This window comes from Ambystoma mexicanum, chromosome 1q, assembly GCF_040938575.1.
Source record: "Ambystoma mexicanum isolate Mex_15411 chromosome 1q, UKY_AmexF1_1, whole genome shotgun sequence".
Lineage (NCBI taxonomy): Eukaryota > Metazoa > Chordata > Amphibia > Caudata > Ambystomatidae > Ambystoma > Ambystoma mexicanum.
In genome coordinates, this window is record NC_090922.1 from 1,383,399,033 (window position 1) to 1,383,543,211 (window position 144,179).

Genomic DNA, 144,179 nt, shown 5'->3' on the forward strand with positions numbered 1-144,179 from the left:
CTGGGGTGGGATTTGGGTGGCCATGAGGGGCATGGGTCTGGAGTGTGATGACCTGTCTGGGGGACATGTGTGGGGGCCTGCTGGCAGGTGCCCCGGACTGCTGGGGGTGGGGGTGCAGGGGGACATGTGTGGGGGCCTGCTGGCAGGTGCCCCTGACTGCTGGGGAGTGGGGGTGCAGGGGGACATGAGTGGGGGCCTGCTGGCAGGTGCCCCTGACTGCTGGGGGGTGGGGGTGCAGGGGGACATGTGTGGGGGCCTGCTGGCAGGTGCCCTTGACTGCTGGGGGATGGGGGTGCAGGGGGACATGTGTGGGGGCATGCTGGCAGGTGCCCCTGACTGCTGGGGGGAGGGGGTGCAGGGGGACATGAGTGGGGGCCTGCTGGCAGGTGCCCCTGACTGCTGAGGGTGGGGGTGCAGGGGGACATGTGTGGGGGCCTGCTGGCAGGTGCCCCTGACTGCTGGGGGGTGGGGGTGCAGGGGGACATGTGTGGGGGCCTGCTGGCAGGTGCCCCTGACTGCTGGGGGGTGTGGGTGCGGGGGGCCATGAGTGGGGGCCTGCTGGAAGGTGCCCCTGACTGCTGGGGGGTGGGGGTGCAGAGGGACATGTGTGGGGGCCTGCTGGAAGGTGCCCCTGACTGCTGGGGGGTGGGGGTGCAGAAGGACATGTGTGGGGCCTGCTGGCAGGGGCCCCTGACTGCTGGGGGTTGGGGGTACAGGGGGACATGTGTGGGGGCCTGCTGGCAGGTGCCCCTGACTGCTGGGTGGTGTGGGTGCAGGGGGACATGTGTGGGGGCCTGCTGGCAGGTGCCCCTGACTGCTGGGGGGTGAGGGTGTAGGGGGACATGAGTGGGGGCCTGCTGGCAGGTGCCCCTGACTGCTGGGGGGTGGGAGTGCAGGGGGACATGTGTGGGACATGAGTGGGGGCCTGCTGGCAGGTGCCCCTGACTGCTGGGTGGTGGGGGTGCAGGGGGACATGAGTGGGGGCCTGCTGACAGGTGCCCCTGACTGCTGGGGGTGGGGGTGCAGGGGGACATGTGTGGGACATGAGTGGGGGCCTGCTGGCAGGTGCCCCTGACTGCTGGGTGGTGGGGGTGCAGGGGGACATGAGTGGGGGCCTGCTGACAGGTGCCCCTGACTGCTGGGGGTGGGGGTGCAGGGGGACATGTGTGGGACATGAGTGGGGGCCTGCTGGCAGGTGCCCCTGACTGCTGGGGGTTGGGGGTGCAGGGGGACTTGTGTGGGGGCCTGCTGGCAGGTGCCCTTGACTGCTGGAGGGTGGGGGTGCAGGGGGACATGTGTGGGGGCCTGCTGGCAGGTGCCCCTGACTGCCGGGGGGTGGAGGTGCAGCGGGGCATGTGTGGGACATGAGTGGGGGCCTGCTGGCAGGTGCCCCTGACTGCTGGGGGGTGGGGGTGCAGAGGGACATGAGTGGGGGCCTGCTGGCATGTGCCCCTGACTGCTGGGGGTTGGGAGTGCAGGGGGACATGAGTGGGGCCTGCTGGCAGGTGCCCCTGACTGCTGGGGGGTGGGGGTGCAGGGGGACTTGTGTGGGGGCCTGCTGGCAGGTGCCCCTGACTGCTGGGGGGTGGGGGTGCAGGGGGACATGTGTGGGACATGAGTGGGGGCCTGCTGGCAGGTGCCCCTGACTGCTGGGGGTGGGGGTGCAGGGAGACATGAGTGGGGGCCTGCTGACAGGTGCCCCTGACTGCTGGGGGGTGGGGGTGCAGGGGGACGTGTGTGGGGGCCTGCTGGCAGGTGCTCCTGACTGCTGGGGGGTGGGGGTGCAGGGGGACATGTGTGGGACATGAGTGGGGGCCTGCTGGCAGGTGCCCCTGACTGCTGGGGTGTGGGTGTGCAGGGGGACATGTGTGGGGGCCTGCTGGCAGGTGCCCCTGACTGCTGGGGGGTGGGGGTGCAGGGGGACATGAGTGGGGGCCTGCTGGCAGGTGCCCCTTACTGCTGGGGTGTGGGGGTGCAGGGGGACATGTGTGGGGGCCTGCTGGCAGGTGCCCCTGACTTCTGGGGGGTGGAGGTGCAGGGGGACATGTTTGGGGGCCTCCTGGCAGGTGCCCCTGACTGCTGGGGGTGGGGGTGCAGGGGGACATGAGTGGTGGCCTGCTGGCAGGTGCCCCTGACTGCTGGGGGGTGGGGGTGCAGGGGGACATGTGTGGAGGCCCGCTGGCAGGTGCCCCTGACTGCTGGGGGGTGTGGGTGCAGGGGGACATGTGTGGGGGTCTGCTGGCAGGTGCCCCTGACTGCTGGGGGGTGAGGGTGCAGGGGGACATGAGTGGGGGCCTGCTGGCAGGTGCCCCTGACTGCTGGGGGTGGGGGTGCAGGGAGACATGAGTGGGGGCCTGCTGACAGGTGCCCCTGACTGCTGGGGGTTGGGGGTGCAGGGGGACGTGTGTGGGGGCCTGCTGGAAGGTGCCCCTGACTGCTGGGGGGTGGGGGTGCAGGAGGACATGTGTGGGGCATGATTGGGGGCCTGCTGGCAGGTGCCCCTGACTGCTGGGGGGTGGGTGTGCAGGGGGACATGTGTGGGGGCCTGCTGGCAGGTGCCCCTGACTGCTGGGGGGTGGGGGTGGAGGGGGACATGTGTGGTGGCCTTCTGGCAGGTGCCCCTGACTGCTGGGGGGTGGGGGTCGCAGGGGAACATGAGTGGGGGCCTGCTGGCAGGTGCCCCTGACTGGCGGGGGGTGGGGGTGCAGAGGGACATATGTGGGGGCCTGCTGACAGGTGCCCCTGACTGCTGGGGGGTGGGGGTGCACGGGGACATGTGTGGGGGCCTGCTGGCAGGTGCCTCTGACTGCTGGGGGTCGGGGGTGCAGGGGAACTTGTGTGGGGGCCTGCTGGCAGGTGCCCCTGACTGCTGGGGGGTGGGGGTGCAGGGGGCATGTATGGGGGCCTGTTGGCAGGTGCCCCTGACTGCTGGGGGGTGGGGGTGCAAGCTGACATGCGGCTTGGCTGGGGGCATGCCCATGGTGGATGGCCTGCCTGCGGGACATGACCAGGGGTGGGGGGGTAGTCCCCTGTGGTGTGGGCTGCCTGCAGGTGCCGTGGGGGGTGTAGAGAGTACACCTGGGAGGACCCAAACTGCCAATTCACATGTAGGACTCACCGCACACCCCTGAAATTCACATACCCCGCTCTGACAGCAAAATTTCGTGTGAAACTTCCCGAAAACCCCCGTAATACACGTACCCTGCTGAAATTGCGTGTGAAACTTCCCGCGAACCCCAGTTATACACGTACTCCACTGGCACAGGTCCTTTCGCGTGTGAAACTTCCCGCAAACCCCGTAATAAACGTACCCTGCTGAAATCACATGTGAAACTTCCCGCAAACCCCAGTTATACACGTACCCCACTCGCACAGGCCCTTTCGCGTGTGAAACTTCCTGCGAACCCCCGTAATTCACGTACCCTGCTGAAATCGCGTGTGAAACTTCCCGCGAACCCCAGTTATACATGTACCCCACTCACACAGGCCCTTTCGCGTGTGCAACTTCCCGCGAACCCCCGTAATACACGTACCCTGCTGAAATTGCATGTGAAACTTCCCGTGAACCCCAGTTATACACGTACCCCACTCGCACAGGCTCTTTCGCGTGTGAAACTTCCCGCGAACACCAGTTATACATGTACCCCACTCGCACAGGCCCTTTTGCGTGTGAAACTTCACGCAAATCCCAGTAATACACATTCCTCGCTTGGCGTTTGCTGTTTGGCAGCCCTGTAAACTGGTCCAGGGTTAGTGCAGCCCTTTGCGCTGTATTGGGGATTTTGATGGCTTTTCCCTGTGCTAGGGGCGTTCTTGGGGGCGTAACTGGTGCTGCTACAGGGTCACTGAGCCACTCTGTGCCAAAGCTGGTTTTGGAGGCGAAAATCCATGAATACGCTGTGCGCGGAATTCAATTTTAGCGCACGCGGCTGCCACAGACATTCGCATGCGCACACTTTGCGCCAGCCGCGTGCTCCATTTGTGCGCTAAATTCTATGAATTACCCCCTTAATGTCATCCAAACATTCATGAAAGCCTGTGGAATGATGGTGTGTTAACCTGAGTAGATTGTACTCTGCTGTTTCAGCTATAGTACTGTGGTACACAAATACATGAAATGGCTAATGAATACACAACTTTATTTAAAATAAAACATACAAAACATATACCAACACCACTAACCTGTCACTCTTTTATTACACTGCACACTCCAGCCAAGGACTCCTTCCCCGACAATGAATGTGGTGTACAATACAGCACGTTTTATTTTTAATAACCCACTGATTCTTATGAGTAGGCCTCCAACCCGTCTCGCACGCAACCTTCACAGACCAGGAATCAGGCCGGTATGTATCAGTACGATATTTATTAATTTAGGATTTAATGAAGAAGAAAAATAACCAACAAACAATTTCACAGCCAATGCTGTGGTAACACAAATGCACTAATCTCTACAAATCAATTAGGTTAAGACATCCTGTTACAATTCACACAATCTTTAATGGCAAAACAGAAAAATAAATTATTTATAAAGTGACAACGCCAATGGTTTAGCACTCCCCCCTGCAACACTCACCCCCACACATCAGCTAACTTGATTACTTTGAATGGAAGGCAGTGTCAAGGAGTAGGGATAGAAAGAGAAAATCGGATTTGGAGTATAGCCCGCCACCTCAAGTTGGGAAGCCAGAAAAGAAAGTGAAAACCTATTTTTGGAGCAAAATGGCAGAATGGGATTTTGATTATTACTCACAACTGCTAGGGGACATAATAAAAGGAAATGTGTATTGCTTACACTTGAGGAGATAGGGAAGCTTACAGACTACTATTCAGCACACCAGAGCAACAATAGAAATAAACTAGGAAAATCGGTTTTGGGAAAAAAACAAAGGCAAAAGAGAAACATACAATGGCAAATGGAAACTCGTTTTACCCTGGATACAATGACAGGCAACGTAGGGAAGGGGTTTAGCTCAGAATAGGAACATCGGTTTTCAATGACAAGGACAGGGACACATAACAGATGAACTGTAGACAAAAGGGATTGCTCTAAATGGGACTACGGTTTGAGGTTTTTAATAGGGCAATTGTAAATAAGAATTTGTGGGGTGATGCACACAATACACAGCCAAACTCGGTTTTCAGTTACAAGGAGACACATTCTTTTGAGACAACACTTCAATGACTATAGTAATTAAAGAAAGACACCAGGGACAAGGTGGTTAATTTCAAATTTCAACCAACTTGTACTGTGAATTTCAATGGGGGGATTAATTGATTTACTAAAAATGTGCTAAGGATTTACACAGACGCTGGGAGGTTTACCAAAGGGAATATGCTAACATATACAGACTAAACACAGATTCTTCTATGGGAAGGTGGCTGAATTACACTAGCAATTTAGGGTTTTCAATGGGTTTTCTATAGGGGCTTTCAATGCGGTTTTCAATCGGGTTTTCAATAGGTGCAAGGCTACAAAAGGAAGCTTATGTAATTTTGGGGATTTTGCTACTTACAAAGTAAGCCTTGGTTTGGGATTCTGGAAAGCCAGCTGGATCTCAGGACACTTTGGACAGCTAGGCAAGGGGTCTGGTCACTGCACCCTGCCTTATTTTGGGATTAGCTGCCTCCTCTCCATCCTCCTTTTCCTATCTCCCCGGATGTGTGTGTTTCTAACCTAGTACAGTCCCCCTTATATAGCACAATTACATCACGGATAGGACAGGTTACCATTCCTCTCTTTGTCCCCTTGCATGATTGGTTCAAGAGAAGAGAGCACCATCTGTCTGTTTGAATTTATTGCACTGTTTGTTCTCAGCTCAACTCTTTGGCAAAAACTAGTTATGTCTCATAACTTCATACTTATACTAGCCCCGGCTATATGAAATAGATATGCAGTTATAGTGGGTCATAGGGAATTATGTAAGCCAATCGCCACTCTGTGCGAGGTAGCATGGCACTTTGGCACATTTTTGTCATTTTCATACAATGTATAACAGTTATGAATCTGCAAAGGATCAAGCATGTTCCTAATTTCATCTTCCATCTTTCCATCAAATCTCATAATTGTCACATGTTCCGAGCAGCCAGAAACTAGTCTTAACTGGCCATTTCAGTCCCCAAAATCCTAGGAAAATGTACTTCATCTCTTTACAACCACCTGAAAATTACAAAAACATAGCATAAAATGAAATTATTTCTCATTCTAATTGCTGCAAAAATGCCTAAAAATTGAATCAGTCCTTTTATGTCAATTGGGAGGCTCTGTCCCCCTCTCTGTACGAGGGGCACTTTATCCCCCACAGCTGGTGACCAGAGATTTTTATGCCCACCTTTGAAGTTGCCAGTTTGTTCTTGATAGTGGGTGCAGGAAGGAGCTCACATCTCCCAGTCAAGTTTTAGACACACGTGCTTTCTTTGAAATCCCTGGGCCCCTGCCTTCAAGTCTGGCAATGCAGGGAATTATGACGCCGTCCGTACCTTGTCCTTGCGGGTTGATTCACTAGTAGGTGCAACTTCCAGTGCGGAAGAGAGGATTTCAATTGAAAAGTTTCCTGCCTGAGCCCAACTGGTTTTTCCAGTATTATGAGCCTCTTCAAAGGTGACTGAAGTCTTGTGAGTGGAAACATAATCTACATGGCGTAGTCAACCTCCCACCCCCCCACAGCATAATTCCTTGACATTTCATGCGAGAAGTGCCATCTTTTCACTAAGGCTTTTCAAAGTCATTTGTCTTTGTCAAACGTGTGCAAGCCATTTTTGCGTCTAATGTTTGAAATCCTGTCTTGTAGGTCACCCGATTCTTTAATTTTTCTTTTTGAGTGCATTAGCATTTGCTGTTATCCATTGACAATGTGGGGTAGGCCCCCTTCCACATGGTTCTCAGATTTGACATGAACAAAAGAAAAAGCCAAGCCATTTTTCGATTGCAGCGTTTCAAGGGCTGCTGTTCAAGTGAAATGGAAAGCAAAAGCTGTGTCTGGTTGTAATGTTGAAATTCTTGCCCCCCATATGTATTAAAAGTAAAAACAAGGCCGTTTTTGGATGCAGTACATAACTTTTGGTCATTCAGGTGCAAATAAAAGCAATGCAGGGCCGTTTTTGGATGAAGTGCATAACTTCTTGTCATTCAGATGAAATAAAAGCAACACAGGGCCGTTTTTGGATTCCAGTGTTCAACTGCTTTCCACTCATGTGACAGGGAAGGCAAAGCACAGCCATTTTTGGTGGCAGTGTTAAAATGCAGTTTTTCAGGTGAAAGGGATTTCTGTTTAGGGCCTTTGAATGCACTCCATAGACCTACCACTGCAAGGGAAAACACAAAAGATGCAGACTTTGAAATACATTGGCAATCTGGGTCTGGAGAGCGAGGCAGACAGGCAATAATGTCAGCAACAAATGTTCAATGAAAATATCTTTTAATAGGTAAGCAGTGGGGTCTACAATATCACTAGGGCCCTTTAAGGCAAGCCAGGGGGAACAGGACAACTTCAAATACCATTTAGTCTTGTTTGCAGGGCTTAACAAGGTTAAGATAGGGTTCTAGGTGTTTTCTAAGGTGATGATTCAGTGTGGGGTTGGTGACATGGGTGACTGAGTCCAACACATGGTGAAGTTCAACAATCTGCAATGGTATGTGGCACAACAAATCTTGGGGCAGGCGATATCTGGGTTGGTGTAGCTCACTAAAGGTTCAAGGAGGGAACCAGGTCCCAGGGCTGTTCCTTGATTTCTGGGTTGCTGGGATGCCCTGTCCAAGGTCTAAGGGACAATGATAGTCCCTGGGCTGCCCTTCCCAAACATCAATGATACAAAAAAGCACTTGCAGGGGTTGCTACCTCCAGTGAGCATAATCATGGGTACCAGTATTTAGATTGCAAGCAAACTTTCCAGCACCAGTCTTCCCAATTGGTCATCTGGAATGGTTGAGGGGAAAGGCTTGCCACTGCCTTGAAATCTCTATTGCCACATCTATGGTAAAAGACTACTGAAGAGGGATGGGGAGTGTACCCCCTCATCCCCCTCCTATAAAATACATGACACGGAAGAAGGCCAGGAGACACGGCGATCGCCCATACTATTTCGGACCGATTCCCAGTGGTCCAATGATTGACAAGTATGTCGAAAGTTACCACTTCAGCCAGCCCTATAGGCGAGGTGCGGTACAAATCTACCCCAGAGTGGATGAGGAGCCCCTGGCTGCAACCAAAGACACCTCAAGTGACAATATCGATTAAAGCGCCAAGAAGCCATGTTCCTGACGTCATTAGAGACACCACAACTTAGCAGCGTAAGACATGAAGCACTTGTGCCATCTGCACTTAGGGACACAAAAAGGCACTCAAATAAACTAAGAACATGAGCGTACAGTTCTATAGATAGAGAACAGATACGCCTATACATACTGTCATCGCTTTTATAATTTTTTTCATTAGCTAAATGCAGCAATGCAGAAACTGTAAGAAGCAAGAGATCCTGAGCAGAGCTTGCAGATGCTTACATGTGAATTATCTTATGGAACTGCAGGAGCACCTATGAGACCTGACAGGGTGTGACTAACCTATGGAGAATATAGAATAGCATGAACTCTGTAGAAATCTCATAATGGTTTAGGGAAAATAGAGCAGGCCACAGGCCTCTCAGCAAAAGCTGAGCTGAGCTGACCTGAATTCAGGCTGAACATAGAGCAAAAACTGTCAGACAGGACCCGCTGTCAAGGCCACAAGATACGGATGATTTTTTTATTCCCTGAACAACAGTAGCACCAGCTGCAATAAATGCGAAACATTCTTCATAATTCAGAGCTGCACAGCTCCAAATCATGGTCTCTGAACACGTGACCTGGCCGACACAGACAATGGACAGTGACCAGCATTGGGAAAAGGAGCCAATCTCACTCCACCAGACAGAGGACTGCAACAAAGATGGTGCAATGTGAGACAGGTGTTGCACTGAGCAAAAGAGCACTCTCGTAGACTAAGGTGGTGTACACAAGTTACAATGCAGACACATAGTCAGTCATTCGTGTTACCTTGAGAAGGAACATCAAGATCTGATAACCTTTGTGGATCCCAGGCCTGGGGGCGTCAGCTCTTGGTTCCCTTCTACCCTTCTGTAAGGGATCTAATCCAGACTGCTGTTAAAATAGTCTTTTGCCTGGTGATATCATACCCTTGGAATCACGGACCTGGCACTGGCTTGGCTGATCTCCTTCCTATCAAACCGATCTTACCATGTGTAACTTGGCCCTTTCTTCTCCTCCACCTCAAAGTCTACCTGCGGCATCCCTCAGGGCTCTATCCTATCACTGTGGCTGTTCAATATCTACCTTGCCCTTCTGGCCTACTTGATCTCCACCTTCTCTCCTCACTTCCAGTGTTATGCTGATGACACACATCTCTCCTTCAAGCTTTCCTCCTCTACCTTCTCTACTTCCTCTCTCATACCTGACTGCCTGACTGCTATTTAGGAATGGTCCACGGCTAATGATCTCTGCCTTAATGCCAGTAAGTCTGAGATCCTTCTCATTGGGATGCCTGCTCCCTGTTTGCCTCCCACTCTCTTGCCAGCCTCCTGGGGTCCGCCGTCCTTTACATTCTTGTGAGGCTAATACCCTGGTGTCATCTTCGACTTCTCTGTTTCCTTCTCACCTCACATCACGCACTTTGCCAAGAAGGCCAACTTTCAGCTACACTTCCTCAGAGGCATTCTCCCTTTCCTTGCTTTCCCCCAGAAGCTCAATGTCTTCAGAGCTCTGGTCCTCTCCAAGCTGGACTACTGCAACAGCCTCTTCCTCAATCTGTCTCTTTCCTCTCTTTGCCCCCTCCAACTAATCCAGAATAGGACTGCAAGACTTATCCTTGGCCTCAAGCCCAGGGACTGCATCTCTCCAGCCCTAATATCTCACCACTGGCTTCCAGTGGCAGCAAGGATCAAATTCAAGACCCTCTGCATCATCCACAAGGCTTTCTGGGGCCTGGAACCCTGCTACATCCAACTCTCTCTTCCTAAATACCTCCTGGCTAGGGCACTTCGCTTCTCTAGCTCAATTCTCTGCCGACCCTATGTTTTTCCAAGCAGAGAGTGGGTGTTGGATCTCTATCTTCGGTAGGAGCATCCTCCTGGAATAGCCTCGCCTGCCTCTCTCAGATTAAGCTGGATTTCCTTAAGTTCCAGAAGTGGCTCAAGGCCCTGTTTTTCTCTACATCCATCCCTCTCGCCCTCCCTTACTAATGCACCCTGTCTGCTGTGACTGGCAGCATGGTCCATTATGAGTTTTACAGGGCACCAGGCCCCTCTCGCCCATCTACCTAAGCACCCAGCTAACCTAGCACTGCCCTTCTGGGCCCCCTTCCTGACCAGCTTCGAGGGTTGGCACCACTCATGAGTCAGCTCCACCTCTTTCCTCGCAAGTGATGTTGAACCCCTGTCACTTGCCCTGCTTGGCTCCCCTTAACACTTGCCCACTGCTGGACCCTCTGTCCCACTGTGCTAACCCCTTCACACACTCCCCTGGCCCCTCCTACTGCACTTCTTACTTTTACACTTGTGCGATCCGAATGTCATAAGGCCTAGCAGGACCGTTATTGTTTTAAAGCTCTTTGTCGCCCTCCTTTTTTTGTATTGTGGCACCTGTAAACACATTGGGCCTCATTACACGTTAGGCGGTAGCCATGGAGCTATTAGTGGCATGGCTACCCCCTTACCGCATTCCTGGTCCGTGTTCCCGGAATAGGGACTTACCAGGTCATTCCGACATTGGAGGACCCGGTAAATCCCCATCCTGGGAACCATTCCCCATTCCCATTCGAGCCCCCATAGTGCTCAATGGAAATGGGGATGGAGCTAATACCGTACTGCAATTTGTGGTACCGTTATTAGCTCTGAAGTCCCTCAACGGGTCCCTTCCATAAAGTGACCTCGTAGTAGGGCGGTAAGGGATTACCGGCACCGGTGCCTTTACCGGTGCCGGTAATCCCTTACCGCCTACCATGTAATGAGGCCCATTGTGTATATGCACCTTATAAATATGCTATAGATCAAATCAAAACATATCAAATAAAATACCCAAAGTGCTCTGTCTGCAGGAAGTGGGGAGGGGACAGGAAGTTTGTGGACCCTTCTGTGAACCAATACTTCTCTCCTGTTTACTCTGCCTTCACTCCTTCCCTTGTCTGCCTACTTCAAAGAGTCTCTGTGAATACCACGCTAGTGGGAAGTGTCCATTGTATCTAGCGGACAGCCTATTACATACCAGTTCCCATCTGACCCCAGGGAGATTTCTTGTTTTCCAGAGAAGGTTAAAAACCTTCTAAGGAGGGTCAAAAGGAAGGATTGTTTCATGGCTACACCCAAAGAGTCATTATCAGTGAACTTTAGCCCAAACAAGCTAAATCCACATGGCGCCCTGACAAGAAGGAGTCACTGTTCATCAGCCTGATAATTAAAATGTCATACATTGTGGGTGGTTGTAAAATGGTATAATCCCATCACTCACCATGTCAATACCATACATAGCTTATTTTTTTTTAAAAGGCCACCAGGCATCTGTGTTCATACAGTTATGCAGTTTTAAATGTGAAAATTAGAATAACAAGTTATATGCATGTGTGACATATTTCCTTTTGGCAAGAGTGTAGAAGCCCTGGGCTTTTGGATTTATATTATTTTAATAAAATGATTAGGATAATTCCATCTCTGGTATGTTAATGTGCCAATCAGGTTCCCCTTACATATGCTCCATGCCAAAAGCATAATGTGTACCTGTTCCCTGCTGTATCAGTATCCTGATCTGTGGTGCCTGCTCTACCTGTGGCACAGAGCAGGTTCAGAAGTCACAGGTGACCATTTGACAGCTGCAGGGATAGCCAAAACTCTGCAGAGCAAGATCAGCATTTAAGTTATGCGTTCCTGTATACATTTATTTTTTAAACTATAATTATGAGACTACCCTCCTGTGGCAGAGTAAACTTTAAATATGAGCCGTACCAGAGTTATTCTGCCATGGATGGTATTTGTTAAAATTAATACAAGCCACAGCAATTTATTATCACACATGTAACAGTTCTGTGAGCACAGCTCAGCTGTGGAAAGACTAAATGCATCCTTCGCAAACAGGCTGGACCTTTCTGCTGTTGGGCGGACGGTAGACTGGGTGATTACCTCTATTTGTTACTTGGTGAGGGTAGGTAATACGCTCAGAAGAAAGGCAGCCGCTCTGCAGAAAGCTGACCTGGGGACAGGAATCAAAAGGCACACCCATTCACAAAAAGCATGGCCTCACACCAGGCTTCTGCATATCTAAATGACTTTGATTCTTTTGAGAATGAAAAGGGGTGGGGTTGGTGTAGACAGATGGAGCTCTTTACAGTTGGAGCAAGGTTGTACCATCTTGTGTCTCTCTGCTTCTATCTTTGCTTCCTTTCTCCTCCATCCACTTCCTGTAGCACAAAGTCCTTTGGGTGTGATGTCCGAAGGCAAAGTTGACTTGTTCTAAGAACAGAGATTAGACACCTAAGGCAGGCTAGCTTTAGTCCAATCACTTATGAGCTTTTGCCTTTAAAAGCAGGGGCCTCCGACTGCTTATTTGATTCACTCTGGAACAAACACCTGGGAAGGATTCGTTTAGACCGTTTTTGGGAGTGTTGTACCTTCCAAAGCCCTCAACCACTAAGGTGAAGAAGGAACAGTCCAAGGCAGAGGAAAGCTCTGCCCCCTACTCACTCCTGGGGTGCATAGGGGCTATCTCTTTCTGTGGAACAGGACCTGCCATTTTGCACCGGAATCTCCCAATGCTGTTAGAGCATACCCTGAAAGGACTGGCCCTGTCCTAGAGCCCCTGGAGAGGGTCTCACAACATTTGGAGGCTTCCCGTTCAGCTAAGGTGCCCTGTTCTGTCACGTTGACCTGGTTAAACTGCCTTCAACCACATTTGCAGCCATCAAATCAGAGGGATATGGCCAGTGCTTTCATCTTGAAACAGCTTGATGATGGATCTTGCACTTGCCAAGCTAGTTACCTGCTGGGCTTCAATCAACTGATTGTCAGCAAGACCTGACTTGAACGGTTGGAGAGTAACTTGCTGAACCAGGGGGTTATAGCACGACTCGACCCGACTCACCTTCAAACTGCTGCTTTGTCGAACCACACACCGAAGCAAAAGGGTCACCAATTCAAACCATCACTATCCACTGACTCAAACCGCTGGAGTGTCGCTCATCGACAGTTCCTGGTGGTTACAATCTGAATCAACCTAGCTTGCCTTCAAATATATCCTGGTGAGCACCCAGACCTGCATCGTCAAGTGTTAACTTTGAATCGCAAAGAGCTAGCGCATTTGAACCTGATCATTGGCCGCTTTCTGCGTAGGCACACACTAATTTACCTGAACTGAGCTCAATCCACTGACACTACTGCTCAATGATGCGTTTGACACTGTCAAACCACCAAATAATTCAAACAAGGTACTATTGACCAATAACTGACCCCCTGATCAATCTCGGGCCCCATAGACTTGTTAGGCAGGTGTGCACATTTTCATCCAAAGACATATCCTTTTTGTTTTATTTTGTATTGCCTTTTACCCCTGTATTCATACTCGCATTGCTCCATGTGTCGGTTGCATCTTCTCAGTTCTTTCCACAGGGGTGGGTTTTGTACAGTGTGTTCTATTTTTGTTTTCTTGCAGATGGTGTGTTTCATTAATGTACATATATCATTTTATAGAGCAATGATTGGACATTCCCTTTATTGTTGACTATGCTACTTTGTTGTTTTCTGACACTACTGGATCACATTAACACCCCTATTAGCATAGCCTACCATCAGCACACTTTAACACAAAAGGGTAAAGGGGATATATCTCATAACTTTGTTTGTTTTATCTTCACGATTGTGTCGGCTCTTTGCTTGCAGTGTGGGGGCTGAGTAGGTGTATTAGTTACTACTAATCATTATACTCCTGAAGAGCAGGCGTTAATTCTTCACAACATGACAGTTAGAAATTGGAGAACATTTCCTTTAAGTATTTCTTATTGTTCCCTCCAAATAAGACACCTCTACCACTGTCAAAGCAGATTTGTCAACCAAAAGCGGTTGTTTACACCTTTTGTAAACAAACCAGCTTTGTACCTTCTAGAAATGAAGCCCCCTTGCATCTACACATGCTGGTGGAATGCCCATTACTCATGCCAGCTGCACCACAGCAGCAGGTAAACAGGGTGTGCCTATTATGTGGATGTTGGCAAGTTTAATAAAGCAGCCAAAGGCCGGCAAGCCCACCTGCATAAAAACACACCAGCACGCGTTTGTAAAACACAGAGAGTTGTCTGAACGTGAGATTGTTTAGCTGATCTGACTTTCATGGAAGCATCCATTAGCAGAGCTCCTTAAATCTAAAGAAATCTGGGAGATTGTCAATGGCAGATTCTCTATGTGTTTTAGTTTTCAGGTGAATAAATATAAACTTGAATTTAAAAACCACAATGTTTTTATAATCCTTTTTTCTGTGCACAACATAATTAATGCAAATCAAAAGAAACACCATTACCTGAAAGTGGTGACTGATCCGAATATATCCATGGAGCAGTGATTTGAAAAAGGTGATTGCAAGCTCCTACAAGGTCAATGTCAATTTAACAATTTTTGATTGGGGCTTTCTTACAGTTTTTGTTGGGTGTAATTGACTGTTTTTAAGGGGTAAGAGTGGCTGGTGCACCACTTACCTGATGAGATGGGTCCAGCTTGTAACCGTGTCAAAGGTTATGTGTGATAAATATTTCCTGTTTTTTTTATGAGATGGCTGTAAATGTGTGCTACAAGCTGTGCCCAGGCTATCCCTGATCCTCAGATATGCCCTGCTTGGGCTGCTGATTCAACATATGAAGCCTGTGCTCCTTTTTCCAAAGGCCACCTCCGTTTCTGCTGCAAAGATGCCTGCCTTCAGTGTGCCACTCTCTGCAACCACCAAATGGCTGCTTTGTATTACATCCAATTACAGCCACGGGAGCCGGCTGGCAAAGCCGGTCACTGGCAAAGGCAACAGACTTAGGCCCTCATTACGACCCTGGCGGAAAGGGGTTTACGCCAGCGTAATACATGGCGTACCTTTCCGCCTTACTACGAGTTCCCGTAGCGCCATGGTGCTTTTTTCGCCTGGTTTTTCCGGGCGGAAAAATCCATGGCCCTACGGGACCTGTTGTTAATTACGCCACCGTAATTTACGGTGGCGTAATTAACGCCTTCCCCACTCCCATTATACCCTATGGGGCAAAAATGGGAATGGGGAAGGGTAAATGGGGATTGGGGACTTACCGCCCCGCCAAGGTCGGAATGGGGCGGTAAGTCCGCCAACCCCCATGGCGGAGTTGGCAGCTTTGCGCCATGGACCATGGTGCAAATTGCACCATGGTCCTCCGCCAGGGTCGTAATGAGGGCCTTAGTCTGGAAGCACATCCTGACCGGCCATTCCCGGCATGCCACCCACCTGTGCATATCATGGATCCTTTGTCACTGGTTACGCCTATAATCTTCCAGCTCAGACTACAAACGATGATCATACCGATAGTACACCAAGAGGTACTACAACCTGTGCAAGAGGTAAGGCGTCCCCTTCCTTGGTACCCACTCCTACCAGTCCCCCTGTGGCTACACTGAACATTACCATACTTTGCCACATGCCCATGTAGTATGCTACTTCCCGCGCCTATTCCACTAGATCTACTCTTACTGCCCTTAGTGCTATTCTCCCCCACAAGCTATGCTGCTTCTTTAAACCATCAAACTTGCCAGGAACCCACTCTACAGCTCCTCGTGTGCTATACTGGAAAGCTGCAGCTTCCTTCTTGTCAAGCAGCAGTCGAAGCTTAAGCTCTGCGCCCATACCGCAGACCCGGAACCTACCTCTAGCCTGCTCACTTTCAGGATGCGTACCGGCCATTTGCACACAGTCCATTCTCTGTGTCATCCCCTATGCCCTTCCAGACCCCAGCACACTGCCCGTAAAGGCATACTTTCCGACCCCCATTCTCCCACCAGCACTCTGTTCTACCGACCATATTGTTTCACTGCCTATTGCCGTGACAGCAGTAGATAGGACTGCCCTGATAAATGCCATAAACATCTCACAAACATCTTACCCACCTAGATACCACGCTAAAGACTCCCCTTGGTCATAACGCCTACCACCGATATTAGAGACCTCATTCTTATAACAACTTGGACATCCTAACAAACACTGAAACCTTGCTTCACCCAGCATATTCCTTTGCCATCCCCGTAGGTCACACCATCCTCTGCTGTGATCACCCGCTCCACAAAGGTAGAGGAGTTACCCTCATCCACAAAGACACCCTCTCCTTCAAAACCATCCCTTCCACTGCCCCATGTGGCCTACTTAGGACAATACTCTCTATCTTGCCCACCTCCACCTTAACCATCATCTATCATCCTCCCCATCCAGTAAAATCATTTGAGGAAGATCTTTCCTCACTTCTCAGCACAAGCATTAAACCTACATCCAAAGTCCTTGTCCTAAGTGAACTCAACTTGGGACTGATAGACCTGGCTGACAAGGACGCCCTCTCGCTGGCTAACTCCCTAACCTCACATGAATTTATACAGCACATCTCAAGCCCAACCCACCAACTAGGAAGATTCCTAGATTGGAATTTTAACTGCTATACAGAGAATATTGTAATCTCACCCAAACTTTGGACAGATCACTATGCCATTTCCCTCTTTGTAACCATCACCCCTAACCCCCAACAGCACACTTTACCTCTGGCATTTACTAGATGCTCCTGTAACCTCCCAAAAGAATGCATCTTACATATCCGCACCACCAACCATACACTCAGCCAAGCCTCCTTATCCTCCGACCCAACAAATCTGGTCAATGCCTACAATATCTCCATTCTCTCAGCCATGGATGCCATTTCCCCACTTAAAGTTCACAAAGCCAGACCTACCATGCACATAAACTCTTGGTTTACTCTGGATATCCAGGGTATGAGAGCCAAAAATGCACTTTTGAGAACAGCTGGCACAAATCCCCACCCGTTACCAACAAAGGCAACTTCCTCAATCTCTCCAAGAAATACAAAAACCATCCTCTCCGCTAAAGCATCTACACTTTTTAGCAGAATCTTCAAAGCTCAGTTCCACTCTTGTGAGCTATTTTCCATTTTAAGAGAGCTGGAAACCCTGTGTGTACCCACCTCCAATTACCTTTAATATGCTCGCTGGTGCCAAAATATCCAGGAAACCACCTCCAACAATATTTTCTCCTTCCATGAAAAAATCAAGACAACGCAATCAATCATCATCACCAAAGTCAACCTGACTGGCCCACCCCACTCATCAATCCCCACCCCAGCCTCACCTCATACCCACCCTCCAACCTCTGCCTTACCTTACACTGGAGTCATAAGGATGTGGACTCCTGGAACTGCCAGCCCTGACTGAAGACCTGAAAGATGCACTGTCCTCCCTGAAGCTTCCCGGCCAGCTTGCCTGCCTTTACTGCACTTCATACTTTTTGTGGCAGGAGTATTATGGAAAAAAATGTGATATACAAATTTCGGGTTATTGGATTTAAAAAAAACACTTTTATTTCATAAATGTCCCTTTTAAGCATGCCGACCACTGTGTTGATTTTTATTTGCATGTACCTGCACCTGGGCCAGTGTTCACTGTTTCCTGGGGGTGATCTTTGATATATGTGCCCTTTGTTCTTCGTGCCATGCAGCAATTTCAAGATGGCCACCACCTTATTGATTCACTGAGAAGGCCCCTAGTAGCTCCTCATCACTGCCTCCCCCAATATTGATTGGCTGCCATTCCCTCCATCTAGTCTAACGGGGAAGGCCCACTTCTAAGGCCCTGTCTGCCCCTATCAGTGCCTGGCCATACCCCATGCCCCACTTCCCAAAATCTTCAATGAAAATGCTCCATAATGATATATATACATTCAATGCTCCTCTTGACTGTGTGTACGCTACCTGTGCCATCACGTGAGTACTGCCACTTAGTGGCTGCCTCGAACCCATTGATTTTATTTGCTGTGCCTTTCAAGTCATCCTCCTTGCAGTTGCCCCATGCTCTACAGGGACTCTGCTTTCTGCCTTCACTCACTGTGACTCATTCATATTGAAACCAACTACTGAATTGCTGTGCTGCACTTCCTCTGCTATTCCTCCAAGACTGTCTGTTTGTATGAAACTCATGTTTAGCTCTGCCTCTGTCCTGCATTTAAATTGGTTGTATGTATGAAAATCGTTTTGAGCTGTGCCTCCTTCCTGCATTGAAATTGCTTGTTTGTATGAACATCATTATTAGGTGTGCCTCCTTCCTGCATTGAAATTGCTTGTTTGTATGAAAATCATTTTTAGCTGTGCTCCTTCCTGCATTGAAACTGCTTGTTGTATGAACACCGCCTCTAGCTGTGCCTCCATCCTACTTTTTTGATCTTACACTGAATACCCATTTGGCCTTCTGTGCGAAGTGGATCTGGTTCAGAACCTGTCTTTTGCAGTGTACTCACCCCACCTCACCTCTCACTTGCTCTGCCTCTCTCTTCCTCTCATTCCGAGGTAGCACTTTCCATCTCCCCTATCATCTCCAACTGCTGCAGCATCACCTTTCCTCCCTCTCACTGAATCTGGATGTAAAAAGCATAAAAAAGACGTAATTGCTGCTAACTTTGGCCTCCCAATTGCAGACACCTATTTCAGTGCATCCTCAAGAGAAATCTTCACTGATATCCTCTTTTCCGTCCCATTGCCCGATTTACGGACCTCTCACCTCACTGCCACTCTCCCACCTTATTCTTCAACTTCCGTTAATGGCGGCACCAAGTGGGCAGGCTTCTTCTCTTCTTGCTGCTCTATCAATGTTTACATCACGGGCACAGTCCTGGTTCAAGGCCCTCAGGCCATCCTCCTCCTATTTGACTGGCTCCTGCCTTCTCTCATCAACCTCCTTCCCCTCCCCCTCCTTCTTCTACCCCATCTACTCCACAATAAGCCTCAAAAAGCCTTCAAAGGTGGTGATCGTCTCCATCTGGCAACCCTCAACCCACGCTCAGCCATCAAACATTCTGCTGACATCTGCCTTCTACTTGAAGATACTGACCTAGACATAGTTGCACTCCCAGAAACTTGGTTCAACACCAGCTGAGTTACTTCCTTTGACTCACTCCTCCCCGACGGCTATAAGATCACCTCTAAACCTTGACCCCACCATGCTGACGGTGGAGTTGCCTTATTCTTTTCAGAGTGAATTCCTTCCACCATCCTACCCACTCAGCACTATTCGTCCTTTGAAGCCCAGTTTGCAAATTGGTCATCTCTCCTTCCTCCACCTTGACCATTGCTACCATCTATCGGCCCCCTGGCACTTCTTCTCTTTTTCTATATGAGTGTGAATACTTCTGTTTCTCCCTACTCTCTACCACCAACAACCTGCTACTAGTAGGTGACTTCAAAATCCACCTAGACTCCCCTTGCACAGCAACCACCCTCTTCACTGACCTCTGCTCCTCCCTATCACTCGCCATTCTTCTCTCTGGCCCTACCCATTCCGCTGGAAACACGCTAGATGCCATCATCCACTCCAACCTCACTCTCTCTTCTCCCCTGGTCACCTCTCTTACCTGGTCTGATCATTATTTCCTCACCTCTTACTTGGGTCCCTATGGCCCTGTGACAACTTCTCATAAAGCTCTGCCAACCTCATTCCCGAACATTCAACGATGAAACGAGTGTTAGATGCTGCCTTCCATTCTGCCTTCATTAGCTCCCAACAGAGACATTTCTGCTGATTCTGCCCTCACCAACCTCCATCTGTCCATCACCAACAGCCTTGACATCCTTGCCCCTGTCATGAGGATAAGCCTGAAACCTGCTTCCAAGTGTAACAACTGGTATGATTCCGATCTTGCAGACCAAAAACATAAATGCAGGGCTAATGAACGGAAGTGGCACACTTCAGGCTCACCCTCTGACAAACTGGCCTGCCACCTGATCCAGAGACACTACAGTCTCTCCATCCATGCCAAAAAAAGAGCCACATTCAGACACAAGTGTCCAATCCATCCAACAACACGGCTGAACTCTTCAAAATCTGCACAGAACTTGCCAACCTATCCACAGCATCTTCTGTCCCTACTCCTTCCCAGGCCCTTTGCAAAGCACTCACTTCACTTCCAAAACCCAGGACACACTGAACAGCCTTGTCACGCACTCAACCTTCTCCCCTCTGCACCTCGTACCATTCATCCTCCTCCTTCATCCTTCAGCTCCTTCACTCCTGTCTCCCCCGAAGAAGTCACTGGTTTTGTCAACTCCATGAAGATCTCATCCAAACAGGTTGCCCCTTGCTCCTCTAGAACCATCAAGGAAAATATTGCCTCTCTCGTCCCTGTTCTATTTGATCTCTGCAACCACTCCTTGGCTACTTGTTCATTTCTGTCTTCCTTCAAACACTCCCTTGTGTGCCCACCTTCTTAAAAAAAACCTCTGCAGAGCCTTCCTGCCCAGCCATCTACTGCCCCATTTCCATCACCCCCTTCCTGGAAAAACTGCTTGAGAAGCTGGCCCTCCGCCCACCCAACTCTCATACCTAGCTTGGTGGTGGTCTACATGACCACCGGTCTGGATTCCAACCATCCAGAGGTACGGAAACTGTTCTTCTGAACACCTGTGACGAACTGCTCACATCTCTTGATTCCAACTCCCCTGCTGTCCTCATCCTTCTTGATCTCTCTTCTGAATTTGACACAGTGAATCATTCCATCCTCATAAAAAGGCTGCATGACACCCTTGGCATCTTGCAGCAGGCACTGGGCTGGCTTTCATCCATCCTAAAGGACCGTTCTTGCAAAATCATTCTGGGCCGTTTCTCCTCCCCTTCTTCCTCTGCTATATGTGGCGTCCCCCAGAACTCCATTCTTTCAACCTGGCTCTTTAACATACACCTTTCTCTGCTGGCATGACTCATTTCCTCCTTCTCCCTCAACTTCCAGTGCTACGCTGCTGATACACAACTTTTCTTCAAACTTACCACTGATGCCCTAGCACCCTCCTTCATCCCTGACTGCCTCTCTGACAACCAGGCCTGGTGCACTGCCAATGACCTTTGATTCAATGCCAGCAAAACCGTGATTCTCCCTATTGGGTGCCTTGCACCATACTTCTTCCCCGCACTCTGGCCTTCAGCCATGCCCCACCCTCACCCCCACCACTGTAGCTGGGAATCTTGAAGTCATCTTCTCCTCCTCCCTTTCCTTCATCCCTCATATTCAGGATATTGTCAAGAAATCCCACCTTCAGCTCTTCCTCCGCAAAGGGACTCAATGTTACCCATGCTCTGGTTCTCTCCAGGCTAGACTACAGTAATAGCCTCATCCTTAATCTTCCTTCCCCCACACTGTGACCCCTCCAGCTAACCCAGAATAATGCAGCAAGACTTATCCTTGGCGTCAAGCCCAGGGACTGCATCTCTCCTTCCCTAAAAAGCCTTCACTGGTTCCTGGTCTCAGCACAGATTACATTCAAATCCCTATGTATCATACACAAGGCTATCTGGGGCCAGGGACCACTCAATCTTCAACACTTCCTGAACCAAATACTCTCCTTCTAGACTCCTCTGTTCCTCTGGCACTAACTCCCTCCGGATTAAGCGCTTTGCTAAACATAGAGCTGGTGTGCAATCACTTTCCTCGGCTGACTCCCTCCTTTGGAACAGCCTCCCTCTCTGGCTGCGTCTTGAGCAAGAACGCCTTAAGTTCCAAAAAAGCCTCAAGACCTTTCTCTTTACCTCCTACTTCTCCTCCTCTCTTCCCTGCTAATCTTACAGCAGCGTGACTGATGTGCAGGGCCCTTATGAGTCCTGAGGGCCTTGACCTCTTATCCCAGCCACTGTCTTTTGCTACTCTTATTTGGGCTCACTCTACCCATGGGTGGTTGCACTTAGATTCTTCTCTTCTTAGCACTTATCCTGAGCACTTCTACATGAGCATCAAAGCACCTTATCCCCACCCCCGGCAAGTTCTGAGCAATCACAAGGCATAGTAGGTTTGTCTCCCCTTCCCTTTATGCTAATTATTTGTTTGTACTATTAATGCAATTATTTATCCTTGCTGTAATTGCATTGTCTACCTTCCCCTGTCCCCTGTCCCCACCATGTTTGCCCTGTGGGCATTTTGAAACAGTTTTGCTAATTGTATAAGCGCCTAATAAGTGACAAATACATAAATAAATCGCAGAATTGGAATCCTCTAATCAGATCACTGGCATGAATCCATCGCATAGCCAAGGAGACACTTGCCCCACTTATTAAGGACCTGCGAGAAACCAGAAAGTGTCTCACCCGCTGGTCCCCGGCGGTCCCTCTCTCAGGTGGCCAGGGCACGGCCATCGCCTTTGGATCCAGACCCTGAACAGTGGACCTCAGAACTTGTGAATGTGAAAATCCTTATAAGAAAGGAACTTTTGTGCTTGTGTTTTTTTACTTCAGGCCCTCCACAATCTACAATAAGAGACTTTGATTTGGAAAGAGACTTTGACACAGAAGGCCCTGATACCTATACTTTGCTCTAATATGATATGATGTAATATTATATGATTGGTTATTCATAACGCGCTTATACCAGAAGGTTTCTAAGCGCAGACCCTGTGTTCAAGCCTGTGTTGCTCCCTGTCGTCTTGCTTCCAAGGTGAGCAAGTTGCCCCTGAGCTATTCTCCGGAGATATATCCTCATGAAGGGAAGCCAGAGTGTGTGCGAAGCTCAAGCGTGCCGCCCTAGCCCGTGCTGACAAAATGGGGAACGGAAGAAAATTTCTCAACTCTCCTGACATATCATTTCTTTAACACTTTTCCTTTCACATACATTGTTGGCCCACACCATTTGCATTTAGAAGTAAGGATTGGCAATATGTTTATCAGTATAGGCCCTTTTATTTTTGTCAAAGACTCCACTAGCAATGCGTTATTATTATTTGATGGTCGTAGCTTGCACCCATCCTTAGATTTAGATTACGATAGGCATTCAACCAACCCATTGAAGTTCAATAAACACCACTGAACTGTGATCACTCGTGTCTGTCTTCGCTGTTTGATACCATAACTTCCTTACAGACTGAGCAGAAGCGCTTGTCCCTGTCACTATGTCACTAGCACCTTCACCAACTCCTCCTTTACCAACAGCTTCATTCCTCCAGTCCTCAAGGAAGCCTGGATTTCCCTGCTCCTTAAGAAAGTTTTCTAAACCCTGCTATTCCTACCAACTACCAACCTATCACCACCATTTCTTTCCTGGTTGCATTCTTGGACTGTGCTGCCTATATGCAAATTCAATCTTACCTGGAACTCCACCATATACTCAGCCGAAGACAATCTGGCTTTTACCCCATCCATGGCACCAAATCAGCTGTATTTGACATAACAAAACAACTTGATGACATCCGTGATTCAGGTATCCTTGTCCTCCTACTCCTACTGGACCTCTCTGCCGCCTTCAACCTCGTTAATCCCTAAACTCTTTGCCGCACTTCACCAGACCCACCAACTTTGCCCCACCGGATGTCCGGTGGATCTCCTCCTTCCTTGCAGATAGAATTGCCTGTGTCTGCACAAGAAATACAGCAGCCCACCCATCGTCTGTCCCCTGTGGTGTCCCACAAGATTCTTGTGTTTCCCCAACTTTATACAACATCTATGCAAAACCTCATTACGGCCAACTCGACTCTCTGAGAATCTCATTCACCAACTACCCGACGATACCCAGATCCTCATCCCCCTCTCAGGTGACAACAAGATTCCAGCAACTTTAACACCATCTACGACATCATCTAACATTGGATGGCCTCTTACCAACTCTGTCTAAATGATGACAAGAGAGAAATCTCGATTGTAGGCCCTCCTCCCATCTAGCCAAACTAGACCAAGCCTACAACTCTTTTACCCTCAAGGCCTGCACCATCCCAGTCTCCTCTAGCATTAAAACACTTGGGGACTCATCACGAGTTGGGTGGTAACGCTGGTGCTATTACCGCCGGCGCTATTAGCCCTACCGCCAAACCCTGCAGCACTATTAGCGTTGGATCACGGGTTTGGCAGAATGGTTAGTGCCCATTTCCCATTGGGCCCATTCAGGAATTCCTCATTCCCCATTGGGCCCAATGGGGAAAATTTGCGCTATTACCACTGGCGGATTTCCCGCCAGTGGTAACAGTGCCGAAAATCAGCAAATTTGCCACGGATTGCCCCCCAGCTCAGAGCTGGTGGGAAATCCGCCAATGCCATGATCTGGAGGACCCTTAAATGTGGCGGTAATAGAGCTACCGCCACATTTAAGGGTTACCACCAGACTCGTGATGAGGCCCTTGGTGTCTACCTGGATTCTAGCCACAACATGACCCAGCACTTTAATTCCATTGCATCATCAGCAGCCCACACCTCTAAACTACTAAACGCCACCAAACATCTTCTCTCGTGACCAGACTGCCTCACTATATCAAAAGCCACTAAAGGCTCTCGGGTCAACTACTGCAACTCCCTCCATGCCTGCAACACAGAACAAATCCTTTACGAACTCCAGACTATTCACAACAATGCCATCCAGGCTGATATGACTATGTTTCAGCCCTTAGAAGAGCAGCTCACTAACTTTGTCAAAGAATTCATAAACCGCTTTCTAACAAAACGCCTCCCTACCGCTCACAGAGACTCACAAAGACTTAACAAGCACATCTCCTCCAGACCTACAAGATCTTTCTACAGTCACAGACTAACAACACCATGTTTCAAACACACAAGAGCTGAGAGTTCCAGGTTCCAAGTCATGCCTTCCACCTATGGAATAACCTCCCGCCCCACATTCGATCTGCACCCTCTTACTGGCCATTCAGGAAGCAACTAAAGCCCACCATATTAAAATGACTGTGATGCTTTCTCACCTTGTTGCATTGTAACCCTCTCCTGCCTCCCCCCCCCTGGCATCCCTTACCCTCACACTGTCCCTCCCCATCCCCCGTCCACACCCCCTTGATGTAACCAGCACCTCAATGCCTGTAGGTTTTCATGCACTTTATAAATGTACAAATAAATAATTTTGGTGGCCTGGGGAGGAGTCAAATAAAATCACCCATATTTATCATTGACATATGCATGCACTCAAGCTTAATGTGATTCTTGCCACTCCTGCATATGTTATTTATTAATGATATTCATTGTGTTCTGGATACACTGACATATTGGGCCGTTGGAAGGGTCTATTTACCCACATGACCGAGTCCTACCAACCATTCCTACTCAGGCATGATGCTTGTATGAGCATTGTGAGCTCATAACCAACACCTCTTATGCCTTGCTTACATATTAGGATTTTACATATAGTTGCAGCATTGCTTCTCAATACGTGCATAGGTTTGATAAAACATTTCAGACCTTTTATATCACATGTTGGATGTCCATGGTTTCCATCTTCAAAAGACTCAATTCTATTTCTTAAACATGTAAGAAGAAATGTGACTCATTTGCATGACACTTTTTTAAAATGTAACTTGGGGTGATGCAAGGCATCAGAAACAATCCAAATGTATTGCCACATTCCTACATGTATTAATCGTAATTCTATTCTTGGTTAAGCCAGTCCTACAGTTTAAATTACAAAGAGCAAACACCTCGCATAGAGATCAGACATTCTATGGCTAGGCGACATCAACATATCAGTGACCATTCAATCCATAGCATCCTGTCTACTCTAGCTGCATCTGTCATAATGCCAGGAAATGTACCACCTGTCCATTACTTGTATCTATCTGTCTGATTTACTGACTCATTGGCCCATTCCTACTACTGCTCTGCACTCACGTTCTCCTTCCTGTTTTGTCACCCCTGATACTCCAAGATTATCTTGATATGTGCCCTGTTGAGCCTCTACGTGTCACCCACTTTACATATAACGTTGCAAAAATTAATACATTGAGGAGTGAATATGTGCTTTGTTAGGGGGTTTGTTCCTGATGGCCAGCACATTATAGCTAGACTGATGGATGTGACTGATGGATGTTTGTAAGGTTAAGGTTTGCAGCATATTCTTGAGACATCAGTTTACTGAGGTTTTTGTAGATAATCGCTATATTTGACAGCATGATCAATAGAATCATGAGCAGCATACAGTATTTCAATATTCAGAGACTTTCTTGTCTACGGAGCAGATATTCAACATATTGGGTACACAATGAATCCAGCTTTCATTGGAAGATTCCATGTGCAACTCTCATTATTTTCCCTGTGGTCTCTTCCTTGAACCCTATATGACAATGTCATAGTTGATGCAATGCTTCCTTGATGCAGCCGGGGTGTGCTATACTGATTCGCTTTATTCCTGTACCAAAGGTACTTTTTCATGTGAGTAGTGCAAGAGGCCTATTACTGAACAGAAAACTTATAGATCAGATTATCAATGACAAAGTACCCGAACAGAATTTACTCAATATTGTACCAGTTCAATTACATGTACCCTAGTATTTGTGAGAATCTGGTAAAGTGTGGCAGGCAGATGCTTGCCTGATTCATTTAAAGGAATGTTTGCCCCGAGTCCTCAGATTCATTTTGGATAAATGTGAGAAATATCTTCAGTCAAATACACATACCCATCCCTGTGCTCACAAACAAATTGACTTTTGCTGCACAAAATCGATACTATATGATAGGAAAATATAAGTTCCAATGTAAAGTAACACATTGTGCTTTTGTCATGGGAGGAATATCTGTGGTTCACACAGCATGATGTTATCAATTGTATTAACTGTTCCGTATACTAAATCCGTTGCTTTGAGCACAAGTGTATATTTTTAAAAGCCAGAAGGAAAATACACTGAAAAACACAAGTCTTCATAATATGGTGGGAAGGAGATAAAAAATAAATGTACAGAAACGCTCATGTAGGGGACTATGATTCACCTTTCTTCCAGGCAGTGACCAAACATCTGACCATTGTCCTCATCACCCAGTGGGAAAAATCTGTCAGTAATAAATAGATTATTGTATCACAGTTACATGTTTCACTTTTCCATAGGAGTATTTCAACTTGACAGGTACATTTTTAAACTTCATCACATTAGGGTTTAAAAGGAGGGCATCTGTAATAGCTATCTTCAACATTCTCCTCTGTTATGAGATAATCAGACTGTGTTTATAGTTGAAAAATATATAAATAATCGTACTTCTGGCCTTCTTTGATCCTGTACCTCTATGGAGATTTCCAGCCTATACGATTTTATAATGAATGTTGATATGTATTTTGCATTTTCTTCTTAACTTATGGTTTTATATTTTGTATCAATATTGTATATTGTTTTTTTAATATTTTAACTAATGTGCTCTTTTCCGATTTTGCTTATAATGTTTATTAATACATGTGTTTAAGGTTTATTTTAACCAACAATGCACAAGAAAAGAAAAAGAAAGATAATCAGACTCACTAGAAAGACTGAAAGTGCTTGGGCATCACGAGGATGTCTCTACATAATAATCACCTTGTTTGAAAAGATTAGGGAAAGTATTTCTCAACTCTTGTAGATTCACAGAGGAGGCAGTGGCATTATGGAGCCATGTCCTGCCATGTAATGTTACCAGGCAATTTCTTAAGCTTTTCCTCTGAAGAAAGGGACTTCCCTCAGTGCCTGGGGCTTTCATTTTGACAGTTTTACCCTTAATGACCTTATTGTTTGAGAGATGTCACTTTAAGGGTTAAATGCAAAATTGTGTAGGTCCTTGTTATGTTAAATGTTAAATGTTAAAGGTATTTGTACCACGCACCGTTACCAACGGAGTTGGTCCCCAGACGCTCTGGCGAATCGGCAAACGAGAAGGTGGGATGGGTTAGTAGTTAAATCAGGAGTAGGATAGTGAGAGGAGTGGTGTTCTGTTGGCAGCTTCAACTCGGTATACACTGGGTGCTGAGCTTTGGTGCGAGTATCGGATCGATGTCAGTCCTTGTGTGCTGTTGGTGCAACTAATGTGTAGTTGCGGTGTTGTGAAGTGCGTGCGGGTTGTTGTGCGAGAGCTGGTTGTGTGAGATTTTTGAGTGAAATAAGTCTGCAGAAATGCTGAGTTTTTTGTTAGTGGGTTGTATGAAGTTTAACATGGTAACATTCAGAACACTGTCCGATTGTGGCGCTGGCCAATCCTTCCTATCGCATCAGGATGGGCGAAGGGGTTACACCTGGCAGGGTTTTCGGTTTGTGTCAAGCACTCCCTGTGCTGTTCTAACATGTTCTGTAAGTGTTCTAATTCTGATGGAATGAGTGTTGTGGGTGGGCTTTAATGCGATGTGCTCACCGTTCTGTTCTGGCGCCCTCTGTAGGTGTTCTATTGCTGATGGGTTGGTTAATGTGGGTTGGGTGTCTATTCTCCTCTTTGGGTGTTGGAGCAGGTGTTGTGGTCTCCTCTTCCAAACTCCAATCTAAATGTGTCTGCTGGGGGTTTGGATATGGTACGGCCGGGAGGCAGTGGATCAGTCATTTAGGGCTTTTGTCTCGGTCTGAGCATGTAATTAGTCTATGGTGACCTCCTTTTGTGGCTATTACCCATAGTATCTTATGGTCTGTCGTGGGGTCCATTCTTTGGGTTCTGTGTATGTCCATTTTGGGAGCGACCAAGGTTGGTGTTATTTTCATCATTGTTTGATGGGGTGGGCATTCTAGTGCATTACTGTTGTCTTTACGCTGTGAAGAGCCATGATTTGAGGAGTTTCCTGAATGCTAGGTGGTTTGTTGTGTTTCATATATTCTTAGATGGGTCATTCTAGAGTGAGGTTTTTATCCATCAGGACTACTAGGGTTTTTACAGTTGATGATGGTGCTGGTGTGGTGCCGAGCTCTCTTGGCCAGAGGATGTATCTGATGTCTCCTCCCTTTTTTGAAACAATCATTATCTCTTTTTTGTCTGGTTTGATTTTGAGGTGGTTGAGGTTCATCCAGTTGAATATATCACGAAGGCAATTCTCTAGTGTAGTGTTTTCTTCTAGGGTGTCTTGTATGTTGAAGATTATTTGAGTATCATTGACGTAGATGTAGCATGTGAGGCTGTGTTTTTTGATGAGTTTGATTAATAGGTACATGTAGATGTTGAATAGAAGCGGGGAGAAAGATGATGCTTGTGGTACTCCGCATGTGGAGTCTCTAGGTTTGGACTTAAAAGGTGTAATCCATACGGTTTCAGTTCTGTTTGTTAGGAAGGATTTGATCCATAGTAGGGTGGTGTCAGTTATTCCTAGTCCTTCTAATCTCTTTAAGATGATGTTGTGGTTGACAGTGTCGAAAGCTGCGGATAGATCAAGGAGAATCAGGGCGGTACTGTTGTCCGAGTCTGTGTTCATTTTTAGGTTGTCAAATATTGACCTATTGACCTACCTCATTCCAAAGCCTAATGCTAAGTCACGCTCATGATGCAGCCACAGCTGTTCATTTGGAGTTTCACACTACTTTAGAAATCTTGTGAGCCACACATGGGGCAGTGACAGTTTCAGCCAACATCACTCACACACAGAGCTCCCCTCCAGAAGAGCGAGATGACACTGCCTTGGTCAGATTTACAAGTAGACTTCATAGGGCCCATAATTCGCTCCTCTAGGGGGAACAAGTACATGTTAACTATAACATACTTGTTTACCAAATGGGTGGAATGTCGCCTGGCCCCAAATTGCAAGGCAGAAACGGCAGCTGCCCTGATGTTCAATCACATCTTCTCGTGTTTTGACCTACCCCAAAGGAAGGAGTCAGACCGGGGTAGTCACTTCACCAGCAAAGTGATGACAAAGATGTGGGAAATACTTGGGGTAAAAAGGAAACTTCACATTGCATACCGCCAGTCCTCTAGTGGTGGAGTTGTGAGGTACAATAAAACCATTGTGAACATTCTAAAAAAGTTTGTGGAAGACACTGGGCCAAGTTGGGACATCCGATTACTGCTTGTCCTAATGGCCATCAGATCTACACCTTCTTCTGCAACTAAGATGTCTCCATTTGAGCTGAGGGCTGGATGAAGGATGGTGCTACCTCAGCATCTGCTCTATAGAACACAAGAGCAGACACTAATATACGCCTCCACAATTCATGAGTATGTTGAGAATTTAAGAAAACACCTTCAACAAGCTTTTCTGTACGCTAAGTGAAATCTAGAAAAATCTGCCGAGGATATGAAGACTCAATATGATTTTTAAAAAAACAAAAAGGAATACCAAATAGGAGGCAGGGTCTGCTTGCACAATGGCAAAAGGAACCAGACAAAAGAGCACACATTTTTTCCTAGTTGGTGCGGTTCTTTTGAAATTGTAGATAAAATTTCACTTGTCGCCTACAGAATCTGCATCCCCAAAGGAGAACTGACAGAAGAGAAATGGGTCCATATTCATCAGCTAAAGAGTTGTCACCATAGGCACACTTTGCATAAAATTAGGAGCCTAGAGAGAATCAAATAGAGGAAACATCTGAAGCATAAGAATAAGAAAAAGAAGTGTCAGAAGGGAACAATGGATTTATAAGTATAATTATGTAACAGGGAGTATTTTTCTTCACTATCAATTGTCATTATTGAATGCATGCATGTCCCATTGCTGTCAACTCTATTGGAAGGCAGTTAGTGGGAATGTGAAGTAACCAGTTCTTATTTATTTAATAGATGTGTACTGGTTGCACCTATTCAAAGACAAAGGAGGACCTCCCTGGCAACCTGGAAGGGAGAAATCAAAGAAAATCTGGGGGTGTCGATGAACACCATAAACGAAGATCCAAGAGAAAGCTGTGGGTGTTGTTCCACGTTCCAATGAGAGACAGTGAGAGGATTGTGGCATTCCCCTCTCTGATGGAAGAAGGACTCCTAACTGATGAAGCCCACCTTGCCCTACTCTCCCTCAACAAGGATCCCAGAAGAGTCGAGGGGGCAGGGGTGGATCTGTGGGCTACATTGACCCACTGAACAGAATTTCTCCAAAACCAAGCTGCGCTGCAGCAGAAACAGAAAAAGGGTTGCGCTGGTTCCAGTGAGCACCATGGCCTCAAAACTGCATTTTGCAGTGACAAGAAGATGGCTGCACTATCTTGCCAAGCACATATTGGGCAGGATGGAACAAGGGGACACGATGCTGCTCGGATGCTATTTCATTTTCACCTGTTCTTCCTCAAACTACCGTTATTAATAAAGCCCTGCCATGCCCATTTATATCCCCATTGTGATTCAGCAAAACCAAGTATGACTCCTGAATGACAGGCTCTGTAAAAACAAATCTGATAGAAATCAACAAAGAAACTTCACTTTTACCAACACTGGAAGCACGTTCATTTTTACAAAGTATCAAAGATCAGTAGTTCAAAGAAACTCCAGCTATCTGGGCTGTATCAAGTTAAGGGCATCTGTACTTAAATTAGACTACTGCCCACAGGAAAATAACTATGGCTGCAAAACAGTGTGGGCATCCAGATGGAAAGTCAAAAACCAAATTTAAAAAGCAAAGTGCTAGCAGCTTGCACTACATGTGTAGAATCGGCTTTGCAAACTAAAGAAAAAAATGCATGTTTAAAAAAAAAAGTAAAATGTTGAAAGCTTGTCTGTGCCTAGCAATGTGAAGGAGTTGGCTGCTGGGAAACACCTATGGGCTGTCTATTTAACAGGCTTGTTTTTTGATTCAGGACCATATCAAAGAAAATAAAGGTTTTAAACTGCCTTTGCTAGATTTTGCAAGCTTCCAAAAACAGGTTATATAGTTTGCAGAGCTAAGGCTTCCCCAAAGAAAGGGAACAACCATAAACTCTCAGTAGATACTAACACCTCAGTGATAATTATTAGGTTGGATAGAATCTGGTCTGGGCTGAAACCTCTGACAATGGAACCGCCAGGACATGGACATGTGAGAAAGAAAGTCACAGTTCCTCGTGATTTCTACAAGAAGCTTCAAGGGAATCGCCATGACGACCCTGCCCCTGAAGGGGGTAGCCTTGGAAGGCAGGCCCACACATGGGGAACAAATTGAACATTTGCCTTCAAAGACTATTTATTAATAAACATGTAAAGACTATTATCTCTGCAGCAGGACTTTGTAAAAATGCGAACATTTTGCAGTTTAAATGTGATTCTGTGGTTTATAATTTGAGACATTGTAGAATTCACTGACACCTTGGGGACAGAAAATGGCAAAGAATTGAGTATTATAAGGAAAGTATCCATGGTGTCATTGCAAATTTTAATACTTACCCCCCTATGATAATCCACACACGTTTATGAAGTTACAGAATTTTAGGCCTGAATCTTTCCTATCCAAAATTACCAAAAAGTATTAGAAGGGCGAAACAATGCCTCATAGATTGCAGGGCTGGACTGCAATGGTCTGCATAATATATGTAACCTGTTTATGTAAGTTACTAAGAGACTTAAACTGTATAAATGTTCCATTTGTGGCAAAATCTGATTTTAGCTAAAGTAACTTTGGGAGGTTTTGAACATTATAAAACTCACATTAAACACTGAAATTCTGCCCTTTAAATCCAACCAGTTGAGAGCGAGGCTGGGACTATCACCCCTGACCAAGCCAGTGGTTTAGAAGTGTGTTTAGCTAAGCATGCCCAGCCATATACTTTGATGATGTCACTATGCATTATAAATAAGAGTCCCTGACAAGACTCTAGACACACACTCTCTCCTGCATTCCTGCACAGCGTTCCTGATCTACATTCATCTTGCTGATTCCAGACTTCACTGCAAAGCCAAAGCATAGCTGATTTTCTCCCAGAAAGTCAATTGATCTACAACAAACCCACTAATATACCATTAAAAAGGGAAAAAAGCTGTGGTATTCTTTGGGAAGCATCCTGAGACCAGCCTGGCTTGCAGCCCACTAACTGCTTGCCCACTAACTGCATCCAGCGGTACCTATGCCATCCAGTGACCTGAATTGCCCCGCTGTCTTTTGCCTGGCGTGCCAGCCGTGTGGTGACCAGACACTGTTGACTGTTCAAAAATCCCAAAACTAGAAAGTGGACTGTAAGTATAATCCCTACACCTTAGAAAAACATATGCTATCTTGTCTTGCCTTTGTCCGTATTCCACTCTTTAAGCAAACCTATATTAACCCGATAAACTGTTAGAATTATCCTTGCATCCTGTCCTTTATTGCCATCTCTTTTTGATTTTGTCTTGTGTAATCCTAAACCATTAGTCATATTTCGAGTGATCAGACCGGTTTCCGCTAACGTTGAACGCTGGAGTGACAGGGTTGAACTTGTCCATCTTTGGTGGTCTAGTCTGAATACTAGTAGTTTAAAGTAAAACTGTTCTTGCCACAACTGATTTCATTTCCTATTTCACAACTTCATTTTACTCAAAGCATACCTTTTTATAGCTTGCATAACTCATCCAGTTTCATAGCTAGAGGCCTATTTTTTCACTTCTAGAATATCCCTGTAATATACATCTATTCCACAACACCAAAACCGCACTCCAAATATTTCACCTGTTTCTATTCAAAACCGTTTGAGTAATTTAAAGCAGGAATTGAGAAAATTACAAGTTTTCCCACGTGTCATTTGGCTGCAGCATGCTCTAAACTTTCCACTCATTTTCAAATTGTATGCCTTTTGCTGATCCATTGCCTTGTGATTGCCAGTGACTTAACATACATTCTATAGTGATAAAACATATGTATATTATAATTAAACCACACATCAATTGATTATTTGTTACAATTTGCATGTTATTGTAGGCCTTTGCCTAATCCAAAAAGTTTTCCTATTCATTTGTGCTGTGTACATGTTCTAATAGAATGTTAACCAAGTACATTGCTTACATGTCTATTGTAATTATCACCCCATTGGTGATTGCTGCCCCATATTAAAGATTGTATGATTTCTTTTGAATTTTAAAATAAATAAATATATATTGCATTTCACCAACCGGCCTGGTTCATGGTCCACTGTGACCAGGGTATCTGAAAAAGGGTGTATGATATGAGTTGTTTACCATCTCAAAATGAATTCACATGAAATAAGGAGGAAAGCACCTCAGGTGTGCACTGCATCCTATGCTAAAACCAGGGTGTGTGTTGCCTGATTGAAATACTTAACATGCTTCCCCATCCCTCTTCATAGTGTCTTAAAAGAAATGTCATTATGGCTTAAGTTCCAACTCCCTTCCCCAGATTCAGCAGTGCAGGGTCTCAAGAGTTTCTTAAAAAGGATATGTGGATGGCGCATATGTGGATCAGTCTTGCACACTCTAGCTTACTGGTAAAATTCAATAGTTCATGCTTGGACTTAAAGCATTTGGCAGTCTTAGGCTTCGTCTGCCTTCTTATAAAAACACACAGTTGTATTTTTTACTTTTACTTTACGACAATACTATACAGGCTTCTGTAGGCAGGGCTCGAGTCTGCCTTGCTTTTCACATTCACCTTATTATTATCAGAGTTCTGCACAGATTTCACTCAGCAGTGCTCAAGCCTGTATTTGTTTTTGTGGGGGTTCACTTCCCCACTTTCCTTCAAATTGACATCCACTCTAGCACAGTTCAACACAGGCTTCCCTCCACCGGGTTCAAGCCTGTCTTTCACTTTGTGGGGGATACCCTTCACCATGTTTTGTTGTTATAGCTTTGCACTGTAAAATACTTTCAAGACTACTTCTGTCATGATGCCTACCCCCGGGGACCCAGACCAAGCAACCGCGGAAGCAGGCATCAAGTTATACTAAGCAAACCCAACAACCCCTTCTAGGGGCTATTTGGGTGCAGTCTTGGCGCCTATGGCTCATAGATTAAAACTTACCTGATGCAGACCATGCTGCAAACTCACCTGATGCAGACCATGCTGCAAAAGTTCCAAGCCAAAGGAGGCTTGGAAGGGATTACTTTACCTAAAGGACTATTTTTTTTACTCGGGTGGGGCTGAGGAGGAATACTTACCTGGGACTACTTTGGAGGCTATTTAAACCACGCCCAAAGGGCAGTACACGCTTTGCGTTATTCTGCATCCAACAGTGTAACGCTCACCGTGCCTGAAAGTCTGCATCCAGTCTTCTGCCACGCCCGCCTCGAGTCCGGAGCTCCTAGAAAAAGGGGAGAGAAGGAGAAAAGGTTAGAACAAGAGCAATACCTTTGGTCCTTACCTGAATTCCCGATCCATCGCGCCTTCGAGCTGGAAGAAAGAAGTTATTTTATGTGCATCGCCTCGCCTGCAGCAGCGCTGCGCTGAACTCACCGGCCTTCACAGCATCTTCACATTCCAACGCATCCTTCTAAATGCTCCCGCCGCACTCTCGCACCTAAGGGGAAGACAAGAACAGCAAGGTGAGCCAGGGGAATACACAAAGGCAATATCAGTTACCCCCATAGGCTTACCTGATTTTACCACCGGGGGTACTATTCCTCCTCATGGGTCGGTGCAGCTTCCACTGCATTCTCGCCGAACCCCGGCCCCTAAGGGGAAACAAAAGGACAGCAAGGTGAAACAAAGGGACAAACAAGGGGAAACCTCCTCACCATAATAGACTTACCTGATTTTACCGCCGGAGGCATTATTCCCCGAGACTTCATATTTTCTCTCAGCGCCTGAATAAGGGAGAAAGCAACAGGTTACATATTGACATTATTTTATCGAACTGTGTTGGATAATACAAATCCTTACCTGAATATTATCAGTCGCCACAAGCAACTCTTCGCTAGGGCCAAGCTGCAACCTGCAAGGAATCGGACAAGAGTGAAAGTCAGACATTTGAACTCTTACGAACTACTTACTTACGGCATCTTGACGGGAATCTCAGAGTCAATATTGTTCTGGAACTCACCAATTCCTTCGGCCAGTGAAGCAACTGGTTATCAACGCGCCCCTGCGCGCAATGCAGGATGGAGAGCTCATCTTTCCAAACCATCAGGTGAGACTATAAGAGGGGACATCAAAGGTGATCAGTGGGGAGAACAGCGGGAGTGGGGGAGGGTTAACGCTCAACTCTACGGGTGGTTAATTCCCTTTCTCCATTTGCAGAAGAATATTCCTACGGGCCAAGCAAACAAAGCTAGGTGGGCCAGTCCAGTCCGTCATCTCGGCACTACGCGTCACATTGGTGGAGGCCCCAGCTGTCCAGTTCAGATCGACGCCCCTGTGGGAGCCAGGTGAGCGTAACAACTTCAACCTCTGCTTACACAATTCAACAATCAACAACCTTTGCTTATCCCACAATGCTTCTTGGTACTTGTAGTTTCTTAATCTCTTTACTTTGCCCTCCTGGCCTCTTTCAAAGTTCACATGCAAGACCAATAATTCTAGGTGTGTGCAGTTTCTTATTCTCTTTAGTGTGCCCACTTAGCCTCTTTCAAAGTTCTTATATTTTGCTTTTCACTTATAAATTCATATACTTTGCTTTCTCTGCATATTCAGAGTTCACATACTTTGCTTTTCACTTAGTCAACTTTCTCTCGGGGTGACGGATACTTTCTTAAATTTGGTTCCCGTTTAATATACTTCAACTCACAACATTTCACAGAGAATTTCGAATGTGTGATTCCAACTTGCAGGACCACTCTGTTACTTTGTAGACTTTCTTCAACATTCAGCAATTGCCCTTTCCAGCTACAGGTTTTATCAGCCCACGCACAACCTTCAACTTTCTTGATACAGTTACTTGCTTTTAAAACAAACCAGGATTGTGTTGCCATTAATAACTCACTGGTTGTGTTAATTGGATTCTCTCTTCAGCGGCATTCATGTAGCAGTCAAGGCCGGTACCAATGCCTCCTCTGCTCCTCCCCAACTCCATGATTCACCCAGGAGGGTAGCGGGCTGTTCTGAAGCATCTTGAACGTTTCTCCTTTACCCTCACTCAGTTTCAGCCTTGGAACCTTTCTTCCTGAAAGTGTGGAATTCTCAGCTGGCTCACTCTCATTCTACACTACTGCCTAATGCCCATAGGCCTTCCAACTTCTATAGCCTGATCCGCATCAGCCCCAAAAGAGCTAGTCCTTCTTGTACCCAGCCTCGCTCAGAGTGTGCCTGTGTGCACCACGTTTTATACTGAGAGGGAGTATTAACAAGTGGCAAGTGTGTATAGTTAGGATTACATACCTGACTCTGCCTGGTCTCACTAAAGGGTGAAAGCCATTGTAAGTCAGTAGAGGTAATCTTCATGGCCTCATTCCTCATCTTCTTCGGCTCAGTAGTTTTGTAAATGTGAAGTGGGGAGTAATTATGGAAGCTGTAGTTTCCCATAGAATAAGCAGGGATAGGGATTAGATGGGTTGTTCAAAAAGGGGGATACCATGTCTCATCATGAGGTGCTTCTCCCCCACTTCCCAAGGACCCACTACCCAGGTGATCCTCCCTCGCTTGTCCATCCCCAGGATAGGGATCCAAAAGTGATGGATTTTCCCTGGCCACCTGAGTAAGAGATCCCCGGGGACTAGCTTGTGAAACACCCTCTGGTTTTTCACATTATTCTCAATGATGATCTTAACCTTTCATCACTTTTCACTAAAATCAACATGCATTGGTTACAGGAAGAAGAAAGCGAAGACCCTTAGTAATTGCCAGGAAACTATGATGAGAAGCATGGGCTGCGAGAAAACTCAGGTTTATTACAGAGTATTAACGGCCGCAAGAGGTCAGCCAGTCGCGTACGACTGAAAAACTGAGAAACCACTGCACCCGCATGAGTCATTGGTATTTAAAGACAAAATCCACAACATTGAATACATTTGCATATACTTTAAACATTATTTGTATCTCCATACTAAGCATCCGATTGGTTCCTGCCTAAGTGAAACCTAAGCCAGCACAATTTGTCCTATCCTAATAGGTTAGTACATATCCTTATTCTCATTGGTTAGTGCATTCCCCACACCTATGTTACATTTCGATGTGCATCCTCCAGCAAGTGACCTAATCATGCATGGTCAGCAAGAAGAGCAAAATCTGCCATCCCCAGCCATAAACTAAATGGAAGGCCATTCTCCTCTGTGAGACCAGATAACTTGGCATCCCATGTCACTCATTGCAGCACTCCCATGTTAAACCCTGACAGTGTTGCTATCGCATTTGTGTCTGTGTATGCCAAAGCCAAAACCATGATTTCGTAGTGTGGTTGTGATAATGTTCTTGTTTTATAATCTAATTAGGTGTGTTTTATGGAATCAAGTTTGTGAAATAAACATATTGATTGATGGAACCATTTCTCTGCAAGGCCTTCAGTTAATGATTGATTTTGAATAACATCATAGGTCTCCTTTGTTCTCATTGCACTAGGCCAAACATCTGGCTGACTTTATGGAGGCTGAGTTGAAAGGTTACATGCTGAGTGCAATGAAAATTGTTTGAAACTGGGTCCAGTTTTTACAGTTCTTATCAGATCAACGTATCACAGATTCCTTTTTGTTGGAATTTTAGTTTATACTTATATTTTGCCTTGGATGAATTCTCAAGGGTGGGTGTCTCATTAACATGGACACCAGGTGCACATACCCCTTCAACTGGTGTAATCTTTAAACTAGATCTTTCAGTGTTATATAGAAGGCTCTCGTTATCAACTTGGAAGATAACATGAAATGGGCACCAGGTCTTTGGCTTTTTCTCGTATGCAGTTCCACAAATGTTCATAGCCAGTGATGAAACCTGCATCATATGTTTGTTGCTGTCTCTCAGGTGAACAGGTAAACCACCTGCATCCCACAGGTACAACCTTTTTGTGGTGAAAAACATTGATGCTTAAAGCAATACATTGTTCTGGCACCTGTTCCCTTTAAACTTGAGACCATATATTTGTCTCTTAATTTGTCTCTGCACATTCATCTGGCCAACACTCAAAAGAAGCATGACAATGTCTTGGCATAAGTTTGCTTTAATAAAACAGTTGTGGTTCCATTTATGGTGACAAATCGTCATTTATAGTGTCCAGCATTTTAGATTTTAATTATCCCAAGTATGGAGCACCATTGTTCTGTTAAATGCAATTGCAGTACACTGTTTTGTTTTAAACTTGATTTTGAAAACTGTTCAATGTTTTGATTTAGGGTTGATGTGGGTTTAAAAGCATAATTCTCTACTGTAGGTTGCGTGATTTTTTTGAAAGGATATATAAATGTAACCCAGCAGCACACATGTGCCCACAGTGTATATGTTCTCACTGCCTTTGTCAATTTTCTTCCACATACTTCACCTGACTTCTTGAATGTAGCTGGGCACCCACCTTTCATATGGTCTTCAAAGGCACTGTAGTGTGCTGGTTGATGCATGAACTGTAGGATGTTTCAATTGGGCATCATCCAATGGTGGGAATGTCCTCCCAGCCTAACTAGGCATGCAACATTTTTATTGATTGAATAAAGTACTTTTTATGAGACTGGCACCCCATATTTAATAATATTGATTGCCAGCAGCCGCCCCTCTCCTACTTTCAGGACAAGAAACATGCAAGGGTTTCACACATGGTCTATTTATTAATAATATAGAAATACTTAAATATAAGCAAATTATGAATTTATGATATTCGAGGTTCAATGGCCAAAATGCATTTACATGAAAATCAACTTTTAAAGCAGACACATTGCCGTATGCACATTTGAGTTTTCCTCAGATCACATTCACGATGCATTGAACAGTATATCAGAGCTTCGGATAACATTTTCAAAGCATCCCTGCCTATCTAAATCTCTCTACTTCTAATTAATTGCAAATAAATGTGCCCACCCCTCTCATTGAACATGTCAGAATTTCAAACTGTGTTATAGGAAACTCAGTTCAAGACAAGTTACTTAATTTTCCTGCATGTGAAACACTTGCAAAAAGAAAGTGTATCTTTGCTTAAATACTTTTATTGGTCTTTCTTTTCCAACAATATTTAAAAGTGTACATTTCTGATTTTCAATGGACAACTTAAATTTGGTGGCAACTAATCACCCTTTCCCAGTTTTCTTGAATGAATTAGTACCAGAAACAAGAATGCTTGGTGATGTAACCCGGAACAGACTTTAATTACCTTATGTGCGATTGGACAGTGTTCCAAAAGTGGCATCACACTTAGCCAACCCTTCTGTACTCATTGGGTGAATTACTGAAGAGGGAGGTATTATGGGAGTGATGTCTATACCCCTTTTTCTTCCCATTTGATGTGATGTTATCTTGGAGATTTCTACATTAAACAATTGTAACTTTGTAAAACAGCATAATCCTCACATGGGGTTGTGTTACTAAATTGTTCAACATGTTGCTGGAACTCAGTCAAATCAAATGATGCAATTCTCATTTAAAACAACATGTGGTAGGTTTAACATAGATGTTTTACTTTTTCTAACACATTTTTGTACACACCAATTCCTTTTCCATCTCAGAATGACAGGGTCTGCAGCATGGATGCTAGGATTTATAAAGCACTGTCACACATCAATTCAGAGCAGAAATTATCCACATTTTCCTAATGTACATAATTAAATAAACATAGAAAAATAATTTTACATTCAAGTGATAGAAACTTTCACCCTGAACATAAAAAAACTCTATATGACCTTCCATATAGATGTTACAAGCAGTAATGTAATTCCAAATGTAAGGTTCACACAGGCATTTTTCTTTCTTAGTTCCAAAATATTACATGGCATCTTTGGTTTATGTGCCCAGTAACAGAACATCTGGTTTCAGTTTCTGTTGTAGCTGAAGGCTAGGGCATTTGGGAGTCATGTGAATGTTGTCATGGTGCAAGTTCTTTGAAGTTACGCCATTGGCAAGGGCATTTACAACTCCAGTGTCACCCCCTTGAGTGAACCCAGGATCTGGCTGCCACTTTTGTCAATCACCCAGTCTCTAAAAGTATGAAGAGGCTTCTCCCGGAAATGTGCTGCTGTTCTGCTATGCAGGAGAATCCATAATATCTAATCCCATACTAACCCAACCTTAGCTAAAGGCAGGGGGTAAATGGGATTTGAAGCTATATTTATAATGCACATGCTTTCATATCCAAGGTGCCAGCTGCTAGGATGACTCCTAGTTTCTTCAGTAGCCTAATAGTAAGCAGGCAGGGATACAACTAAGGGTGAACATGATCCAGGTAGAATTACAAACTTTGATGAATGTCAGTTAGAACAAACAGGAAACTCCATGTGTTTTGAAATGTGCTTCATTTTCTCACATTCACCAGTGTACATTATTGACATATGTGGTTTCCTCATATATAACAAATGTCAATGGAATTGTTTGCTGTTTTGCTAACAGATCTAAACATTTTCATGTAAAATGTACAATTGTGAGTGTTTTTTTATTGTGTTGCCTGTACAATTAATGAATTCCAGTGTTACATGTGTATGGTGTCTGCCTGGTGCAGTACAAAGACTGCTGGTGTCTAGCTCAGCCCACAGTAAAATTGTGTAAAAAGGAAATTGGCAGGAAATATCTTACAATCCAGCTCAACTACCTCAGATAATCCATGGTGGTTGCTCTATCACACTCATCTCCAGTGTCGGGAGCTACCTCTGACCCATATTTGCCCTTTGTCTATTTCTTTCTGAAACCCTGTGCAATGAAACTCTCTTGCATGGCAGCAGACCAGATGTGCAACAGCCACAATAGTAATATGTGCACAAAAACACGGTTTGGACATTTCAGAGGGGATCGGCTGCAGGCATGTTTGGAAGAGATGCTCTGTGAATATATCGCTCTAGTTCTAATTCTAAAAGAGTTTATTTTTTTAGTTCGATAGGAGACGGTCATTTCAGTTAGCACCATGCCTTGTCTCTTGGTCTGTGGCCAAATAACATATTTACAGAATTACATAAGAGGAACCTGCCAACAAGAACCCCAAAATGGTTTGTGAAGACAACCTATATTTTTCGCCATGCACAACAAAAGGATCATTTTCAGTCTGGTTATTAATAATAATAATAATAATAATAATAATAATAATAATAATAATTTTGATAGTAATAATAAGAACAATAATAGTAAATACTAGCAACTGATTGGGCTAGTATTTTTGTGTGCACATTTTTGTAAAAGTGCACTGCTACGTTAATGGCATTATTTGAGTTGAGTTAAATTTAGCAGATCATTTGAAAAAGGGTGAAGAAGGGAATGTTATGTCTTGACACCTTGCTACACGAAATGTATATGCTTCCACTAATGCAAATTAACATTGGAGTTGATACATCTGTACTGAATAGCTATCGTGTCTGAAAACCATGCATTGAAGCAGAGTATATCACACTTTTCAAGGCTAATGAATGAATAAGCACAACAAATACAGAAGGTCATGAGCCAACACAAAGTCTGTTGGTGCCTCGTTCAGTACTTCTCGATGAGCCTGTATTCACTGGCAGGCTTTGTCAAAATAGTTGTGTTTGCTTTTCCTGACACACAGCAACACTATAATGGAAGGCACATATGTTTGCCCCATCCTGACTGCCCTCGCTTGTTATCATCTCTACAAGATTGGCCACTATCCTTGCAAACCTTGCCATTGACTTTCATTACCAGCCGTCTCTGCTGCAGAACTCAATGAGTTACTTAGCCCTTTCACAAAAGATACACAATACATCGAGATCATGCTTTTTCATTTGATGCACACGTTGATGCTCTGTTACCTTTATTAGAAGCTCGGATGCATGTTTGCCTATAAAGGGCAAGGAAAAATAAAGAGTTATGTTTTAAATTGCGATATAGTGCCCTGTGTGTCATGAGAATGGCTTTTTAGCCCCCTAAAAGAATCCAGTTGTTTGAAGGACAAAGTGAATTTGTCGGAAAAGCGAGGAGTTTACTAACTGTCCAGGAGTAATATGTCCTGGATGGCTCTGCTGTTGAGTGATGATTTGTGGCAAAACGGATCTACGTGATTATTTCGAAAATACAATTTAGAATCCAAAAATACTGATTTGTTTTGTTTTGTAGCCCATTTTATCACATGTATATGTGGGGGAGACCCCCGCAGATCCCCAGTACCTCTCCAGCTTTATTAAGAACTTAACAAACACCCCATCATATATATAGGGTAAAATGGAGGCATTTTCGGCATCAACATGTTTTCATCCCTTATTTTGGTAATATCCAGCAGAATTTTACTCTCTAGTTTTGAACTTAGATTAAAATGACCTGTTGGGAGAAAACAATGTTATCCTCATTCGTGATGGAGGTATTTTTACAATCCAGACATCTAAAAATATACTTGTACTTGAAAATAGATAATTTTTTGTAAATCATAATTATGCGATTCTAGTTAAATTAGGCAAATGAAAAGATAAAAAAACAATTAAAAGATGCATTTTAATCTTACAGTTCTTCCTCAGATCAGGCAGGTACATTCAAACTCTTTCCAGTGGATACTGAACTGAACATATCCAGAGCTGTGCAGATAGAAACAGGTTGCAAGAGACTACTGTGTTAGTGTGCTTCCCAAATTCTGTGTCAAAATGTTAAACTCTAACAGGGTAATTCATAGAATTTCGCACAAAAGTGGCGCATGCGGCTGGCGCACAATGTCCCTGTGCGATACACTGCGCCTGCCGCGTACGATAAAATCCATTTCATCGCACAGCATATTCATGGATTTTAGCCTCCAAAACCAGCCGTGGCGCAGCGACCCTGCAGCAGTGCCAGTTACGCCCCCAAGAACGCCCTCGTGCAATGAAAAGCCATCAAAATCCCCAATTCATCGCAAATGTCCGCGCTAACCCTGGACCAGTTCACAGGGCTGCCAAACAGCAAACGCCAAGCGGGGAACGTGTATTTCAGGGGTTTGCGGGAAGTTTCACACACGATTGCCCTGGGTACGTGTATTTCAGGGGTGCGCGTGAAGTAACACACGTGATACCATCAGGGCACGTGTATTTCAGGGGTGCGTGGGAAGTTCCACACGCAATCGTCCTGGGTACGTGTTTTCCAGGGGTGCGCGGGAAGTCTCACACGCGAATTCATCAGGGTACATGTATTTCAGGGGTGCGCGGGAAGTTCCACATGCGATTGTCCTGGGTACGTGTATTGCAGGGGTGCGCGGGAAGTATAACACGCAAATTCAGCAGGGTATGTGTATTTCAGGGGTGCGCGGGGAGTACTACACGTGAATTGGCCGTGTGGGTCCTCCCAGGTGTTCCCTCTACACCCTCCACGGCCCCTGCATGCAGCCCACACCACAGGGGACTACCCTGCACCCCTGCTCATGTCCCACAGGCAGCCCATCCACCATGGGCATGCCCCCCAGCCCAGCCACATGTCACCTTGCACTACTGATCAACAACGCATGTCTCCCAGCACCCCCACCTCCCAGCACTGTGGGGCACCTGCCAGCAGGCCCCCACTCATGTCCAACACATGTCCCCCTGCACCCCCACCCCCCAGCATTCAGGGGCACCCTCAACCAGGCCCCCACACATGACTCCCTGCACCCCTACCCCCAAGCATCCAGGGGCACTTTCCGCCAGGTCCCCACTCATGTCCAACTCATGTCCCCCTGCACCCCCACCCCCCAGCAGTCAGAGGCACCCTCCACCAGGTACCCACACATGTCTCCCAGCACCCCCACTCCCCAGCACTGTGGGGCACCCTCCACCAGGCCCCCACTGATGTCCAACTCATGTCCCCCTGCACCCCCACCCCCCAGCATCCAGGGGCACCCTCCACCAGGCCCCCACTCATGTCCAACTCATGTCCCCCTGCACTCCCACCCCCCAGCAGTCAGGGGCACCCTGCACCAGCCCCCCATTAATGTCTCCCAGCACCCCCAGCCCCCAGCATCCAGGGGCACCCTCCACCAGGCCCCCACTCATGTCTAACTCATGTCCCCCTACACCCCCACCCCCCAGCATCCAGGGGCAACCTCCACCAAGGCCCCACTCATGTCCAACTAATGTCCCCCTGCACCCCCACCCCCCAGCAGTCAGGGGCACCCTCCACCAGGCCCTCACTCATGTCCAACTCATGTCCCCCTGCACCCCCACCCCCCAGCAGTCAGAGGCACCCTCCACCAGGCCCCCACACATGTCTCCCAGCACCCCCACCCCCAGCAGTGCAGGGCACCCTCCACCATGCCTCCACACATGTCTGCCAGCACCCCCACCCCCCAGCATCCAGGGGCACCCTCCACCAGGCCCCCACTCATGTCCAACTCATATCCCCCTGCACCCCCACCCCCCAGCATCCAGGGGCACCCTCCACCAGGCCCCCACTCATGTCCAACTCATGTCCCCCTGCACCCCCATGCCCCCAGCATTCAGGGGCACCCTCCACCATGCCCCCATTTATGTCTACCGGCACCCCCACCCCCTAGCATCCAGGGGCACCCTCCACCAGGCCCCACTCATGTCCAACTCATGTCCCCAACCCCCAACCCCCAGCATCCAGGGGCACCCTCCACCAGGCCCCCACTAATGTCCAACTCATGTCCCCCTGCACCCCCACCCCCCAGCAGTCAGGGGCACCCTCCACCAGGCCCCCACTCATGTCTCACAGCACCCCCACCCCCCAGCATCCAGGGGCACCCTCCACCAGGCACCCACTCATATCCAACTCATGTCCCCATGCACCCCGACCCCCCAGCATCCAGGGGCACCCTTGTAAGCAATATTCAATCAACACTACAGCCAAGTCAATGCCTAGTCTGGGATGCTGAGGAAAACCCTTATTAATGTATTTTTATGTCTAGTTCAGTACTCTGGATGACCACCCTTGTATAACACCCCCTCTTAGAAACCCCCTGACCCCACTGAGCCAAGAAGTAGGTTTGTTTTGCAAATCAAAAGGTTTTAAAAGTTTTATTTGAGAATTTAAACTATATATATATATATATATATATATATATCACACTTTATAATAAATTAATATCTGATAGTACACTTAGACATATGATGTTGATCAACAATGGGTAATCTGGCACTACCACACTTCTTTACAATCAATGAGGAGTTAGTATAGGATTGATAAAGTAGCAAAAATACTTTTATGATTTCAAGGGAAAAGCAATGAGGAATAAAATGCAGTACAGAAATACTTGATATGATTTTAGCAAAAGATAAGATAATCACTTTTTCTCTGGCAATTCACCCCTCTCCCCTATGCAATGTAAGAAATGGAAGGAGATGGAAAGAGGAGCACACAGTTCTCAGGAATGCAATCAAATACAATACGAAATTCAGTTCCCCCCCAGCAAGCTTAGAGGAAACAGGTAGGAGTTTGAAACACAGGCCCAAAATGCTTTTTAAATGTGATGGCAATGGATGGGAAAATGTGCCAACTGATTTTAATTCCCTCTAGAGATTCAGGGTGAGTGGGGGATGCGTGTTGGTATTAGTTCAGGCTCACTTTAGAAATGCTCTATGAGTTATTACCAAGTTGCAACAGATTTTAACAAAAGAAAGAATGGAGCTGTTATTTTGACAAGTGGAAAAATTGAGCCATAATCGCAAATCGCGGTAATTTTCGCAAGTGCGTAAATCGTGATTGCGGACAAAGTATAAGGAGTAGGAAGTCTTGTTGGAAAGCTTGGATTCTAAGCTTTCAGAGGAAAGCTAAATATTGTTCCTAGCCCAAACTGTTCCAGAGATACAGACGATTAAATAAAGGTAGTTTTTTGGATTTAAAGTAAACTCAAAATGACAGGTGACAGCTTGCAGCTGCAGAATTGACAGGTGACAGTTGTGCAGCTTTAAAAATGACATATGACACAATTTCTAGGAGGCAGTTCTACTTAGGTTAAAATAGTTTGGATTAGATTATTTTAACTAAGAGTTTGGTTCTGCACAGTTCTGCTAGGTACTCACAATATAAATTTGAATATAATATAATATAAATTTGAACGAGGCCTCGTCACGGATCTGGTCAACGGGTCCGGCTGCGGTTCTGTCTGCTCGGCGGGTCAATCAGGCACTGGTTCTGCTCACAGCGATCTGGGTCAGCTCTGCTCTGCTGGTCTAGCCTCTCTGGATTCTGGATGTAACACTGCTTTCTGGGTACTGCTACAGGTTCTTGCAAATATTCTCGGCTAAACTTCAAACAGCTCTCCCGGCTGTTGAATAGTTTGGTTAGTTTTGAAGCCTGCTGAAGAGGATTCAGCTGATGGATTCAGGCCTCTCTGCTACAAATTCTGGAGTTAATTTCTGCTATAGGTTCTGGAGATTGATGGATTTGAAGTCTGGATCTCTGGATGTGAAGTCGTCGGTCAGCATGCTCCGCAGCAAATGGAATTGAATCTCTCTACCTGTCCCAGCAGTCTCTTTTTATGTGTTTTGGAAAGTGGGTGTGTGCGTTGGTCATAACTAAACCTGCCCCTCTCACTTATCATTGGCCAATTCCTCCTCTCTCCCTTGATTGGGGGAAGGAAATGTGAGTCAGAGTGATGCTGTAGGTTTTATGGTCAGAGGAACATCCCCTTGTCACATTGCACACAAATCTATTTCTGACCCAAATACATATTTATCTATGTACCATTTTTCTAAAATTATCGGTCCAGTTAACATATTTTCTGTAGCACCAAACCATCCGACCCCTGTCTTTGTACGATGTCGTGTCCACTGATGACAGAATTCTCCCCTTTTCATCCAGAAAACAACCTCTAAACCTTTCCAGATTTTACACAAATGTGCACCTGGGATATGGGTTACAGATGATAAAGTGTCAGATTTTTAACATGCATACATTTGGAGTGAGACCCTATTTTCTGCTAGCAACCCCCCAGAATACACCACAGGGTCCTAACGCCTCTTAAAATGTTCACAGAAAAATCACAAAAATAATGGTATTACTTCTATAATTCTGACAAGTCCGCACTATGAGTTATCTATCTTTTTAAAATTATGCTCTGGTCAAAAAGGGGTGTGGCTTCCCACATCACATGGTGGAATAACTGGTTTATCCACTTCCCCCAAGCCAGCTTGTTCACAGAGGCACAGCTGCCCCCCAGTTTCTCCCAAGAGGAAGCTATTTTACTACACCCCCAATATAACATTTGCCTGAGTCAAGGGAGTTGCATTGTTCTGTCCCTTCCAGTTCCCAGGTGCTCTACCCCTAATCTCATCAGAGAGGTGTCAACTCCTTTTGGCAAGGGGAAGAGTGGCTGAGCAGGTTTCAACTCCTGTCGGGGGTAGTTGTCAGGCAGAATCCAGTTTCAGTAAGCCAGGTTTCAGCTAAATGTCACTTTTTGTTCCCAGTTTAAATCACTTACAATTTTTACATGTACATTAAATAATTACTTCCTTCAAGTCATTTCAGAATATAGTTTTACATTGTATCCACCTCTTAGCAAGTCTTTCCTTGGTCTGGTTTTGTTTCATTTGTTCAGTTTTACGCAAAAGTCTGGTGGTTTTAAAACGCCGGCTTTCTGATAGTGGTGAGTACTGGTAATGCAACCATTTTGGGATTAAGAAAATGAATTCCCCACAGTTCTGAGTTGCTTTTTGGCAATCAGCATTGCCATTCCAAATGGTTTCAGGCTACTGTGTGTGTAGCCCAATGGTGGTTTTAGGCAGTGCCCTCCTGTGCTCACAACATAGGCAAAAATGGGTGGCAGCCTATTCTTCATGTTTTCCCTGTGCACTCTCTGGGGAATTCTGGCCATGCCAGTACTGCACAGTTTTATGGTAGGGCTTGGATGCATGGGTAAAAACATCCCACACCCTCCACCAGGCCCCCACTCATGTTCAACTCATGTCCCCCTGCATCCCCACCCCCCCCAGCAGTCAGGGGCACCCTCCACCACGCCCCCACACATGTCTCCCAGCACCCCCACCCCCCAGCATCCAGGGGCACCCTCCACCAGGCCCCCACTCATGTCCAACTCATGTACCCCTGCACCCCCACCCCCAGCAGTCAAGGGAACCCTCCACCAGGCCCCCACTCATGTCTCCCAGCACCCCCAGCCCCCAGCATCCAGGGGCACTCTCCACCAGGCCCCCACTCATGTCCAACTCATGTCCCCCTGCACCCCCACCCCCTAGCACTGTGGGGCTCGCTCCACCAGGCCCCCACTCATGTCTAACTCATGTCCCCCTGCACCCCCACACCCAAGCAATCAGGGGCACCCTCCACCAGGCCCCCACTCATGTCTCCCAGCACCCCCACCCCCCAGCAGTGCAGGGTACCCTCCCCATGCCCCACACATGTCTCCCAGCGCACCCACCCCCCAGCATCCAGGGGCACCCTGCACCAGGCTCCCACTCATGTCCAACTCATGTCCCCCTGCACCCCCACCCCCAGCAGTCAGGGGCACCCTCCACCAGGCCACCACTCATGTCCCCCAGCACCCCCATCCCCAGCAGTGCAGGGCACCCTCCACCATGCCCCCACACTTGTCTCCCAGAACCCCCACACCCCAGCATCAAGGGGCACCCTCTACCAGGCCCCCACTCATGTCCAACTCATGTCTCCCAGCACCCCCATCCCCCAGCAGTGCAGGGCACCCTCCACAATGCCCCCACACATGTCTCCCAGCAACTCCCCCAGCATCCAGGGGCACACTCCACCAGGCCCCCAAACATGTCTCCCAGCACCCCCACCCCCCAGCAGTGTGGGGTACCCTCCACCAGGACCCGACTCATGTCCCCCAGCCAACACGTCATCACAAGCTAGATCCCTGGCCCTTATGGGCTGCCTCCACATGCCAAACACCCACCCAAGTATTGCATCCACCCACTTAGAAATGCCAATTACATGATACAACCCCAATGGCAAGTATGTAAATGAACACATGTCCCTCACATACACACAATGGGTGTCAGTGAATGTCAAAACCCATATCATGATATGCATGAAACCAATGAGATGATACTACACATTGAAGTTTGATGAAGAAAATGTATTAAAAGCAACATAAATGGAATAAAAAATAAACAAATGACAATGGGAATTAAAAACCAAAAGCAGCATGTCCATAAAATAATGTAAAACCACAAATCATAATCCAAAGGAAAGGTGTCCAAAGTCACAGTTCAGAAAAGTAAATCCAATGGAAAATCAAAACCGAAAACCATTGATCCATGGGTAAATTCCAAATAAAAAAATAAAATCCAACAGTCAACTATATACAGATAAACAATCCAGGGTCCATGATCCCAACAGAAGAAATGAAACCTATCTAATATTATTAGTATTATCTAATAATACTACCTAATAATAAAACTATATACAAAAATGTGGTCCATTGTCCAAAAGGTCAAAAAAAAATAAAAAAAAAGCAAAGGAAACCTAACACTAACTACATAACTATTTACAAGGGCAGCGGGCTAGCCTGACGGCTCACTTTGGGATGTTCCGGGCAAGGACATCATCGAACTCCTGCTCAATGTCCCAGAGGCGGTCCTCCTCCATGGCCCGGAGGGTCCGCAGGGCCGACGACATGTTCTCCTCCAACTGCCTGCGGATTGCCTCGAGGCACTCGGCCCGCCTCAGGACCCTCCGCATGGAGTTCTCCGCCCTGACCATCGTGAGCCGTGCCTCTTCCGCCCGCTGCCGCTCCGCATCTATGGCATTTCCCAACCGCTGCCACATGGAAGACACTTCCCGTCCTGGGTCCTCCTGCCCTCCGGTGGATGCCTGCCCCTACGATGTCGAAGGGCCCAAGCCTTCATGGCTCCCACCTCGTTACTGCTGCTGCTGTGCCTGTGCCTGTCCCTGGCTCCTGCTGCCTGCACATCCTCCACCGGCCGGGGTGCAGTCGTTGATGTGGCCACCCCTGCTGGAGGTCCGACTCCCGACTGTGGCAGGGATGTGTCCTCCACCAGCCTGGCCGCACCGTCAGAGGCAGCTCCACAGGGCACCCAGGTGACAAATGGGTGGAAAGATGCCACAGAGCATGACTGGCGCATAGGGTGTTCAGTTGAGGAGGGGGTTGGAACTAGCTCCAGCAAACGGAGGAATCTGGCCTGGGTGACCTGTCCCAGTAGGCGTACCTGGATACCTGGATAGCCACGTCCGCAGGCAGAGGAAGGCCAGTTGTAAGCTCATCCCCTGCCTGAAAACGGGTCTGGACGTAGGCATCCCTGCTTGTGCAAGATGATGCAGTGACAGGATCAGGGACAGGGTTGCACACAGGCATCTCCGCGGCAGCCTGTGCTGCCTCCTGTCCCTGGTCCTGCACTGCACCACTAGCACCAATGGAATCCCCACCTCCAGACCCCATCTCTGTCACTTGCACGGCGTCCTCCTCCACCAAAACCCCACCAACCTGGATGGGTCCATGCCATCTTCCCCCGTTGGGCCCTGTGGGGTCCCAGCTGCCCCTTCTGCTGCCGAGGAGTCCAACTCTGACCTCCGCCTCTTGGACCTCCCCCCGGCAGCTGCAGCCTGGGACGCGGCACTGGACTCCTCACTCCCCGACGAGATGACAACCTGGGAGGGGAGCCGGGCCTTGCATCTCCAGCTGGTGGTGCGATCCCTGCCGCTGTGCTCCACAGCACCCTCTCCGCCCTCTTCATCAGTTGACACTGCAGACAGGGAGAAATAAAACACAGCCATCAGGGCAATGTACAATGGACACATACACACATGACAGTTGTACATGAGTGGCATTGGAAAACCTCAGACATGGCATCACAATCGCCAACACACATGTCATTTCAACTCGCACACATGAGCCATACACAGCCATATTGCAACAGCCAGCACCATCCATACACATACAACAGCATGAGCAGGCAAAGGTGAGTCAGACATCACATGCAACACAGGGAGTACACTACACATGCATACACACCACAACACTTGCATGCATGTGTACACCTCTGCCAACTGTCGCAGTGTTCAGATTGGCATCCTTGTCACATCTGCCAATCAGGCTTCCACATCCCGCTGGCACATGCATCCATGTTGCATCACTGTTGCACCCTTGTCAAATACACACACATGCACATGTACACAGTGCAGATACATGCAGCTGAAACCAACATCCATGTGTGACATCACAAACATGCCTACTTACATACACATTCATCCAAACATGTGTGCCCACACAACTGCATTTGGCATGCAAGCCTACACACACAAGCACCATCCATGTCTCACACATGAGAGCCCTCACATGTGTTAGCCTCACGGACCTGTACACCCCCCCATACTTGGCCCCATAAAAACACATGTGCAACTTGCACACTACTGGCACATCACCACATGCACAGCTTACAATCATGATGCATGTACACTTACCGCTCGACTCCAGACGGGTCTGCCTCTCAAGGACCTGGACGTGGAGCGCTGGGGATATGCGTTCCAGGACCCTCATCTGATCGTATGACAAGTGGCCCTGGCGCCCCTTAGCATCCGCTGCCTTCAAGAGGTGCCGGGCCTTGTTGAGGGTCCTGGACCTGAATTCCTCCCAGCGCTTCTTGACATGATGGAATAGTTGGACTGCCACCCCCTCCTCATTGATGGCAGTCACGATGTCCGTCCAGATCCGAGTCCATCCTTCCTTGTCAGCGCGCAAACTTCCGAAGAGGGCATCATACTGCCCCAGGACTTGCTCCACCAAGACACCAACTTCGGTGGCAGTGAAGCTGGTGCCCCTCTGCCTCTCTGGCCGGGGGTTGCCAGTGGTGCCAGATGTTGCAGTGCCCGACATGACAACACCAGAGGCAGGAGTGGGTGGGCAACTGGGTCCTGAGGCTGGTCTGTGGAGCGATGGAATCCCAGTCGGGAGTCTTCGGTTACAGCAGAGGTGGTCACAGCAACAGCACCCCTGGCTGATGTGCAGGCAGCAAATGGCAGAGCACGTGGGCAGTAGGCAATGAGGCAGCAGCAGATGGCAGGTGGGAGCATGCTCGGGGCCCTGGGGGGCAGTAATTCGGCCTTCTGTGCAGAGCATGGTCTTCCATGTGCTTATGCGTGGCCAGCTTGATACAGAGTGATTTGGCACATGCAAATCCAGCACGTCTGCGTGTAATTCGAGGAAAGGGCCTTAGCGCATAAGCGCGTCAGCACACGTACGTGAATCCATTGGCCCAAAGGCCTCCAGCATGTAGGCGCGTCTATGACGTTATGCGCATGTGCGTTTTCCATGGCGCATAGAAAAAATAAGCACGTCAGGGTGTCATAGCGTGTAATTGGTGGAAAGGGCCTCAGCGCGTATGCGCGTCTGTGACGTGCGTGCGCAGGCATTTCCCTGTACACGGGTGCATGTTACACGTCCAATGACTGCATGTCAGAGTGTCAGCTCGTGTAATTGGAGGATAGGGCCTTAGCTCGTACACGCGGAAGTGACGCTGGACGTGTGGGCATGTTCAAAAGGTACATGTAGAATGCCATTTCCTTGTACGTGCTTTTCGTGGAGAGTGAGTGGGTGAAATCTGTACTTCTTGTCGGTTCACACGTCATTTACTTCACGGCATTCCATGTTCGTACTCCCTGTTACCTCTGACAGCTTTTTCTCTTTTTGTCTTTTTCCTGGGCCTGTTTCCTCAAACAGCGTTCATTTCTTCTGTTGTCCTGTCTCCTCAGACAGCGTACAATTCTTCTTTTGGCGGGGGTGTTGCCGGTGTATTTTTCAGGCAGGTTTTCCAGGCAGACGGTGAGTCGCGCACATATTTAACATCTGTGCTTGCCCTGTGTGTCGCGTACCCCTTCAGAGGTCATTCTAGGCTGCGTGTGACATGCATACGTTCATTTTTGTGTTTCTGGGTGCCACAGCGTAGTGCAGGTTTATTTTTCCACGCACGTGGTCTAGGAGGGGTTGTGTGCACATTATCTCCCTGTTTTGGGGTGCCTGTGCGTTGCGTGACCCGTCATCTTCCCCCAGGGGTCATACAACCTTGCTAGAGCATTAGGGTACGAATTCCATCTAGTATCCTACCCCTTTGACCCCCAATTGCCCAGGACAATAGTTTACTGCAACTCCCATACGCACAACAACATTAGTGCCATGGTTGGGAGGCGAGCACGCGGTAAGGGTGCAAAGGAGGCTGAGCCTCAAGAGGTAGCCGTGGTGGATACGGTAGGGGACGTGGCCGGGACTTGCAGGGTGCCCCTAGCCCCCCATGTGTGGGTGACCAGTCAGGGACACCCATGCCCCCCCCCCTGGTTTAGGGTAACGTGGCTGACACATCCCTGCTCAGCCCTTGTTGGACCAGCCCATTGTGGCACCAGACCTGGCACAGGGTGACTCCATGGCTGACTTCCAGGTCAGCAGGTCTAGGCCACGTGTGGTGGTGCACGTTGGTGTCACCAGGCCACGTGGATCAGGGGCAGCTATGTCATCTGCTGCCCTGAGTAGGCAGGGTGGGGAGGCTGCAGGGGCAGCTGCGGCTCCATCCACCCCAGCTCTGAGTCTCCCAGCCAGGACAGTGTCGGTCCCAGTCCATCCTGCTGACGTTCCCCCTGACTACATCACACTTCAGCTAATGCCTGCACCAAGTCCCATGGTGAGTGTTCATTCCCATACTCCTAGTCCACAGTCCACCTAGTGTCCAGAGCGGTGTAGGACAGTCAGGATCCCCACCACCTTCCAAGCGGAAGAGGAAGAGTGCTCCTCCAGTACAGGCTGATGCCCCAGACACTGCTACACAGTCCGGCCCACCAAGGAAGCCCAGCTTCAATCAGGCCGAACTTGATGCACTTGTGGAGTATGTGTCCCCACATGACAGCGAAATGGTGATTACTGCAGGATGCAAGACCACATCTGCACAACGTCTGGCACACTGGCAGACCATCGCAGACATCATAAGTGCCCTTGGATTTGTGAGGCGCACAGCTAATGATTGCTACAAGCGATGGAATGACCTGAAGCGCAGGGCAAAGAAAAAGCTGGCCGCAAGTCATGCCGCTACTCTAGTGACTGGAGGTGGGTCTCCAGCAGAGGTAATTGAACTCACTCCACATGAGTATGTTGCTGGGACCTACGTCACGGAGTAACAGATCCATGGCGTGGGAGACCTGCCAGATTACGAGGCATTGTCCGGTGAGTGCACATGCATGTGTGTGTCATCCATGTGCATGGTGTGTGTGAGGGCTTCTGATTGAGTGCCAGGTGAGGGTGTGTGTGCCTGAGTGGTTTGGGTCACTCATGTGCTTGATCCAATACATTCTGCGCACCAGGATTTGGGTATTGCAGTATCCCTTCTGGCAACAGTAGACATTCAGCCCAACCTCACGCCAGTTGCCCTTGAAGTGTCATCTTGCCACAACATAGTTGCGTATTATTCTGTGCTCATTCAGGCTGATTGTTTGCATTCCACCACTTTCACTAAGCATTTCTCATTCCTATTGTCACATGTGTGACATGGCTATTGTACATGCCATCTGTGTGATTGCATGTGTCATGTATGTGTATTGGACATGCCAATCACAGGCCAATGTGTGATGGCACTGCTAGTCAGCATGCAGCAAATGTGTTGGTCTACCATCTTGGTGTCATCAATGTGTGCCATTTGCCTCCCCTTCATACGCAGTGACGGTGCATGCATGGGAGGGTTATAGTCATGTGGGACATGTGTCAATGAAGTACTGTTTGTGTTGCTTCTCAGCCCTAATTCTGTGCCATGGTGCTAATGCCTGTTCCCATTTCTTTTCTTTCATGTCTTTGCAGGGGATGACACACTTGTTACTGCTGGGGTTGTGGAGATGGTGAAGACCCAGGAGGGGTCTCAGGCCCGACCGGGCACCAGTGAGGGACATGGTGTGGTTGTGGGAAAGAACCCACACTTGCTGCAGACCATTATCTCAAGGGGTGTCTCTGGGTCCACCTCCCCCGAGCTCTATTCAGGTGTCGATTCGGATGATAAGACCTATGTGCGGTCACACGTAAGTGTTTCTGGGAGGGATTCTGTACTGTCCAACCCACCTGCACCAGGGGTAGAACCCTCAATGGGGATGTCATTGTTGGTAGGTCCACCTTTGGTGGTTACGGATGCAGGGTCACACTCCGCAACATCTGATCCTGGTCCTGGGCCAGCAGATCAGAGGGGGAATGCAGTCCTGCAGCCTCAGTCAGTGCCGGCACAGTAGGGCGCAGTCTGCCTTGCCCCAGACAGGTGTGGTGCCCGCCGACACGGTGGCCATACGCCACCTGGCAATACCGCATGGGAGCAATCCATATACGGTATGGCAAACCAACAGGCAGCATCATCTGAGATGATGGCTCAGGCCATGGATAGGGTGGCCACTTCCATTGTCCCCCAAGAAAGGCTGGTGGAACAACTACAGAAGGCAACAGATTCCATTTGCCAGTCACACAGGGAGGACATGTTGGCGTCCAACAGGGACAGATGGGTGGCACTGGAGACTCTGCGGGAAGCCATTTCTATTGAGTCCCAGGGCCACAGGGAAGCCCTAAGGGTGGAACTCCGTCAGCTCAGGGTGACTCTTGTTGAGCTTGAGGCTTCAACTGACACGAAGACAGAACAGCAGCTGGAGCGGCTCACACGTACGCTCTCAACTGAGATGCAGGCAACTAGGGAGGAGGTCCGTGCATGCCCTGTGAGTTGTTGCATGGGGACCTCCACACGATTATCCTCCAGAACCAGACCTTCCACACCCGCATGCTTGCTGCCATGGAGGACCAGACTAGGGCTTTGCGTGGGCTGCCTCCCATAGTGCCACCACCTCCTGATGCAGCTGCAGAGGGTGAGGAGAGTGACAGCAGCACATTTCTCACAATAGGGTAGCCGTGCAGGCCATGAGCCCATGGAGGTGTTTTTTTTCCGGAAGGTCCACACAGGTGGGTTTTGGTGTGCACCCTGTCCACGGACCTCCTGGGTAGCCTCCCCCAAACCCCCTAGCCCATTAATGGCCATTTTTGATTTTTGATTTTTGAATTTTGATTTTTGATTTTTGATGTTTGATTTTTTTGACAGTGTGTTGCCTTGTGTGGCTCCCGTGGGCATAAGCTGTATTGTGGCTGGGCACGTGCAGGCTTGTCCTGAATTTGGGTTAGATGCTTGGGTTTGTGTGACACACACCCCTCCTGCTTCCCGTTTCCATGGGCTTGCAAAGGGTGTGCCCAAGTGACATTGACTTACACAGTGACGTTGGACTCCCATTTGATGTGTGGGCAGTCTGTAGTCAATACTGTGTATACATTCCTAGTGCATATTGTTGTTGTATTGTACACTGCATGGTGTATTGATATGTGCCTCTGCATCCATCTCATCCTCCTAATTCGCAGGTCCATTTCTCATGTCTTCACAAGGTGGTCTACTTTGGAAATGGAGTCCATGTTGTAAGCAGTGCACCTACACTTTTGCGTGGCGCTAACACTGTACAGTTGGAAGTGGTCGAAATGCTGGCATTATCAGGTAGTGAGACTACCAATTTTTTAAATCCGTACTGTCATGTTTATGGTAGGTTGTGTAGGGGATTAGTATTATTGCTAAATATTTGGTAATGTGTTTTGTTGGTCCTGCATTGCTGTGAGCATTTCATGTGTGGCCAGTTTCCATTATGGACACTGTACTTTGTGACACTTGTGTCATGTTGTGGGGATTAATTTGTTTGCTCTCACATAGCAGGACATGCCATGGTGTGTTGTGTGGCGGTGCCGGGGAGGGGTTGGGTGACATGCCACTGTTCTCATGTTGTATTATGCAAGTGGGTATTCATTTTTGCTGCATAGAAGTGTGTCTTTTGATCACACTGCATTGGTGTTGTTTGTGTAGGTAGGGATGCACACATTGTGACACTTCCAGGTGAACAATCTCAAATTTCTATGCCTCTGACAGTTGTTGACTGTCCCTTAATTCATCAGAATTGTCAGATTGAGTCATTATTGATTGTCAGATGGTATGTGCCAGGGCTGTGTGCACTCCACAGGGGTGTGATTTCTATGTGAAGTAATTAGCCACCAGCTGCATACGGGCTGCCTCACCCCGTGCCCTTTCCCCTCCCATGCGCAGCGGGCGTGCATGTGGTTGGGGATGTGGGGGCACCACCATATCCACAGCCAGGCCCCGGCGTGTTGCAACATTGTGCAGGACACAAGCTGCCACTATGATCCTGCACACTACTGGGGGAGCGTATAACAGCTGCCCGCCAGAACGGTCAAGGGAGCGAAAGCGTGACTTGTGCACTCCAAACGTGCGCTCCACTATGCCTGGATTGCAATATGGGCTGTGTTGTATCTTACCTCGGGAGGCATGATGGGGTTCCGAATTGGTGTCATCATGTGGGTGCTCAGTGGGTAGGCACTGTCCCCTGGGGAGGTGGTGATGGGGATCATTAGTGGGGTAGTGACATTACTCTGTATCTGTCATGCATGCGTGTGCTGTGGCATTTATACTCACCAAGCTGCCATGCATCACCATGCCGCCCAACTTCCATGTCCCAGTTTAGGGTTGACATCCTGTAAATGAAGCTGTCGTGGGTGGACCCTGGATAGTTGGCATATACTTAGGTGATGATTCCCTTGGCATCACATACTACCTGGACGTTGATGGAATGCCAGTGCTTGCGGTTTCTATAGATGTGCTCAGATGCGCTGGGGGGACATAGAGCCACATGGGTCCAATCAATGGCACCTAGCACTTTGCAGAATTGTGTCACCCTATAGAAATCCTGGCTGACAGCCTGCCTTTCTGCAGGTGTTCTGGACAGGTATGTGTGCCTGCGGACTGATGGGCGTGCAGTGATGATGGCCAACTCCTGATGTAGGCACCGTGACTGCGTGGCCTGTGACACCCCCCCACTATGGCACTTGTCCGCTGAAATGATCCGGTAGCCAAGAAGTGCAGTACATTGAGGACCTTCTCCAGGGGGCTGGGTGCTTGGGAGCACAGGGTGGGTGATGTGAGGTCATCCTCCCACTCACTGACCAGGTCGAGTATTATGTGAGGTGGAAACCTGTACCTCCCATACACCTGGTCATCAGGCATACCAAAAAGGCTTGTTCTGGGTGTGAAGATTCTGGCCCTGACTATCCTCCTCCTGCGGTATCCCATGGCCACTGCTGCTAGGAACGGTATATTCATCCTGGCGTCTGAGCTTGTTTGTTGTTTGTGCACACTTTTATGCTGCGTGGGACGTGCGCCTGCTTCATGCTGGCGTACGTGTTTCCGGATTGGACCTTTTTTTTTGGCGCATTGTAGGCGACCGTGTAAATCTTCCCGCCCACCCCAGGAATACACGTAACACGCTCTCCCAGGCCCAGTCGCGAGTGAAAATTCCCGCCCAGCCCAGGAATACACGTAACACGCTCTCCCAGGCCCAGTCGCAAGTGAATATTCCCGCCAACCCCAGGAATACACGTTCCCCACTCTCCCAAGCCCAGTAGCGTGTGTAAGTTCCCGTGAACCCGTAATACACGTACCCTGCTGATGTCGCGTGTGGAAGTTCACGCGGACCCATAATACATGTACCCTGATGAAATCACGTGTTAGACTACCCGCGCACCCCTGAAATACATGTACCCAGGCAAATCACACTGCTGGGGGGTGGGGGTGCAGGGGGACATGAGTTGTACATGAGTGGGGGCCTGGTGGAGGGTGCCCCACAGTACTGGGGGAAGGGGGTGCAGGAAGACAGCAGTGGGGGCCTGGTGGAGGGTGCCATTGGATGCAGGGGGGTGGGGGTGCAGGGAGACAAGAGTGGAGGCCTGGTGGAGGGTACCCCTGGATGCTGGGGGGTGGGGGTGCAGGGAGACAGGAGTGGGGGCCTGGTGGAGGGAGCCCCTGGATGCAGGGGGGTGGGGGTGCAGGGGGACATGAGTTGGACATGAGTGGAGCCTGGTGGAGGGTGCCCCGGATGCAGGGGAGTGGGGTGCAGGGGGACATGAGTTGGACATGAGTGGGGCCTGGTGGAGGGTGCCCCTGGATGCTGGGGGGTGGGGGTGCTGGGAGACATGTGTTGGTGGGCAGTAGTGCAAGGTGACATGTGGGTTGGCTGGGGGGCATGGCCATTGTGGATGGGCTGCCTGCGGGACATGTGCAGGGGTGCAGGGTAGTCCCCTGTGGTGTGGGCCGCCTGCAGGGGCCATGGTGGGTGCAGAGGGAACAGCTGGGAGGACCCACACAGCCAATTCACATGTAGGACTCCCCGGCACGCCCAAAATACACGTAGGCTGATGGATTCGCGTGTGGAATTTCCCATGCACCCGGAGTACACGTACCCTGCTGAAATTGCGTGTGGAACTTCACGCGCACACTGAAATACACGTACCCTGCAAATTTGCATGTGAAACTTCCCGCGCACCCCGAAATACACGTACCCAGGCCAATCGCGTGTGGAACTTCCCGCGCACCACGAAATACATGCACATGCTATTTTTCACACAGCGGGTGTCCGTGTTTGTCGGTACCCCTTTGCACCTCATTTGTCCTAGAGGGCCACAGTATGGATCATTCATCATAGCTGTATAACTGTATAAAGGTGCTTTTTGTTAGCACACAATTTGGCGCACATTTATTTCAGGCGCAGGGACGCTACCGCCTGCTTTCTTGTGGCGGACTTGTTTGGCCCGGTGCGCGTCTTTGACCGTGCGCTGGTTTGCCCTATTCGATTCCATGAATACGAGTTGTGGGCGAGCGTGTGGGCGTTCCGCGCACTTGCCTTCTGTACTTCCCCTGTGACGCCCATATTTTCACGCGTTGTTCCCCATTCTGAGTGTTACGCCCCATGTTCCACCTACTTTTGTTATGTGCGCCGCGCTATGTGCGATTTTGCAGCGGCCGTGGTGCACGCCGTTGGATGACCTGTGTGCCGGCGTGCGCCGTGCATTTTTTCAGCGCACATTCATTATTTTTCTCGCGCACGGACTTCCATGAATCGATATGCGCTTGTTTCCCTGCGATTTTTGCACTTGCACTGCGATTCGCATGTTTTCGCACCTCTGCGCCGGAATTTTCGGCGCACATTAATTCCATGAATCGCCCTATAAATTGTTTGTGTAGGCCAAATGAATTTGGTAAAATAATTCCAAAAGATTTGATGAGATTGCTGTAAATTTTATGCTTGATTGTTGGTATCTTAATGGGGACCCAAATCCCATACCAACATACTTCACACATATGTATCATGATATATGCTTCCACATAAGATTAGTGCTTGTCTTGTCACTCCTGGATGTGAGTTACGGAGATATGGAATTAATTGTTGTCACTATGGCCTAGTACATTGGGTAAGTTTAATGGTTCCTCACTCACATGATCTTCATCTATTCCTACACAGGTGGTATTACCCAGTCTCAGTGAGAAAACCATCTCTGACAGGCCAATTTCACCAAAAGGGACAATGCATGCGCTTACTGTGCAGATGTTGCTGGACTGAGTAAGCCTCGGAAGGTGAGGTAATAAGGGGTATAGGCAGTGAGCGGCATGTTTATCTATAGTTTTTATTTGTTATTTTAGTGTTCATTTATAACGTGTTTAATACCAGAGAGTGGTTTGTAGGTGCTGGCTCGGGAATCAAAACCTGTGTTGTGCAGCATTGACCTGCTTCCAAGGCAAACATGTTGCCCCTGAGCTATCCTTGGACTTCAAGCATTTGGCAGTCTTAGGCTTTGTCTGCCTTCTTATAAAGACACACAGTTGTATTCTTGACTTTTACTTTACAACAATACAATACAGGCTTCCGTAGGCAGGGCTCGAGCCTGCCTTGCTTTTCACATTCACCTTATTATTATCAGAGTTCTGCACAGTTTTCACTCAGCAGGGCTCAAGCCTGTCTTTTGTTTTTTGTGGGGGTTCACTTCCCCACTTTCCTTCAAATTAACATCGACTCTAGCACAGTTCAACACAGACTTCCCTCCACCGGGTTCAAGCCTGTCTTTCTCTTTGTGGGGGATTCCCTTCATCATGTTTTATTGTTATAGCTTTGCTCTATAAAATAGCTTCAAGACTACTTCACCGCTGCTTACACAATTCAACAATCAACAACCTTTGTTTATCCCGCAATGCTTCTTGGTACTTGTAGTTTCTTAATCTCTTTATTTGCCCTCTTGGCCTCTTTCAAAGTTCACATGCAACACCAATAATTCTAGGTGTGTGTAGTTTCTTATTCTCTTTACTGTGCCCACTTAGCCTCTTTCAAAGTTCCTATATTTTGCTTTTCAGTTATAAATTCATATATTTTGCTTTCTCGGCATATTCAGAGTTCACATACTTTGCTTTCACTAATTCAACTTTCTCTCAGGATCACAGATACTTTCTTACCTTTGGTTCCCTTTTAATATACTTCAACTCAGAACATTTCACAGAGACTTTCGAATGTGTCATTCCAACTCGCAGGACCACTCTTTTACTTTCTTCATCATTCAGCAATTGTCCTTTCCATCTAGAGGTTTTAGCAGCACACGCACAATCTTCAACTTTCTTGATACAGTGACTTGCTTTTAAAATCACACTTTTCAAGGCTAATGAATGAATAAGCACAACAAATACAGAAGGTCATGAGCCAACACAAAGTCTTTTGATGCCTCGGTCAGTACCTCTTGCTGAGCATGTATTCACTGGCAGGCTTTGTCAACATAGTTGTGTTTGCTTTTCCTGACACACAGCAACACTGTAAAGGAAGGCACATACGTTTGCCCCATCCTGATTGCCCTCGCTTGTTATCATGTCTACAAGATTGGTCACTATCCTTTCAAAACTTGCCATTCACTTGCATTACCAAGCCGTCTCTGCTGCAGAACGCAATGAGTTACTTAGCCCTTTCACAAAAGATACACAATACATCGAGATCATGCTTTTTCTTTTGATGCACACGTTGATGCTCTGTTACCTTTAATAGAAGCTCTGATGCATGTTTGCCTATAAAGGGCAAGGAAAAACAAAGAGTTATGTTTTACAATGCGATAGAGTGCCCTGTGTGTCATGAGAATGTCTTTTTAGCACCCTAAAAGGATCCAGTTGTAGTTTAGTAACTGTCCAGGGGTAATATATCCTTGATGGCTCTGCTGTTGAATGATGATTTGTCGTAAAACAGATCTACGTGATTATTCGAAAATGCAATTTAGAATCCAAAAATACTGATTTTTTTAGCCCATTTTACCACATGTATATGTGGGGGAGACCCCCGCAGATCCCCAGTACCTCTCCAACTTTTTTATGAACTTAACAAACACACCATATATAGGGTAAAATGGAGGCATTTTCGGCATCATCATGTTTTTATCCCTTATTTTGGTAGGATCCAGCAGAATTGTACTCTCTAGTGTTGAACCTAGATTAAACCTATATTAAAATGACCTCTTGGGAGAAAACAATGTTATCCTCATTCGTGATGGAGGTATTTTTACAATACAGACATGTAAAAATATACTTGTACTTGAAAATAGATATTTTTTTGTAAATCATAGTTCTGTGCTTCTAGTTAAATTAGGCAAAATAAAAGATAAAAACACAATTAAAAGATACATTTTAATCTTACAGTTCTTCCTCAGATCAGGCAGGTACATTCAAGCTCTTTACAGTGGAGACTGAACTGAACATATCCAGAGCTGTGCGGATAGAAACAGGTTGCAAGACACTACTGTGTAAGTGTGCTTCCCAAATTCTGTGTCATAATGTTAACCTCTAAATTGTTTGTGTAGACCAAATGAATTTGGTAAAATAATTCCAAAAGATTTGATGAGATTGCTGCAAATTTTATGCTTGATTGTTGCTATCTTAATGGGGACTCAAATCACATACCAACATATTTCACACATATGTATCATTGATATATGCTTCCACATAAGCTTAGTTTTCTTCTTGTCACTCCTGGATGTGAGTTACGGAGACATGGAACTAATTGTTGTCAAGATGGCTTAGTACGTTGGGTCAGTTTAATGGTTCCTCACTCACATGACCTTTATCTATTCCTACACAGGTGGTATTACCCAGTTTCAGTGAGAAAACAATCTCTGACAGGTCATTTTCACCAAAAGGGACAATGCATGCGCTTACCGTGCAGATTTTGCTGGACCAGTAAGCCTCGGATGGTGAGGTAATAAGGGGGATAGGCAGTGAGTGGCATGTTTATCTATCATTTTTATTTCCTATTTTATTGTTCATTTATAACGTGTTTAATACCAGAGAGTGGTTTGTAGGTGCTGGCTCGGGAATCAAAACCTGTGTTGTGCTGCATTGACTTGCTTCCCAGACAAACGTGTTGCCCCTGAGCTATCCTTCCTTCCTTAAAAACATCCTATATTCATCTTATTTTATTTATAATCACAATCCATTTACATACCATTCTCATGAGATAGCTTGCATGCGTTTGCATCTTTGCTTCTCATGTGTGCAGTCTCCTGATGTGACATGTTGGTTTTGCAAGGTTTCTAGCTTCGAAAGCCACCTGTAGGTTATTTCGTGTAGATTTGGGGCCTGGCGGTATTTCCTTACCGCCGAAAAATAATTTTGCAACAATCACTCCTTGCATTCAGATTGGGTTATGTATAATAATAATACAGTGGATATGCATTATTTCAGTACACAGACATGCGTGGTTGGTATGCATGGTTGGTGGTATTTTTGCTGAGCATAATTCCTTTGTTTTATTCGTGGCCCCAATATCCAGAACCCCTTATTTTTGTTTAGATTTTTCGTATAATCACTAGAGAGAGACCGCAGACTTGCATTTCAGTAACACCACATTTTCATTTTTAGTGTGCCACAATGGGCAATTTCTCGCTGTCTTATCTACGGCAGCGAGCTATCATGCGGTATCTATCACCAACTTATTTATGTTTGGTGAGCTATCTCCAGGACCTCTCTTTCTGCTGACTCATAGACCTCCGGCAGACTATAACACACACAGTTAGTTATAATTGCTCATACTGAATGACATTAGCTACCTTAAAAATGACAATTGCACTGTCTAAACATCTCCCAACATCATCAGCACTGTATTGGTAAATGCACAAAGGAAAGCAAAAATAAAACACACCACCCGTCTGCTTTCAGATATTTTTGTGTATTATAAAAGTTCCATTTAAACACAATCTCACTCTTTTTACAGAAATAAATGAAATAGCACAGTAACAGCATTATTTGTGATACACTGAGAAGAGAGTGGCGGGGAAAAAGAATTCAATTTGCAACATTAAACAAGTGGGTAAAGCACAGGAATCTCCTTTCCTACACTGACTGAATATTTTCGCACACACACTCAGCCCCCACACTTCAGCGAGATAATTACCAGGCTTGTTCACAATGTAACTTCTTTGGCTGGTCGCCTTCTGGAGGGGTTCACGCAGCAAGGACAAGCATTTGCTGTCACTCAAACTGGGACTTGTTGACTGGAAATCCCAGTCTCTGCAACTAAGTTGAATAAGCTTTAGGAATCAGGCATACCCAGCTATCAATCCAGTCCTTCTCCGAGCTGTGTCAAGAAGTCTCTCTCTAGCTTCTTCCTCAAGATTATACAAGAAAACTCTGGTTACCTCCTACCAAAGGATCCTAACCAATAAAATTCTATCATGCCCTATCCACCCTCTGCACACAATGGCTTGGCTTATACAGTTGCAACTGTAACTAAACTGATTTCCTGCTTATTCGAGTCTTTGCTTCCTGCAAATACTGTGGACAGAGCGCAGATAGAAGCAAAGAAAAAATATCTAAATGTAGTCTGAAATGAGTTTCAGACTGCCTCATTTTGCAGTTTAGAACACATTATATTATTAATGAGTTAGCATGTTAGTTTTTTGTTAATGAGGTTAGTTCATTAATCCTCAAATGTGTCTCCTGCAACAGAGGAATTTCAGGTAAAAAGAAAAAAATTGTGTGCATTTTGAATATGAAAAATAAAATGCGCTTTTAAATGAGAAAATGGTTTGTTTTTAACCTGTGTAGCCTGTCTTCATTTACATCTCCATATGTTGCATTGGCAACACATAGTTTGAAGCATTTGCATTAAACCCATGCAGTGGCGCAGCATAAATAAATGCTCAATAACACATGTCTTGCTGTACCACATTATATCAATGCATCAAACCCATGCAGTGGCGCTGCACTTCATAAAACATGCTATACATTATTTCTGTGCAGTGGTGCTGCGCTGTGTGCTCCCAAAACATGCTAAGCAATCCTACACACCATACTACTAGTGTATTTTTGTGAACGTTATACTAAATGTCACTCATTTGCAGAACCACCAGGCCTTATTGAAAACTTTATCTCATGAAAAATGAGAATTTGAGTATTTCTTATAGTGATATTCCTAGTTAAGTTGATCCTAGAGTTTAAATTATGAAGAGAGCATTGCAAACTTCGACTGAAGCGTTTCCACAGCTAAGGGAGCCAGGGAGATATTTAACTGCACAGCATCTTTGCTCCCCCATCTGCTCCTTTCTAAAGGACAGGCAATGTACCTGTGCTAAATACCAACTTGGTACACTTTTTTATATTTGCATGTGTTGCTGACTTATTGCCCCATTCCTCCTGTGACTCTGCAGTCTATTTTCTCTTTCTTTGGGGGTCCACCTGACAATCTCGATTATTTTCTTGATAAGTGCTCTGTTGCGCCTCTGCGTCTGATCCACTTCACAGAAAACCTTGCCAAAGTTAATGAAGATGCCTAGGAAATTGGGAGTAATTTCTTCTATCAAGCAATAGCCACACTGATGAATGTTTGCAAGCTAAGGTTGATTGTGGCATGTTGCCAATACTTTAGAACACTGAGGTCACAGTATATGCGTGCTACATTTGATAGAATGCTTAATAGCTTAATTGGTTGCTTACAGTACTTCTACATTCAGAGATATTCTACTGTACGCAGCAGATATGAAACCTACTGGGCAAAGATTGTAAATAAATATATAATGCTACGATACAATATACACTGATGGATATTTTCCTGGGGGTCCCTTTGTTCATATCTGTTTGGAAGTTTAGTACTACTTTATTTTAAAGAGTGAGAGCCTCAGCTTTGTTTTATTCAGGCCTCATACTCCAGCCTCTTAGTTCAGACTGCACTTTATTTCCCCTTCTTATCCAGGGAGATACACACAATACCATTTAAAACATCAAATCAAACTATGTTGATGGCAACAAAACACTGATAAACATCCTATAAAACATCTTATAAAATCATCCTATGTGATGTTTGCATTTCCTGATTATAATAGTGCACCCCTTGAACAGATAAAAGGGCCTAATTCATGGAACGTTTTCCTATGGGACTGCGCCATTATAAAACACTTCCATGAATCAGGCCCACAATGTGGACAAAAAAATGAAAAACTGATTTCACACAGACATTCAATTCTTTACCTTACCACGAGTAGCATTAGACTTTTTTTGTTTTAAATAGTAATGATAATGAAAGTGTTCACAAATTACAGACATCGTGAGGAGCTTATGACTAATGGTTAACAGAGGTTAACAATATTAACTAGTAAACAAGTTGAATAAAACTTGACATATTCATTAAACATTTGAATTATTGTACATATTGTTAAGTGACTTCAATTCAGCACACCAACTAAGTCAATGCCGAGCCTGGGATGCCCAAGGGAAGCCCTTATTTATATATTTATATATTTTTATGACAAGTTCATAGATCAGGAAGATAAATCCTTGTATAACGCCCCTCTCTTTGAATCCCCCTGACCTCACTAAGCCAAGAAGTAGGTTTGTTTTGCAAATTAAAATATGTATTGATAAATTAAACAAGATATATATCACAATTTTATTAATAAATTAATATTTGATAGCACACTTATGAATATGGCAGTTATCAACAATGGATAATATTAAACTAGCACACTTTTTAATTACTTATGTGTTGATATATAGAGGATAAATTAGCTGAGAATGCTTTTATGGATTCAAGGAAATGCAATTATGGAAAAGAATGCAGCACAACTGAGATGGTTTCCACAAGAGATAATATGATCACTTTTTCTTTTTGACAATTCACTACCCAGCTATGCAATGTAAGGAGATGGAAGGAGAGCACACAATTTTCAGGAATACAATCAAATGCAATACCAGTTCAGTTCCCCCTAGCAAGCATAGAGCAATAGAGATGATTTTAAAACACAGGCAAAAATACTTAAATGTGATTTGCAAAGAAGTGAAAATATGCTAAAAATGATTTTAATTCCCTATAGGAGATTCAGGGTAGGTGATAACTACTTAGGATTTGTCCAGGCCAACACTATCTGTGAATCATGAGGGATTATCAGGTTGACAATGGATTTCAGCAGTTGCCAGCAAAAGACAGCGATTTTGACAGGTGGAGAAATTTGATTCAAATTGCAATTCGCTGCACTTTTTCCAAATGATTCAAGCACGATTACGGAAAAACTATAAGGAGTAGAAAGTCGCGGTTCAAAAGATACGGATGATTTAGTGGAGGTAGATTTTCAGAAATAAAGTAAGATTCAAATGGCAAATGACACTTTCCCAGGTTTGAAATCACAGAATGGACACACAATTTCTATGCAGTTCTAAATAGGTTGAAATGGTTTGAATTAGATTATTTTAAACTAAGAGATTGGTTCTGCACAGTTCTGGCTGGATACTCACACTATAAATTTGAACTAGGCCGTCAAGATCTGGTCAGGTTTGGACTGCGGTTCTCTCAGCTCTGCTGGTCTGGATCTCTGGTTCTTGCAAAAGTTCTTGGCACTGCACTGCGGTCTGGTCTGTTTGGCGGTTCTGGATCTCTGGTTCTGGTTTCGGCACTACACAGCGGTCTGGTCTCTGGTTCTGGCAAAAGTTCTTGGCACAGGGTTCTAGCCAGAATCACACAGCTCGCCCGGCTGTTGAATGGTTTGGTTAGGTTGCTGGATTCTGAGGCCTGCTGAGAAGGATTCAGCTTTTGGTTCAGGCCTCTCTGCTTCAAGTTCTGGAGTCTATCTGGAGTCTATGGTCCTTCTGGATAATGTCTGGTCCAACAAAGTGCTTCGCAAGAAAGTGGAAAGAGCCGTCCCTACCTGGGTTTCAGTGGGTCTTTTTATGTCTTTTGAAAGTGGGTGGGAAGGCTGACTTTCTATGCCCAACCCTCTGAGGATCCTTATAGGTTAAAGTATTTTCTGTGCTTTCATTGGAGAACAGAGTTGTGAGTCAGAGTGTTGCTACATTTTACAATCTATTGAAGAAACGCACCTTTTCTACGAGCTTGGGTTTAGAAATTACAACATTTTGCACTTTTTAGTGACTTTCGCCATATTTGTTTTTCCTCAAAATTTACACAGACCTGCCTCCTCTGCCTGAGCATAATAAAATATAAGTTATCATGTCTTTAGCATAAACCCAGTGTCTGCAAGATTAATAAATCACAGGGTTTGGTCTCAGAACATCGTACAGAGTTGAACTTAGTCTCAATTTGTAGGTACATTTTTCATATTAAGAATCTCCAAATTGTACATTTCTGTAAGCTTCATACAATATTTTATAAGCAATTAAATAAAACATACATTTGCCCTTAATGGAATTCACATATGAATCTGGGTCCGCCCCCAGGAGCTTGGCTTGACTCAGAGATCAAATGTCTTCCTTCCCCCAGAGCAACTGTTGACAATTATACCTCAAATTAGCATATCCTATTCAGCTGAAGAGTGTATTGTGTTGACTGAGGTCAGCAGAGCAGGGTGCCACTCTGCATATGGTTAACAGAAACCTGTGATCTCTTTGTGCTGTTGCTGGTAAGGGCAGGTGTGAATGCGTCCCGTGGACAGAGGCCTCTTGAACTTTTAATTAGATCAAACTGCCTTCTGATGTAGGGCCTGGGAACAGTAGGCGTTGAGAATTCTCATTAACCAGCAAGGCTTTGAAGTTTCCAGCTAACTCAGCTTCCTTGTCAACTCCTGAAAGACAGGCCTCCTGTCAGAGTTTAGACCGCTAGCGCCGGTTAGTGTCGAGCACCGGTACTGCACCCCTTTTTGGGAGCTGTCTTGAATTAATACAATTCAGATTTTGAACAGCACCATATTCCTTTGCACCGATTTCGCTCATGGTGCTTCTGGCCCATCACGCTCGCACTGGTGGGTGGCAGGTCAGGCGACAATTTTGGTGTGCGCAAAAACTGCGCAGCTTTCCTTGATTCTGGCGCAAATGTGGGCTTTTCAGCCATCTTGGATTTTCTAAGCCCACAGTACCAAATGTTGTAGCATAATAGTTCAAACGTGGGTCAAGACACCTGACAAGCCCCCCGCCCGACTGCACTTTGATTTCGAGTCGAGGGGGAGTCAGGTGGAAAGGATGTTTTGATCCATGCACTGGGATGTCCGCATCATCTTCTTCTGATTCCACAGTTCAGCATCTTTTCTTCCATCAGGGTGGATCGGTTGGTTCTCCTCGCCGGTCCGGATCAGAGTTTCTGGCGGTACCCCAGGCCCCTCGGATCTTTTCCCCCGGTCCCTGGGTCGTCCTCCTTGGTCAGTCTCCATGGTTTATCTCTCCTAGGATGACAAAGCAAAGCGGCAGAAACATATTCTTAGACATTTCCCCACCACTATTAATGGTGGGGCGAACATATACATTTTATACATTAGGAGACATTTGCATTCAAGAATCATAGAATTGTATAGGCTATATGTGGAATAATTTAGGGTTGGACTTGTATTAATCTGGAGCCGCCCCCTCTGGGATTGCAGAGGACTTCTCCAGTTGCTGCAGAGTGTGCTTGGGATGGCAACACTTTAGCTGATTTATATGGACCCACTTGTCTTCCCCTTCTGCCAAACTACCCTTGGGTATGCAGATCTTGTAGGCGACTGGGGAGATCTTGTCTACAATTTCAAAAGGTCCCTTCCATGTAGGCAGACATTTCCGCTGTTTCGCCTGGTTCCTTTGGAAATTGTATAGATAAACCTGGTCCCCTACATTGTATTCTTTCCTAGTAGTCTTCAAATCATAGTAAGTCTTCATGCTATCGGCTGATCTTTCTAGGTTTCACTGAGCATAGGCAAAAGCATGTTGCAGGTGTTGCCTTAAATTTTCAAAATACTCATGCGTTGTGGAGGCATTGATCAAGGTTTGCTCTTGGGTTCTGTAGAGCAAATGCTGGAGAAGCACCATCCTTCGACCAGTCATCAGCTCAAACGTGACATTTATTTGCATATGAAGGGGTAGATCTGATGGCCATTAGGACAAGAGGTGATCGGATATCCCAACTTGGCCCAGAATCTGCCACAAACATTTTAAGATGCTCACAATGGTTTGGTTGAAACGTTCTACTGCACCAGAAGAGGCTGGCTGGTAAGCAATATGTAGCTTCCTTTTAACCCCCAGTATCTCCCACATCTTTGTCATTACTTCTCTGGTGAAATGGATACCTCAGTCTTTGGGGTAGACCAAAACGGGAAAAGATGTGGTTGATCATCAGGGCAGCTGCTGTTTCTGCCTTGCAGTTTGGGACCGGGAGACATTCCACCCATATTGTGCACACACAAGACACCCCTTCAAGTATTGGTCGAGGTCCTGGCCCATGTGTGGCCAGTATGCAGCCTCTCTTAAGATCTCAAGTGTTGTATGAATCCCCCTATGACCGGCAGTGGCCGCATCATGGGCGTGACTTAACATCAGGCTTCGGAATGAATAGGGACCACCCACTGATCATGGCCAGCTTGGGATTTCCTTACCAACAAACCGTCTTGGATTCTGAACATTTTTGGACATTTCATCAACACTCTAAGGTCCTCTTTCCCAATGGGAGGAGGGTAATGGGGAAAGATGTGCATAAAGTATTATTTGATTAGACTGTTTTTACAACTGCAATAATAATATATGACAGGCTTTTGGGTAAGAGTTTAAGCCAATAGCTAATAGATTGAATATGAGTATGTATGTTCAAGTTTCATGTGCAGTTACATTGAAACAGTTGAGATAGCGGATGAAAATACATTTACCATTGTATTTACGGATAGTATTCAAGTCATTAGCCATACACAATTCCATTTTATAAATATGACTAATAGAATTCCACCATCCTCTGGTGGAGAGAGATCGGAAGTCTTTCCAGTTAGCTGTGATACATTTCAAAGTTATGCAAATGAGTAAATCATAAAGTTTGGCTGAGTCCGGGGAGATGTTCGTTGTTAAGGCCAAACTTCCCAAAAAGATATTTAAAAAGGATAACGGAATATTAACAAAAAAAAATAAGCTTGATTAACCTGAAAGTAGATGGACATTCAAAGAACATATGCCTATTTGAAGCAGGAGTCAGACCACAAGACCAACATTTAGCATCGTGGTATGGTTTAGCTTTTGCTGGTTTAGCAAGAATAATAAATGCTCTATGAATAAAGTAAAAATTACGTTGTGTTATATTTGATGAAACTGATATATTTTTGATTTTAGCGAACAGACGAATCCAAATATGATCATCAAACGTGCATCCTAAGTCATATTCCCATTTAAGACGAATAGAGCAAACAGCAAATGTTGAGGTCAGCTTATTGTAACATTTTGAAGCTATCGCATCATTAATCATGGTAAACTGTAGTAGTCTTAAGACGTCTGGGGAAAGAATCTCATTAGAGAAGTGAGTAAGTGCAGCTAGACAAGAATTAATTAACTTGTTGTAGTACTGAAAGTCTGCTTTGAAATGGCAACCTCGGATGATATTTGCTGAAAGGAGAGAATGGAAGGACCATCAATAATGTGTTGAATGAAGTTGATTCCTTTTTGAATCCATGATCTGAGATTTAAGGCTTTGCTATTAATTACAATATTCTTGTTATGCCACATTAAAGGGAAAATGTATTGATTGGGAGTTTTGGTGTGAGGGAAAAGAAAGGCTTTTATGGCTGAAACGGACGCTTTAACAGGATCCGAGGCATTCATGGATGTATGTTTAAATATGTAAATGAGATCAGTGACGTTATAAGGGTAAACTTAATGTTTTTCTGAAGTGCACCATGTGGGAGAATCAGAGATTTCTGGATCAGCAAACCAGTGGCGAGATTGCTTTAGGAGAAACGCAAAGTGGTATAGCTTGAAGTCTGTGAATCTAACTCCACCCATTTCATAAGGTGCTTTCAGTTTGGTTAAAGCATTTCTTTTACTTTTTTTATGCCCCATAAATGGTTTAGTACAATAGAATATATAGATTTGAAAAAGGAAAGAGATAGTGGAACAGGAAGAAGCTGTAGATAGTATAGTACAATAGGGGACAGCATAATTGTAATTGTATCTAGACGTCCCCACCAATAGAGATAAAGGGGAGACCATTTGGATGTTAGGTCTTTAAGAGTATCCAGTAAGATTTTAGGATTGAGTTTCACAGTGTCTTCGATTGTGAGGGCAAATCTAATGCCTAAGTATTTAATAGAGTCACTACACCATTTAAGACCAAACGTATCAATGTCATGTTTAAAACAATAGGAGTTTAGGGCCATAATTTCTGATACTTGACCAAACTGAGATAAAGCATTAAGTAAATTGGGTAGGTGAAGTTTGGGGTTCTTGGTAAGAATTAGGATATCATCGGCGTACGCCGCTACTTTGGTACAAGTGGCACCTGCAGGAATGCCCGGGATGTTTTTACTGCATTTTATTTGTTCCAATAATGGTTCTAGTGAAAGAATATATAGTATCGGTGAAAAGAGACAGCCCTGCCGGTTAGATAAATGGTTCTAGTGAAAGAATATATAGTATCAGTGAAAAGGGACAGCCCTGCCGAGTTACTCTGAGTAAAGGAAAAAAAGGAGGATGTGTGGCAATTAATATAGATAGAGGATTTGGGGGATGAATAAAGAAGTTTGGCCAGAAAAATAAATGTATCACCACATCCGTGCCAGTGCAAGGCTCGAAACGTAAAGTTCCAATTTACACGGTCAAATGCTTTTTCTGCGTTGAATGCAATCACTGCGTAGCCTTGTGTTATGTTCACCTGGTCTCTGTGGAGGTGTTGGGGCACGGTTGCAGCCCTCCCTGAACTTGAATCACCCCCTTCAGGCCTCTCCCTCAGTAGAAAAGCTGTGAGTGGTGGTACATGGTGATACTGCTCCTCCATGAAGATAAGAGTGTGTGAGTGTGCCAATCTGTGATTGTTGTACCTCTCGAACCCTTCACCCCAAAGTACAGTTTCTGTGAGCATACACCAGCCCATAAAGCTCACCTGTGAATTATGGAAGATAAGCTCTCCGTCCTGCTACTTCTGGCAGGGGCGCGTCGAATGGGAACTAGTTCCTTCAGTGATCCCTGATAAGGATTAATCCAGTCCAGCTGCGACTATGCTTCTCCTTATGATTGATAACTCTTTCTTGAGCTCTTGTGATGCTGTTCGCTCTTGTGATGCTGTTCGTTCTAGAGCCTGGCATCCTCTTCAAAAGCCCTCATGGGGCCAGTCCTGGTGCATTTGGGCCAGGCTCATACAACATGAATAAACAATGTGCTTCGAAACTACTTTATAATTGTCAGCCAACATGGAGGCATCCACAAAGCTTGGTTCCTAATAACCAAGCTATGCAGTCAAGTGTTTTGGGTGTGGTAGCCTAGGGACTACTTACCACACCCGAGCAAGACAACACGCTGAGCATTACTTTGCAGCTTGCAACGTGACGCTCACTGTGTCCAGCTATTCCCTCGAACCTTAGAGAAGCAGAATCTGCAAGGAGACAAAAGAAACATCATTAGCAGCAGCGTCTCACCTGCAGTCTTCATCTTTAAACACTCGCAGCTACTGAGAACAGCTTCCTCGAATCTGCACACCTCCCGGACAGTACGACCTGAAAGAGGAAGATAGAGGCAACATTAAAGAAAGCAGTAGAGAAATTTACAAATTAGGAACTGCTCAAAAGGCTTACCTGGCTGGTCGCCTCTAGGCTGGCACCACTCCGGACATTCCACTCGCGCTGAAGAACACTGTGACCTACAGGGAATGAAAACACAGGTTAGCAAAGGCAAGACTTTGCAGCGCTGCGCATAGCACTTACTTACCGCATCATAGCGCTCTTAATGCGCCAACATTTACCAGTGGGGCTCAACCAAGCCAGTTCACTGCACTGAAGCTCTGCATACCTAAGTGAGAAAAAAGAGACAATTTAAACAAAGAAAGGCATGCAGGATAGCAACAAAACTAAAGAACAGCAATAAGACCTACCTGAACAATATCAAATGGGCCGGCGTCAGTGAAGTAACTGTACCACACTCGCCCATGAAAGACAACGCGCCCCTGCAAAGAAGGCAGGACGGAGAGCATGCCTAATTCTACCACAAGGCAGAACCTTCCCTGCAGACCACATCAGGGCAAAGCTGAGAAGCATACCAGCGAGTAACCCAGCTGGGTGGCGTCCCTGTGGATACAAGGTGAGCCTAACAGAACACAAAGCCTCCCATAACAAATCCACCTGGGTGCCATGGAGACATCAGAAATGGACGAATTGGCCCAATTACTAGGAGAGCTTTGTTTTTAGGTTCATTCTGCCCGACAAGAGACTAATGCCCTCCGGAGAGACCTAATACTGAACAAAGATCGCACTGAAGAGATTAGGAGGCAATACTTGCAATCACAGGCAGGACAGACGCCTTTACCTGGAAGCAATCCAACCATGCAAAACCCTGCTATACCATCCACTTTGGTACGGATCACGTTACCTGGAACAGTGCCCCTGGCACCACCAGAAAGATTCTCAGGCGAACCACGGAAGTATGCAGCATTCATCAATCAGTGCCGCCTTCATTTTCTTTGTATAATTTCCACATGACCAAGCTCGGGTAGTTTTTGTCTTATCATACCTGAGTGGTAGTGCAGCAGATTGGTCGGTGCCATTGGTAACCCATGACGATCCTCTATTACATGACTTTGGGGGGTTCCAAAGAGAAATGGAAAAACTTTTTGCTCGCCATACCCAGGAACAAGCAGTAGACAATGAACTCTTGTCCCTCAGACAGGGGAATCAGGACTTGTTAACGTACATTGCTACCTTCAACAGACTGGTTGTCGAAGCTAGGTGGCCAGAAAACAAAATAACCACGTTATTCCATCGAGGCTTCCAAGGCAAATTAAAGGATGTCTTAGCCCAGGTGGTTGATCCACCCAAAGACTGTGCCGAATTCATAAATCATGTTGTGCAGCTAGACCACCGGTTGCAGGACCGAAAGGCAGACCGGTCTAAGACGAACACTCGGACTGTGTATGTTCGACCAAGGGAAAACACACCCCATGTACCTGAAAATGCTGTAGAACCCCTGCAGATTGGAGGAATATGGCCTCCATTAACAAAACAAAAGCGGGACAAAAGAAGACAACAACAGCATTGTTTGTATTCTGGGAAACCAGGACATTTCCTGAAGGACTGTCCAGTAAAACCCCCAAGAACAACAGTCGGGGCCACAGAGAAGGATGAAGCTAAGGAATTGGAAAACTACCAAGCTCGACAAACGTAGAGGTCAGTTTGTCGAGTGAGAAGAAATAGTTCCTGACCTTGCACTTTGCAATACCAGTGATCTTAATTAACCACCAACAGTCGTCAAGAATGCATGCCGTTGAAGCATACATCGATGGCAGAGCAGTTGGAAATTATATTGATTAAGAACTGGCAGCAGAGATGGGGCTTCCTTTTTGTTCTAAGCCAACTATGGACAAGGTAACCACTGTGGATGGGACAGAAATCGCTTCCGGACCAGTAACCCAGTGCACAGCCAGGGTAATCTTGCTGTGCCAGGACGGACATTAGGAGTCTATTATATTCAATCTCATCAAGGCACCTCAGTTCAGGCTAATACTAGGGATGCCATGGTTGGTTGCTCACAACCCTTTGATAGACTGGTGGGCACAAAAATGAACCTTCTCCGGTGACTGCTCCCCTGCCTGCTATTACCAAGAGGAGATACCTGACGTCTGTATCCCCATGACTCCCGGAGTGACAGTATCAACCCAAGGAGCAACTAATACCTTGCCAAGTGAATACCATGATTTCCAGGATGTTTTCCGAAAGGACCAAGCCAATCCATTGCCGCCACACAGGTCCTATGACTGTCAGATCGACCTTGTTCCCGGTGCACAAATCCCTTGCGGCAGGATCTAGGCTCTCACAGAACCAGAAAACCTTCATTTGAAATCCTATTTAGACCAGTACCTTGCAAACGGATTTATCCATCCTTCGAAGTCCCCCGCAGCCAGTCCTTTGTTCTTCGTACCGAAAAGGGAAGGAGACTTGACAACCTGTATTGACTACTGTGCATTGAACCAGATCACCGTGAAGAACCGCTACCCTTTGCCACTTATCCCTGAGATGCGAGACCAAGTTAAAGATGCCAAGATTTATACCAAATTGGACCTTCGAGGAGCGTACCACCTGGTCCGAGTCAGAAAAGGAGATGAATTGAAAACAGCCTTTCGTACTAAGTACGGCTCGTTTGAATATCAAGTCATGCCCTTTGGGTTATGCAACGCTCCTGCGGCATTCCAGTATTTCATGAATGACGTCTTAAGGGAGTTAATTGATATGTGCGCCTTAGTGTACATAGACAACATCTTAGTATACTCAGCTTCGGAACAAGATCATGTCAGGCACGTTTGTTCAGTCCTCACCAATCTCCGTCAATATTGCTTGTTTGCAAAGCTTGAAAAATGCTTTTTCACGTCACCGAAGTAGAATTTCTTGGTTTTATCCTTACTCCAGGAGTCATCAGAATGGACGTGCACAAGGTAGATGCCATTTTGAAATGGTCTTCACCGACGTCTCTGAAAGGGGTACAAAGCATGCTGGGCTTTGCAAACTTCTACCGTCGGTTCATCCCAGACTACTCTCAGGTTGTGCAAACAATCACAGTACTATTAAGAAAAAACAATAAAAGTGTGCTTGGACCGAAGAAGCAGAATAAGCCTTTCAGGAACTTAAACAAAGGTTTACCTTTGCTCCAATCCTGCGACATCCTCGTCCAGACCTCCCTTATGTCATTGAAACTGATGCGTGCAGTCTCGCAATGGGCAATGGGGGCTGTCCTTTCACAGAGAGACCCGGAAACCGGCCAGCTGCATACTGAGACCTTCTGGTTGAAAAAGTTCTCACCTCCAGAGATTAATTATGCCATCACGGACAAGGACTCCTGGCCATCAAATCCGCGTTTAAAGCCTGGAGGCACTACCTTCTGGGGGCCAGACACACCATTACAATCATCACAGACCACCAAAACCTGCAATATCTCAAAACAGCCAAGGCCCAGCCCTCGCCCCAATTACGGTGTTCCCTTTTCTTCACCGAATATGATTATGTAATCACATTTCGACCAGGAGTCAGAAACAGAAAGGTGGATGCCTTATCTCACATGGGCCTAGATGAAATAGTATATACAACTCCAGACCCAGTACCTATTATACCTGAAGACAAACTCTTGGGTATCACGACAGCCTTAACACAAGCAGAACTACGGAAAGAAATCCAACAGACAATGAATCCTGATGCCTACCTCGCATGGCAAACTCAAGGAGAACATTATACCATCAAGGACCATCTACCCTTTTTAGGGATCGCCTATATGTACCCAAGAAGGAATAACAACAGCATATTATTTCAAACTATCACAATTCAATGATCGAAGGTCATCCTGGATCGCCAAAACCCTAGCTAAGGTGAAAGAGAACTTTTGGTGGCCTACCTGGCGTAAGGACATCATTCAGTATATTCAGTCCTGCGGTGTCTGCACACAAAATAAATCACAGAAACAAAACCCATCTGGACTCCTACAACCATTGAACATTTCTCCAGTTCCATGGCATACTCTTTCCCTTGACTTCATCACTGATCTACCTCCAAGCCAAGGGTTCAACACCATCCTTGTAGTTGTGGACTTATTCTCAAAGATGGGCCATTTTATTCCTCTCAAAGGACTCCCAGATGCAGCCACTTTAGCAAAAGTGTTCCTGGAGGGCGTGGCTAAGCTAGATGGCTTCCCTTTGGTTCTGGTCTTTGATCGAGGCAGCCAGTTTGTTTCAAAATTCTGGAAAAAATGTTGTGCAATGGCGCAGATAGACGTTCAGCTATCTACCAGTCACCATCCTCAAACGGACGGCCAAACTGAGAGAACCAATCAGACACTCGAGTAATAGTTACAATGCATGCTTTACCACAAACAAAGGAATTGGAAAGACCTACTAGGGATAGCCGAATATGCATATAACAATTCTTTGCATTCAAGCACCAGACAAACATCCTTCTATACCCTTTATGGTAGACATCCACGTACCTCTGAACTAGACCTTACAGCCAGTTTGGAAATGCCAGCGGTAAAGACTCTACACACAACCCTTACTTAGGCTTTCAAAAGGGCAAAGGGACACCTTATTCATGCCAAAGAAAAACAAAAGAGATTTGCCGACCAACACCGGAAAAAGGCCCCTGATTATCAAGTAGGAGACAAAGTTTGGTTAGCCGCTAAATTCGTACCCATCAAAGGAACGCAGAACTTTCATCCCAGATTCTTAGGACCCTATACCATTAAGGCAATTATCAACCCAGCAGCTGTGAAACTGGATTTACCACCTAATCTACACATTCACCCTGTATTTCGTGTGTCCCTCCTGAAACCAATGCAACCCGGCACACGGATTGGTACACCACCTAAGTCCATACTTGTTGACGGAGAACTAGAATTCGAAGTCAAAGATATCTTGGACTCTAAATACTCTAGGACCAAGCTATATTATCTCCTCAATTGGAAAGGGTTTGGACCACAAGATAGATCCTCGGAGCCCAGTTAGAATATCCATGCACCACATCTAATCAGGAAATTCCATCGGAACTTCCCAACCAAACCTGGGCCAGACAGAAGGAACACCATAGGAGGGGCCTTAGAGGTGAGTGCTGTCACGTCCCTCGCCCAAAACCCCCTCTGGCAAACCCATTGGCCAGGTAGAGTCAGGACTCGGGCCTCTAGAGCCTGGCATCCTCTTTAAAAGCCCTCATGGGTCCAGTCCTGGCGCTTATGGCGCCAGGCTCATACAGCATGAATAAACAATGTGCTTGGGAACTACTTTATTATTGTCAGCCAACATGGAGCCATCCACATGGCTTGGTTCCTAAGAACCAAGCTAATCCGTCTAGTGTTTTGGATGAGGTAACCTAGGGACTACTTTTCCTGGACTATTATATTGGGGCTATTTAAACCACACCCAAGCAAAACAACACGCTTTGCGGTACTTTGCAGCTTGCAATTTGACGCTCACCGTGAACAGCTATTCCCTAGAACCTAGGCGAAGCACAACCTGCAAGGAGACAAAAGGAACATCGTTAGCAGCAGCATCTCACCTGCAGTCTACATCTTTAAACACTTGCAGCTACTGAGAACAGCTTCCTCGAATCTGCACACCTCCCGGACAGAACGACCCGAATGATAGAGGCAACATTAAAGAAAGCAGTAGAGACATTTACAAATTAGGAACTGCTCAAAAGGCTTACCTGGCTGGTTGCCTCTTGGCTGGCACCACTCTGGACATTCCACTCGTGCTGAACAACACCACAACCTACAAGGAAGGAAAACACAGGTTAGCAAAGGCAAGACTTTGCAGTGCTGCTCATAACGCTTACTTACTGCATCATAGCACTCTTAATGCGCCAACATTTACCAGTGGGGCTCAACCAAGCCAGTTCACCGCACTGAAGCTCTGCATACCTAAGGGAGAAAAAAAGAGACATTTTAAACAAAGAAAGACATGCAGGATAGCAACAAAACTAAAGAACAGCAATAAGACCTACCTGAACAATATCAAACGGGCCGGCGTCAGTGAAGTAACTGGACCACACTCGCCCAAGAATGACAACACGCCCCTGCAAAGAAGGCAGGATGGAGAGCATGCCTAATTCTACCACAAGGCAGAACCTTCCCCACAGACAACATCAGGGCAAAGCTGAGCAGCATACCAGCGAGTAACCTGGCTGGGTGGCGTCCCTGTGGATACCAGGTGAGTGTAACATAAAGAATTGGAACGCCGCCGGGGCATTGCATAGCCTGAAGGGCATGACCCGGTATTCAAAGAGGCCGTACTTCATGTGGAAGGCTGTTACCCACTTGACTCCCTCTTTTACTCTTACAAGATGGTATGCTCCTCTTAAATCCAGTTTTGTGTACATTTTAGCATGTTTCAATTGGTCCCGAAGCTCTGGGATAAGTGGTAAAGGATATCGATTTTTTACTATGATCTGATTGATGGCTCTATAGTCGATGCAAGTTCTTAAATCGCCTTCCTTTTTAGGCACGATGAATAAGGGCGAGGGGGTAGGTGACTTGGACGGGCGAATGAAACCATTCACCAGGCACTGATACAGGTAAATTCTAAGATCCTGTTCTGTCAGAGCATAAATTTGGCTGCAAGGGATCTGGGCTCCAGGTACAAGATCTATTTGACAATCGTAGGGACTGTGCGGGGGAAGAACGTTGGCTTGCTCTTTTTTGAAGACATCCTAGTAATCTTGGTATTCAAGCAGTAAGGATATGATGAGGCCCAAAATGATTCCTTTCTTCGTTTTCAGATTGGTGTCATCTTTTTTGTAACATGTGTTACAACAAGCTCCACTCCCTGGATACAACACGGGAACTCTTCTGGAACTGGAACTCTTTTCTTACCTAGGCGGGGCCGTGGAGGAAGACGCCTCATCACTCCAAGGCTATTTAAACCACAGCCGATTGAACAAACGTGCTTCGCGTTATTCTGCATCTGCAGCAGAACGCTCACTGAGTCTGTTCCAGCCTTTCTTCCTTCCGATCCTGAACCTGCAAGAACAATACTTACCACTCCTGTATCCAGTATTCAGCAGCACCTGCAAAGACAAGAAACAACAGGTTAGCATGGCAACCTTTACACGCAGCGCTTTCCTCACCTGATCCATCGGCAGCGAACATTTCTTCACGCTGCACCTCCGCCTGTGAAGACAAAAGCATTGTTATTACTTACCGGCACTCCGCGAAATTCCGGATTTCTTCACCGCTGCAACCCAGCATCTGAAAGACAAACGAAGAGACATTAGACAGGTATTTACTCACGTCCATTGCGCTCGCCACAATAGAATGCCTGCAAATACTCCGGCGTTTTCCAGCATCTCTTCAGCACAAACTCACAGCTGCAAGGGAAAAGAGACAGTTAGAGCACTTGCATTTACTTACGTATTTCCAAGCGCTTCATTCCAAGGCTCTGGCTTGAACTTCGGCTCTCTTCACACCATCTCCTATCTCAAGAGCCCTGCAAGGCAAATAGGAAAAAGCATTATACAGAGTCCTGTTCTATATTAACGTGCCCACGCACCTAAAGATTATAAGGACTAAAAAGGTGTCTGGAAACTCACCGCTCGTGCAGTTAACGACGGTAGCGATCCTCTGATGTCAAGAGGCCTATGTTTCACCAGTGAAGGAACTGGCAACGACACCCTGCACCAGACGCAGATGGAGAGTCCAGCATTCCCCTATCTAAGGTGAGCACGTTGACCTGGGGGCTCTACGGAGAAGCTAGGAAGAGAGAGAGAGAGAGGGACATTCAACACCCCAGATCATTAACCCCCATATTCTTTCACCTGCAGAAATCTCACTCTTCGAGTTCGACACACAGTGCGAAGAGGTTCGGCCCCAGAAGCAAATCGAGTCCTGCACATCACTTTTCGGGTCACAGACACCTTCCTGCCAAGACCAGCGCCTCCGTGGGAATCAGGTGAGCATTACAGTCCTCTTCTCTTCTGGCCTGTTGGTCTGGGCTATGAGATGATTGAAGGTTGCAATATGGGTTAATAGATTTTGACTCCCTTGTCTGAGTGACACCAACTCGTTGTCCAGAGCTTGTCCTTAAGTATGATGGGCAAATAATTTCTCCATCTCATGTTGGAAATTCCCAAAGTTCTGGAGTAAAGGGTCATCTGTATTTACCAAAGGTATAGACCAGTCCACCACACTACCTCTTAAAAACAAGAGTACAAACGCCACTTTGGCTTGGTCATTAGGAAAGGCTGCTGGTCTGCACAAGAACTGAAGGCGACATTGGTTCATAAATACAGCAAACTTGTTTGGGTCACTGATGAAGCGTTCGGGAGGGGCTAGAGGCACTGCTCCTGGAAGAACCACCTGAAATGGAGTTGATTGTTGTGGTGTGGAAGAATGAGAAGAATGGGTCACTCCAGGCAGTGGAACCTGTCCTGCTTGCGCTTGTAGCATTTGTCTTGCCAATTTGTCAGTTCTTTCTCAAGTTACAATAAGATTCCTCCATAATGCATTGTTTTCTGTCTTGATGCATGTACTTCAGCCCTTAATTCCTCTAGTAAGAGGGTTACCTGATCTGTTTCTGAAGTTTCGATAACGCCTAGGCAGGGTATCATGTAATAATATCCCCAACCAAAATATCGCCGGAAATATGGCCGTTTGGTTCGTCATAGGCAATATTTTTATTGGGGATTTTATGTGGGAGCGGGGGTTGCGGGCGTGTCCCCCGCTCAAAAGAAAATGATGTGGGGGTTGCGCGGGTGCCACCGCAGGGTCTATTGTGAATTTCGCCACAAAAATATGGCGATATTTTTATATCGCAATATTTTTGTGGCGGAATTATTCCATGGAACCCCAGGCAGAGAGTATTAGAGGCTTTGGCAACTAAATTAATGGCATTAAGTAACAGTCTAGCATTAGAGGATATTTTGTGTCCTTTTACATAACCAGTTTACTGATTTAACAAGAGAAAGGAGTGAGGATTCAATGTTGATGAGGGAATGGGTCAATAATTAGCGGGAATTGAAGGGTTTTTGTCTGGTTTAGGGAATATTATGAGCAATGCTACTGAGAATGAGCCAGATGATGATTCTTGGGATATAAAATATGAGAATAGTGTTTTAAGATTTGGGGTTAGAACTTTAGATATACAATTCAATTGATAATCCATCAGGACCAGGAGATTTTCCTTTGCCCAAGCCATTAATAGCTTTAATAATCTCTGAGGATGTAATGTCATTGTCAAGGTGGAAAAGGTCTAATTGAGGGTATGAAGTATGGCTGATATTATTAAAAAAGGATTCTACATTTTCATTAGGAATATGACATTCGGGAATATAAAGATCTGCATAAAACTTCCCAAAGCAATCAAGTATATCTTCTGAACACTGGTGAGATACACCGTGGGTATCTTTAATATGAGAAATATCACACTTTTCCTTTTTGGTTTTTAAATTTTGCCAGCTTTACTATATGTTTGATATATTTTTGTTTTATATTTAGGTATTGTTCCTGCAGCAATTTCTGTGATTTCCTTATTGATTTGGAAGCATAGTGCTATGACCTGACGAAGGTTGAACAAGCTAGAGTCTAAATAGTAGAGTTGTTCAACTTGAGTAAGTTGGGAATAAAGGTCATCAAGCTGTTTTTTCTTTAGTTTCTCTTTTTTTACCTGAGAAGGCCATGATGTAACCTCTTAAAGCTGTTTTAAATGCATCCCAATTGTTAACAACTGAAGTGTCACAGTCTTGATTATTAATGAAATATTTTTGGATAAATGATTGAACATATTGAGTAAACTGTGGGTCCTCTAGGAGGAAATTATTAAGTTTCCAACGGCTAGCAGTTTTGTTCACATATGCAAGACAGAAGGAAGTAGTTACAGGGGCATGATCCGAAATGATGATATTAAAGATTTTAGAATCTACAATGGAGCCAGAGAGGGTTTTGATTGCAAAAATATAGTCCAGGCGTGAGAGTGTATTGTGCGGGGATGAATGAAATGTATAATCTTATTGGGTGGGATGGAATAGTCTCCAAGTGTCAATTAGTCCTGTTTCGGCTAGACAATTCAGATAAGATTTGTGGGTGTTGTTTGTATTAAACATACAGCTGGATTTTTGATCCAAAAATGGATAAAGGACCTGATTAACATCCCCCCCACACTATCAAATTGGTAAAGTTATTTTTAAGTATTATTTGTTTGATTGAGATCCAAAAGGTAGGAACTGGTAAAGTGGGGCCATATATGTTTAAGATAGAGACTCGTGTTGAATCAATTAAAAGTTTTACCAAGACCCATCTTTTATTGGAGTCTGCATCGTGATCAATAATCTTAAAGGGTAGTTTTTTACTTATTAATATGGCCACTCCATTCTTTTTGGATACAGCTGGACTGGAGATAACCTCCTTGACCCAAAGGGATTTAAGCTTCATTGTCTCTTTGTTAGATGAGTGTTTTTGTAGATAAGCTACCAAAGGCTTAAATGTATTTATGTTAGATACAATGTTGATGGGATTCTTACATCCTTTAATGTTCCATGTAATACACTTAGAGATAATTTAACCATACACATATTGATAGACATGTATCATAAACCTGTAGCACAATATCGGAGTCTGATCTAAAATAATGTGGTTTGAAACATATATACCCAAACAGTGACACAAAAGGATAGCACATTGGAGATAAGGGAGGGGAGTAGGGAGTTTGATCATACACTGAGAAAATATACTTAATGAGACAGGAATAACTTTAGAGATCAAACAGGACATGGAAGAAGGACCAGGTAAGAGGGATGAAAAAGGGATAGGTAACACCAACTCGGTCGCCAAAAAGAGAAAGAACAACCACAGTGGAAGTAGGAGGGTACAAGAGTGCTCGCCTCAACTTGTTAAAGTAACTGGGTAATGATTGCATTAAGTAAGTAGTAAAGAAGAAAAAGAAAAAAACTGAACATGTTATAAGATTAAGTTCTCAGGTAATAGATGAGGTTGAGGCACTTATGGGTGAGGAAGTGTCCATGCCATTTCTTTTGATGGATTGAATGAAGGGCCTGAGCTCACTTGGATCATCAAACACGGCTGTACAACCTTCATGTGTTACTTTAAAGGAACATGGGTGATATAATCCGTATCGGATATTGAGCTGCTTCAGAGCAGGATAGGAAAACGAAATGAGTGATTTGTCAAATGAGTGATTTGCGTTCCTTGGCTGTAGATATGATAAGTTGAAGCTTAGAGTATTCCAAGAGGTAAAAGATTAGTGTTTTGGGTAACAGACGAGAGGTGGTTGAGACTGTAGGTTGACCAATTCTAGGAGCACACTGTATGTTAAGTGATGTTTCCGAGGGCAGATGCAGAATCGCTGGTGGGAATTTTTGTAGAAAAACAATGGGTTCAGCACCTTGAGAGCCTTCTGGTAGGCCTGAGATAGGTAGCTTATTGCACCTGCTGTGATTTTATAAGTCTTCATTGTGCCTATGGAGGTCTTTAATGGATTTTTCTGATTGTACCACTCTGGGGATAAATCATCTATAACTGCTGTAGTTTGATATTATTAGTCTTACTGAAAGGTTTAAGTGCTCTGATTTCAGCCAGAATAGTTTCAATGGCGGGGTCAGATATACCAAATGGAGGTGGTGAGTCACTTTAAGTTCTTTTTAAGATTTGTTGAAGAGGAGTTGGATTCTTTTGCGGTGGATGTATTTGTTTGATTTGCCTTATTAGCAGCCATTCTGATACTTATTGGCAGAGATTTTTTAAGAGTGGAGCAGTTATTCGGAGCTATATATTAGGAAATAGGTGTAGATCCATACAATATTCAACTTGAAGACCGTAGTATGGGTATTTTATTGTAGTAGATTGGAGTGTCTTCTCAACTTAAAGCGGTTTAGTAGTGCCTTATTTTATGTACTATAACATATCATAGTATGCAATTATTATATCCATATTATGTATACTGTCTTACTCTTTCAATAAGAGCTCAAATGATCAGACAGGTGATAAGAAGGTGCACACCATAAATAATGAAGAGCATAGTAATATCACCAAATCAAGTGACGTGATGTCGAGCCTTTTTTGTGCACTCTGGCAACTGACCCAAGATTGGTCAAGGGACAAGCTAGTATTGATGACAGGGTTGTAGACTCCAGATAATGTGGGTCATTATGACCCTTGCGCTAAGGGTTTAACGGCGCCGTAAAAGGCCACGGCGCCATTAAACACTTAGCGCCTGATTACGAGGTCCCTTTGTGGGACCCGACCTTAACGGCTGGTCCAAACCAGCCGTTAAAGTAGGGTGCCGTAAAAGGACCTTGGTGCTAAGTATGGTACCGCAATTAGCGGTACCGTACTTAGCGCCTTCCCCTTTCCCATTGAGCCCTATGGGGCGAAAATGGGAATGGGGAAAGGCTATGGCGGCAAGGGGAATTACCGCCCTGCCTACCTCCGAATGGGGTGGTAATTCCCCATTCCGCCATGGTGGAGTCGGTAACTTACCGGCATGGACCACGGTGCTACTAGCACCATGGTCCAACGCCTGGGTCGTAATGAGGCCCAATATCTGACAATGATGTATATTGTAAGGAAAGGAGCAAGCAGATAAAGTAACAAAGCTGTGGCGTTGAAATAAAAACTGCTAATGATTTCTGTGAGGAGGTGAAGAGGTGAGGGGCTAATATTCAAGGCAGTTTAAATTGTTCATACACACTATAACAGAGAGCAAGGTGCCAAAGCAGTAAATAAATTGGGGTTATTTAAGTAGAGTGCAGTTAAAATTTGAATGGAGAGAAATAGGCAGCACAGAGTCCTTTGATAACTTTGATGAATGCTGAGAGGAGATAATCATTGTGTAGCTTGGTTACACTCTTACTTATGAGCATGTCTCAACTTTATTAACTCATGTGTTTCTTTTTCTTCCTTCCCTATCTTCTTTTAACTTTCGTCTCCTCCCTTCTTCTCTGCTAATTCTCCTTGTAAATCTCGGCTATGTCTTTCTCCACTTCCTTTTCCCCCTTTATTTGTTTTTTCTTTCTCCCTTTTTTTAAACTTTCTTTTCCCTCCTTTACTTTGCTCCCCCTCCACCTCTCACCTTTTTCTCAGTTGTGCATCTTTTATGTGTATCCTTTTTGCTCTTCTTTTCCCCCTTAGCATATATCCCTTTTTGACTGCGTCTCACTTTTCTGTGCTGTAGGATTATTATGCCAGAGGTGGCGTTGTAGAATTGCTGTCACGTGGGGGGACGGTACACTTCAAAGCTGATAACGGAGCGCCGAGTCCGAACGCTCTGAGGAATGCTACAGAGCACCGAAGCAACCATAATGCTGCACGGACCCACGATGCAGCAAGGAATGGAAGCGAAAAGGTAAGTAATGAACGGAAAAAATAAAAACTTAATGCTTCTTAATATTTGGATGAGGTGGAGCTACACTTTTAGGCAGCCATCTTCTCTGGCGTCAAAGCCACGCCCCGAGCAATAGACTTTTAAAATGTAAAGAACAAATGAAACAACAGATCGCAGCTTGTTTATTACCTTGCAGCACTTGTGAAAGCGAAAAATGGGTTGGCTATCAATAAGGGAACATTCAGCTTTGCTCTTGTTTAGAGACGGAGAAAAACAAAGGGCCACAGGGCAGTATTCTGGTGGTAAATACACTGAAATGCCACCCAATGGAATTATCGTTTCTGCCACCTGGTCCGTCAGAGTTGCGGCTGGATTACAAGTGGTGATGGCAGTGTTAATCCCCATTCATTTTGAGTCCATATGGTCCATTGAGAATTTCAGCTTAATTACCACAGCAGTATTTCAGCTGGTGGTAATTCTGCTGAGTTTTCTGATTTTTTAGCAGAAAGTAGGAGGAGTTACCTGCAAGACCAAACTCGTAGTATGGCAGAGCAGGAAAATGTGGCAGTAATTCTGTTACCACCACTTTTTCCCACACCGCCATACCTGCAATGAGGCCCAAAGTCTTTGTTACCCTAAGCTTTAGTATTTTTCACATTGTGAATCAAGGAGTTGCATCAAATGGAAAGCCAAACTACATTCTTTACTTTTTAGAAAGAAACATGTAATTTTATCGAAAGTTAGCAAACATGTTAAAATGTGTCAATGAATTACTATATTGGTCTGTCATAAATATGACATATTGCGCATCAAACAGGGTGCATCGAGAATTTTATATCTGTGATAAATGACTGATCAGTCATAAAGCTTGTATTATGTGTCTGCCACAGTTGTGAAACAAGAATCTGTCCCCTTGCTTAGTGCCAGGTGCATGGTGCCCAGCCAGGGACACAAGGGGCGGATCCCCGGCATTCATGCTGGCTGCAATCAATCGACTTCATACTCATCCAATGATCAGAAGGTCCAAAAGCCAGGAACAATCCAACAGTACAGAAAGCACAAAATCAGAAGAACCACTGGCCGATGACCAAAATGCCAAAATGAGTGCCAAAACTACCCAACCAAGAAAACCTGTCTGCAGCTGCATTTAACAAGTCTGTTCTTATCCCATCCCCCCAATTCCTGTCCATACCACTTGGGTTATCTCACTCAGCACATGATCCGTACATCAGCGACCTTCTCACCAATGTTTCACTTGGTGTAATTTTACCTGCTTTCTCTCCTGATTGCAAGAGTAAAGGCTTCTTTTGTCCTTCAGGCAGAGAAAGGCATAATAATAAATAAATAATAGCAATCTTTGCTATTAGATAACCTTTTCGATCACCTTCTTCCCAAATCACGTATTTCATTGTGTGTCTTGTTTCAAACATTGCGGCCTTCTTCGTTAATGGTAATGGTTGATCTCCTTTGGGATTCCACACTGCACTGTACAATGGTCTCAGAACACAGGCAATATCAGTTTAACAGTGCCGGATTGATTCTGCCTTAACGTGTTTCATAATTTGCGTGCACCAACACACTTTAGGAAACAACCGTTCTGTTAGTTTGCCCCAGGCATACTTCTTCTATCACAAAACCCATTCACATCTGCAGACAACCAGACTCAAATTGAATTGCAGCTGTCTTTAGTGTTAATGCACCTGAGAATGCATAGTTGTACTTCAACTAACACATACGCCCTTTCATGCAAACCTTTGTTTAGGCCAGGATTTTCAATGTATAGTTCATGACCAAATTGTGGTGTATTGAATAAATATAGTGTAACGATCAGAATGTCATAGATGTTGCACTGTATTTTATGGTGCAGTTATAGGATTATAGTGATCCTCTTTACTTATGTACCAAAAGTGCGTTTTCATGTGAGTAGTGCAGGAGGTCTATTCCTGAGCACACAACTAATAGGTAATTTCGATTAGCTATAACATATTTTAAGGTACAATGGAATTTCCCCTGGTATGGGTGCAGAATCTCTTGGGAGTGACAGACAGGTGCCCAAATGATTTATCGTAAAAGGTGTTTACCTGGATTGCTTTGGATCGCTTTGTTTTAAGTGAATTTGAAAACCAGCTTTGTAAGAATACACGTATTTAGCCTCGTATCAGAGCCACATTACTTTTTTGCTAGAAACAATATCTCTCTATATATAAAAGGGACATTTGTGAATATGTCTGTGTGTGTGTGAATGTTCGAAATGTTCACCGTACTTCCCAACATGCTTAAGTGGTCTGCAATGCTTACCCCTGCCATATGTGGGTGGGTATGTGTGTGTGTGTTTGTCTTTTCGAAATGTTCAGCCTGCTTCCTACAAACCTGAAATTTGGCACGTGAATAGGTTCCATGGTGTAGACAATGCAAACATTATAAAATATACATTTTTCTATATTGTTTTAAGCAGCCTGCAATGCTTAGCCCTGCCCTATGGCTCTTCACACCGCAGTTCTGCTGCAGTTCTATGTAAACTTCAGCTCATTGTTCATAAACTTTCCACACTATCAGCATTCTAGGCACTCACTTTTGAAGTCATGCAGGTGACAGAAAACGGTGCTTTTGTAGTAATGCAGGTGACAGAAGATGGTGCATGTCTTTTCAATAGATTTCACAATGACATTGTTTGTCACATTGTGGCAAATCTCTCATGATAATTACATAAACTAAATTTTCTATGGAAGCTGATGAATATATGCCATCTCAACCATACAAAGCTTGCATGCTTCATCCGCACACGTATGGGTACGGCACTTCAATCTTACATGCTTCAGCCCTACACGTACAGCACTTATGTTGAGGTCGCTGCTGCCCTGGCTGTAGATCAGGACACCAATAATGTCCTGCACAATCTCAACGCTGCACTTCAAAGTAGCTGGAATCGTTTTACGGGATTCATTCTTTCTAGGACTTCAGTGGGAACTACTGTGCGAAGCACCGACCTACTATTACCAAATAAGAGCCAAAAAGGTGCAGCCTTGTTAAGTAGACATTGGTACTGATGCCAATGTTAACATTTCTACTGTCACACAGCATGATATCAGGACATTTGTTGGGGGCTCAATGATGCCCAAAGATAGACGGGAATGTTCTACTGTATGTTGTATTTAGGATGTCTCTACTTCAAACGAAGCCTGTTCATCTTCAGAATTTCGGGTACTGTAGTATGTAACAAAGCAATTGCTCTTTTATTCCGTTGTTAATTCATAAAGATTTGGTATCTGTTTCGGTTTTTCTAGTACTGCATGTCATCATATTTCAGTCTCATTGCCAGGGTTGGGAATAAGACATTTACAGAGGACGGTGGGCGATGATCTAACATTGATCCGTTTAGTAGGCTATAATCAAATGGGTTCCCAAAGTGCACAAGTGATGCTTCCAGTATTACTGTTTCTGCATTCGACACGGTGTCAACACCTGGCAGATATTGATACGAGTCATAGGCATCGGTCTTGTTTACTGTGCTGTGCTGGGATGGGCTTATGTCAAAGGAAGTGAAGGGGCATGAGTTGTCACAGAAGGGTTATAATTGGTTATTTAGAACACGCTTAATACACAGAGGTTTCTAAGCGCTGTTGCTCCCTGTATTCTTGCTTCCAAGACGAGCGTGGTGCCCCTGAGCTATCCTCCCAAAATTGAAAAAGGGTGACTTCCATATGTGCTGATTGAGAAAAATGAGTGTTGCCTCCCTAACACAGGTGTTCTTTCTCAACTCGTAGAAATACTGGGAGTGGGGTCCTAAAAGATGGGACCTTGAACGTATACGGAACAGGGTTTATGTGCCAGAAGAAGGCTCTGGAAATGTTTTATTTCTTGTATTGTGAGCCAGTGAAGGGTTTTTAAAGATAGTGTGATATGGCCACGACTATCACAAACAGAATATTAGGCAAGCAGCATGATTATACACTCTCTGTAGTTTGTTTAATGACTTCTATGGAAGGCTGATGTGTATTTTGTTACTACAATCAACATGCACAACTTAGGGTAATTTTCGTTGGGACTGTAGAAAGTGTAATATAACTTTGGGCCACATTACAGGTTTGGTGGTATTTCAAAGATACATCCACTGAAATACCACCAAATAGATTTACTGTTACTGCCACTTGGTCTGGCGGAATTACAGCCGGATTGCAAATGGTGGTAGGTGGTGTTAGTGCACATTTATTGGACCGCATAGCACTCCATGAGGATTTTGGCAGAATTACCACCTGCAGTAATTCCATCGGCAGTTATTCTGCTGATTTTACTAATTTGTTGGAGGTAAGGTGGTGGATTTTCCTCCAGCCTTCACTTGGAGGAAAATCCTCCACCTCACTGCCATAGTTGTAGTATGGTGGTGCAGTAATGCAGTGGTAACAGAGTTATCTCTGCATTACCACAATTTGTCCCCATACCACGTACTTGTTATGGAGCCTTTGAGTCTGTATTGATTGTAGAAGCCCTTGTTGACCACTAAATACACTTCCTCCTCAAAGGGGAGGTTCACGTCAAATATAACTCCCAGATTGCAGACTTTCTGGAAAGGGATTGGAGGAGGTGTGGATGGAATGGGCCAATGGAAAGGTAGTGGGGGGGGGTGTCAGTTTGGCCAATAAACAGAGTCACTGAGCTTGTGCCAACATAGGCTTAACATTAAACTTTGGCAGGTTTAATAAAATAAAACTAGGCAGTGGTCGAAGTGTACAAAAAGTAGTAGTGGAATTATGTTCCCTGCTGGCCTGCCTTCGCTCTCCACAAACCCCATTAGCACACCCCATCCCACACACAATCCAAACCCCCAAACAAACACACCTGTTCTTTATGAGAATGTTAAGTGCAGTGCACTGAAGTGCAAGCTTCAACTTCTTCCTACACTTTTATTTTAAAACTAAACCATTCCAGAACGGGTTATTTTTAAAATTAAAGTATAGGAACGGTGAAACTTAAAAAAGAAAAGTATAGGAGCACTGTTCCCGACCGGTCCCGCCCACTTCGACCTCTGAAACTAGGGTAAACTTTTATTCAGTTTCCCTCACCATGACACGTGTAATAGTGATAAACTGGGTAATGACAGCACCAGGGAAGACAAAACCCACTGAGATGTACACAAGGCTGCACCAAAGGTGGTAGTATAGAGGGGTTTGCTTATGAACCAGCAGACCATGGAGGAGTGTGGTGCAATGCTGCATTCGTGGTTGTATTGAGTGAGCTTTGCTCTTGGCCCATGGTTTCTTCTGCAAAGTGGCGAAATACTAAAATGGTTGAACAAAGTGAGTAATAGAGATTGGAGAGAAAAATATCTACAAGTCACTTATGGGTTTGGATAAAATCATTATGTGTCCCTAATGGGTACCGCTGTACCAATCAGGGACCAGATGTATAGCCATAAAAGGCTAGACTGTGCACAGCAAATAGGGGTATAATCGGAACTCACCAAAGCCCTTTGTTTGGGGTAGCCATATCCTGAGAGGTATAGTTTGGTTTGGTTTAGTTTAGTTTAGTTTAGTTTAGGTAGGATGCGTACTTACATTAGCTGGAACCAACTCCTGAAAAAAAAAATAGGGGCATCAAGCTTCCATATTGCACTGCTGAATTGCTTCTTAATGCTGAGTATGTATAAAGGCCTGGTAAGGCTTGGTAAATTGGGTGAGAATTCTGATTAAACTGAGATGCCTAGAGGCCTCTGAAACATGCCTGTAAGTCCTCACAAAGGCATGAGACAAAGGAGTGCACTGTGAAGAGCAGAAGAGAAGACACCTCTACAAAGTGCTTGCCAGTCCCTTGGAGTATAGAGGTTGCTGGTAAGCTTTACCGAGACTGACAATCCTAACTAAGAATTAACCCAGAGGTGTATGCAAGTTGTTCCCAAGACTCAGCGAGGTTAACAATATTCGAAAGGAGTTCCGAAATGACTGATAACCCTCTGACTGGTAATCATGAGAAGGGATGTCGAACTTGATTGTAAACCTTCTGAGAAACAAAGCAATCACATATATCATTTTTTACAGAAGGAAGTAACATGTTTTCTAAAACAACCTTGCTGTGCTTGTATTATTGACATCAATACTCAACATAATTCATTATGAAAAGAGGATTATACTGTCTATTGTGTCCACAACAGGGACGACTAAACTAGATGTGTCACTTCCAATGACCATTCTTTCAAGACATCTAAGTAAATTAGCTGCCCTGGTCATTATAGGAGATGGGATCGGATGATGTCTGATATGTAAAAGTAATCAACGAAATGCATTGTACAAGTAATCCAGCGGGAAGGCATCAACACATCAAAACTCACATTGCACCAACTGACATGCAGGTAAGTGTGACTTTCCAGGAGTCTGTAAAGGAATCGCCTGGGGTAGAGTGCTTCTAGTTACATCCATTGCAAACTATTGAGTTTCTAAGTTAGTGATCAAGCTCATCACACGTGACAAACAGCTTATTCTTGAGTGCCCACAAGAAGCACACGGAGCTATAAGCAAACATTGCCTGATTAACTGCATTCATACATGCACAACACAAAAGACCAACAGGCTGATACGAACATAACAGCAATGCGATGACTTGGTATGAACATGGTTTAAACGACACGCATCACTAAATGTATGTTTTTCCTAGATGTCTAAGATAAACTTATCTTGTGTTGATCTCTGGCAATGTCACTGTGAGTCTGACTTTGGCACACATTGCGACATCTGGTGGATGTTAGAAGGCATGCCTTTGTTCTGTTGCACCTTTGTGGCATGGCACGTATGCACATGCAAATGGTGACTATCATGCTGTTGAGTATGTAGACACGTATCTACCATTGCCCCTCATTGTCTGTAGGATGCCCTTTCTGTTGTAATAATATGACAATGACGCTGCTGCATTTCAAGAACGTTCAACTCCATGGCAGGACATTATTGGTTGAGGTGCCTTCATCCTTACAGATGCTAATGCCTTGTTTGAGCCTTGGTGCATGACCCTGTCTGCATGTCTTTGATCTTTCCACACAATGCTGGCAATAGCTTTTCTCTTTTCAGAAAATGTGTTGCCACTCACTGAATTGACTTCCAATTTCCCCTCTACCAATCTTCCTGTTGGTCTCATGTATGCAGAGCTTTGTCTATCATATCAAGGTATAGTTTGTATCACCTCTTTACACTTTCTTGGCCTCATTACACGGTAGGTGCTAATGTTCATGCCGGTAATTTACCGATTCCGCCATGGCGCAATGGGGAATTACCACCCCATTCCGAGGTTGGCGGGGCGGTAATTCCCCATGGTGCCATGGCCCTTCCCCATTCTCATTTTTGCCCCATAGGGCATAATGGGAATGGGGAAGGTGCTAATTACGGTAGCGCAAATTGCGGTACCGTAATTAGCACCAAGGTCCCTTTGCGGGTCCCTACTTTAACGGCTGGTCTACACCAGCCGTTAAGGTTGGGTCCCGCAAAGGGACCTCGTAGTAAGGCGGTAAGGGTTAACGGTCACCAGTAGCATTACCGGTGACCGTTAACCCTTACCGCCTTCCGTGTAATGAGGCCCTCTGTGAAGTGAGTAGATGAGGACATTCATGTCTTGGTCGTCAAATGGAATGTTTATGTCCGGATTATCAACTACGACTTTGTTCATAATCCTTTCGATTTACAAAACACCTCATCTCTGTCTTGCTTTACATTCGCATAGCTCACATCGAAACCAGGCCTAGTCCACTGATATCTACTGTGATCCTGTAGAAAGGGTATTTGTTGTTCTTAGAGAATGGATCCACTTTCCTCACTCATGTATTGGCAATCTCAGATTATTTTGCCAAAGAGATTCAGACATTCCCGTAGAGCTGTTCTATCCCTTTAGAAGTCTATCTGTAGCTTTTGTACAGCAGTGAGAGCCAAATTGGCAACTAAGCACTGGCGATGAAGTAATAAGAGCTTAGGCAGGTTAAAACAGAACATATTTCATTGCCTGTCCAAAGTTAGAAAACGATCTACATATCTGTAATTTTATTATTTACATTGTCTGATTGATTTCCTGTATAACAAGCCAGTATGACAAGCCTTAATTGGCTGCAATATACAGTATACAAAAAAAATATATATATAGCATGAATGCGCGGTTTAACCAACAACATTTTAAATATAAACTGTTAGGTCGTGGCAACTTGATCACATGAACCATACAGAGATACAGATAGATCTGTGGTAGGCAGACTGGAGGGGTGAAATACGGGAGGTGAGGCGATATGCAGGGAAGACGAGGCTAAGAAGACTGAGGGCCTGATCATGGGTGTGGCAGTATCCGCATGGATGCTGCCAGGGTAAATAGAGTTACTGCTACTTGGTCCGGTGCTAAAAGCGCCGGATCACGAGTAGCGGGGTAACGGTTATTGCTTATTCCCCACTTGGGCTGGGGGTGCTAATACCACTGAAAATGCCCATTCCGCCGGCGCATTTACCTCCTGTTATCAGCCATACTCGGGATTGGGTGGACCATTAAATGCGGCAGTAATAGCATTACCACCGAAAATAAGGGCTACAGCCCAACCTGTGATGAAACCCTAAGTCTTAGAAGACTAAGAAACAGCAAAATGATTTAATGACTACAATCGAACAGTTCACTCTTAAAATGTTGTAGCTGAAGCCACGTAGAACCGAATCTACTAGAAAGTTATTCCAGAACTTAGCAGCCAACAGGCCAAATGATCTCCCAATAGATCTGGTCTGAGCAAATATCAAGGTTGAAAGGACAAAGTTGTTCTTTGATCAGTGCCTGGCTACGTGGACCACTGTTTTCCGAGGACACCATGGAGTTGACACCTGATGTCTATACCGCAGCGCCTACTCTGTGCACCTCCCATTGGCCACTTGCATACACTACCAACTGGGAATACACAGCAGGGGTGAAGGTTTTGGTTGGTTCTGACTCTGCTGTGTGTTATAATGTCCCTCTTAAATTAACATGCATGTTGCTTCATCTGTATATGGACCTGGGGCGAAATAACAGACATTACCCACTCAACTCCTTCCTGGTCCCCCAATGTTCCAAACCCTCTCCTTGTGCCCTGCAATGAGTACCACACAGTACCTGTGTGAGTCTGAGGGCCATAGGAGGTTACTCCATGTCCTAATGGTGTGCCCAGAAACAGCTGATAAGGCTCACAACCGCAGTGCCTGCAGAGTGCACGTGACCTATGTGATGAATAGCAGGGTGTTGTCACTTCTCCCCAGTGGGGAGCCTTTGACAAACTCCCTAAACTATTCACTCACAACCCACCACCAAAAATTTAAATCCAAAGAGGCCATGAAGAACAGGTTAATGTTTGTTATTGTGGTGTATAAACCTTAAATCATCATGTGAAAGAATGTGAATGCAATACTGAGAAGAAGAAGATTGTCCGAGTAATGCAGAGTACTCAGACGACAGAGTAAAGGGACTTTGATGCTCCATCAGGGAAAATCTAGCAACGCATCATAAATGGAGGAGGAGAATTGCTGTCAGAGAGAGAACTCCAGGAGTTTCAAATCAGCTGGGTGAGGAGAACTGAGCAAGATCGGGCGTGCAGGTTCCACGCGTGGAAGAAAGCTGGCGAAAAAAGGTGACACATGAGAAGCAAGGAGAGCTGAGGGAAGGACACCTCAGAAAAGTTACTCAGTCCTAGGTGGTGCCGTGACCGAGGTTTAGTGGACTGTGGAGTCCAACAATGATGCCAAAATCACCACCCATTTAATAGCACTGAGCGGGCATAGAGGAAGAGAGAGAGAGAACTCTGGGATATTTGAATCTTCTGTGAGGACGTAGCTGAACAAGACATAGACACGCAGCTTCAGATAGGATGAGGCATCTAGCGTTTGGGACCAGGTAATATACCCTCACGAATATGAGAAAGCGGGGAAGTTGAGCGAGTGACAGTGGGCCATGGAGCAGGAAGAGTGAGGACGAAACAAAAAGTGAGCGAGAGAAATGTAGTAGTGGGAGCAAAGCCTGGTGGACTAGGGAGTCCATTACCAACGCTGTAAGTGACTTCAATCAAGCACTCCAACTAAGTCAATGCCTAGTCTGGGATGCCCAATGGAAGCCCATATTCATATATTTTTATGTCAAGTTCTTAAATCTGGATGATAAACCCTTACATAATGCCCCTCTCTTTGAATCCCCCTGACCTCACTGAGCCAAGAACTAAGTTTGTTTTGCAAATTAAAAGGTTTATTGGGAAAATTAAACAATATATATATCACACTTTTATGAATAAATTAATATTTGATAGCACACTTATGAATATGAACAGTGATCAGTATTGGGTAAAATTACAATAGCGACAACTCTTTAATCAGAAAGGAGTAGGAATAGGAAGGATAAAGTAGCAGAGAATACTTTTACGGTTGAAGGAAATGCAAGATGGAAAGAATGCAGGCACAGAAATAAAACTCGATATGGATTCAACAAGAGATAATATGATCACTTTTTCCCTTGATACAACTCACTCCCCCCCCATGCAATATGAAGAGATGGAAAGGAGGGCACACAGGTTTTCAGGAATACAATCAAATGCAGTTCAAATTCCAGTTCCCCCCAGCAAGCTTAGAGAAACAGGGATGATTTTCAACACAGGCCAAATACTTTTAAATGTGACTGCAATGGAGTGAGAAATATGCTAAAATGATTTTAATTCCCTATAGGAGATTCAGGGTAGGTGAGAGCTACTTTGAATTAGTTCAGGTCAACACTAGCAATGATTCATGAATGATTATCAGAGTGAAAACGAATTTCAGCAGTGGAAAGCAACAAGCAGCTATTTTTACAAGTGGTGAAATTGAGGCAACTTGCAATTCGCGGCACTTTTTCCGAGTGCGTAAAGCGCGATTACTTAGCTTTAAAATGACAGTTAAATCTTGCTTCTAGGACATACGGTTCAAAAGATAGGGATGTTTTTGTGGAGGTAGATTTTCAGAAATGAAGTCAAGATTTCAGAATGACAGATGACACTTTTGCAGCTTTGAAATCACAGAATGGACACACGATTTCTATGCAGTTCTGGACAGGTTGAAATGGTTTGAATAAGATTACTTTAAACTAAGAGATGGGTTCTGGACAGTTCTAGATACTCCTAGTTTTGGAAGGGAATGGACCTCCTCACAGATCTGGTCAGGTTTGGGCTGCGGTTCTCTCGCCATGGGACGCTCTCTGGCACTGGTTCTGCTCACAGCGGGGCCTCTGGTCTGCTATCAGCACTGCACAGCGGTCTGGTCTGGGTCTGGATACAGCTCTGCTTTCTGGGTCTGGATATGGTTCTGGCACCGGTTTCTAGCTGAATCAAACAGCTCGCTCGGCTGTTGAATAGTTTGGTTTGGTTGCTGGATTCTGGGACCCCTGAAAAGAGTTCAGCTTTTGGGTTTGGCCCCTGCTTAAGGTTCTAGAGCTGGGTTCTAGAGTTTGGTTCTGGAGTCTAGCTGGATTTGAAGTCGGCCGGCAAAGTGCTGCGCAGAAATCGATTGAAGTGGAAAATATGAGTGCCTATCTGGGTCTCAGCAGTCTCTTTTTATGTCTTTTGAAAGTGGGTGGGAAGGCTGACTTTCTATGCCCAACCCACTGAGGATTTGATAGGTTAAAGGATTTACTGACCTCTGACTGGAGAACAGAGTTGTGAGTCAGAATGAGTCATCAGGTATCATCTTTATGGCTCAAGGAAAGGACACTCCCCTTTGTGTCCGTACAGCATATCTTCTTTTTCATAAAACAATACAATATACCCCACTTGTTAATATTACCGAAATTGCATGAAAGATTGCTTAAGGTACAGTTTGGTTCAAGTCACTTGTTTCTACGAGCTTGGGTTCAGAAATGACAACATTTTGCGCTTTTTACAGGTTTCGCAATATTAATTTTGCATCAAATCTTACACGGAGGTACACACCCTCTCTGAGCATATTACTGGAAGTTCTTAGGTTTCTAGCTTAAACCCAGCATTGACAATATTAATAATTACAGGGCTTTGTCTCAGAACATCCCACAACGTCCAGCTTAGTCTCAAATTGTGGGTGCATTTTTCATATTAACAATCCCCAAATTGTACATTTTTGTCAGCTTGATACAATATTGTATAAGCAATTTAATAAAACATACATTTGCCTCCACTGCAGTACACCCATTGGTTTGTCCCCGACCCTAGAAACTTGGCTTGACTCAGAGGTCATATGTCTTGTTTTTCCTAGAGCAGTGTGGATAGTTACACCCAAATTAGCATATCCTATTCAGCTGAAAGAATCCATTGTCTTGTGTTCCTGCTAGCATACCAGGGTGCCACCCTCCATCTAATTAACATGACCATGCGATTTCCTGCCTTGTTGCTGAGAAGACTAGGTGTGAAGGCTTCCCGGGGACAGCCAGCCTTTTGAAGTCTCAGCTAACTCAGGGTACAGTTTAGCTTCAGAAATACAGGTCTCCTGTCGGAATTTAGATCGCTAGCGCCGGTCAGTGTCAAGCACCGGTATTGCACCCATTTTTGAAAGCTGCCTTACCAGTAAGCAATCCTCAAAATATACTTTGTTCAAATATAGATGCACTTCTGTGGACCTCAGATTCATGTAGATTCTTGCGGGAGAATGATGTTGACCCCTCAACAAGGAGGTGGGATCTTTTTAGTGGTTTTGTGAGCCGTGATTTTAGCCATTTTTGACACAAAATAAAAGTGGATTTTTGAACAGATCTGTATTCCTTTGCACTGATTTTGCTCTGTGTGCAGCCAAAGGATAGGGTCTGACAATGGTCTCCTGTATTAACACTGAAAGAGGCGAAAGTGGATGGTGGCCTGTCAGTCAGGTTTTCACTGCGCACCTTCTGGTGGTTTCTGGCCAGCAGCATGCTTTCCGGCGGCCATTATGATGTTTCCGCTGCCAGTAATGCACAATGATTTTGCAGGGCTTGGATGCGTGGGTTCAAACATCCCACAACGCCAAGACCACTTACTTGGCAGCCCCACTGGTCAGACAGAGCAAAGACAAGATGAAAAGCAAATAAGCCAACCTGACGAACCAAAGAAAGGATCCCATCCTGATTGCATTCCCGGTAACACTAACCCCAAGAGAATGAGGTAACAGGGAAGTCCGGAGGGATATTGAAAATAAGGAGCGCAATAATGATACTCGTCCCAGTGAGGACTTCAAGTAAATGTTCCCCAAGGAGAGTGGAAAATCATATAAGAACATGTATACTCATCTCAGTAAAGACAAAATAACCGAGAGCTTTAAGAATTATTATTTGAACAGTGATATTTGTGCCAATACGGAGATAACCGTAAAGAACCATGTGAATCATTACTGGTACCTCCTTACTCGTCCTAGTTAAACCAAAGAGGTGGAGAAAAGTGAATATCATTACTGGGGCATTCATACTTATCCCAGTAAGATTAAAGAGGTGGAAACAAGTGACAATCATCACTGGAATATGTATACTCATCCCAGTAAAACCAAAGAAGTGAAGACAAGTGAGAATCATTATTGGTACCTTCATACTCGTCCCAGTAACAGTCAAGTGAAAGGGGAAAGGGAGAATTCTTTTGAAGTCTTTCCATCTAGCCCAGCCAAGGAGAAGAGTGGTCATTGCGTACTGAAAAAGCATCAATTGTGATAAACAAAGAGAGAGAGAAGAGTTACCTCAGAAGGGGAAAGCAAGGTGTTAAAGTCATGATAGAGAAACTGAAAGGCCCTATTTTGGAACTGTATGAACTGATCAAAGTAGTTGGCAAGAACTACCTATGAATATGTTACTAAAGTGACTGTGCTGAAAAGCAGACCACAGGAGAAGGGGGTAATTCTCTTGTGTCTCACCGATGACAGACGACAAGCACCCTAGTTAGGTTGTCTTAGGTAGTGAAAACCCATAGTTTAGGGATAGTCAGGAATGTACATGATTTCATTTTATTCAATAAAAGATTTTTAATGGGAGATATAAGTCTCTGTCCTTCTTCTGACCATCCACACTCAGGTGGTGCCCAATTAAGCACAGGACGGTGAGGGTTTATCTTCACCTGATAATTTCTGGTTAGGTGATTGCATATTTCCTTTTATGCTGCACTAGTCTTATACAGTGTCCAACGTCCCAGAATATGCACTGTCTCTCTGTTTTACTACACTGGTGTAATGCACCTGATATTGTTTCCAAAGATTTCACGTGTAAGTAACATCTCTTTCTCTTATTACAGGTCTATAGATATCGGGGTGGGGAGGCACCCCACTGTACAGGAGAGCAGTGTTGGAGCATTCAAGGCAGTAAGGCAGTCTTCACATTGTTGTGCGAACAGTGAGTTTTCTATGACTAACTATGTTTGATTTGCAGGTGAGAAGCCGGGATACGAGCTGCAGTACGAGAGAACATCAGAGATGGCACGATGAGGTATTCTTCTAAGATAGGTTCTCTTCTGATTTCTTTCTTCAGTCTTTTTTCTTCAATGTTATTATGCCTTTCCTCTGTACCTCTGTCTTACTTCAGCCTTCTTTCTTATGAGTCTTCATGGGAAGCAACTGTGGAGGTCCATCTAGGTGGGAATCCTTGAACATCTGGCATGGGCTTCCAGGGGGTGGTGTCTTTTATAGTTTTTTGTCCGGAATCTCACAAGGTCTCAATCTCTCATATGAGATTGCTCAAACTCCCGTTGCAGAATGGATTGACTCTGGCCACAGGGAAATGACTGACCATACGCCACCTCGTGCAAGCTACCATGATGGCCCATGTGCCTGCCCCTGGCCTAGTGAGTGACATGCTGGCTCTGAGGGGAGCTGTTCCTCTCAGGATCCCTAATGCGCCGATTACAGTACTCTCCCCAAGAATTCTTCTCATTGTGCTCAGAATTTCTCTAGGTGTTGTGTGTGGAAGTTACAAATTAATCTTGGGACTCCGAAGTTGCTTGGGGGCTCCTAGGATTGACGTTCACAACCATGATGTGCCCAATCCAACAGGCAATACACCTCTCCTCTTACTCTTTTCGAATTGAGAACCTTCTTTATCTTGAATTCTGATAGGCCTTGTGTCATGCCAGACAGTGAAGGGGGCTGATGTCATAAAGAGGGATATATGAATAACTGGGTGTATGGGTAAAGTCGATGTCAGTGACAGGTTGACGGTGACTGGTCCTATTTCATTTTCTATTGGGGAGGGACCTATATAGCAAAGCTACAATTTCCAATGCCTTTTTAGTCTTAGGATTCTTGTTGCCAACTACACCTTTTCTCCCAGTTCCATAGACTTGTCTGGAATTTAATGCTTCTCAGCCTGCTGCTTGTAGTTATCTTTAGCCTTATTCAAGGTTACATTGAGTTGTTCCATGGTTGACAGAAGCTGTGAGTGATATTCCATTACAAAAAGTACATTACATGATTGCTTCTTGTTCAGTTGTGTGCTTTTTGGACGAAAACCCCACAGCACCTAGAATGTATTTGTTGTGTTGTTGGACTCAAACTCAGGTGCCCACAGCATGTCGGTCAACTCCTGAGTGTCTTTATTCTGGGCTAGTTGACAGCGCAAGTAATGTTCTACGACTTGATTTGTACTTTCCGTTTGGCTGTCAGTTTGTGGGTTGTAGGTGGTGGATAATCAGACATCGATTCCTCAGGTGGTGTAGAGAGCTGGCCAAAACTGTGAGATAAACGGGCTACCACGTCAGAGATGAGGATTGTTGACACTGCATGTAACTAGACTGGGCCAACTCTGCTGCAGTGAGTAGTTTTGTCAGTGGAATGATGTGAGACATCTTTGACAGTTGATGCACCACCACTAGGATGGTTGTTTTTGCGTGACTCTGTGACAAGTCAGTCCAATAATATGGTATGCCAGGGTGCCAAAGGTGTGGTTGGTGATTGCAATAAATATAGAGGGCGTTTGTGAGGTCTTTTTTTGCTGGCACACATGCTACATAGCTGAACCTATTCATGAACATCGTGTTTTACCATAGGCACCAGCAGTGATGCACAAGCTCGATTTGGATGTCCCAGATGGCCTGCAAACGGAGTATCATGAAACTGGTGAAGCACACAAATCTGTAATTCCTCAATGGGTAGGTAAAGTTGTTCCTGATAGCATGCCAACCTGCACTTGTGTGAGGGGTCTGGGGTTTGCTCTACCCATGCTTCTAAACTGCTTGGGGTGGAACATTCCCGGATCTCTCCTAAAATGCACGTTTGGTTTACTAAATCTCCCACAAAGCAGCAAGGAGGTATGATTGGGGGCATTTCTTCTGGTTCTTCAGAGTTCTCTTCAGTGCTGTTTTCCAACCATGAGAGTGTGTCCACCTATCCATTTCTCACACCCAGCCAGGAAGTAATGATGAAGTCATATTCAGAAAAGAAAAGTGTCCACTGCAGTTGTCGGGCTGTTAGAGCTCTGACAGTCCTAAGAAACTGTAGTTTATGGTGGTCAGTTAAAATAGTAACGGTACGCGCGGGCACCTAGAAGGTAATGGTGCCACTCCTTGAAGGCGGACTATATTGCTAGGATTTCTTTTTCTGTAATTGTGTAATTTACCTCAGCTGGAAAAAATGTCCTGGAGCAAAAGGCCACAGTTTTCTGTTTGACTGGTCTACAGGTATGGATGGGAAGGATTGGCATCTATGTACACAATGACTCAGACAGATATCAGCTCACATAGCACCTCATTAATAAAGTACTGAAACACCACTGTCACGTTACATAATCCAAAAGGAATCACCCTGAATTTGAATATTCCATACTTTGTACAGAAAGCTATCTTCCAATAGTCACTGTCCTTACCTCGGACGAGGTGGTAGGCCACACTTAAATAAAGCTTCATGTAGATAGTGGCTCCTTCACTTGCTCTAGGAGAGCCAGAAAAAGTGCTATAGAGAATGTATTCTTCAGGGTGTTCTTATGTAGCCTGCAGCTATTGATGCTGGTTCCGGAAGTCACCTTCCTTCTTGGCTGCAAAGAATAAGGGAGAGGAAGCTGGAGAGTTGGAGGGACATATAAACCTGTTGGCCAGGTATTCATCCAGGTATTTCCGCAGATGTGTTTGTTCTGGTTCTGTTAACACATACACTCTTAGCAATTGTGCTCCATGCATCAGGTATATCTGGCAATCGTACAGCATATCTGGTGGTAGGGTGTTTGTCATACCTTTGTTAAAGACTTCCTCATATTCACAATGCTCAATATGCAGGCCTTCAAGTGCTCCTAACCCTGGATTGCTCACCTCACCCTGCACCAAGAGTCAGTGTTTCTGTGTTCTAACCCACACAGAATAAGTTTGAAGATAGGTTGGAGATAGGAAATGCAAGGTTTCCTTATTCCGTGAGATCTGTGGGTCTTGAAGAGCGATCCAGGGATACCTAATATTAGCTTGAAGCTTGGTTATCAATCAGATTGAAGGTTATCTTTTCAGTTTGTCCGACCATACATTGTAGGGTAATTTGTTCGATCTGATCCAACGCTAGTCCAGAATTAAGGCTGGTGCCATCTACCAGACATATATCCATGTGTTGTTCCTTGGGGAGAAGCATGGTACCCAGACTACTGGCATAAAGCCTGTCTATGTAGTTTAATGTGACTCTGCAATCTATATATGCCACTGCAGCTTAGGGTCATACATGGCAACGTTAACACTACTTGTAAGATTAAGTGTGAGCAATTCTTGTTTACAGAGAAAGAAGGCGCTGGGACACCCTGTTGTGATAAGTTGACATTCAGTACCACAGTACTCTCTAGTTTTCTACTGATGAGGAGTAAGAGGAATCACCTGTTGCTTCTACCATCTTTCTTGGTCCCTTGGGTTGGAAAGGGCATTCTTGTATGAGGTGACCGAGTATGCTACAGTAAAAGACAAAGTTGTTGGGACTGCCTTTCATTTCAGTTCTTAGCCCATGATAAAAAGGGTACAATATTTTTCCCTCCGGCCAGTTAGTTTTGACTATGAGACGATTGAATGCAATGATATAGCTGAGCAAGCCATGACTCCCCTGATTTAACCCCAAGAGTTTGCTGTCAAGTCTATGGGCTTGTGCCTTTTCATGCAAATATCTTCCCCATGTCTTCTTTTTTTTTTTACAAGTTCAAGTTTTTATTAATACATATAGCAAAACAAATGTTTTGTATAACCATTAACAATTCATCGTCACATATAGCCAGAAGTTAAAAAGTAAGTTTTAAAAATAAGAAACATTTCTCACATGTCATATATATACACTACAATGTATTACATAGTCACTCAAAACAATTTAAAATCAGTACAATCAGTTTATAGAAAGCAGTCATAAAATATATCAAATTTAAATCATCGCCACGCAGAAATTAAAGCCATAAGTCTTCTATTTCACTAGGATCATAACAATTATTGTATGAATTCATATGTTTGTATCGAACAGCATCCAGACTTTCACAAGTAATTAGTAGGTGATGTCTCAGTTATGTTTTTTCCACATAGTCGACACATACGCTTTTTGTGGGATAATCCCATTCGTGCACCCAGAGTATCCAGTGCCACTGATTTGTTAAATTTCAGTAAGAGATATACTCGAACAGTTTGCGGACTTGGGTACGCATTAATGTATCCTGGTGTACATGTTCTTATTATTCGCTCTTGACAATAAAATCCACTATGGGATTTAGTGGCGAGATTAGTTAACTGTTGTTCGTAACAGATTTCTTTCATCACTCTTTTGAGTTTTGTTTTTATGTTCAGAATGCTGGGATTACATTGTAAGGGCAATGAACCAATCCACTGTGAGTGAATTTTTTTCAATTTGCCCATTATCCCAAACGAAGCAGGCCCATCCAGGCTCAGTATAGCAGCAACATATGGTACAATTATGGTGGCAACATTCAAACGGTTTAATTTTTCAAAATTTAACACACAGTGACTGATAAAGACATGTGACATCCCCAGTAAGTCAAATTCTAAATAGATATACTCTGCACTTACGGTGACTGGTAAACGAAATAATTTACGTAACAAACGAGCTTCAAACCATTCCACCAGCTTGATGATGTTATGTCCCCCAAATAATTAATGCATACAATAGTATGGCTTTGATTTTAGCTGTGTATATGGTCAATGCTGTGGATACAGAATAGCCACAGTTTCTGCCAATGAATATGCTCAAAGCATTGGTCGCAATGGTGCAGCGATTTTGAAGAGATGTCCATTGGGTATTCCAATTCAAACGTTCGTCCACAATAACACCCAAATACTTATAAGATTTTACTTGTTCCACCTTTTTGTTATTTTGGGTTTCTTTTTTTAGTGAATACCATCACTTTGCTCTTATCAATGTTTATAAGTAGACCATTGTCTGAGCAGTATTTAGCTAATGCATCTAGCATATGCTGAAGACCAGCAGGGGTGTAATCCAACAGGATTAGGTCGTCAGCATATGCTAACCAACCAACAATTACCTCGGAGATTTTCACTGGGTTCGCTTTGCTCAGGCAGAACGCGGAATGCATATCTGCCAGATATAGATTAAAGAGCACTGCAGCAACCATACAACCCTGCTTTACTCCGCTGGTCATTGGCATTGTGGCTGATAGTTTGCCCTCAGCATTTAGGCGTATCTGTACTGTTGTATTAGTGTGCAACATCATTACCATGTCTTCTTTGAAACTGTGGTAGTCCTGCAAAAGTTATGCTGTTTGACCAATGGTATGGACCAGTTTGCTGCATTCCTCCCTAAATAAGAGAGCATAAATGCCACCTTGGCTGAGTCATTGGGGAAGGCCTGTGGCCGGCGCATAAAGTGCAACTCACAATGATTTTCAAATCTGGGCATATCTCGGTTTTGTCCCCATTGAAGTGTTTCAGGGAGGCAAACGGTACTAGCACAGGTGCTAGCACAGGTGCTACAACCTGCTGGCAGAACCTCCGCTCCCTGGATTTCGAATAGCTCCTACACAGGCGGCAGGCAAGGGAGCCACCTGTTCTTGCATCACAGTGACTCGAGATGCTACTGCGTCCATTGCATTCCTAGTGGACACTAGTTCCTGCCACACAACATTAGTATCATATCTACTAGCCCTAAACTCAGTGCATAGTTCCTTCAAAAGTGTAGCGATATCTTTCCCCATGTCTGCATCCATGGTGTCCAAGAAAACCACAACTTATTCTAATAGATGTTCTGTAGTGTCCTACATGGTGCACATGTTTTCTGGGGACGCCGTAGAGTTGACACCTGATGTCTGTACCGCACCACAACACCCACACTATGCACCCCTCATTAGCCGCTTGCATACATTACCAACTATGAATGCACAGGAGGGGCGGGAGTTATGGTGGGTTCTGAATTGGTTGTGTGTGGTAGTATCCATCTTGAGTTAGCGGGTGCCCTCTCTTGCTTTGTTACCCGCTCAACTCTTTCCTGGTCCCCCCACTGTTCTAGCCACCTCCTTTTCCCCTATAATGAGTAACTACCTGTGTGAGTTTGAGGGCCTGAGGATGTTACTCCACATCCTAACACCTTGTCCAGCAATGGCTGATAGAGCTGATGGCAGGAGTAGACATCACTCAGCAGTTGTCCAATCGGGCGATTGCCGCCAGTGGTTTGTCTTTATCCCACCATTTCCTGTTAAGTGATTGCACATTTCCTATTATGCTGCACTGTTATAGTGCAACTTTCAATATTCCCAAAGCTTTTAAGAATAAGTAAAGTCTCATTCTCTTATTACAGGTCTATGAATGTCTGGCGGATCGCAACTGAACTGGAGAGCAGTCGGTTTGATATATGCCAGTCTTCAAATTGTAAGTACTGACAGTGAGCATTGGTTGACTAACCTATGTTTGTTTACTTCCCTTGCATGGTGATGCCAGGATGTGAGTCACGGTATGGCGCAATGTGGGATTCTTCTGTGTTTTGTATTTTTTTGTTTCTTCTTTCTTCCTTTTTCTTCCTTCAATGTTTTTATACCTGGCCTCCTTTCTTCTGTCTTCTTTGAACTGATTCTTTATGGGAGTGTCCGTCCTTGCGGGAATCGTAGAATATCTGACACGGGCTCCCAGAGTACTTTTTATAGGCATTTGTCCTTAATCCTGTGAGCTCTCAAACACTCATGGGAATTTGCTTGAACTCCACTGGGAGAACCGGAGTTCCTCCTCTAGCCACAGGGAACTGCTTCACATTGCTCCACATCCAGCAAGCTACCCTGGTGGCCGATGTGCCTGGCCCTGGCCCAGTGAATATCATGCTGGCTCTGTGGGTGCTGTTCATTCCAGGGCACTAGTGCACCCACGACACCGGTAGTTTTAGTTAATCGGTGTGGAAGCTGCTAAAACCACTTCAAAACACTAGCATTATCTTCCTTACATTATTCATTAAGATTTGCCCAAAAATGAAGACGGTATTTTTCAACAAAGGTTTTTCTTTGCTGTCTAATAGTGGCTCACAGCATTACTCCCTAACCTAACGTCTTGCATTGATATGGATGTATTTTGAAAATAATAAGTCAATTCTGCAAGTGCGGGTTGCTCTGGAAACATATGGCCATTAGTAGGTCAGCCCCAAATGTTTTGGAGGCATCATTTAAAAAGATAGATTTACATGGAGAACGGATACTTCCATAGAATTACAAACCCACTCTCTTAGACACATAATTTGCTTTCTTAGCAATATGGGGAAGTTATTTGAGGGCTCAGCCAAGCTGTTGTTCGTCATGGAAAGCATGCCAGTTGATGCAGAAAAGTCTGATAGCTAGAGAAGCTGTGGACACAGATGATCAAATCCCAGGGAATGTCAATTTTTCAATCTATGCAGATATTATTGAAGGGGCAGCTGTCTCTGATTATTCACAAGGAAGGTACAATAGTTCCTACTAACGAGGCTTCAGCTGAAACTTTTAGCGCAAAATGGATGGGACCTTAGCATTTTTGTTAAGAGAAATAACTAGGAAATAGGGAACATTTACTTTTTTTCTGTTCACTTTTAGAAATGTGGTACCATGCTGGCTGGTTCCATTGTTGGACTAGAGTACCTCCAGAACAGAGAATGAGGCAATGAAAATAGTGTTCAATTCCAGAAAGCAGTCTGATCTGGATAGACTTGCAGTTTTTCGCAGTCTAGACCTATGGATTAGGAATCATAATATGAATTTGCACTAGACTTATTGTAAACTTTGTTGTGTCATTCACTTCTGAAGGAAGCAAACAACTGCATTAGTCACTTAACTGGGAACCTTGCTAGTTGATGACATGTAAAGAGTAATTTGAAGAAATATAAAGAGTACCGGTAATATTGCCTTTAAAGTTAGATCAGTAGAGGTTGATAACATGTTTTTGTAGTTGTAGTTTAGTGTTTAAAGTAATTCATGTTTTCAAAGTGAGTAAGGAGGGCCCATGAAATTTGTTTTAGATCATATGAAGTTCTTATGAGCAAAGGATATTGAAGAAATATAAATCATTTCTGATGGGTGTAGTATTGAAACAATTGTTGGTATACACATGTTTTATGTTTATTTGTTGATGTTTATGTTAATTTTTGCCTGTGTATGTGTGCATGAAATGTACTTTCAAATGCAACATTAAAGTCGCAAACAAAAACATAAATTGTAAAAAGAAATGTAAAGAAATATTCTTTAAAGGTTGACCCATTTGTAAAAGCAAAAAATCATATTGATTCTTAGTAAAGAAGCAAACTACCCACAAATGAAACAATGTGATAATGTTAGTTTGCCAAACAAATCCTCAGTTGGCTTATTGGGGAAAATAGCACATTTGTCAGAATGTCAGTTCAATCAACTACCTGCTATTCAAGACATTACAATAAACATTCTTCCATTATGGCTCAACACTGGAAATGTCAGCGCCCCTTTCTGCATTGGCGCACTATGGAAAGATGTTCCTTCAATTGTGAAGATGAAAACATCCTGCCTTGATAGCTCTCAGTCTGAGGAACTAAACATGATGCACGTTTAATTATTAGTATGAGGTATTTAACACCTTTGGACTGTTTGGCCCAGGATCTCTTTTTTGAGGGAATTTAATTTAAACTGGTGATCTCCTTCTAAATCTCAAAGGCTACACAACTACCAGACTACACTGCACACTCGCCTCACCCCACCCTTCATCCAGGATGGAACTCTTTGGGATCCTACCTCACCACATTAAACACTCTGATTTCTGAGTACGGACACAATATATTTGCTTTCCTTTGAAGGCTCTTTGTATACTGTTTTTCGTGGGCTGTCCTCATATCATTTAGTCCCGCCTACATGCCTGGACAGACATCAAAGTGCGCAACCTTTAACTAGTCTGCCTTAGCCACACTATGCACTTCTTAACACTCATGCATTCCCTGACCTTCCTCATGCTACAAATGTACTCTACTCAGAAAATGTTTGCTGTGACCTACCTTACATAGTTTTAAATGAATTTTGAATAGTACTCATCAGGTACAAAAGGGAATGGTAGCTGAACCTTTTCGGTGTTTCCAACACTTTTGCACAGGGCTTTATACTCCCCTTTGTCACAACAGCCCCCAAGCAATTAGCTACTCTCAAGCTCAATCATAATTTAGCATTTCGTAGTGAGATCATACTCATTCAGTACATTCAACAATGTGTACACATTGTGAAAATTAGGATGTGTATAATACACAGGAATATCACCTTGGAAACATATCAGATTCCTTCATGATTTTTTTACATTTATAATTGAAACACAGCCATTTCTGAGGCTACTCCCAAAAGCCCCTTTGCCATTTTGAATGATGCTAAATGTTTGTGGTCATCTCTGAACTAACTTGGTAGTAGACAGTGTTAATGATTAACACTGTTGACAGCTGTGTTAGCCAAACCGACTGAGGTTTCTGTTATCACAGGTAAGGGATACTTATCTACAAACCTGTTTGTACTTAACGTGATTAGGCTCACACATAAACATATTTTCCAGATGATTTGGTGGCAGGAACCACCGATTCCATCCACTGTGAGATATCTATCTCCTCCATGATAGCTGCTCTTCACATGCATTCCCCTTCCTATAAGTTCGGTTTTCTTTACCTTGTGAGCTATAGTCCTGATCCAAATAAAACACGATTATGTGTATCAATTCTGATCACTTGTTCATCTTCCATACATATTCATTTATCAATAGGATGGTAAGCATCCAACTGTTTGAAAAAATTGTTTTCTAATATCAGATGCCTGGTTAGCATTTTTTGTGAAGAATCCGATAGTAGACTCAGATGTCCAGACCTCAAGATGCTGGATCACTGAGCAAACCTTGTAATTTATCTCTTTGCCTATTTTATGAAGAAAACACGTTTGATGTGGAAGGAGTATAGTTGAGTCTCCTCTTACACATACCACCTGTGCCAGAGACCAGAAGGCTTTGAGCATTGGAGAATTGTGTTTGGTGAGAGCTACATAATTGGTTCCCACAACCTATAGCAAGCATCACCCATACCACACCGGTCCAATGGTAACACACCACTGCTGGAATATCTTCTGCACGTTGCTCTTTATCTCTTTGTGTGTCCCAAATACAAAACAGTCTTGCTGTGGTATTAGCTGTGATAATTCTTCTTTTAAACTTTTCACCTGAGTCAGTCACCATGAGGATTTGTACGTTGGATCTGATAGAGAGGAGGGGTGTGTGTTTGGAGAGTTCCCAAGAACTATAACAATGGCCAGCTATGCTGGAGCAGCACTCCTGGAATACTGACTGCACCTTGCACTTTATTGTTTAGTGTGTTCTAAATATATATTGGACTTTGCCGTTGCAGGATCATGGAAGACCCTCCTTTAAATCTAAACACTAGAGCTAGCAAGCAGGAAACTTCCAGCCTCAGAGCCAGTAGAGACGAGTGGTGTGTATTTCAAGAGTGCTACTTGATTAGTTCACAATATCTATAATTAGGACCATCTACTTTAGTTGCAGCCAATCCCAACACTTACCATGTGAAACTAACTCAACTGTGACATTAGTAACACACACCAAGGATATCACCAAAGCCACAGCTCAATGCTCAACCAGCAAATTAAGAGTAATGAGGCTGAAGCCACAGGATACAAACCCACCCCTGAAAAAGCAAATATGCCAGAGTGAAAACTAAAAGATTGTTGTGGCGTTCACACATTGCTATTGAATTACTGACTGACCCCTTCACTCAGTGACTGCATCATGTGCTTTGCTTGTTCACCAAATGAAAAAACAATATTTTTCTATTGAAGGACCATCAGCAACCCCCTTTTTAAGCTTCTCTCCTGTTCAGATGAGTGTAAATAGTGAGAGGAAAACAATAAGACCTAATTCTTGACTCAAAATCGAAATTAGGTATGGCAAAGGAGCTGCTGCATTTGTGCTCAAGTGGAAAGGAAACATACAGACTTACACAAACTGTGTTTTAGTACTCTATAAGTACCATGATGTACAATATATGTATTACTTACTATTTATCAGATTGAAATAAATATGCTGCTAGTCCTACACTTTTTTAGATTGCCACTGTCAGTAGAACAAGGTAGTAATTTCCATTTGCATGTAACTTTGACATGTTTCTGCAAGTGCCATGTTTCTTATGTTATCCCTCTGATCAAGGCATAGCAAACATTACTGGCCCAGCTGTGTGTACCCTAGACAATGGCTGGGGAGTAAAATATAAAGAATAAGTCAAAATGTATTCCAAACTCAGGGGTTTCATGGTCATATTTTGATAAGCTTAGCTTCTCTAGTACGCCACCCTGGTAAGAGACAAGGAATACATTTGCACACAATAATATAAACTTAAAATATTCTGATATCTACACACACCCTGACCTCCGACCTAGCATAGTAATATGGCCACATGAAGAATGTGTGTCTGTCCCATTAAAGTAGCCTATTAAAAAGGCATGTTACTCATTACAACCAATGTCTCTCTTAATGCAAGGACCCTAGCAACACATACATTTCAAAGTTATTTCTTACAGTAGGATGCACTAAAACAAAGTAACCAAGAGTGCTACCAAAAGCTTATACAAAATCCACTACCAGATCTAGTGAAAGATTGGCAACCAAAAAGTAAAGCCTAGTGTAATGAAGGTTTGCTTACAGAAGAATAATATAATTACATGAGCATACAGTGCCCAGTTATGGCAACAATCTATTTACTACCAAAGGTTCACACATTTTTGCTCAAATGTCCACCTTGTCTCCTGATCATAAATGGCATCCGCTCCTTAACTGAAAAGATTTTGCAATACATAGACATTTATTTACAACCATTGGCTTTGGGCTTGGCCTCTTTTATAGGATACCAAGCATGCAATAGAACCATCGGACTCTATCCACTGGGAACAAATTGATTGACTTGTTACTCTAGATGTGATATCTCTCTATACGAATATACAACATGACCTGGGAGTTAAATGTACTGAATACTTTCTAAAAACAAGATCAATATCGTATAACAACATGGGATGATTATACTCATGCTCAAGTCTGCCCTTTCAAACACTATTTTTTGTTTTGACAATCAGCTATATCGATAGCTACAAGGAATGGCCGTGGGCTCGAAATCTGCACCTGCCTATACAAATATCTTTATGGGATACTTTGATATTAACCATGCATGAAATTGTGATCTACTGGGGACGATGCATAGATGATATAGGGAAGGAGAACACTCCTCGCTTTTAGGAATATGTAAATTACCTGAATAACAGTGAATACAATATAAAGTTCACTTTGAATTAAAGCCCTGAAAGGATTCAGTTCCTGGATTTGGAATTATATATTGAGGAAGAAAACGTTTGAACAAGCTTGTATATAAAACCATTAGCAGGTAATAGTGTCTTACATGCCCAGAGTAATCACCCCCAACAGATTATTAACAGTATCCCCTATGGGGAAATCCAGAGAAACAGGCTGATTACCTTAAACATGTGGAGAAATCACTCAATACATTTTGCCAATGTGGATACAAATCTAAAAACCTCCAAAAAGCAGTTGAAAAAGCAGATTGAATCTCAAGACACATTTTACTAACAAATAACTCAAAAGTGAAAACAAGATGACCAAAGTAAACTTTATCACAACATATAGTACACGTGCTCAGATTACCAGGGGATTTCTTAGAAAACATTGGAACATTTTACAAATGGATTGCAATGTAAGCAAACACCTGAGTGAAGTGGCAAACATTGACATACATGAAAGCACCAACTATAAAATATGTGATCAGTACATGTTTTTTGAAACCACAACAACCAACAGATGTGTGTATGATGTTGAACATGAAACCAATAGAAAGATAAATAAAGACCATGTGTGATGTGCATTACTGCAGGGAATCCAAGAACGCAGAAATAGTCTCAAAAGCACAAGTACATAGATAGGAAAGAGTCCATTCAAATCCATACTACATCACTAATCAATCTCACAATTTTATTAATATAAAACCTCATTATGTAAAACATACATTAATCACACAATAAAACAAACAATCCATCATGACAAAAGGTATCAGATACTCAAACACTGTTAATACCCATTCAAAAAAGATGTGGAAAAATAATCAACACCTATTCAATGAGGCGTGAACAGCCCAGTCAGACTTCACTAAACAAAACAAAAAGAACAAATTAACAAAAAACGTATCACCCATTGAGCAACATTCAAACTAAATAAATAAATAAACATTGTGCTTCAATACATCAACAAATGAATTAATCAAAACAAAATGGTGTGAAAATGCAATCAGTAGATGGAAAACTAAATACAAATGGAAAATATTTACAAAGACAACACAAACAAAAGAATGTACATATAATTCAATCAAAAAGCCTATTTTAACTGATTAAGGCTAAATTAATCCCAACATGTTACTTTCCAATGACATTTTTTTGACAGGTTCTTGGAAATTCTTCAGGGGTTTTGTATGTTGGCTATCTTGCTGGTATCACTTCACTAAAAATGGTTTGGAAGCCAATTTCTACTTCTTATCTTCGCCTGCATATGACGATGCGCAAACAGGATAATAATGAACTATTAACAGTTCATAATGTCAACGTAATGCTTTTATTTAATCACGGAGAAGGCGTTTTTACTTCACAGAGTTTGTAAACCTTATCTTATAAAGCTCACACTTACCCAATTAATACATTAATAAACAATCAAGGGTATGGCAGGAATATCAGTTTCCTTATGGAACTGGAGCTGTCTGTTAAGAGACACAAAGGGAGCAAAAGAAAAAGGTGTCTCATGTTATGGGATAGTTCATATCAGTCTAATTTGACTGTCTGCTCATCCACTGAAGAAATCATTACAAAGTAAGATTCTAAACTTGGTGTCAATCCAAAGAATTTAGCAGTCACAATGTCCATCCAGACTGTGTACAGTTCAAGCTTGTCCAAACTGGCAGAGGACTAGCACCGTATAAAAATGGTCATCATGATCTGTAATTAGATAGGTTACTATAACCACATATTGAGGTGTGCTACCCATGCTGATGTCAAATGCACTCTGTCATAAAGTCATTCAACAGTTGTACAACAAAGCAAAATGCCACGTTTAAGAAAAGAGAGTTGATGCTTACTTCCAAATATGTTGATATAGTTCAAGTACAGTATTCAGGCGTTCCCATCATGTTGTTTATTAAATAGTCCAGACGCAACCATACTCACATTTATCAACTGGCGGTGAGCATGCTGAATGCTAAAAACATAAGTAAACACTTCACTGTTAGCACAAAGCCGTGTCAACAGTGCATTCAGTAAAGTAGACACAAGGAAATGTGTAGGCACACCATTGTTCTGATACTAATTATATGGCGATAGGCACATCAAGTGTTTTTTAAAAAGTCAACATAAAAATGTCCAATATAAAAACGTGACCATTAGCACAAAACCGTACTGCCATCAAGCGGCATGCACAGAACAGTTAGCAGCCATACCAATAGTGCTCTTGTGCTTACGTTGTTGCAGTCGCATATAATCAAGATTAGCCTTAACCATTCACAGCACGGTGAGTGCACCCAGGTTAAAAACTGCCTTATCCGCTTACCTGGTGCACTAGAAACCTTGTTGCTGTTCGTTCGAAAGACTGTCACGGTGTCAGTGTGCTTAGCAAGCTCTCTGATATATATAGCCCTTTCTCTAATGTTAAACTCTGTGCTTGTTCAGCGTGAACACGGTCCATCTTGTACAGCCATGCAGTCTTGTGTCTGACCATTCAACGGAATAGGTGCATGGCTGTAATGTACTCTTGCTTCATATTGTAAGCACTAAAATATCACCAAACCAAACATTAAAGATGTAAGTATAACATGGATTATAAAATCCTATCAATGATGTTAGAATTGCGGTTATTAAGAGTGCATAAATTAAACAGCCACATATCCTCCTCTATGGTGACTCTGCCAAACTGGATATGTTTATTATGCCACTCGTAGCATCAAATACTCAATCAGGACCTGAGCTTGTGCTCACCGTCCCGAATAATCAAATGACTCGGCTCATCAGTATAAGCACAATGTGAGCCACAAGTAATAATGGTCCACTGATCAATCAATCATCCATTGCACCAATCGAGTTGTTCATTGAGCCCTGTTAGATGACTCTTGGTTAAACAAATACGTCTAATTTCTTCCCTGGACAGTGTTTACTTGTCTGCTTTCAAAGTTGCAGACATCTAAGATCATCACAGTTATGATCACTGAAAATGAAATGACCAACCATAGCGACTGTCACTACTCTGTTTCTAATGCAACTTTTGTGCTCACTTATGCTGGTCTTTATTTTGTGTTCAGTTGTTCCTATATATATATATCTTGTGACAAGGGCACCATATAACGTAAATGACCCAACTGGTGTTACAATTAGTAAAACACTGTTGTTGCCATGGTTAAGACAGGCCAATGTCTGCACAGGTGGGTCTTTGTGTCTGTTGGCAACATCTATACGTACCACAGGCGCTATTGGTTTCGTGAGACACCACTGCTCAGTGATAGTTTGTTGTCTCTTTCCTGAGACTGAAATATCATTGGTCATTAATAACTCTTTAACATTCCTGCCTCTTCTGAAGGCACATCTCAGTGTCGAGTTTGGATCAGCTCCTTTAGATTAAAAGTGCCATTTCCTCTTTATGATTTTATTAGATGGTTAGACAATGGATTATATGTGCTTACAAATACCATTTCGTCATGTATATTATCTGTTTTTATCTTATATTCTAATAGGGCACCACAATGATTGTTGGAGGCATGTTTTGATGATTTTTTAACAATCTTATTGGGATAGCCTCTCGCAAACAAATTGTTACACAATATGTCTGCCTCCTTCAAGAATACTTGTTTATTTGTAATGTTGCGTTTGAGTCTCAGAAATGTGTCAATTGTAAGATATGCCCTCACATAATAAATGGAACTAAAAGTTTAAAATTGCCAAATAGAAAAACAAAAATAATATCACAATTTATAAATTGCAATACCAAATCTGTAATATGTGGCATTCAATGTATCTGCAACAAATTCTACATAGCTATCCGTGCACTTAAAATGCACATTTCACAACATTAGAGAGCCATTGAGAACAAGGATCTGAAATACCCAATGGCTATACACTTATGTTTTGAGCATCCTGTATCAACAGTGGATAACATTGATTTTCTGGGCTTTGAAAAAGTTACCATACCACTAAGAGGTGGTAACAGAGAGCTATTGCTTAGACAAAAAGAGACAAATGGATCTGTTTAATGGACACATGTATGTGAGGTCCAAATTGTGACAATGAAATGTCCAATTGGCTGTAAAAGTGATAATTGTCACAATGAAATATTTAATTGATTGAGAAAAATTTGATATTACACTTCTCACTTCTCACTCCTTTCTTGTTATTAATAACAAAGTGAATACTTAATGAGTTGATAATGTTGTTTTTTCATATTGGAGTCCTTAAGGAATTAGTGCCTAAAAGAAGCTTGGGTTTGCCCGCTCCTGAAAAAACCCTCTCTCGACCCTTCCTCCCCTAATAACTATCGCCCATCACCACCGTCCCCTTTCTCCTCAAAATCCTAGACAAAGCTGCACACAATCAAATCCAACACTACCTGGAAACCAACACCATCCTAGGCAAAAGACAATCAGGTTTCCGCAAAGGCCATGGGACTGAAACTGCCCTTCTAGATCTAAAGAATCAAATTACCAAAATAATGGACACAGGCAAACCTGCTCTCCTCCTACTGCTCGACCTCTCTGCTGCATTTGACCTGGTGGACCACAGCATTCTCACATCTCACCTCTTCAATGCTGCACACTTCTCTCACAAGGCAACCAATAGGATCACATCCTTCCTTGAAGGTAGGGCCATGAAAGTGTACTCTGACCAGGACAGCGCCCCCCCAACCACTATAAATTGTGGATTCCCACAAGGGTCTTGCACTGCATCGACCCTTTATAGCCTATTCACCAAACCCCTCTTTGACTTATTGGACTCCCTCAACATAGCCTACACAAACTACGCAGATGACAAGTAACTTCTCCTCACCCTCTCCGGAGACTACGACCTAGACTCAGAAGCCCTCCTCAAAATCTACTCCACTATCCAAACCTGAATGGCTATCAATGGTCTCTGCCTAAACTGAGACAAAACCAAAATCATCATCCTAGCCCCCAGCGAAACACTAACTAAACTCAGCCCTGATTATTCTCACATGATTGTCGACAGTATTAGCATACCTGTCTCATCTGCTGTCAAGACATTAGGAGTTTACATTGACGCCACACGCTCTATGACCAGACAAACCAGCGCCATCGCCTCAGCTTCTACTCTGACCACCAAACTCATTTATGCCATAAAACCCTACCTTACCACGCCCAACTTCCTCTCCATAGCCAGAACTACTATAGGATCCAGACTGGACTCCTGCAACGCCCTCCTGGCAGGCACATCGACAAAACACCAAAGCAAGCTCCAGATAGTGCAGAATAACGCCCTCCGTGCTGCACTACACATCCCCAAAACTGACCATATTTCAAAGGCCAGAAGACTCGTCCATTGGCTCCCACTCAAGGAAAGAATCAACTTTAAAATCCTCACTCTCACACACAAGTGCATCAATTACACAGCACCCCCTACCTATCTGAAACTATAACAAAGAACTCCTCCATCCGTCCCAGAAGCCATCACGCCAACCAACACCGAGTATCCACTGTAAGAAGAGCCAAAGCCGTCAGCATTGGCTTCCCAAACATAGCACCTAAGCTCTGGAATGCCCTCCCCAACTCACTCAGAGCAGAACCATCGCTGTACTCCATTCGCAAATCCCTCAAAACCACTCTATTCAACTAACTTCAACTAATTGCTTTGTAACCATCTTCCTTCCACTGTAACCAGATTATGTATGTCTTCATGTAACATTGCCACGATGGCCCCAGGCTGACGTGCGCTTTAAATAAATCTGAATAAATAAATAAATAAGTGTAGAATGTGCCCAAACTATATTGACTTAATTGGTTGTTGTCCCAAATTATATTGGCATGATTGGTTGTTGTAAAAATAGCATTGAATAGACTTTGAGTATTTATAATAATAGAAGGCTTTAACTATAAAAACCTAGAATGATATGGATGATGGAGCATACACCAGGCCAAGAAAACAAAGATGGTGTATATAAGCGTGATGACATCATCGTGACCATAAACATAAGGATGCCATCTTTTTTGCCGATCTGAATTGCGCATCAGCGTTTTCGGACAAAGGACAAGCGGAACCATTGTAAAACAGCTAATGGTAAGAATTTACAACTAAATTATATACTTGTGGGGCATCTCTAGAAAATGCGTACTAAGAAGTAGAAACTTGACTAAATCTTAAAATAGATCTTTGCTAATCTCTCCTAGGCATTTCCTTACTTTGGCTTGAAAAGTGGGAAACCAATTACTAACAAACGGAGCAAATAGAAGTAATAGGGTGAGTGTTCAGTTGACAAGTATAACAGGATATGTGAGAAATGTTTGAAATTATTATTGAAGAAGAAACTTGTAACCTTTAGAGACTTTTTGTCATTTGTTTGACATCTCCTGTAGATTCTCTCCTGATGATCCACTATAAAATGGTGGGGAAACACGTGTAGAAAGAAAGGAGTTTAGTGGAAAAAAGATTTAACAAAAACTTAATGAAAATAAAAATGGAATTTGTTTGGCATGCCAGGAGTAACTATTGCTCCCCATGTTGCTTTACTTGTTTCTCCAGCACTTGTACTCCCAAGTCATATCTGGCCACTTACACCACCCTGCAGGTGCGAAGCACCCTACGGGAGCGAAGCACCTGCGCTCTTGTGCTGCGATCAAGTTACAATGCTGGTGTTCAGATTGAGGTAAAATGACAATGTCATGCAGGTTGCACAGTCAGTTCAAACTAATAAACTGATGAATTCAAGGAAGTCAAACTGAAGTTGCTCAGCTTGGCAGACTTGCGCAAGGTGAGGCTTAAGGCGATCCAGAGTTCTTCTCCCAGCCCCTCTCCATGCAGCTCAGCTACACTCGGTTAGTCGGTTAACACGGGCGTGCACACATTTCTATTTGTTTAATTCGGGGACACTGTCATCCAAAGCTCACTCCTCCAATTTGTCATCCATTCGTGCTGCTAGACTTTTCCTCCAAAAATCAGCAGAATTACTGCAGCTCTAACCTCGCGATGAGGCGCTTTCTTCATTCAAGGATACACCCTAATAAAGTGCTGGACATAAAACTAGCCCATGCATTTGATTTCAAACCATCCCATTTACTGACCTGACAATGATAGTTATTGGCTGAATGTCTGAGAGGCCAGTCTAACCCTTTCTCACTCTCACTGACAGCTGCAATATATAAGGATTCAGGTTGTGTGTAAGTGACATTATACATTGTCGCATTTGGTGGTGTTATACTAACAGTGAATCTCTGGTTGATATACAGCATCCTGGCATAAAGGATAACATTTTGGGGCCAATTCATAGAATTCGGCGCACAAGCGGCGCACGCGGCTGGCGCACAGTGTGCGCGTGCGGTAGGCTGCGCCAGCCGCGTGCGCCGAAACACATACAGGCGCACAGCGTATTCATGGATTCCAACATCCACAACCAGCCGTGGCGCAGAGTGGCGCAGCGACCCTGCAGCAGCGTCAGTTACGCCCCCAAGAACGCCCCTTGCGCAGGGAAAAGCCATCAAAATCCCCAATCCAGCGCAAAGGGCAGCAGCAAACGCAGTGCGGGGAGCGTGTATTTCAGGGGTGTGCGGGTGTCCCCACACGCGATAGGCCTGGGTACGTGTATTACAGGGGTGCGGGAGAAATTCTACACGCGATTAGCCTGGGTACGTGTATTACAGGGGTGCGCGAGAAATTCTACACGCGATTGGCCTGGGTACGTGGATTTCAGGGGTGCGCGAGAAATTCTACACGCGATTAGCCTGGGTACGTGTATTACAGGGGTGCGCGAGAAATTCTACACGCGATTGTGCTGGGTACGTGGATTTCAGGGGTGCGCGAGAAATTCTACACGCGATTGGCCTGGGTACGTGGATTTCAGGGGTGCGCGAGAAATTCTACATGCGATTAGCCTGGGTACGTGTATTACAGGGGTGCGCGAGAAATTCTACACGCGATTGTGCTGGGTACGTGGATTTCAGGGGTGCGCGAGAAATTCTACACGCGATTGGCCTGGGTACGTGGATTTCAGGGGTGCGCGAGAAATTCTACACGCGATTAGCCTGGGTACGTGGATTTCAGGGGTTGGCGAGAAATTCTACACGCGATTGGCCTGGGTACGTGGATTTCAGGGGTGCGCGAGAAATTCTACACGCGATTGGCCTGGCTACGTGGATTTCAGGGGTGCGCGAGAAATTCTACACGCGATTGGCCTGGGTACGTGGATTTCAGGGGTGCGCGAGAAATTCTACACGCGATTGGCCTGGGTACGTGGATTTCAGGGGTGCGCGAGAAAATCTACACGCGATTGGGCTGGGTACGTGGATTACAGGGGTGCGCGCGAAATTCTACACGCGATTGGCCTGGGTACGTGGATTTCAGGGGTGCGCGAGAAAATCTACACGCGATTGGCCTGGGTACGTGGATTTCAGGGGTGCGCGAGAAATTCTACACGCGATTGGCCTGGGTACGTGGATTTCAGGGGTGCGCGAGAAAATCTACACGCGATTGGGCCTGTGCGAGTGGGGCAGTGTATTACGTAGGTGTGCGGGAAGTTGAAGAGGTGAATTGCCAGTGTGGGTCCTCCCAGGTCTCCCCTCTACCCCCTCCACGACCTCTGCAGGCAGCCCACACCACAGGGGACTACCCTGCACCCCTGGTCATGTCCCGCAGGCAGCCCATCCACCATGGGCATGCCCCCCAGCCAAGCCACATGTCCCCTTGCACCCCCACCCCCCAGCAGGCCCCCACTCATGTCCCCCTGCACCCCCACCCCCCAGCAGTGCAGGGGCAGCCTCCACCAGGCCCCCACCCATGTCTCCCACCACCCCCAGTCACCAGCCACCAGGGGCAGCCTCCACCAGGCCCCCACCCATGTCCGACTCATGTCTCCCAGCACCCCCACCCCCCAGCCACCAGGGGCAGCCTCCACCAGGCACCCACCCATGTCTCCCAGCACCACCACCCCCCAGCCACCAGGGGCAGCCTCCACCAGGCCCCCACCCATGTCTCCAAGCACCCCCACCCCCCCAGCCACCAGGGGCAGCCTCCACCAGGCCCCCACCCATGTCTCCAAGCACCCCCACCCCCCCAGCCACCAGGGGCACCCTCCACCAGGCCCCCACACATATGTCCCCCTGCACCCCCACCCCCTAGCATCCAGGGGCACCCTCCACCTGGCACCCACACATGTCTCCCACCACCCCCACCCCCCAGCCACCAGGGGCAGCCTCCACCAGGCCCCCACCCATGTCCAGGAACAGAGACTTCCATGCTGTCATGTGTGCAATCTGCACAGGGCTCCCCATGTCACATTCAAACACATGCAACAACCATGCGGTTCACACATTACAGGTCGCACATGCATTACCATGATGTCCCTGCACACATACATGCGTACATGGCCTATGTCACACATACAGGCAGGTATCAGACAACCAGCACACTGCAACATGCCCTGTCTCACACAGCAATGCTTGGCCACTTACCGCTCAACTCCAGACGGGTCTCCCTCTCAAGGACCTGGGCGTGGAGCGCTGGGTGTATGCGTTCCAGGACCCTCAACTGGATGGAACTCATGCGGCCCCGGCCCCCCTCCACAAGGCGCCGGGCCTTCATGAGGGTCCTTGACCTCAAGTCCTCCCAGCGCTACTTGACCTTCTGGATGTTGCGGGTTGCCACCCCCTCCGCCTCCTCTCCCGTCCTTCCCTCTTGGCGCGGGACGATCCGAAGAGGGCATCATACTGCCCCAGGACTTGCTCCACCAGGACACCAACTTCGGTGGCAGTGAAGCTGGTGCCCCTCTGCCCCTCTGCCCCTCTGGCCGGGGGTTGCAACTGGTGTCAGATGTGGATGTGCTCCACATGGCAACCCCAGGGGCAGGAGTGGCTGACCAACTGGGTCCTGGGGCTGGGCTGTGGAGCGATGTCATTTGAGTCGGGACTCTTCTGTACCAGCAGGGGTGGACACAGCAACTGGACCCCTGCAGATGGCTGATGTGCAGGCACCAAATGGCAGGGCACGGTGGCAGCAGGCAGGCAGGCAGGCAGCAGCAGATGGCATGTGGGAGGCTGCTTGGGGCACTGGGGGCCAGTGAAGTGTCCTTCTGGGCAGGAGCGCGGTCTTCCGTGCGTTTTCGCGTGGCCAGCTTCATACGGAGTGATTAGGCACGTGAAAAATCTGCACGCTGCGTGTAATGCGCGTAAGCGCGCGTGAAAAACTGCACGTCCGCGTGTAATAGGAGGAAAGGGCCCATGCATAAGCGTGCGCGCGTGAAAAACTGCACGTCCGCGTGTAATGCGCGTAATCAAACGTGAAAAAGTGCACGTCCGCATGTGACTTGACGCGCGCGTGCGTTTTCCCTCAGCACGGGTTAAAGGTGAGCGGGCCCAGCAGTTCGCTGTACGTGCCTTTCGTGGAGACCGACGTGTGTTGCTGCTTCCAGTTGTTTCGCGCGCCATCTACTTCACAGCTCTCAAGGACGTATCTCTTCTTTTGGCGGGGGTATTGGCTACGCGTGTTTTTCTGCATCGCGCTAGTCAGACGGTGAGTCGCAAACGCTCCTTTTCCCACTGCGGGTGCCCCTGTGTATCGCACCCATTTTCGATGTCATCGTAGCCTGCGTGTCCCACGCGTACGCGTTATACGTGTTACTGGGTGCCACCGCGTACTGCGGGAGGTTTAATCCACGCACGTAGGCTGCAGGGTTGCGTGCACGGTTTTACTGCAGTTTTGGGGTGCCTGAGCGTTGCGTGACCCGTCAACACATCACCGGGGTCACATACAGCCTTGCAGGTGCAGGGGGGCTGTTAACATCTTGCTTCCCACCCCCTTCACCCCAATTGCCCAGGTCAATTGTGCTGTACACCTCCCATTGGCACCACTCCATCTGTGCCAGCACTATAACATCTGTGCCATGGTAGGGAGGCTACCAAAGGTGAGGGGCGCCTCAGCTGGGCGTCCTCCTCGTGGCGGGCGTGGTCGGGGACGTGGCCGTGGTGACCAGGGAGTAGGGGGACTCCAGGGTGTCCAGGGCAGCCACAGAGGGGGAAGAGGCAGGGGTGCGCCACTTGAGCACAATGTTGTGCCATGTGTCGGTGCAGCCATGCCACCACCCCCTGTGGTTCAGGGGGATGCAGCTCCTGCATCTGGCACTGGCACCCATATGACCCGGCAGTCCGTTCCATCGACTGCCACGGGCCCAAGGGTAGCGGTAGCTGCAGGTGCAGTTGTGGACACCGCCACCCAGGCTCAGGGTCTGCCAGCGCAGGCTGCGTTGGCACTTGAAGAGCCCTTGGTAGATCTCCAACAGGCCAGGGGGGAAACCATTGGGGCAGGCCGGGCTGCTCAGACCAAGACACGTGTCCCTGGGGCAGTCATGTCATCTGCTGCCCCGAACAGCCGGGTGTTGGCAAGTGCAGGGGCAGATGCACCCAACAGCACCCCGGTTGTGAGTCTGCCAACCAGGACCGTTGCGGTCAATGACCCTGCCACAGCTGATGTTGCTGCGCAGGGTCCATTAGTGGGCACCCAGCTGCCACTGACACAAGTCAGGCCTTTGGTCATCCCTCCACCTGCCACTCCCTCGGCTCAATCCACCCAACCCACTGGCCATACTGGTCAGGGCGGCATTAGCCAGCCAGGGTCTGCGCCACAGTCCAAGAGGAGGAAGGTTGCATCTGCAGCACAGGCTGGGACCCCACACACAGCCACGACCTCCTGCACGTCGAGGAAGAAGCCTTTCTGTAAGCAGGAACTGGACTTCCTCGTGGACTACGTGCGGGGACACAGCCGTGACATGCTAGTGGGTGCCAATAGTCAGACTACGGCTGCCCAACGTGACACCCACTGGAAGCATGTGGCGGAACATGTCAGTTCATTCGGCCATGAGGTGCGCACGGCGCAGGAGTGCAAAAAGCGCTGGAATGACATCAAGCGCAGCACTAAGGCCAAGCGTGCCTCAAATTACAACTTGACTCTGGTGACTGGCGGTGGGCCTGCACCAGAGGAGGAAGAACTCACTCCGCATGAGGCTCTCGTTGCGGAGTTCATACCACCAGAATTGGTCGAAGGTGTGGGAGAGATGCTGGACTTTGATGCCCAGTCCAGTGAGTGTTGATGCGTAGTTGTTGAGGACGTGTGTGTTTCACATGTGGGATGTGTTGTGCATGATTGCTGCTACATGTGACCTGTACATGGTTCTGATGTGTAAGTAATGCAATGCCACCGTCATGCATGTCTCCTCTGCCTGCATGCGGGACTCCATGTGGCCATGCTCCCTTGCCCCTCCTCCGCCACTCTGCACCCCAGTTCCACCTTTGCACTGGTCTGCTACATTCTTGCCAATGTGTAGTTTCATGTTCATGTGTCCTGTGTAGATGCTAACTTCCAGCTTAGAAACTGCCAGACATATGCCGTGTGGTACAGCCTTAGTACTCGATGCAGGGCATCCCACTTGTACTGTGCATGGGTCAGATGTCCCGCAGGGACATGAGTGCCCATTCATGCTCCATGTGCATTGCACACATGCCCCTATGTGTCCTTGACTGGATGATCACTGTAATATCAGTCCTTGGTTACATACATTGCCTGCCATATTATCGGCCTCCCCATGTCAACTGTGGCTCAGTCCTGCGTTGCACACATGTTTAGGCTCTGACAATCTGTGTGGCTCACAGGCCTCAGCCTGTTCAATGGCCAATGACTCTGTCCAACTCCTGTCGTGTCTTCTACACACGTGGCCGGCCTCCGGATCTTCCATCATGTGTCCTGCCCACTGTCCCAGCATCATTTGCAGTGTTGTAATTGAAATCACATTAAGCTGTTGATGCCAGTCAACACTGCTTGTCAATACACAGGTGTATGGTCAGCCTTTTGATACCATGCCAGGCATCCCTGCTTTGGTACTGGGGTGGAGGGGTGCTTGCCTTCTAGACATGGTACACATTGAATACACAATGCACGTGATGTCTGATTTTGACATTGCACTGCCTTCACATTTCCTGGCACACACCATGGAGTGCTTGTACATGTAGGTAGTGAGTGGCGTACACATTTTCTGCACTGCATAGACCCACTTCCATGCAAACTGCCACCTTTCAACAGGTCTGATCACAGAAGCTATTCTAAGTAGACCCAGCATGCATGCAAGGTCATATGTTGTGTGTCACATGTCTGCCAGATGCCTTTGCTGTCGGTGTGTGTGTGTGTGTTGTGTGCTTCTGACATGTGTACTGACCCTTTCCTCTCTATTTTTCAGGTGATGACGCAATGGATGCAGAGGATGGTGTTGTCATGCCAGACACAGGGTTGGTAAAACCACATCAACCCGGCACTAGTGGGGGTCGTGGGGTGGTAGGCCACGAAAACCCCCAAGTGCTGCAGTCCATCCTGTCTCTGGCTGTCTATGAGTCCAGCCTTGATGACGACTCTGACGTCCATGTTGAGTTGGATGACCATCAAGTCCATGTGTCAGGGGTGAGTGATTCTGATGTGGACACTCCTCTGTCTGCGACCCCTGCACTGAGGGATCAGACAGTCTTGGTTCCTCCGCCCGTGGTGGATCGGGACGCAGGGTCACCCTCCACACCAGTCACTGATGTGCCTGGGACATCACGTCGACGGGGGCATGTAGTCGTGCAGCCGCAGGCGGTGCCAACACAGCGAGGACCCCCGGTCCTTGGGTCCCGCAGGGGTCAAGCCCGGCAACGCGGTCGCCGCGCGCAACCGCTGTATACTGAGTGGGAGCAAGACATGACTGCCAATTCAGAACGGCAGGGGGCAGCAATGGAGAACATCGCTGACAGCATGGAGCGTGTGGCCCGATCTGTGCTCCCCCCTGCTAGGCAGGTGCTACTCCAGCAGCAGGCGGCACGGTCCACGGCCCGCTCACTCAGGCTGGGCATGGCGGCCTCAGACAGGGCACGCCAGGCTGAAATGTCGTCTCTGCGTCAAGCAATTGCTGCTCACGCAGAGGCGCACATGGATGCCCTGAGGGAGGAGTATGCCTCCCTCAGATCCACTCTGGGTGTCCTTATGATGTCCCAGAGGCAGCAGGCAGAGGAGAGGTTTGCACAGCTTGAGCGCACCATCTCGGCTGAGCTACAGGCTTGCCGGGAGGTGCAGCGGTTGTCCAGCCAGGCCTTGCAGGAGGAACTCCGTGTTACACGTGCTACCTTGCAAGAGGAAGCACGTGTATCACGTGAGGTCCTGCATGCAGACCTATGTAACATCGCCACACAGAACCAGGCTCACCTGTCCGGCAGACTTGCTGCCGACGAGGGGCAAGCTGCGGCTAGGCGTGGCCAGGCTACTGTGCCACGTCCTCCTTTCCAGGATGAGCCAGACTCGGACGACCATCTATCTCCCACATAGGTCGTGCTGTGAAGGCGTTGAGCCCATGGAGGTATTTTTTTTTGGCTCAGCATCATCGCATGTGGATGTTGAGCAGCACCCTGTACCTCCCCCCTCCTGGGTGCCTCCCCTCCCCCCCGGGTCGTATGTGGCCATTTTTGATTTTTCTTTTAGTTTAGTTAGTTAAGTTTCTGTTTGATAGTTAGTTTAAATAGGTAATGTAGGTTTTCCTTAGTTAGTGTAATTAGTTAATAGTTGAGTTAGTTTAAAATTTGTAGTCTATTGTGCTTACATGTGACAGTGCGGTGCCTTGTGGTTTTTGAAGGCATCCACTGTCTGTTCCAGCTGGGCCCTTCATGGTTGTCTTGTGTATGTGTTTGCTGCTTGGGTACCTTGACTCACATATGCCACTCCTGCCTCCCTTATCCATGGGCTCGCAAGGATGGTTCGGTGTAACAGATTTTTACACAAGGGCTTTGGACTGTCATATCTGTGGCATGTCTGGTGCTTATTGACTTGTGTTGACACCCCTAGTGGGGATGATTTAGGTGTAATTGTCCACTGTTCAGCTTTTGCTAGATGGGGCGTGTCATGATTAATGTGGACATTGATTGCTATGCATTGTGTATTATGTTTCATATCTTTCCTGTACACGTGCTTGTTGCAAGTCATGCTGTAGATAGTGTTCCACACTTTGGAGGTGAAAGACGGACTGATGGTGTGATTTGTGATGTGACTCTCTGACATGGTCAAGTAATGAGATGCCTGATGAGACACACACAGATCACTTTGATGCATTAATCATGTGTTTCATGCACTTTCTGCAGGGGGATGAGGCATCAGAGCACCTTTGCCAGCAGACATGGCCCATTGGACGACCTAATTCCTGACCCGTTTGTTGGTGCCCACATGCACATGTGTGCACAAGCAGAGCTACAGTGATTGCAGACCCACATCCTAGAACTGCTGACATGTTCCAAGCAACTCCAGGCAAGGTGAGCATCACAGGGGGGCCACGAGACAGCAAAGCTTGCACCAGGCGAGTTGCACGTGCAGGCTTAGTCACAGCACTGAGGGTGAGCTTAGCCAAATATTGGTGTTGAAGCACAGAATGCAGCTCAGATGTGTTTGTGGACTGATGGCTGTTGATAGTAGGGTTGTCTGGGACACATGCGGGGGCAGTGGCACATACCCTGCGGTACACCAAGGTTCTTTGAGGCACTTGTATCAACCATGTAGCCTTCCAAGACATGGAAAGGGGCAGCTCACAGGGACATACAGCAAGGGACATACTCGGGTGCAGTGCATGTCTATTCCACGTACTTCATGATAAATGCACTGGCAACTTTGTTTTGGTCATGGTGGTACGCAACTTGATCTGTAGTCATGGCTTGCCATATGGGTCTGTCTGCTTACCCAGGGAACATTGCATGTTGTGTGAATTGTGACACATTGGTGTTCCATTTGCCACGCACCCACCAGCGGCTGACTTACTGCATTGACTGTGAATGACCCGTCACAGGGTTGATGTTATATATGGGTACGAAGCATGGAGCACAGATTTTCTGTTTGTAGAGGTGTATGTTGTTATGGGGCATGTTTTGTGTTGTGTTTTTGGGTAATTGGCATGTACTGGTTGCTGACTGTGTCTCTCTTTGCAGCATTGCAGTGCTCCTGTAACCGGACCTGAGAGTGCGCAGGCAGGAGGCCAGCACTCAAAACCAGAGCTAAGTGTCTTGTTGTATTTTCTTACAAACTGCCCTGCATAGGCTTGCTGGGGAGTGTACTGATGCATGGATGTATGTGTGGTCCTATTTGGTATGATTTTTTACCCTAATCACCCTTGATCCTATGCAATTTCGAAACCTGTACCCTCTACCCGGTGTTCCTGCTTCCCATGCCTATCCAAGCAATGTTCCCTGACCCTCTTTCCCCACTGGGGTTGCGGATGCCTGTGTAAGCCCCGAACTTGCAGGCGCCAAAACCCTAGAGGGGGTGGTTGGTTCGTACCACTCCTGAGCCTGGACTACAGAAGGCCATGACAATGATGTCCAAGTTTGTTTGGATTGTGCATGTGTTCATGCAGGTTGTACATTTTCGTGCATTCCCTGGTTTCATGTGTCATTCCTGCTCCCCTCACCTGCCACGCATTCCAGTCATCCAGTGTGTCTACACCTGTCCAGACTGCATATCCCTGAACCTCTTTCCCCACCAGGATCTCAGGGGCCTGTGTGAGTTTGACCTTGCAGGCACCCGGGACATGGTGTGGGTGGTTGTTTCATGAGACTCCAGCGCCTGTACAGGGGATCTGTGACAGTACACATCCATTCATGGTGCATCATCCTATGTCATGTACCACACATGTCTCACATCCAGTCGTGACATTGTTTTGCTGTGCTACCTTGGTTGTTGCATCATTGTGGTAGTACTTGGCCTTTGAGACGTACTGCTATGTCAAGTCATCTACTGGAGGGTGTTTGGGTTCCTTTTCATGGCTTGGATTATGTGAATTTGGAAATGAGTGTGGATTCTGAGGGTTCAGGCATCTCTTTACACACAAGGTGGGAGATGGACACGAAGGGTAAAGGTGATCCTGTGGCCAGGTGGGAATGAGGGTTGGAGGCTCCATGACCCAGGTGCAGTTGTTCAGTGGGTCATGGTCATTTGCGAGGGGGGGGGGTTGTTGTTGATAGTTGCGTTGCCCTGCAGTGTGATGGGAACTCTGACATTGTAATGTTGTTGTCCTATGTACATGTTGTGTTCTGCTGATCAATGCCTGTTCATGTGTTGTGTTTTCCTTTCAGGTGCGAGGGGATAGTAGTGGTTTGACATGCTGGGGTGTACACATGGTGGATGTTCACATGTGATGTGTAGGGAACACTGATGGTCACTTGAGTGCACATGCATATGTGGAGTGCATGTCCTTGCAGAACCACACACTTGCACTCGGATGCACTCCATGTGCTCCCACCCTTGCATATCCACGTGTACACTGTTTGCCTTCTGGTGGCCACTGTGTCCCGCCAGCACATGTTCTGTGACCGATTATGGTTCGAGTACATGCCTAATTTGATGTTTGATGTAGTCTGTCACTTAGATGTGATGCTCAGGGTGTGCATCACACGCAATGGCTGTTCACTGTGCTGTGCGCTGAGCAGTGTGATGCAGGAGTAGGACATTGCACACATGAGCTGCAGTGTTCATTTTGCAATGCATCATGTGCATATAGCCAGGCATTCATTGTGATGTTACGTCTACGACAGTTGTAATGCATTAGGAATCGACTTATTTTTGGTGGGACATTTTGTTGGTCTGTCATTTCATCGGATTCCGGGTCAGGCATCATTGTCCGATGCCACTGTACATTTAGGACATGGAAATGTGTACCTTATCGTTACTGGGTCGGTGTATGGGTATTGCTTGCCATGTCATGTTGATGTTTGGGAGGGTTTGACTGTCATGACAGTGATGGCCATGGCCTGTTTTGCAGGTGTGTGTGATGCACACCTTGCATGTCCAGGTCATCCGCTTCTCAGAGCAACTAGCTGGGGGTAGGTTTCTCTCCGCAGCAGGGCCCTCCCCCTCAAACCGACTTCCTGACTTGACCTTGAGGGGAACCATCTCCAGTTCAGGAAGCACCTCAAGACCTTCCTCTTTGCTTCTGCTTACTCTCTCTCTCTGCCTCTCCCTTGCAGAATTCTTCACTGGAACTGCACAGGAGCTGCAACTGGGCCACTCTCACCAACCTCGGTCCCTGGCCCAGCCACTGTCCACTTGCACTGCCACCCTGGCAACCCCTGCACTGCAGTACTGTCTCTCTATCCCTACAGCCCTCCCTTCCCAGCACTCGTCTGCACTTACCTTAGCAGTTGCCACCAGGCGACCTATGTATTATTGTTTGGCCTACTTCCCCTGTACTGGACTCCACCCCCCCCCTTGCACTTTTCACTTCCCCCTACCCCTGCACTTGCACAATCACAATGACACCTGGCCTAGTAGTACCATTCTCTGTGTTCCCTTGTTCCCCCCCCCTGCCTCATTGTGCCTTGTAATACTTGTGTATGGCTCATGTCATGTCACATGTCATATGTGTGCATTTTGGTTGCACAGGATAGCTTGTGTTTAAGTAGCTAGGGATGCAGACAATGTGGCACTTCCATGGCAACTATCTCAGGGTGGTAGGGTTGTGACAGTTGACTGTCACTTTGTCATCATCGATTGTCACCTGGTATGTGCCAGGCCTGTGTGCACTCCGCAGGGGTGGGAGTTTAGGTGAAAAATGTGGCCACAAGCTGGGTCCGGGCTACCTCGCCACGTGCCCTGTCCCCTCCCATGGGCAGCGCCTGTGCCTGTGGTTGGGGATGTGGGGGCACCACCATGTCCACCGGGACGCCCTGCCGTGTTGCAACATTGTGCAGGACACATGCTGCCACAATGATCCTGCACACAACTGCTGGTGCATAGAGTAGTTGCCCACCAGAGCGGTCAAGGGAGCGGAAACGTGACTTGAGCACTCCGAATGTGCGCTCCACTATGCCCCTGGTTGCAATATGGGCAGCGTTGTATCTTACCTGGGGTGGTGTGGTGGGGTTCCGGATTGGCGTCATCATGTGGTTGCTCAGAGGGTAGGCACTGTCCCCTGGGGAGGTGATAATTGTTCAGATTAATGGGGTTGGTATATTTGTCTGTGTGTGACTTGCATGCATGTGCAAGGGCATTTGTACTCACCTAGGAGCCATGTGTCACCATGCTGCCCAGCTTCCAGGGCCCGGCTCAGGGCGGACATTCTGTATATGAAACTGTCATGGGTGGAGCCAGGGTAGTTTGCATACACAGAGGTGATGATTCCCTTTGCATCGCATACCACCTGTACATTGATGGAATGCCAGTGCTTGCGGTTTCGGTAGATGTGCTCAGTGGCCCTAGGTGGACGTAGGGCCACATGGGTGCAATCTATGGCACCGAGCACTTTGGGGAAGTGTGCCACCCTGAAAAAATCCAGGACAACGGCCTGCCTTTCTGCGGGTGTTCTGGGCATGTATATGTGCCTGCGGACTGAGGGGCGCGCTGTCATGATTGCCAGTACCTGGTGTAGGCAGCGTGACTGCGTGGCCTGTGAGACCCCCCCCACTATGGCAGTGGTCCGCTGAAACGACCCAGTGGCCAAGAAATGCAAGACATTGAGCAGCTTCTCCAAGGGGCTCAATGCTTGGGAGCAAAGGGTGGGGGATGTGAGGTCATCTTCCCACTCCCTGACCAGGTCTAGGATGATATGGGGTGGAAACCTATACCTGCCGTAGACCTGGTCGTCAGGCATCCCAAAAAGGCCTGTCCGTGGTGCAAAAATGCGTGCCCTGGCTATTCTCCTCCTCCTGCGGTGTCCCACAATCACTGCAGCAACAAATGGGGCATTCATCGTCGCTGTATATACGCGTTTGTTGTTTGCGCGCACTTTTATGCTGGGCGCGGGCGCGGGACGCCTCCGTGTGGGCGGACTCGTTGGTTTCCCGTATTCTGGTGTCATCGCGTGTGATCGGAGGGCAGCGAGCGTACATGCGATTGGCCTGGGTACGTGTGTTTCGGGGTGCGCGGGAAGTTCCACACGCGATTGGCCTGGGTACGTGTGTTTCGGGGTGCGCGGGAAGTTCCACACGCGATTGGCCTGGGTACGTGTGTTTCGGGGTGCGCGGGAAGTTCCACACGCGATTGGCCTGGGTACGTGTGTTTCGGGGTGCGCGGGAAGTTCCACACGCGATTGGCCGGGGTACGTGTGTTTCGGGGTGCGCGGGTAGTTCCACACGCGATTGGCCTGGGTACGTGTGTTTCGGGGTGCGCGGGAAGTTCCACACGCGATTGGCCGGGGTACGTGTGTTTCGGGGTCCCGTGTACTTTCACACGCGATTGGTTGGGATCCACGTGTGTACTGTCATCACGTGCAATGAGGGATACTCCCTCGCACGTCACGTCACAGACGCGCTCACGCGCTGAGGGCCTTTGGTCCAATGAAAATGCGTATGCGTGCAGACGCGCTTACGCGCTAAGGGCCTTTCCTCGAATTACACGCTGACGTGCAGAATTTTCACGTGCCTAATCACTCCGTATCAAGCTGGCCACGCGTAAGCACACGGAAGACCACGCTCCTGCCCAGAAGGCCGAACTACTGCCCCCCAGAGCCCCGAGCACGCTCCCACCTGCCATCTGCTGCTGCCTGACTGCCTGCTGCCCACGTGCCCTGCCATTTGCTGCCTGCACATCAGCCAGGGGTGCTGTTGGTGTGACCACCCCTGCTGGAACCAAAGACTCCCGACTGGGATTCCATCGCTCCACAGCCCAGCCCCAGGACCCAGTTGCCCACCCACTCCTGCCTCTGGGGTTGTCATGTCGGGGCCAACTCCATCTGTGACCACTGACAACCCCCGGCCAGAGAGGCAGAGGGGCACCAGCTTCAGTGCCACCGAAGTTGGTGTCCTGGTGGGGCAAGTCCTGGGCCAGTATGATGCCCTCTTCGGAAGTTGCCGCGCCGACAAGGAAGGACGGACTCGGATCTGGACTGACATCGTGACTGCCATCAACGCGGAGGGGGTGGCAGTCCGCGACTTCCAACATGTCAAGAAGCGCTGGGAGGACTTCAGGTCCAGGACCCTGACCAAGGCCCGGCGCCTCTTGAAGGCAGCGGATGCCAAGGGGCGCCGGGGCCACTTGTCGGAAGAACAGATGAGGGTCCTGGAACACATATCCCCAGCGCTCCACGTCCAGGTCCTTGAGAGGCAGACCCGTCTGGAGTCGAGCGGTGAGTGTACATGCATCCTGATTGTGAGCAGTGCGTGTGGTGATTGTTCAGTAGTGTGCAGGTTGCACATCTGTTTGTATGGGGTCGAGTATGGGTGCGGGTGTACAGGGCCGTGGGGCTGACACATGCGAGGGCTGTAATGTGTGAGACATGGATGGTGCCTGTGTGTGTGGGCTTGCATGCCAAATGCAGTTGTGTGGGCACACAAGTCTGTATGAATGTGTATGTGAGTAGACATGTCCGTGATGTCACGCATGTATGTTGTTTTCAGCTGATTGTATCAGCGCTGTGTACATGTGCATGTGTGTGTATTTGACAAGGGTGCAACAGTGATGCAACATGGATGCATGTGACAGCGGTATGTGGAAGCCTGATTGGCAGATGTGACATGGATGCCCGTCTGAACACTGCGACACTTAGCAGAGGTGTACACATGCATGCAAGTGTGGTGGTGTGTGTACATGTGTGGTGCACTTCCTGTGTTGCATGTGATGTCTGGCTCACCTTTGCCTGCTGATGCTGTTGTATGTGTATGGATGGTGTTGGCAGTTGCAACATGGCTGTGGTATGGCTTGTGTGTGCAAGTTGTAATGACATGTGTGTTGGGGATTGTGATGACATGTCAGAGGTTTGCCAATGCCACTCATGTACAACTTTCATGTGTGTATGTGTCCATTGTACAGTGCCCTGATGCCTGTGTTTTGTTTCTCCCTGTCTGCAGCGTCAACTGATGAAGAGGGCGGAGAAGGTGCTGTGGAGCACAGCGGCGGGGATCCCACCGCCAGCCGGAGACGCAAGGCCCGGCTCCCCTCCCAGGTTGTCATCTCGTCGGGGAGTGAGGAGTCCGGTGCCGCGTCCCAGGCCGCAGCTGCCGGGGGGAGGTCCAAGAGGCGGAGGTTGCAGTTGGACTCCTCGGCAGCAGAAGGGGCAGCTGGGACCCCACAGGGCCCAACGGGGGAAGATGGCACAGAGTCATCCAGGTTGGTGGGGGGTTTGGTGGAGGAGGAGGCCGTGCAAGCACCGGAGACGGGGTCTGGGGGTGGGGATCCCACTGGTGCTAGTGGTGCAGTGCAGGACCAGGGACAGGAGGCAGCACAGGCCGCCGCGGAGGTGCCTGTGTGCAATCCTGTCCCTGATCCTGTCCCTGCATCATCTTGCACCAGCAGGGATGCCCATGTCCAGACCAGTTTTCAGGCAGGGGATGAGCTGACGTCAACTGGCCTTCCCCTGCCTGCGGACGTGGCTATCCAGGCCCGGGTTGAGCCTGTCCTGGCTGGAGTGGCGTTGCGTCAACGGGCCATGCGAGGCGACCTGCAGTCTTTTCATGAAGAGACTGCAGGTCATCTCGAATGGCTCGTTGACCACGTCAGCCTGCTGGGACAGGTCACCCAGGCCGGATTCCTCCGTCTGATGGGGCTTGCCACGACCCCCTCCTCAGCTGGACCCCCTACGTGCCAGTCGTCCTCTGTGCCATCTTCCCACCCATCAGTCACCTGGGTGCCCTGTGGAGCTGCCTCTGACGGTGCGGCCAGGCTGGTGGAGGAGGCATCCCTGCCACAGTCGGGAGTCGGACGTCCAGCAGGGGTGGCCACGTCAACGACTGCACCCCAGCCGGCGGAGGATGTGCAGGCAGCAGGAGGCAGTGCAGGGGCAGAGGCACAGCAGCAGCAGCTCCATGGTGGGAGCCATGAAGGCTCGGGGCCTTCGACATCGGAGGGGCAGGCATCGGCCGGAGGGCAGGAGGACCCAGGACAAAAAGTGTCTTCCGTGTGGCAGCGGTTGGGCCACGCCATAGATGCGGAGCGGCAGCGGGCGGAAGAGGCACGGCTCTCAATGGTCAGGGCGGAGAACTCCATGCAGAGGGCCCTGAGGCGGGTCGAGTGCCTCGAGGCAATCCGCAGGGCTTTGGAGGTGGACACGTCGACGGCCCTGCGGACCCTCGGGGCCATGGAGGAGGACCGCCTCCGGGACATAGAGGAGGAGTTCGATGATGCCCTGGCCCGGCACATCCAGAAGTGAGCCGTGGAACTAGCCCGCTGCCCTTGTACATAGTTATGTAGGTAGTGTTAAGTTTCATTTTTGTTTTTATTTCATTTGGACCTTTTGGACATTGGCCACATTTTTGTATATAGTTTTTTTTATTGGTTAGTGTAGTTAGTTAGGTTTCCTTTATTTTGTTGGGATGATGGACCCTGGCTTCTTGCTTTGTACATAGTTGTGGACTTGTACATACTTTATTTTTTAACATTATCCATGGATCAATGGCTTATGTTTTTTTTTCACATTGGATTTTGTTTGGTGGACATTGACTTTGTAGTACATTACTTTGGATTTCTATATTCTTTGATTTTTTCTTTTTTTTGGACGGACATGCTTCTTTTCATTTTTTCCATTCACATTTCAGTTTCTTCATTTTTGTTTCTATTCATCTTTCCTTTAATACATTATTTATTTGTTGCACTTCAATGTGTGGTGTCTCATTGTTTTCATGCATTTCATGTTATGTGTTTTGAGATTCACTGACACCCATTGGGTGTATGTGAGGGACATGTGTTTGTTTTGGAACTTGCAATTGGTGTTCTGTGATGTAATTGCAGAATATGAGTGGGTGGATGCAATACTCGGGTGGGTGTTTTGCATTTGGGGGCTGACCATAGAGACCAGGGATCTGGACTGTGATGACATGTTGGGTGGGGAACATGAGTTGGACATGGGTGGGGGCCTGCTGGCAGGTGCCCCACAGTGCTGGGGGGTGGGAGACATGAGTGGGGGCCTGGTGGAGGGTGCCCCTGGATGCTGGGGGGTGGGGGTGGTGGGAGACATGTGTGGGGGCCTGCTGGCAGGTGCCCCACAGTGCTGGGGGATGGGAGACATGGGTGGGGGCCTGGTGGAGGGTGCCCCTGGATGCTGGGGGGTGGGGGTGGTGGGAGACATGTGTGGGGGCCTGGTGGAGGGTGCCCCTGGATGCTGGGGGGGTGGGGGTGGTGGGAGACATGGGTGGGGGCCTGCTGGCAGGTGCCCCACAGTGCTGGGGGGTGGGAGACATGAGTGGGGGCCTGGTGGAGGGTGCCCCTGGATGCTAGGGGGTGGGGGTGCAGGGGGACATGAGTGGGGGCCTGGTGGAGGGTGCCCCTGGATGCTAGGGGGTGGGGGTGGTGGGAGACATGTGTGGGGGCCTGGTGGAGGGTGCCCCTGGATGCTGGGGAGGTGGGGGTGGTGGGAGACATGGGTGGGGGCCTGCTGGCAGGTGCCCCACAGTGCTGGGGGGTGGGAGACATGGGTGGGGGCCTGCTGGCAGGTGCCCCACAGTGCTGGGGGGTGGGAGACATGAGTGGGGGCCTGGTGGAGGGTGCCCCTGGATGCTAGGGGGTGGGGGTGCAGGGGGACATGAGTGGGGGCCTGGTGGAGGGTGCCCCTGGATGCTAGGGGGTGGGGGTGCAGGGGGACATGAGTGGGGGCCTGTTTGAGGCTGCCCCTGCACTGCTGGGGGGTGGGGGTGCAGGGGGACATGCGTTGGTGGGCAGTAGTGCTAGTTGATATGTGGGTTGGCTGGTGGGCATGGCCATGGTGGATGGGGTGCCTGCAGGACATGTGCTGGGTAGGCCCCTGTGGTGTGTGCCACCTGCAGGGGCCGTGGAGGGTGTAGAGGGTACACCTGGGAGGACCCACACGTGCAATTCATGTGTGCTGCTCCCCGCGCACCCCCGAAATACACGTACCCCGCTCAATCGCGTGTGGAACTTCCCGCGCACCCCTGAAATCCACGTACCCGGCCAAATCGCGTGTGGAACTTCCCGCGCACCCCCGGAATACACGTACCCCGCTCAATCGCGTGTGGAACTTCCCGCGCACCCCTGAAATCCACGTACCCGGCCAAATCGCGTGTGGAACTTCCCGCGCACCCCTGATATCCACGTACCAGGCCGAATCGCGTGTGGAACTTCCCGCGCATCCCCGAAATACACGTACCCCGCTCAATCGCGTGTGGAACTTCCCGCGCACCCCTGAAATCCACGTACCCGGCCAAATCGCGTGTGGAACTTCCCGCGCACCCCTGATATCCACGTACCAGGCCGAATCGCGTGTGGAACTTCCCGCGCACCCCCGAAATACACGTACCCCGCTCAATCGCGTGTGGAACTTCCCGCGCACCCCTGATATCCACGTACCCGGCCAAATCGCATGTGGAACTTCCCGCGCACCCCCGGAATACACGTACCCCGCTCAATCGCGTGTGGAACTTCCCGCGCACCCCTGAAATCCACGTACCCGGCCAAATCGCGTGTGGAACTTCCCGCGCACCCCTGATATCCACGTACCAGGCCGAATCGCGTGTGGAACTTCCCGCGCACCCCCGGAATACACGTACCCCGCTCAATCGCGTGTGGAACTTCCCGCGCACCCCTGAAATCCACGTACCCGGCCAAATCGCGTGTGGAACTTCCCGCGCACCCCTGATATCCACGTACCAGGCCGAATCGCGTGTGGAACTTCCCGCGCACCCCCGGAATACACGTACCCCGCTCAATCGCGTGTGGAACTTCCCGCGCACCCCTGGAATCCACGTACCAGGCCGAATCGCGTGTGGAACTTCCCGCGCACCCCCGAAATACACGTACCCCGCTCAATCGCGTGTGGAACTTATCGCGTGTGGAACTTCCCGCGCACCCCTGATATCCACGTACCAGGCCGAATCGCGTGTGGTACTTCCCGCGCACCCCCGAAATACACGTACCCCGCTCAATCGCGTGTGGAACTTCCCGCGCACCCCTGATATCCACGTACCAGGCCGATTCGCGTGTGGTACTTCCCGCGCACCCCCGAAATACACGTACCCCGCTCAATCGCGTGTGGAACTTCCCGCGCACCCCTGAAATCCACGTACCCGGCCAAATCGCGTGTGGAACTTCCCGCGCACCCCTGATATCCACGTACCAGGCCGAATCGCGTGTGGAACTTCCCGCGCACCCCCGAAATACACGTACCCCGCTCAATCGCGTGTGGAACTTCCCGCGCACCCCCGAAATACACGTACCCCGCTCAATCGCGTGTGGAACTTCCCGCGCACCCCCGAAATACACGTACCCCGCTCAATCGCGTGTGGAACTTCCCGCGCACCCCTGATATCCACGTACCAGGCCGAATCGCGTGTGGTACTTCCCGCGCACCCCCGAAATACACGTACCCCGCTCAATCGCGTATTTTACTTCCCGCGGCGCCACTGTTTTGATGCGCTGGGACTCTACCGCCTGCCTTCGTGTGGCGGACGTGTTTCAGCTTGTGCGCGGCTTTGGCTGTGCGTGGGTTTGCCCTATTCCATTCCATGGATACGTGTGGTTCGTGTGCGTGTGGGCGTTACCTCTGCTTCCGTGCAGTGCATCCCCAGTTACGCCCTTATTTTCGCGTGTTGTTCCCCATTCCGCGCGTTACGCCCCATGTCCCGCCCACTTTCTGCTGTGTGCGCTGAGGTTGTGCGCTTTCACTGTGCGCGTCGCGCACCGTCGCGCACGCCTTTCGCGATGTTGCAGTGACTTGTGCGCCATGCACGGGTTTGGCGCACATCGCGCGGTGAACACGCGCAGGGACTTCCATGAATCGCACGCGTGCGCGTGCGCCTGTTTTTTACCGCTTGCGCCTGCTTGCGCCTACTTGCGCGTAGATTTTCGGCGCACGTTTGTTCCATGAATCGGCCCCTTAGTCTCCATACCAAGAAGGATGCCCACACATTGTTGCCTGGTGAAATCCAAATGTGTGATACCCTACACAGAACCATTACATACTAAATTAGTTTGCTGTCTACTCCTTCCAGCAGTACTCACAATATGCAGAAACTGCTTGAGAAGCTAATGGCACGTGATATCACTGTGCCATGTATGATGCAGCTGACAAACCGTTGCACTTTACTTTACATGTGCATTTATTAACCCACCAGGCTTCCCAATGTTTGTACTAATGCTACAAATAGAACTTCAGACACATTCAACTGCTACTGCCCTTAGCATCGCGTCTGACGTCATTCCTTATTTCCTTTTTAACTTGTATACGTTCATTTTAATAACTAAACTCTCAATGTAACCGTTCATGAAGGAGAGTAAAATTGTGTTGAACGTAAAATAGCAAAAGCAATATGGTACCAAAGGAAATCATTTAAATATCCATAATGGTGCTGTGATAAGCCTCTAGACTGAAGCAGACTTGGATGTAGAAACATTTAGAGGCCCTTGTTTGACAGGTTACTGACTCTCTCCATGCCCTACCATATGTGTACTAACTCTCTCAGTCTTTCTCCCTCACCTGTGTGGCAGTTAAGCCTGGAAAAAATTAATTTACAATTACCCTCCAACCTTTTCGGGCTGGTTGTTCTGTACACAGAGTATGCTATGGAATACCGGGTCCCGCTCAGAGTGGGCTTCTGGGACTCTCGTGATGATTCATTGCCCCATCAGGAGTCTAATATCGAATCTTGGATTTTGTTGTTCTTTCATCCAGCCAATCAGGGGCCCCTTCTGCAGATTTGATTGGTTTCTTCAGCCCATCGTAGCCTTGCTTCAGTGTCCTTGAGGAGGATTCACACGCTATAAAAGGCCCAGCTTACTTCCAGTTCTTGTTTGGGTTATAATTGTTCTTTTGCAAACTGTTCTTTCAGAACACGCTTAATACCGGAGACCAGTTTCTAAGTATGAGAAGGTGATTTGAATCTGTGTTGCTGTGTGTTGTCTTGTTTTCAAGACAAACGTGTTGCCGCTGAGTTATCCTCCCCGTTTTAGGGTTATGCTCTGGGTGTAGGAATCTACACAGAAGGCTCACGTTTGGAGGGTGTTTGGGGGCTTTTTGACTAATTTGAGCAGAATTATTTGGTGTTCTGTACAGTCCTAGTAGTTACTTGATGGATTGTATATGATTTTGTTCGTCTCTTGTGTGTCTTTGTTACCAATTTGTGCAACACTTTCATTTAGTTTTTGTTCAGTGTGTTGTTAGTGTATTTTCTGATTCACCCATATATACAAAATAAAATCTTTGCACTTTCCACTTTTAACTTTTCCTTGTCTTCCCTAGCACAATAAACAAGGAAGAAAACAATTGCTGTACCTAATCCTTCCACCAAAAAAGCACAAACCTTTCTAAGACTGTTTAATGTTGTTGTCATCTCCACGCCTGGTATTCCGTTACTTGTGTTGCTTTGTCTTGTGGTGTTCTCTCTCTTAGAAGTAGGATTGCTTCCCTTTATTATTGGGGTTATTCTTCATGGTTCTTAGGAGTCGATTCACACCTTTGGCTTTCACAGCTGTCTTGTTTGTTATTCTCTAATGGTGAATCTGCAGTGCTGAAAGTGGAAGGGGAGGGCGGTGGAAGGACAGGATGATGAGGAGGAGGTACATTTACCCACAAAGGAATAGGATTCCATTATGATAGATGAAGAAGTTTAACATTTTGCTGTTCATTGGCACCGGTTTATAGGCAAGGGCCATGCAGTTTTACCAATCCTATGATTTGACAAGGTGTCCTGAAGTAATGAGGAATCTTCAGAAGAAGGAGTGGAAGAGGAACAGGAACATTGAAGGAGGCAACATCCAAACACAAAGGCAGGAGAGGTAGGGGCTCTTGTGTACACCCTGCCTTAGGAAAGGGACGTTGGATGTTGGCCTCTTGGGGATTTCCCCACAGAGGCAGGGAAGCCAAGGTCTCTACTTGGAGACAGAGCCAGTGGGGGGGGGGTGGGATGTCATGTTCATAACATGGGAATAAGGGGGTGGCTGCCACAAGCACCCTGGAATGAAAAGATGAGATGGCCTTTGTCTGCGTTGGCGTATTGAGGAGGGCTGCTAAGGAGAGGCCTTAGGGGAGGACCATCCTGTAGAGGTGCTACAGCATGTGTTGAACGTACGGGAGCAGAAGGAGAAGGTACAGGTGGGCGATGAGGAGTTGCTGGAGAAGTCTCACTCTGTGCCTGCTGTTGCAGATTGGGAAAGCTAGGCACGGGAGAAGCCCCAGGGAGTGGCAACATCTACCCCACTCATACCCTACATGGTCCCTGGTATGGGACTATATTAACCTTCCATTTGGGAAGACATTCAGGGGTGCAGGAGACCGGTGTGTTATGCACTGTGGGACACCATAGGAAGAGGGTAAAGCAGGAGAATCAAGTAAAATGAAGGGCTGCACCCTAAGGACAAGTGTGTGGAGCCAAATTCAACGTGGCACAACATAGTTTACCAAGTGGAAGTGCCACCGTCCTTCGGTGAGCCTGCTAGAGATCTGGCTACCACAGCATCCCTTCCACGGGTGATGAAGGGGGCCATGTCCTAGTACTTCCAGAGTGAGAGAACAGCCAATCATGATAATGGGTTTGTGATGTCAAGACACCCTCACCCTTCCAAGTTTGCTTAATAAGAGCCATTGTCACCAGAAACAGTGGGTCTCAGTCAATTACTGAGCTGAAGAAAATTTGGAGCACGAAAATACTGATTTTTGAAAAGCACTTTTCCACGCAATTATATGCTCAGGGAGTTATAGGGTAATGAAAAGTGTATGGGGAGTATGGATGGGCTGCGGGAGGTCTCTCTCTGCATATAATTGCGTGGAAATGTGTGGGGGACAAAATCAATTCAGTGTTTTCGTGTT